The 144,179-nt window shown below is 39.7% G+C and overlaps 1 protein-coding gene across 3 annotated transcripts; it reads right to left on the bottom strand.

Annotated features, from left to right (window-relative positions):
• Positions 1–5,856: 5,856 nt before the first annotated feature.
• Positions 5,857–95,771, bottom strand: GRAMD2B (GRAM domain containing 2B). 3 transcript variants are annotated; one of them, XM_003404470.4, is made up of 14 exons: positions 95,176–95,769; positions 41,656–41,775; positions 37,849–37,963; positions 35,581–35,647; positions 34,112–34,215; positions 29,642–29,737; positions 24,963–25,034; positions 24,757–24,837; positions 21,528–21,639; positions 20,882–21,004; positions 20,155–20,242; positions 19,183–19,287; positions 15,920–16,013; positions 10,762–10,923 (listed from the first exon to the last, which is right to left on the bottom strand). In XM_003404470.4, the coding sequence occupies exons 1-14, from the start codon at positions 95,256–95,258 to the stop codon at positions 10,882–10,884; spliced, it is 1,302 nt and encodes a 433-aa protein (XP_003404518.1). In that variant the 5' UTR covers positions 95,259–95,769; the 3' UTR covers positions 10,762–10,881. The 3 variants fall into 3 exon arrangements, with proteins under 3 accessions (XP_023404454.1, XP_003404518.1, XP_023404459.1); XM_023548691.2 differs by having other exon boundaries at positions 10,820–10,923; positions 15,831–16,013; positions 95,176–95,770; XM_023548686.2 differs by lacking the exon at positions 15,920–16,013 and having other exon boundaries at positions 5,857–10,923; positions 95,176–95,771.
• Between the last annotated feature and the right edge of the window lie 48,408 nt (positions 95,772–144,179).

The raw sequence follows: 144,179 nt of genomic DNA on the forward strand, positions 1-144,179 counted from the left end.
AATTACAGAAATGAGGACTATAGCAGTCATGCATATTTTCTTCCTTTTTGTGTGTGTGTGTGCACACATGCACGCATGTATGGTATGTATACTATAAATGTGTGTATATTAACTATTTTCTTCTCTTTAAAATTTTATACAAATTTTGTTGGAGTTTAATTTTATCAGTTAATCATTATGGAGAAGAATATACATATAATAAAAAAAAAAAAACTGTGACCAAATTTGAGAAGTAATTAATATAGCCTAAAGATTGATGGTGTGACTCTCTCCCAGAAATAGTTATGATGAATGTTGGAACTTCGCGTCTTGGTATTTTCAGGAACGGGCCCTGGTGGCGCAGTGATTAAGCATTTGATTGCTAACCAAAAGGTTGGCAATTCAAATCCACCAGCTGCTCCTTGGGAACGCTATGGGACAGTTCTACTCTGTCCTACAGAGCTATTAAAAGGTGAGAATGTCTTCCATGGAATGAAGGCTAGTTAGAAACACAGAATTGTCTTTCTTTTTAATTTTCTTTTGCTGTAGGTGAAGCTTTACAGAGTAAATTAGCTTTTCTCATTTGTAACATTGGCTGCAATTCCTGTGATGTGTCAACACTCTCCCCTTCCACACCCTAATTCCCCGTTTCCGTCTGTAAGCTTTTCCTGTCCCTTCCTGCCTTCATTGCTTTTGGGCAGGTGTTGCCCTTTTGGTCTCACATAAGTGATTAAACTAAGAAGAACTCTCCTGTCCCTTCCTGCCCTCATTGCTTTTGGGCAGGTGTTGCCCTTGTGGTCTCACACACATGATTAAACTAAGAAGAACGCTCCTTATGTGCATTACTATTTGTTTTATAGACCTGTCTAATCTTTCCCGGCAGGGCGAACTTTGGGAGTGGCTTCAGTTCTGAGTTAAAGGGTATCTGGGGGCCATAGTCTCTGGGGTTCTTCCAGTCTCTGTCAGACCAGTAAGTCTGTTTTTTTTTTTGGTAAATTTGAATTTTGTTTTACATTTTTCTCCTGCTCTGTTGGAAACCCTCTATTGTGATTCCTATCAGAGTGATTGGTGGTGGTAGCCGGGCATCATCTAGTTCTTCTGGGCTCAAGCTAGTGGAGGCTGTGGTACTTGTGGTCCATTAGTCCTTTGGACTAATATTTCCCTTATGTCTTTGCTTTTCTTAATTCTGCTTTGCTCTGGACAGGATGGGGCTAGTAGATGTATCTTAGATGGCCACTTGCAAGCTTTTAAGACCCCAGATGCTACTCACCACAGTTGGATGCAGAATATTTTCTTTATGAATTTTGCTATGCCAATTGACCTAGATGACCCCTACAACCATGATCCCTAGTTCTCAGCCCCAGTAACTTAGTCCCTCAGGGTGTTTGGATGTGTCCATGAAGCTTCTATGGCTTTGCCTTCTTCTATTTGTGCTGACTTCCCCTATATTGTGTACTGTCTTTCCCTTCACCAAAGTTTACACTTATCTATTCTCTAGTTAATGATTTCCCCTCCCCAACCTTCCCCCTTCCCCTAGTAACCATCAAATATTGTTTCTTTCTGTGTGTAAACCTTTTCTTGTGTTTTTATAATAGTGGTCTCATACAGTTTGTCCTTTTGTGATTGACTTATTTCACTCAGTATAATGCCCTCCAGGTTCAACCATGTTGAGCTATTTTGCAGATTCATCATTGTTCTTTACTGTTGTATAGTATTCCACTGTGTGTATGTACCACAATTTGTTTATCCATTCTTCTGTTGGTGGGCACTTAGTTTGTTTCCACATTTTTGCTATTGTAAATAACGCTGCAATGAACATGGTTGTGCATATGTCTATTCATGTGATGGCTCTTATTTCTCTAGGATATGTTCCTTAGAGTGGGATTGCTGGACCCTAAGTATTTCTATTTCTAGCTTTTTAAGGAAGCACCGTATTGAACAAGGGATATCATTGCTGATGCCGGATGGATCCTGGCTGAAAGCAGAGAATACCAGAAAGATGTTTAGCTGTGTTTTACTGACTATGCAAAGGTATTCGACTGTGTGGATCATAACAGATTATGGATAACATTGCAAAAAATGGGAATTCCAGAACACTTAATTGTGCTCATGAGAAACCTGTACATAGATCAAGAGGTAGTCATTTGAACAGAACAAGAGGGTACTTCATGGTTTAAAGTCAGGAAAGGTGTGTGACAGGGTTGTATCCTTTCACTATACTTATTCAGTCTGTATGCTGAACAAATAATTTGAGAAACTGTACTATATGAAGAAGAACGAGGCATCAGGATTGGAGGAAAACTCCTTAACAACCTGCAATATGCAGATGACACAATCTTGCTTGTTGAAAGTGAAGAGGACTTGAAGTACTTACTGATGAAGATCAGAGACCACAGCCTTCAGTATGGATTACATCTCAACATAAAGAAAAAAAAATTCTCACAATTGGACCAATAAGAAACATCATGATAAAGGAAGAAGAGACTGAAGTTGTCAAGGATTTCATTTCACTTGGCTCCACAATCATCATCCATGGAAGCAACGGTCAAGAAATCAAAAAATGCATTGCACTGGCCAAACCTGATGCAAGAAACCTCTTTAAAGTTTTAAAAAGCAAAGATGTTATCTTGAAGTCTAAGGTTTGCACTTGGTCCAAGCCATGGTACTTTCAACAGCCTCATATGCATGCAAAAGCTGGGCAATGAATAAGGAAGACTAAAGTAGAATTGACTCCTTTGAATTATGGTATTGGTGAAGAATATTGAATAACACCACAGACTGCCAAAAGAATGAACAAGTCTGTCTTGGAAGAAGTACAGCCAGAATGCTCCTTAGAAGCAAGGATGGCGAGACTCCATCTCACATACTTTGGACATGTTATCAGAAGAGATCAGTCCCTGGAGAAGAACATCATGCTTGGTAAAGCAGAGGGTCAGCAAAGAGGAGGAAGACCCTGAAAAGATGGACTGACACAGTAGCTGCAACAATGAACTCAAGCATAACAATGATCATGATGATGGCACAGGACTGGGCAGTGTTTTGTTTCTGTTGTACGTAGGGTTACTATGGGTCGGAACCGACTCAAGGGCACCTAATGATAACGACATATTGTTTTCCATAGTGGCTATACCATTGTACATACCCACTGGCAGTGCATAAGAGTTCCAATCTCCCCACAACCTCTCCAACACTTGTTTTTTTTTTTTTTTTTGATTAGTGCCAGTAATGTCGGGGTAAGATAGTATCTCAACGTAGTTTTGATTTACATTTATCTAACAACTAATGATTATGAGCATTTCCTCATGGGTCTTTTAGCCACCTGAATGTCTTCTTTGGTGAAGTGTCTGTTCATATCCTTTGCACATTTTTTAACTGGATTATTTATCTTTTTGTTGTTGAGGTGTTGCAGTATCTTATAGATTTTAGAGATTATATGCTTGATGGATATGTTGTAACCAGAAGCTTTGTCCCAGTCTGTAGGTTGTCTTTTTACTCTTTTGGTGAAGTCTTCTGATGAGCATAATTGTTTAATTTTTAGGAGCTCCCAGTTATCTAGTTCATCTTCTGGTATTTGTGCATTGTTAGTTATAGTTTGTATTCTATTTATGCTGTATATTAGGGCTCCTAGCATTGTGCCTATTTTGTCTTCCGTCATCTTTATCTCTTTAGGTTTCATATTTAGGTCTTTGATCCATTTTGCATTAGTTTTTGTATATGGTGTGAGGTATGGATCTTCATTTTTTTATAGATGGCCATTCAGTTTTGCCAGCCCCATTTGTTAAAGAGGCTGTCTTTTCCCCACTTAATAGACTTTGGGCCTTGGTAAAAGATCAGCTGACCAAGAATGAATATATCCCTGGTTCTCAATTCTGTTCCATCGGTCTGTGTGTCTGTGGTTGTACCGGTAGCATACTGTTTTGACTACCGTGGCTGTATAGTAGGTTCTGAGATCAGGTAGTGTGAGGTCTCCTATTTTGTTCTTCTTTTTCAGTAATGCTTGACTTACCTTTGCCTCTTTCCTTTCCATATAAAGTTAGTGATTAGTTTTCCCATCTCATTAAAGAATGCCATTGGCATTTGGATCAGGATTGCATTATATCTGTAGATCGCTTTGGGTAGAATTGCATTTTCACAGTGTTAAGTCTTTCTATCCATGAGCATGGTAGGTTTTCAGAATTCTGTTTTAAGGGAGCTCAAATATGTATGGAAGGGTGTATATGAATCCTGAGTAGCCAAAGGGGTGAATAATAGGCAGTTATTAAGCTATTATCTCTCAACGCTAAGCCTACCATTCTATACATTGCTCTGTGATGCTAATGCTAAGACTACAAGCCACATTTCTGTTTTGCTAGGTTCTCCCTGTTAGATTCTGCCAAGAGGGGGCACTACAGGGAGCTTACGAGGCCGGAGGGGGAAGAAGTGATTGCTCTTTCCTGTTTGTTCCTGCGGACTTCTTAACTTCTTCCTGCTTCTGTGAGCCTTGCCCTATTTAAACTTCTTTACCCTGACAATGGCAATTTATTTCTGTAGCAGCAGTTGAATCCAGTTTTCAGGTTTTACATTTGCAGAACCAGCCACATCGTGCCCCCTCACAGACACTAGCACCAGCTGGCTGTGCCCTTTCACCAGAGGTCTGAGTGTCAGCTCCACAGAGCCCCTCCTTTGAGCTTCTAAGCTTTAATAATTCCACACTCTTCCTTCTTGTTCCCTCACATCTGGTGGTGGTAACTACTTCTTGTAATTGTTACCTTCATGCTATCTGAGTGATCTATTTCACTTTTTTGCTACCAAGTTAATGAATCTTTCTACCTGGTTCTCAGTTCTTGATGTTAAGTTTTCAATGATACGAGACTTCCATTTCTGTCCAAGACGGAGTAACAGGCTCTGAATTTATCCTCTAACTTGAAACAACCAAAAAGTCCAGACAAAATATATAACACAATGATTTTCAAGACACTGGAAATCAGGTAATGAAGGACGGTAATCCCCGAGAGAAGGGGAACAAAGGAGGTGAGCCCTACCACTGCCCCAGCTTCTTGCCTTGAGAGAGTTTTCAGGCTACAGTGCAGGGAGAATCCAGGCAGAGCCTAGGGGTCTCCTTGAGCCGCCAAAATGGAGCTGGAAGTAAGCCTGGGTGGCTAGAATTGCAGGGTACTGGAGTTTGCAGGGTAATGGAGAGGAGAGAACCTCTCTCTGAAAGACATGAGGACAACAAAAACGCAAGCCAAACACTCCAAGAAAATATTTTCAAATCATGTATCTGAATAAGGACTTTTATCTAGAATATATATATATATATATATATATATATATATATATATAAACTCTTAAAGCTCAATAATAAGAAAATAATCCAAAGAGACTGGACAAAAAGTATGAACAGAGGCTTCACCAAAGAAAATATACACATGATAAATAAGTGCATGAAAAGATATAAAATATATATAGTCATTAATCAAAACCAAAACAAGCCCATTGCCACTGAGTCAATTCTGACTTATAACAACCCTATATGACACAGTAGAATTGCCCCATAGGGTTTCCAAGGAGTGGCTGGTGGATTCCAACTGCCCACCTTTTGGTTAGCAGCCTGAGCTCTTAACCACTGCGCTGCCAGGGCTCCATACAGTCATTAGGGAAATGCAAATTAAAGAGATACTACAACACACCTATTTGAATGTCTAAAATTTTAAAAGACTGATCATATCAAATGTTGGTAAGGATGTGTATAAACTGGCACTCTCACGTACTAGTGGTAGGAATGTAAAATGATACAACCACTTTGGAAAAAGTTTGGCAGTTTCTTAAAAAATTAAACATGCACCTAACATACAACCCAGCCATTCCACTCCTAGGTATTTACACCAAGAGAAATGAAAGCGTGCATCTGTACAAAGACTTGCATGGCAAGGTTCATAGTAGCTTTATTTGTAATAGGCAAAAACTAGAAACAACCCAAACATCCATCTACAAGTAAATGGATAAACAAATTGTGGCATATATGCATATTAAGGAATACTGTTTCGAAAAAAAGTAGAATGAACTATTAAAACATGTGACAACATAAATGAATCTCAGAATAATTATACTGAGTGAAAGAATCCAGATGGAAAAAAGATTATATACTGTATGGTTTCATTTATATGAAATTTTAGAAAATGAAAACTAGTCTATAGTGATAGAAAACAGATCAGTGACTGCTTGCGGATGTGGGGGTGTCAGGAGGGGTTGTAAGGGGATTACTTAGTAAATATAAAGGTGTTAAAAGTTAAGTAAAGGTGTTAAAAGTTGTTAAGTAAAGGTGTTAAAAGTTAAAACAAATCAGGATGCTGTTAGGATGATGCTGGTAGACGAAAACTTCACAAATATTCCCTTTAGCAGCAAACAAAGCTACTTCCCTCCTACTTCTACTGCCTCGGATTGCACTCTCAGGAAAGTAGCTTTCATCTTGGGACAAGCAATTCCAACTAGGTCACAGGCAAGATTATATACTATATAATACTATATATAGCCCATATATGTGCAGACAGGAAGGAATAGAGTTTAACATAACCCTGGAATGGAAAAGGAGAGAAGGGGTGATGGGATTTCTGTCTGGTCAGGGCCAAGAATGAGGGGCAGGGGGTTGAAGAGCCTACACTGCTTGAGTCCAGAGATTATTGGCCAGTTTACCATCCTATTATCATATGAGGCAGAGCCCTGATGACACAGTGGTTAAGGGCTTGGCTGCTAACCAAAAGGTGGGAAGTTCGAATCCACAGCTGCTCCTTGGAAACCACATAGGGCAGTTCTACTCTGTCCTACAGGGTCACTGAGTTGGAATCCATGGCAACAGGACATCATATGACAGAAGGAATGAAAACAAAACAAAATGCACTTTTACATACAGTTGAAAAAACTATATGCACATTTAGTCTAGAGTCAATCAGCAACAGAACAAGCAACATTCTCAACACATAACTGTAGATTTCTGGATACTGGGGAAGGCATGCTACCATGGCTAAAAATAGGTGCTGTAGTGGCAGGACAGGAGGATGTGAGTTGCCTTGTATGACAGGCTCTCTCATTTCCGTGTTATCAGAAGGCTTTGTATAATCAAGGTCATTTCCAGCAAGAACACTGAAAGTGAGAATTTCTGGTGGAATTTTTAAAGATTTAAGGAGAATGGGTTGTGTAGTTCACCAAAACCCACTGAGCCAGTGACTTTGCGGGAAGCAAGGCTTACATTCTCCTCCCATTTTTCATTACTGTATATACTGGGATTATTCGTAGGGTGGACACTGGGTATGTAAGTTAGTTTAAACATAAAGTTGTTAGTTGCCGTTGAGTCAGTCAGGTCTCTACTTTTTCAAAGGAGAAAAGGCATCTGGACACAACAGAGAAGTACTGGAGACACAGCAGTCAAAGATGCTTCACCTAATGACTCAGATTTTTTTTTTGGCAAGAATTTAGTAAATCATCATCATTAGCAGGGGCAGGCTTAAACGAAGAGTGAGAGGAATATTATTTTACCAGACTGTTTTTTTAGAGGACCAGGTTATGACCCAAAATGATGGCATAACTATTATAGATCTGTAGAACTTTGACTTAGAAAAATGCTTTTGACAGGAAAATTGCCTGGGCTAATAATATGTGTCTACATTCTTGAGATTACCCGGCACAAACAGATAAACCTGAACAGCATCACCTGAGTTCTGCCATTATTATACATAAATCAAAATAACAACGTACAGGATGACCCACAATTTAAGTCAAATTTTTTTACCCTGAATCCATGAATTTATGAATAGAAATGAGTTATGTAACATAAGGAAAAGGCACTTTAAAAATGTGTCTGGAACGGTTTCAAAGAATTGAAAAATGAATACCTGGAAAACACCTTGGAGCGCTGTGAAGTAAAGGAAGGAACCAAACTAAAAAACCAAACCGATTGCCTTCAAGCAGATCGCAACTCATAGTGATCCTACAGGACAGAGTAGAACTGCCCCCTAGGGTTTGAAGATGCTGCTAGTAGATTTGAGCTGCTGACCTTTTGATTAACATGACCTCTTAACCACTGTGCCACCAGGGCTCCATAGGAAGGAAAGTAGCTTAAATATTTACAAAGCTTGGAAAGTTAATATCAATAATAGCATTTCCAGTTTACTTAAGATGGGTAATTTCTATTCACCAAAATAAATAAAAAGCCGTTGCCATCGAGTCAATTCTGACTCCTAGTGACCCTACAGGACAGAGTAGAACTGTGTCATAGGGTTTCCAAGGAGCAGCTGGTGGATTCGAACTGCTGACCTTCTCATTAGCAGCTGCTGTCTTAACTACTGTGCCACCAGGGTTCCAGAAAGGTAATACCCAAGTTTCTAAAGGCAAGGTGCATAGTGAACATTTGCCATTATTTTGGCCATGCAGCATCTGAAACCTCTTCTTATGTTAGAATTCCCTACTTTTCTGTCTAGGAGGCAGAGTCTGAAAAATCCGATACTTGCTTTCAGACATATGACCTGAACTTTACCATTCAGATCCACCTGTGTCAGATTTTGACCCAGGAGCTACTAATAAAAAACAAACAAACAAAAAACCCCAAACCAATAATAACAGCTAACCCTAGAAATGATGGAGCTTCGTCTCTCTGAAGAGTCAGCTTGGAGTGGTTGCTATGAAGTTCGTGGTGCACAACGAGGGCAGTGCTGTGAGGGGTGGCTGCTGTAAGATCTGAGTCTCTGCTGAGAGTCACCAAGAGTCTTTTTAATTAACTCCTTATCTGATTTAAAAAAGGTAATAAGTATTACAGAAAATACAGAAAGATTAATGCTTCCATCAGCATGTCTGTATGTGTATTTACATACATGTACACACATACATATATGTATTGTTCTCTTCATAAAAATGGATCATTCTATATATCCTACCCCTTTAAGGCTATTTTCTATGACAGTCTTCAAAAATACATTTTTAAGATAGCTGCATCATTTAACCATTCTGCTACTATCCAATATTTAGATTCTCTAATATTTTGTTTTCATACAAGTCTCAAAGACAACTGGTTTTGGTGTTTGGTATACATATGTCAAATATATTTAATACCAAAGAAAATGGTATATAAATCTTTGGCCATATGTCTGATTATTGCTTTAGGATAAATTCCCAGTGGCAGATTACTAATTCAGTGAAATTTGAACCTTTTTAAGGCTCTTCATACAGTTCTAAAATTTGCCCTCCACATGTGGCTGACCCACTCTTGAATCTCTAATGGGCTTTGAATATTGACATAAAACTTTTGTAAAATTTTAATGCCAGACACGACATTTTCAAAAATGAAAATGGCACCCGGTATGAGACTATACTACTTGCCTGACGTGGCTACGTGCTTTAGAGACATTATCACATTTAACCCTCACGTTGACACTTCTGTAGATACTTTCAGCCTCATCAATAACATGGGGGAAAATGGCCAAATATCTTGTCTAAGGTCATACAGCTCATAAAACATGGAGCCAGGAATAAAAGTTGGCTTCTGATTTCAAAGTTCATTTTCTTTTCATTATACCATTCTAACCCAAGAGCCTAAATTATTTTTAAGCCTTGAAATGAGTACACAGGAGGAAAGAAGTAGGAAGTAAGTTAGAAGTAACAGAGAGCAGGTGGACAGTTACAAAGCATATTAAGTCTTAGTTAAAGGAATTACAAACAGACAAAATGCAGTGTTAGCAGGGCATTTTAACCAATGAGCATTTATTAAAAGCTTAGTAGTGCACCAGGCACAGTTCTTGCCCAGTAGGCTAACAAATAAAAATGATGTAACCAATTCACTTATTAGCTTATCTGATTAAATAAAATACATTTCATAGAAATGATTATAAAATACATTGCAGATAGAAAACCGAATATCTTTTTATACATACAGATTTTTTTATGGTACCCTATATAATTAATAAAAACCAGTCAACCATTATGGTAAATAGAAGTTAGCAAACCACCAGTTATTTCTTTATTTTAGGCAGCAAAGGAGAAAAACATGCTTTCATTCTGCTGAAATGGATTTCGGCATTTAATACAGACATCCTAACATTGCTAACATAGTCCACTCACAATCATAAAAAATTCAGTGTTTTTCATCCTTTAGTAAGTCACTACTGTACTTTTTGGTTTAAAGATTAGTTTTGGTTTCAACGTTAAGTTTAATTTAGTACTTCAGTTCCATGCCTCAGGGATTGCTGACCTGGGGTGAGTGAGAATCACTCCAATCAGGTATTAGTCACAGGTACAAGACAAAACAAAACATAAACGGGATAGTTTAATTCACTGAATTTCTTGCCAATACTTAATTGAGAAGGTTTAAACCAGAAAATAACAGCAGAAGGGGGAAGCATGTGGATGTTATTTGTTTGACTCAAGCCTGCCCATTAGAGACACTTCCCGTTTTTTCTGGAGAGTCAGGGCTACTTCTTTAAAGGACCTTAACAGCTACATAGGTATGTGATATATCCCTTAGTTTCAAAGTTAGTTATGAGGGATGAAAAGGAGGGAAAAAGAGGGTGGCAAAGACTAAAAAGGAAGGGAGTGGAGTGTGTTTGCTGACACCTTCTTCCAAAACTGCAGAACCATTATCACCCAAGAATGTCCAGTGGGCCCTTCCTGGAGACTTCCAGAAAACTGCTTTCTTCAGGCAGCTGCAATGAAAATGTCCTCGAAGAGTCAAGGTCAACCTTTATTGCACAGGAACCAAGATTAACCTCTTCCTCCCCCCCTTTTCCTGAGCTGGAGACCTCCAAGCGCAAATGTGGCTTCGGATTCCCATCCATGAGCTCTTCCGACCAGCAGGGGGCTCTCCACCAGAACGCCTCAGGGAGCACCTTTTTCAAAGGGAAGTGTGAGGTATTACGTTGGCCCAAGCAACCAGGTCGGTCAGTCCCCATTCTCAAGCAGCTTTTGTAAGTTGTTTTGTATCTTGAAATAATAAAAGAGAAGCTCCTATTATTAATAAAATGGGGAAGATTAAGGACATATATACAATGCTTGTGATTCCAAACCTAAACCCACTGCTGTCAAGTCGATTCCGACTCATAGCAACCCCACAGGACAGAGTAGAACTGCACCATAGAGTTTCCAAGGAGCGCCTGCCGGATTCGAACTGCCGACCTCTTGGTTAGCAGCCTTAGCACTTAACCACTAAGCCACCAGGGTTTCCTGCTTGTCATTAAGTCGGCCTTAAATAAAAACTACATAAGGGTTAAATTTAGATTAGGCAAACAAGTGTTTTCAAAATGCAATAGAGCTGTTTGATAATCCACTTTAAACTGAAAAAAGATAGGATTGTGAAAAAAAAAAGGGATTGCACTGAGACAAAAACATCAGTAGAGACAAAAAAATGAGACAAGAAAAAGAACAAAGCATTAACACCAGGTGTGACGCAAACCCAGTCAGCACCAAAAACCAAAAACAAAACAGACAAAAAACAACGTTGCCATTTGTTCAATTCTGACTTATAGCCACCCAGGGTAGAATTGCCCCATAGGGTTTCCAAGGAGCGCCTGCTGGATTTGAACTGCTGACCTGTTGGTTAGCAGCTTAACTCGCTGTAGCTCTTAACCACTTGTGAAAATGGTCTTTACAGAGCCCATTCAACGGTTTTAATCAGACAAACACCACATAATAATGTCTACCATCTTATTAGACATTATACATTTCTCTGTAACACTGAATTTCATACGGATAGGGATTTCGTCATTATCTTTAGATTTCAAAAATACAACCCACTGTTGGGCATTTAAAATGTGTTCAGTAAATGATTGTTGAATAAATGAACTTTAAAGAATTCAGAGCAAGAAATTCTCAGCAACTAGTATTGTGATCCATCACCCGTCTGTCAGTGTGTTGTATTGTGATGGCTTGCACGCTGCTGTTATGCCGGAAGCTATGCCGCTGGTATTTCTAATACCAGCAGGGTCACCTATGGTGGTCAGGTTTCAGAGGAGCTTCCAGATAAAGACAAATTGGGAATAAAGGCCTGGCGATCTACTTCTGAAAATTAGCCAATGAGAGCCTTATGGATCACAACAGAACACTGCCTGACTAGTTTGCTTTGGACACGTCATCAGGAAGGAGCAATCGCTGGAGGAGGACATCATATTTGGTGAAGTGGAGGGCCAGTGAGGGTAAGGGAGATCCTCAGTGAGATGGATTGGCACAACTGCCACAATGATGGATTTGAACTTGCCAGAGATTGTGAGAATGACGCAGGACCAGGCAACGTTTCATTCTGTTGTACATAAGGTTGCCCTGAGTTGGAATTGACTATTTGTCCGTCTGCCAGTCTCTGTCCACCCATCTATCCGTCTATCTAATATTGTGATCGAACTAGGGAATCCCTTGAATGCTAAAGGATGGGAATATAGTCTTCCTCTGGAGGAACAGTCCGGAATGCCCTACAGGCATAAAACCAAAAAAAAAAAAAAAACAAAAAACCCATTGTCGTCGAGTCGATTCCAACTCACAGCGACCGTACAGGACAGAGTAGAACTGCCCCACAGAGTTTCCAAGGAGCACCTGGTAGATTTGAACTGCTGACCTTTTAGTTAGCAGTCGTAGCTCTTAACCACTATGCCACCAGGGTTTCCCCTACAGGCATACACAGGATACATGACAAGGAAGGGGACTTACTACACCTGCGCCAGGCCCTTCATGCATGTTCACCCTAACCACATGATGCCACTGAGGTTTTACACATGAAACTGAGGGCCAGAGAGGCTAAGTAACATGACCAATTACCCAGGTAGTAAGTGGCAGAGTGGGGATGTGAACAAGTGTCTGACTCCAAAGTGTGTGCTCTTTCTACTAAACTGCTCCATCACTAATGTCATGTGAAATACTAAGAAAGCAATTCTCTACTTCTTCATCCAGAAGGGGCACTGCCTTCTTCCCCCACATTCCCACTTCATGTCTTCCCCGCTCATTCCTCAGGATCAATGATAACTAGAAAAACAGGAGTGGGAAGTAGAAAAGAAATGAAACACAGGACTGCTACCCAAAATATGTAAAGCCCACCTACAAAGACAAAAATCCAAAAGTAAAACAAAGGTTGTAAATGCCACTTTATAGGAGAAAACTCAAATGATCAATAAATACATGAAAAGATACTCAACCTCAGTAATAATTAAGAAAATGCAAATAAAAAATATAATGAGATCTTTTCACACTATCAGATTGGTAGTGGGCGGCCTGAATGAAGTAGGATGGTGCCAGTCGAAGTAGAATACTGAGGAGACATTTAAAGACAGACTTCACAGTATTTACCTACTAATTAGTGAATCGGCGCCAAGTGAGAAAGGAGGGGGAGTTCAAAAGTATTCTTACACTCCCAGTGAGGATGACTGAAGGGGCAATGATGCCACGAATAGAAATAGGGAAGTTACACGCAGGGAAAGATCATGAGGTTTAGACATGACCACTCCCTGAAGGAGAGCAGAAAGGAGTTGTTGGTATTGAGTAGAAAAGGAGCTGAGGCGTGTCTCAAACTTTTCTGCAGCATGCAGCTACTATTTCACTACCAGGCTCTGCTGCATTATTGCCAGAGTGCCTCTGAGGAAGGGGCAGACCAATCAAAAGGAACATGGGTATGGCCTGGTGATGGTATTTATACTTAGATTCCTTTGAGCAATGTGTACAACTTACAACTTTTTAGAACTTTAGCATATGCATTTGGACCCCAAGTCTACTCTTCCACTGACTCCGCTCTGGGACAAAGGCGGTCTCCACTGGTACCATAGGCCTCTCTTGCCGAGAAACCATGCTATCTGAAACTATGCACCAGACTTGGCCAGCTATCCGCCTGCTGTGAACAAGCTCTTCTGTTTTCTGTTGCCTAGTTACCATATGTGATGATCTGGCTAGGCCTGGTGGGAGAGTGGGAAGAAACACAGAAGCAGGTGCCAGGATTTCACACACTTCCAACCCAGAGGGTACCATTTGTGTGTCAGACTGAACAGGTTTGAAAATTAATACCACTATTCCCTAGGCTAGCATGAAAGCCAAACATCTGTAAGCATTTCATTAAAAACAAAACAAAACAAAACAAAAAAACTTCAGATTTAACATTTTAGAAAAGAAAAAAAATTCTAGGTTGATTTTAGATTTAAAATAGAAAAAATTTCTAAGGTTGCCCATAAATGCAATGCTTCAATATGAATTCCTTCATGACTTGGTTTAGAACAGAAATTTGGAAACTCCTTGGCTCTCAGTATTTCAGTTGTTAAATGCCAGATAACATTTACTGTAGCAAAACACAAATAATTGCACTCATTTGTATGTCATCTCTCTTCCCAAGTAAGCATAAAACCAAAAAACCAAACCCAGTGCCGTCGAGTCGATTCTGATGCATAACGACCCTATAGGATAGAGTAGAACTGCCCCACCGAGTTTCCAAGGAGCGCCTGGTGGATTTGAACTGCAGACCCTTTGGTTAGCAGCCATAGCACTTAACCACTACACCAGCAGGGTTTCCCAAGTGAGCACAGCTGCATTGTAACGTTCCACTTCCAGCTCTTGTTGATTCTGACTCATGGCAGCCCCATGTGTATTAGGGTAAAACTGTGCTCCATAGGGTTTTCAATAGCTGATTTCTTGGAAGCAGGTCACCAGGTCTTTCTTCTGAGCGCCTCTGGGTGGACTTGGACCTCTAACTTTTTGATGAGCAGCTGAGTGCATTAACCACTTACCACTTGCAACACCCAGGGACTGCACTATACTGCAAAGCTGCCAAACACCAGGCATTTGTGATAGCAGTTTCAACTGAACACATGATTCACTACACCTTGCCTTAAGGATGAGGGTAAAAACAAAGTAGTTGTCAGATGGGAAAGGGCAGAAATGTTGAAAAGGAGAAGAAAAAAAAGAAATGGTAACAAGGTTTAACTTTCGGGACATTCCTAATCTGCCTATCTTCTTCTCCTTGTTCACTCTCCAGTTGACTTCTAAGAATGCCACAAGTCTACGGACAGGTTTCTTAAGTTGCCCTATGGGAAGATACTTTTAGAGGTAAAGGTGGGTCAGCAACCTTATCAACAAGGCCTACGCCTGGATTCTGAGAAGCAGTAAATCAGAGGGTTTCCAAGTATAATTTTGGAGTGAGACCTGGTTCAAATTCTATATCCAAGGTTCTAGGTGTGTTATCTGGAACAAGTAAACATTGATTCTTCCTCTACCAGACACGGACAATTACACCCACCTCCCAGGGTTACAATCAGGATTGAATGCAATATTTTATGTATGGTAAAAATCAGCTTGAATTGAGGCTGCCCTTTCTGGTCAGGGCCAGTGGTCTCCAGTCCACTCCCTTCTGTCTCCCAACACTGAGCCACAGTGTCCACAGCTATCTGCCATTGGGCACTATGGTACAGAGTAACACTTCTAATCAAGAAGGAAAACCAAGAGACCAACAGGACCGTGCATTTCAAGGCAAGTGAGATTAAAACCTATTTCTTTGTGGAAATAAAAAATATTCTTCTACATTACTATAAGGGGTAGAATTCTTGCCTTCCTTGTGGGAGATCTGGGTTTGATTCCCAGCCAATGCACCTCAAGCGTGCCACCACCCATCTGCCAGTGGAGGTTTATATGTTGCTATGATGCGGAACAGGTTTCAGCAGAGCTTCCATTCTAAAATAGACAGGGAAGAAAGGCCTGGCAATCTAGTTCCAAAAATTAGCCAACGAAAACCGTGTGCATCACAAGGGTCTGATCCCGTTGTGCGTGGGGTTGCCATGAGTCAGGCGCCAACCTGATGGCAGCTAATAACAACCACAGCGTATTTACTATGCAACCCCCCAGCCTGGGTATTTAGGTTGCTACCTGCATACCAAAGGAATTTGAGTGTGCAGCCCTTGACCTAGAATGACTGTCAGGCATTACTGCTATTGTCTCCATACACAGGAAAGACATCAGTCACCTTTTCCAATTTCATTATGTTAGTTGTAAGCTCTTGGCAGAGGACCTCCACATTTAATTGTACTTGTGACCCCAGGCCAGACGGTGCTGTCTGTCTATAAGAACAAAGAGAGAAATAATTATGGGCAGGAATGGCAAAGGAAGAGGTAGAATGAACACATTTTAAATTTATTTGAACAGAAAATAGGCTGTCACAGAAGGCAGTAAGCAGTTCACTTGTTAACACCTGCAAGGCACACTGCGGTGATCCCGCGCTCCAGATTAGATGTTTAGGGGCCTAGTTCTTAATAGCGCAGCTGGAAGCCCCTCAGGCTATTTTTATTTAAGCGGGCATGTTGGTGGCTGGTTTTCCAAACAAAAATCATGCGAGTATTTTCAAGCACACAGTTTCTTAGACTCCCTCTGACTAACCCCTAACGTTCTCTGTATTCCCACCACAGCATAAATTTGCAGGAATTATTGCTCCTCTCTGTCATACACAGACTTTTTTTTTATGGGAGAAGCAGCCATTTACACTAAAACCTTCAGAAGGCTTAGGAATGTCTTTATTTAATTAATCAATATTCTACTGAGTGTGCGATTTTTGTAGTTCCTTCTTGGAGACATGCCTCCAAATGTAATTGCCTTTGTCTTGTAACCTAACAGACATATTCACTATTCACCATTTGACTATGGCATGGGCTCTTCCTCTGGTGTCCCCTGGGACCCTGTGCCAGCTAAAACTTGTCAGAAAGGTGGAGGTGTGTGTATATTTCCCTGGAGACATAGTCTCAAGTTGTTTGTGAGGGTTTCATGGGAAGGTTAAGAACCATGGGTCTGTATCCTCTCTGTATTTCTTGGCTGTAACCTAATTTTAGCTGTTAAGTTTTGGGATGGCACTCACTGATCTAATTTATTTTACATAGGTCCATATTTGAGTTACAGGCACTTGGTAAATTATTGACGATTATCTAAATTTTAAGAAAGCAATCAGAATGTTTTTCTATTGACTAGCACTGAAAGAAATGGTGCTTTCTTTATCCTAACCCATAATATCAAAATTGTAGACCCCAAGAAGGAAACTGAATCTAAATCTTTTGTTTTCTAGGTGAGGGATTTGAGGCCCAGAGAACTGATTTGTCAACAGGAGATCCTGGGTGGCATTAGGTTCTCACCCTGGGCTAGGAATCTGCCAGAGTACAGCCCCACTGAGAATTCTGTAATCTGTGGGCTGCTAAAGTGTTATCAAGGTGGGTACAGTGTATGGGCTCAAAACGACAGCTCATCAGTAATGGAAGAATTAGATTACACATGTGGATTTGGCTACCTGGACAGCACAGATCAATTACCCTTGGAGAAATAAGATATCGGGGAAGCTCAGGTCCAGTAAAAGTGGTTTATTAGCAGACCTGCTCATCCTGGGTGTTCCCCGGCCTTATGCCATATGTGGTCTTTGCGATTTTTCCTTTATATGACTATTTCTCAGACTGTACTTCTTCCTGGGTTGATTGATTGACTGTTGTTTGATTGTAGAATAAATAGTCCATTAGCTTCTGTTAGTGGGATTTCCCTCTCATTGTCACCAAATTAATTAAATGTTAACAGGACACAGGTGTATTTTCCTTAATAAAATCAACTCCTTATCTGCAAGTGGGACTAATAGTTTGCTGTAATCTAGGGTCAACTCCTATCTCTAACTGTATTAGCATTTGGAAAAAGATGGGAAAGAATAAGGGTAAGGTATGAATCCATTCCAAACCATTCATTAGGCTCCTGTATTTTACTGGCTCAAATGTATATTTATGGTTCAAAAATAACCTGTACACTAGCATATAGGTAAGCCACAGAACAAGAAATTTAGGTAAATCTTACAGAACAAAGAATGGCCCTAGAATGGTAATAACACAGTGGTTCTCAAAGTGTGGTCCTCAGTCCAGCATCATTAATGTCACCTAGGAACTTGCCAGAAATGCACCCTAGACCTATTGAATCAGAAACTGAAACTCAGGGGCCCAGAAATCTGTGTTTTAACAAGCCCTTCAGGTGACTGTGATACACACTAAAGTTTGAGAAACACTGGTAGACTGGCAAGCCCAGGGTCTTTGTAGTCATATAGACCTGCCTTTGAATCTTGATTCTATTACTAACTCTAAGACATTAAGGTAATTACTTCTCTGATTTTCAGTTTCCTTATCTGTAAAATGGGAATAGCTATTATCTTAAAAGGTTATGGGAAAGATATAATGAGGGAAGATTTTATATATTCATGTATATATGTATCCATTCTAATACAGTGTCTAGCACATGTTAGATACTCTTAAAGAAATATCTTTACCACTAAAACTTGGGATGAAAGTATGCTTTCTATTACGGAATTTTATTTTACTTTTTAGGCAATGTGTCAAAATCCTCATGTAAATGGATTTAGAGGAAAGAGTTCATGTCCGGATAGATTCGATTACATCAGCCATGTTAAACAATGTTGGCATGTTGGGCTTTACTTATTACAATAGTAACACAACTGTTTTAAAAAAAGTACACACTCTAAAAAAAAAAAAGACTACGGTACATTTGTTACAACAGATGAATCAATATCCATATATGATTAATTAAAGTCCATAGTCTACATTAGGGGACATCATTTATAACAAATGTGCCACACTAACGCAAGATGTTAGCAGAAAGCGTGCCGGGGAAGGGGGTTTATGGAAACTCTGTAGTTTCTGTACAATTTTTCTATAAACCTAGAACTGCTCTAAAAAATAAAGGGTATCAAAAGCTTAAGAAAAACAACCGTGATGGAATATTTTCACAGGCACATTCAACTGATTACTAGTCACATGCATTTTTAAGTGGTCAAGTGCTATGCAAATAAATGAGTTAGTACGAAGAATTATACACGATGAGATGTGCTGAGTTACTTGAATTTCTTCTTTTCCATGAATGTCTTTACTCAGTGCCATTTTCGTAAGATAAATGTGTATATTTTATTTTAATAAATGGGCCAAGGTCATAACTGAGTCTTAGGATAACAAAGCAAGATAATATAAAATCAGGCTTGCTTCTTGGCGTATCACTGATACTATAGCTGCTCAAGAATAGTGCAGGGTCAGGACATTCATCTCTAGGAGCCTCCCACCTCTTTACTTCCTGCATATACACTTAACAAGGTGTCTCATGCAGAATCTATCCTCAATGTTTGCTAAGAATCATGCTAAATTCTGGTCAAATATTATACTAATCTGACTAGGAAAGAAAAGAGAGCCCTGGAGGGGACTGTCTTACTCAGTACGATGGGTGTCCACAATGGAGGTTAGCAATCCCAGCCGCTCCTCCAGTGTATTAATTCTGTATCTCATGTAGAAGGTCGAGATGATTAGCGCACAGACACTGCGAGGGTGTAAAAAAAATTCTCAGTAGGTTAATGACCAGGACCTGATGTTAATAAAACGATAAACTCAGAGCCATTAGAGGCAAGGCATTTTCCAAAATAACTTGGTTAATTGAGACTTTTAAAAGGTCTTATTTCATAAAACCTTAAAGCTAGAAGGGGACTTAAAATTCTCTAGCCCAAATCCCTCATTTTACAAATAATGGCCAATCTAATATGACGGTTCAAGGTCAGACCCAAATGGAGAACCAAGTCGGTGTTCCTCTTCCCATGCAGGATTTTGTACCCAGCCTTGTTCTCTGGTGACTCATAAATGCCCTTCTTTATCTGGAAACTGGGCATTATGTTGCTTGGTTGTGAGGGGCGGCTCAGAACTGGATGAGGCGATTTTCGGAAGAATAATTGGTTTCAGCCTGGAAGCTGATGGGGAAGTTTAACAAGTCAATGCCTAAGTTCTCAGGAAAGGGGACGACATTTTAAAGCTGTTTTGGCCTCTATCGAAGGGACATGTGATAGGTAAAGCAAGAAATAACAAGGGAAAAAATGCTCCAAAATTCACAGAACAATTTCCTAATTAATAGTATTGACTCAGAACTTATTCCTCTGCTGGATTTGGCACAATCATTTTCCTTTTCCATCCTCCCTTCTCACTATTTCCTTAAACAAGAGGAAAACAAATATGAAAATGTAACCTAAGCTTACCAGTCAAGTGTTGAAGTAGGAGGCAAAAATTGTCAAAGAAAATATTTGGATCACATTAGAGCCAAGTGAGATTTGCAGTATCTCTTGGCAACATGAAGAGAATAGATTATCCCTTTAGAGAGCTCAATCACTTTAAGTCACTAATAGTAAATTCATTTACTTACACAATTGCATAAACTACAAGAATGTGGTGGAGAGTCAGACATTTCTGAGACTTTACTTTGTGTAATACTCCAATGGTTTCTGACTGACCTGTTGGGTGTACAAAAAGAGATAGTTTTAAAACTGTAACACACTTACTTCACGCAGCAATACCCCTATGGGGAAGAGGCACTTGAGAGAGCGACTTATCCTCAGGTAAGGAGAATCAGAAAAAAAATTAACTAAAGGCTTCCAGTTAGCCAATAACTATAACTCCTTAGCCAATAATAATAAATTCCTTTACCATTCAATAAATATTTATTGAGTGCCTTCTTTGTGTCAAGCATCGTGCTGGAGTCAATAGTGAACAATATAGACACTATTCTTGCTCTCATACCAGTATGACTGGTAACCAGTTATCAGAATAATTAGTAAACAGGAAATAATTCAATACTTTGAGTTTTAAAGCAATTTTGAATTATAATCTCAAAGTATTCAGACTAGTGAAGTGACTCCCATGAAGGCTATTCACCTTTGTATTCCTAATAGTAAAGCACTGGGGCACTGTTTGTTGAATGAATAAATGAACGAATATGCAAAGACCTACAATGGGAAGTGGGGGGAAGGTATGTGACAGGCAGTCATAAACTGAAAACACTAAAAACAAAACAAAAAAAAACTGAAATACTAGGACCCATTAAAAGTTACATACTGATATTAAAAAAAAAAAAGAAAAAATCAGTTCCTTACCATGTATAGGAAGGCTCTTGGCTTTTCCTTCAGGCACTCTGTTCACATGGGCATCCGCCCAAGCTGGTTTTGTTTCTCCTTTGGAGACATTCAGAACTGTCTGAGACTCTGTCACATGGAAATCTATCAAGCCAAAATGGGGCTAGGTAAGTTTTCTCTCCAATGCATTTAAAACACATAGGATGAACCTTAACGCAAATCAATCCGTTAATATGCACAATGCCCACAAATATAAATGGATCTTCTTAAAAGTTAATTAAGGTGGTTGGGGGTTGAAAACCAACGCCCAGGCAAGTAAGTAATAAATGATACAAGGCCAGTCTGCGCCCCACTGATTCACAAGAACAATTTAGCTATAACAATTAATCATACAGCTTAAATAAAAGGTAAGAAAATGTATATTTATCTCTCTCAACCACCCCAATATTATGTCTATTTAAGAGACAGTTGTTAAATGCATACAAAGGGAAACAGATTTTCACCACATACATAATTCCTTTCCCTTGAACCTTCAAACTACCCTTTCTCCAGACTTCTTTGCCAAATGCTAATTATGAAGACAAGGTTTTGTTTTTTTTTTAAGGCGGTGGGGTGGGGATGTTTTGTGGAAGATTAAGTTTTAGTCAAAATACAATGACTTCCAGACCTCGAGAGTTCTCAGATTCAGGAGTCTGAGAGCCAGAACTGCTGTATCCTTCCATATCTTGCCTTCTTTGTCGAACCACTCCATCCAGATCTGAGAATTCATCATTGAAATCCTGAAGGGAAACAGTGAAATGAAGAGAGGCCAATTTTCCCTTATTAAACAAGCAGACTTCTGTAAGCCCTGGCCTTTTCACTTAGACCTGCCCCATAAAATGCAGAAAAGAAGGAAGGACTACCCCCTACTACCAGGTTCTTCCCAATAGGTCAATTAGTACAGGAAAACCTGTGAAAGCTGGAACCTGTGTAAGGCAGAAAACTGTCAGAAAAGGAAAATTAAAATATTTTCCACTAAAACAAGTGATAAAAAGTGGTAAGACTGTACCCTGTCAAAGGTGGAAAACTTGTGAGACCTGGAAAAACAGGGCAGTCCTGTTGTGTTCAGGCCCTCCCAGGTTTCGTGATACGTGGTTACTGAAAGTGAGATTTTTCTGGGCAGTTAGAATTCTGTCAACAAACAGTGGCCAACTTGTTTGAAACAACAAGTGTCTAGAAAAAAACTAGAATGCCAGTGATTGAAAAGCTTCGAGCGAAAAGCTAGAGATATCTCGTTAGCACTTCACAATGAGAAAAACTGGCATCTACAGACAGTACTAGCACAAACAGTGGACAGAAAGCTCTAAATGCATGTTTGGATATGTAGACTGAGAGAATGATAGTTTAAAGAAAGTTCTGGAAACAGAAGAGGGAAGATGGCTTTAGTAAATTAGACTTTGAAAGTTCTAGCCTTTTTCTTCCCTCAACAAAATCTATAGGGTCAGTGCTATCACATCTAAATAATGGAAGGATGACAGAGGAGTAAGGAAAAAGTGGAGATGCATCACTTTGTTTGCCGTTGGTTCCCCCGAAGTGCTTAAGAGCTAAAGTGACAAAGGAATGTCATTAAAACGTCCTGGTGAAGGTACAAATAGACAGAACTTTTAACAATTTAGTTAGCTGCCAAATGAAGAGGCTCATCTTGTAAGCAAACTACTCACCTTTTCCCTTGAACTAGATGACTTTTGGTCATCTCAACACTCATTTCAATTTCATTCGAGAATTTATAGGGGAAGGAAAATTGAAAAATTAAAGTTTTCAATATAATGATTTATTGGAGACTTATCACATATCAGGTAGTATATAAAGCTATTTACATACATTGCTGTTGTTGTTAGATGCTGTCAAGGCAGTACCGATTCAGAGCAACCCCACGTACAACAGAACGAAACACTGCCTGGTCCTGCACAATTGTTGCCGTTGCTGCAGCTATTGTGTCAACCCATCATCTTGTTGAGGGTCTTCCTCTTTTTTGCTGACCCTCTACTTTGCCAAGGGACTGGTCCCTTCTAAGGACATGTCCAAAGTATGTGAGATGAAGTCTCGCTATCCTCACTTTTAAGGAGCGTTACTGGCTGTACTTCTTCTGAGACAGATTTGTTTTTCTGGCAGTCCATGGTATATTCAATACTCTTTGCCAACACCACAACTCAAAGGCGTCAATTCTTCTTCGGTCTTCCTTATTCACTGTTCAACTTTCGCATGCATACAAGGCGACTGAAAATACCATGGCTTGGGTCAAGGCACACCTTAATCCTCAAAGTGACGTATCTGCTTTTTAATATTTACATATATTATTGCACATAATCTTTACAGCCACACCATGAGGTTGGCATTTTATTGAAGAAACTGAGTCAGAGCAGTAAAGAGCTTACACGATGACATAGCTCAGCTGGGTGGAGCCCAGATTTGAAACCAGGCTTGTGGGATTTCAAATCATCTGTGTTTTTTAGCTATTCTATATTGATTGATTAGATAGCTTCTCCACTTTTTTTTTTAAATGGTAGATTTTTTTTAATAGAAATAAAAATTCATCATTTTAAAGTATATATAATTCAGCCATTTTAGTATATTCACAGTGTTGTTCAGTCATCACTACTATCTAATTCCAGAACATTTCCATAAACTCCAAAAGCAACTCCGTACCCGTTAGCAGTTACTCTCCATCCCTCCCTTTCCCAAGCCCTGACAACCACTAATCTACTTTTGTCTTTACGAATTTACCTATTTGGGATACTCCATATAAATGGAACCAGACAATATATGAATGTGGCCTTTTGTGTCTGGCTTCTTTCACTTGTCAAAATGTTTTCAAGGTTCATCCATGTATCATTATTTCATTCCTTTTTATGGACAAAGAATATTCCACTGAATAGACATACCACATTTTATTTGTCCATCTGTCAGTTGACAGACATTAGGGTTGTTTCCACTTTGGGGCTATTATGCATAATGCTGCTATACACATTCTCATACAAGTTTTTTTGTAAACATATGTTTTCAATCCCATTACTTTTTTTTATAATTTATTTTTGTTGCTGTTGAATCCCACTACTTTTTAACAACTCAGAAAAAAGATTTGTAGATGTTGAAATTAAGGGCTTGTACTCCTTCACCAAAGATACTTCAATATTTGGTAATAATCATTTTGATTATGTAACCAGGGTTCTCTTGGGCAAACATTATAAGTATAAATCTTGTACCAACAGGCGGAGGTACTTCCCACTAGAGATTTACTCTACAGTTAACAAAGTGTAAGGGAGTCAAAGAATCTCTCTCCCTTTCACTTAGACATTACAGCTTTCTTCTTTTATAGCTATTTTTGGGTATTCTCATCTTCTCTAGTGAGCTCTAAGTCTTTGACGGCAAGAACTAGTTTTGATTTTTGCTGGTATTGTTACAGTGTGCGTTAGCACAGTGCCCTGAGCATGCCAGACATTCAGTAATTTGTGAGATGAATCGTGCCCTACGCTAAATGGCTTTATGAATCCGTCTAACACAACACTGACAAGCAAACAGAACAGGATGTTATGACCACCTTCAATGACCAGGCAAGTTTCTTCCATAGGACAAGCCTTTCATTTCTAGAAAAACACTTATGGCATCCTATCACACCCTCTTCTTCAGGACAGAAATGCTCTGTTCCTTCAACTATGTCTCAAGTATCACAGTCCTATTTTCTCCTCTGAAAAATAATTCCTAAGGGTCACTCTAAGTTGGAATTTGACTTGACAGCAATAGTTTGACTTGGTTTTTTGGTTATGTTCCTCTGCATCTTGGTCAAGGTAGAAGGAGAAGTGAAATCGTGGGACATATTCCCTTTCTTTCGCACTTAGATAGTTATGTAGGTGACTCACCAGAGGCAGAGATGACGGACGGTCTGGTCGGAAACTGTTCTCGGCAGGAGATGGATTAGGGCTGTTACCAATGCTTGTATTCTGAAATTATTGGGATAAAATGAAAAAAAAAAAAAATCAGATCGACTACTAAACCACAAAAAATACAAAAGAGATATAGTAATTGATATATGTCAATTGATATATGTCAGAGATGTCATACTCACATCTAAGTGTCCACACACAGATTTTAGTAGTTTGTAAGTTGAATCTCTGGAGAGTAAGGAGACAAATATGTACTGAAAAACAAAACAGAAGACTTATGTACAGATAATACCTGCTGAGAGGCTGATGAGAAGAGATAGTTCAGAGTTCAGAAAGGTATATGTCTGTATATTTTTTTATTTTCAAATGACATAGACCATTCTTTGATTTGTTATTTTCATTCCTTTAACTCCAACATCCAATTTTTATTCCATTCTCGGAATAAGGCACATATAATAGCAACAAAACCCCTGAACCCAATTTAAGTAATAAAGTAGTATGGGGCAAAATCATGGCTGGTTATACTTCTTATATTCTCTTTAAAGTCTCTCCTCCTTCTTTTTATTTTTTAAGGTATCTAACAATTCATAGGAGTCCCTGGGTGTTGCAAATGGTTAACATGACTGGCTGCTACCCAAAAGGCTGCAGGTTCTAGTCCATCCACAGGTACCTCAAAAGAAAGGCCCGGTGATCTGAAAAACCAGCCATTTGAAAACCCTATGGAGCACAGTTCTACTGACATACACGGGGTCCCTATGAGTTGGACGTGACTCAAGTGCACCTGGAAAACAAGCAAGCAAGCAAGCAAACAAAAAAACAATTCTTAAGAGTCTGCTTGGTCTGCTCTGACTGAAGATTTTCATTGAAAATTTCTCAGCAGGTCTAAGATGCAACATTTTCAAGCACTTGCAGATTTTTTTCTTGCACAAATATGGAGATTTGTCCAGTGGAGGTTTATGGGAAATCGTAAAATCAGAGCTAGACAAGGAACTTGGAGATAAATGACATAAGGAAAAACAATTTTACCATAAATAAGATTCGCCTGTCTTAGGGAAGTCTGAAAAATATACGTTCAGTATACATAGAAACTCACTCTTTCTTGATCTAATTGAGGTAGAGAAACTTTTCAGACACGCTTTCCACTACTTTGTCATTATCACTCTCATTCACCAAGAGAAAACCTGATGTAATTTCTAAGTAAGTATCATATTCGAAAGTTGTTAACACATTACGGGGTCTGGTGCTGGACAGAACTGGTTGCAAATTTTGGCTCTGACGCTGACTAACTTGGTGATATTGAGTGAACTGCTTAACCACTCTTAGCTTCAGTAGAATAAATATGCGGAATAAATGTGAAAATAAAAGTATTTAGCGTAGTGCCTGGCACGGACTAAGTACTCAGTGCTTGTCAGCAAGTATTATTTTGAAGAAATCAACCACAAAACATATGTTAATGGACTAAAAGCAAAGAGGTTTCCGGGATAAAATGAAAGCTTCAAAGGTCAGCAGAGCAGGGGCTGGGTTCTGGGGAACTTGGTTTGAGGGGACTTCTAAGTCAACGGGCAAAATAATTCTATTATGAAAACATTCTGCATCCCACTTTGAATTGTGGCACTTGGGGTCCTAAATGCCAACAAGCGGCCATCTAAGATACATCAATTGGTCTCAACCCACCTGGAGCAAAGGCAAAGGAAGAACACCAAGGGCACACGACAACTAAGAACCCAAGAGACAGAAAGGGCCACATGAACCAGAGACCTACATTATCCTGAGACCAGAAGAACTAGTTGGTGCCCGGCCACAATCGATGTCTGCCCTGTCAGGGAACACAAAAGACAACTCCTGAGGGAGCAGGAGACCAATGGGATACAGACCCCAAATTCTCATGAAAAGAACATACCTAATTTTTTTTTTTTTTTAATGGTATGATTGAGACTAGAGGAATCCCAGAGACAATGCTCCCCAGAACGTCTGATGACACAGGACAGGAACCATCCCCGAAGACAAATCATCAGGCATGAAAAGGACTGGTCAGCGGGTGGGAGAGAGATGCCGATGAAGAGAGAGCTAATTAAATCAGGTGGACACTGGAGAGTGTGTTGGCAACTCTTGACTGGAGGGGGGATGGGAAGATAGAGAGAGAGGGAAGATGGCAAAATTGGCACGAAACGAGAGACTGTAAGGGTTGACTCAATAGGGGGAGAGCAAGTGGGAGAAGGGAGTAAGATGTATGTAAACCTACATGTGACAGACTGATTGGAATGGTAAATGTTCACTTGAAGCTTAATAAAAATTAATTAAAAAAACAAAAAAAAACATATATTAATATACTTCCTAGTTGATCAGAATAGCTTTTTTTCTTTCCTTCTCCTTTTTCACAAGTTATCCATATCTAAGAAATATGCTTAGAAATGGAACATAGCTGTTTTCGTGGATATAGCAGATAAAACATTTTTAAGAAATTCAAGTGAAAAATGAGCAACCAAACTCCTCCGCTCTCTCCCTCTCTTCTGCCAAGCTGAAATAGATACCACTCTCAATGCAAATGTCTCTGGTTGGACATGTCTGGGGAAACCCAATAATCAATGACAGCTCTAAAATTTCTGTATAGAAGAGTACTTAAGGCAACCTGGCAGGAAAGAGGAAACCCTGGTGGCATAGTGATTAAGTGCTACAGCTGCTAACCAAAAGGTTGGCAGTTCAAATCTACCAGGTGCTCCTTGGAAACTCTATGGGGCAGTTCTACTCTGTCCTATAGGGTCACTATGAGTCGAATCGACTTGGTGGCAATGGGTTTGTTTTTTTTTTCGTAGGAAAGAGGGGCTAGGAACTAGTGCTGAAGCTGCCACTGCCTGGGAAGCACAAGTTATACATCCTTGGGGTGGCTTTGGGGAGCCACTGGATGAAGTCATGAGGAGGCTGACCATCCCATCCTCACTCCAAGGACTCCTCAGTGTCACCCTGCCTCACCCTGTCCACAAGGTTGTCACTTTTGTTTTTAATATTAAAGAACTGAATATGTCAGTTTAGCCTGACCTAACATGTTAGGAGAAGGGAAGTTAGAAAAGAATAATTGTTTTTGACCTTGGTGAAGCAATATGACTAAGTAAATTGGTATCATTAAGTCAGCAGGGACTTCAAAATTGGCAGCCATTATATTCAAATAAATCGCCTTGTGAGGGGAACAACACTTTACAAATGTCTAAAGGTATGATTTTTTTTTTTTTATAAATTTCATTATTTTGTTGTTGTGGTTGAGAATATACATGGCAAAACATAGAGCAATTCAACAGTGTCTACATATACAGTTTAGTGACAATGATTACATTCTTTGAGGTGTGCAACCATTCTCACCCTCATTTTCTGAGTTGTTCCTCTCTCATTAACGTAGACTCACTGTCCCCTAAGGTTCCCATCTTTCAATCTCATATAGATAGTTCTAAATGAGCATAATGCTCAAGGCAGACCTTTTATATTAGTTAAGCTAGACTATTGCTCAGTTTTTAAGATGACCTTTGGGGACATATTATATACATTTTAATTTTTACTGGGCTTTAAGTGAAAGTTTACAAATCAAGTCAGTCTCTCATACAAAACCTTATATACACCTTGCTGTATACTCCTAGTTGCTCTCCCCCTAATGAGACAGCACATTCCTTTTCTCCACTCTGTGTTTCCGTGTCCGTTCAGCCAGCTTCTGTCCCCCTCGGCCTTCACATCTCCTCTCCAGACAGGAGCTCCCCACATAGTCTCATGTGTCTACTTGATCCAAGAAGCCCACTCCTCACCAGTATCATTTTCTGTCTTGTAGTCCAGTCCAATCCCTGTCTGAAGAGTTGGCTTCAAGAATGGTTCCTGTCTTGGGCTAACAGAAGATCTGGAGATCATGACCTCCGGGGTCCCTCTGGTCTCAGTCAGACCATTAAGTTTGGTCTTTTTACTAGAATTTGGGGTCTGCATCCTACTGCTCTCCTGCTCCTTCAAAGATTCTCTCTTGTGTCCCTGTCGTGGAAGTCATCGGTTATAGCTGGGCACCATCTAGTTCTTCTGGTCTCAGGCTGATGTAGTCTTTGATTTACGTGGCCCATTCTGACTCTTGGGCTCATACTTACCTTGTGTTTTTGGTGTTCTTCATTCTCCTTTGCTCTAGCTGGGTTGAGACCAATCGTTGCATCTTAGGTGGCCACTCGCTAGTGTTTAAGACCCCAGATGCCACTCTCCAAAATGCGACGCAGAATGTTTTCTTAATGGTTTTATTATGCCAATTGACCTAAATGTCCTCAGGGGATATTTTTGGTTTAAGGTTTAAAGATTATTTCAGGGCCATAGTTTCAGGGGTTCGTCCCCCCTCCGTGGCTCCATAAAGTCTGGAGTCCGTGAAAATTTAAAACTCCGTTCTGCATTTTATCCCTTTTGATCAGAATTCTTCTATGGAATCTTTGATCAAAATGTTCAGTAATGGTAGCCAGGCACCACTCGTTTCTTCTGGTCTCATGGCAAAGGAAGCAGTTGTTCATGGAGGCAATTGGCCACATGTTCCATATCCTCCTCCTATTCCTGACTCTCCTTCCTTTGTTGCTCCAGGTGAATGAGACCAATTGTTGTGTCTCAGATGACTGCTTCCAAGCTTTTAAGATCCCAGGCACTACACAACAAACTATGACGTAGAACAGAACCCCTAAACACGTTACTAGGCCAATTAACTGGGATGTCCTATGAATAGACTATCTCCTGACTCAGTATTGGGGATGATGGTGGTATTTATGGGTTAGAGTCCTGCTCCTTGGCAAGAGGTCCCCGAAGCAATGGAGCACAGAGCAAGAGGACAAAGCCAAGGCACTCTCGCTCTGCATATACTCACCCTGTCTGTGACAGTCGTTATAATCAGGGCATTTGGCACCAGAAGGGCAGTTTTGGTTTTCTTTATTAGGGTTACCGAGAAAGCTGGAATGGAGATCTGAAAGAGAATCACTGAGTTAACCGTGGTTCAGGGTTCACAGAACAGCACTTTAAATCTTCATGTCACACTTTCAGTTAAAGAAAGATAAACCAGTCGATCAAAGCCAGCAGCAAGCTCTAAGACTCAGAAAACTAAGTCTTAGACAGTGACATGGAGAGTGTCAATGAGCTCCTCAAATTGGTGTTTGCAAAGTCAGAGGATAAATCTGGATCATCGATTCTACTGAAAGGTCTTGGTGGAAAACTTTTATCTCTAAATAGAATGCAAAATTTACATTTCTTTTTAAAGCTAAGCCCAAGGCTCTAAAGAAATTTCCCTCTTGTGGTCACTCACTCTGTGCTAACAACCCCCTCCTGTCCCCAGTCTCCTCTGTCCTTAGGCACATGTGGGCGAGGAAAACTTTGAAAAGACTGGTGTAGTGGAAAGATCACTGGACAGAAAGTCTGGGACCTGAATTCTCAGCTCAGTTCTGTTACTATCCCCATGACCCCATTACCCACTCAACCTTATAAAGTATCTTTCCTATGCCTCAGTTTCCTGATTTGTAAAATGGAGTTAATCTTACCTACTTCCCGTGATTTTGTGTGGATTAAATGAGATATTGTATGGAAAATGCCCAGCACGCAATAAAATTTTCATTCATTTCTTCATTTGTCTCATAAAGAGGATGGGTGAAATAAAAGAACTCTTGATTTTTTTTAGATTCAAACAATAAAGAATAACAATGACAATTGTAGCAACTACAATTATTAATATCTATTTACCAGATGAGAATATCGTTTAATTATGACAATTCTGTAAAGTAGGTATATAAGGAAATTTGTTTAGAGAGGTACATGATATGTTTAAGGTCACACATATAAGAAGTTACAGACAGAATTTGAACCAATTTGATCCAAATGTGGGTTGTTTTCAATATAATATGCTAAAAGAATATATCGGATGCCACAAAGAGTAATAGATGTTCTTGACACTTTTATATCACACCAAAAAGATTTAGTCACAAAGAAAAATGGGTCATATCACTTCCATCCCTGGGAAGAGTCCACAGACACATGGTAAAAGAAAATGATCTAGCTCCCTCCGTGTCTGTAAGTACACATAGTCACTTCAACATATTTTGTAAAAACGTTTCACACGTTCTGAAAGAGATCAATAACGTCATTGAGGAGAGAAGGGCTTTATATGTTAGTACTGCCAGTTCCATAGAGGAAAAATGAGCCTATAATGATGAATATTTACATTCATATTTGGGCTTATGAGATGGGGTTATTCTAGCGACTCAAAGTTCTGGACAAGAATACTGTGGAAGAAAAAGGCACTAATCCAACTTAGACATTTTTAAAAATTTACTTTGTTAAAGAACTATACCCGCAAAAATTTTAGAAGGTGAGAGACAATTCAGAAGGTATAAACTGGGATAACTTTGTTTAGTTTTGTTTTTATTGTGCTTCAGATGAAAGTTTACAGAGAAAACAAATTTCTCATTAAACAATTAAAACACATATTGCTTTGTGACATTGGGTTGCCAACCCCACAATACATCAACACTCTCCCGTGGGTTCCGTATTAGCAGCTTTCCTGCCTTGTCCTTCTTGCCTTCTTGTCCTAGCCCCTGGGCTGGTGTACCCACTTCAGTCTCGTTTTGTTTTATGGGCCTGTCTAATCTTTGGCTGAAGGCCGAACCTCAGAAGTGACTTCATTACTGAGCTATACGGGTGTCCGGGGGCCATACTCTCGGAGTTTCTCCAGTGTATGTCAGCCCAGTATGTCTGGTTTCTTTTTTTTGTGTGTGTGAGTTAGAATTTTGTTCTACATTTTTCTCCACCTCTGTCTGGGACTATTATGATCCCTGTCAGAGCAGTTGGTGGTGGTAGCCAGGTACCATCTAGTTGTGCTGGACTCAGACTGGTAGAGGCTGTGGTAGTTGTGGTCCATTAGTCCTTTGGACTAATCTTTCCATTGTGTCTTTGGTTTTCTTCATTCTCCCTTGCTCCAGATGAGGTGAAACCATGGAGTATCTTAAATGGCCATTCACAAGTTCTCAAGACCCCAATACTACTGACCAAGTAGAGTGTAGAATATTTTCTTTATATACTATGTTATGCCAATTGAGCTAGGTGTTCCCCATGACCATGGTTCCCAAAGCCCTCAGCCCAGCCATTTGGTCCCTCAGAAAGTTTGGATGTGTCTGTGGAGCTAAGTTGGGAAAAAAGAATTTCAGACACACGAAGATAGAAGATGATATAAAAATGAGTCTAATTTTGTTTCTGAGCAGAACACAAACATGCAGTGACAAGCAGCTACGAATCAGGGTTTTTCATAATCTAAAGCATGGGACACTCTTAAGGAGTTTTCAATTATTTCATGAACGTTAAGACTGTAAGTAGACAACATTTGTGAAATAAAGCATAAATCACTTTTCAGTCTGAGCCTAGATGGAATATGATACATGCATGTTAATTTTGCTAACATTTGAAAATACCCACAGGCTGACTAAAAGATCTTGATTAAATTAAAGCTATACTCATTAATATTTTTCCAGGGTGGGCTGCTTAGAACATTTCTTTTCCTAGAGCAAATTCTTTCTCTGCCTTCAGTTTTTACTGGATCATGTTGGATCCAGGTCAGCTGGTAGTGAGGAAATACTACAATAGATCTGAATTATAAATCTCCTTAACTCCATCCTTAGATTTTCAATCTCCTACTTCTGCAGATTACATATGAAAAACCAAACCTGTTGCCGTTGAGCTGATTCTGACTCACAGTGACCCTATAGGTCAGAGTAGAACTGCCCCAAAGGGTCTCCAAGGAGCAGCTGGTGGATTCCAACTGCTGACCTTTTGGTTAGCAGCCAAGCTCTTAACCACTGTGCCACAAAGAGCATTTGTAAAAGCGATTCCAGTGCATCCATGAGGTGTAGGCTCTCTTTGAATCCCTGAAAATTATCTTTATCACACTGAACTGGAAATCAATACTATCCAACCCTCCTCCCCACTCTTTGAACCAGTTCTTATAATTTAGAAATCTAGAAATGTGGTAGCATACTGTTCAATACTGCCTTGCATTACACTGATTCAGATAATACTGTGAATCAAAATAAGTTTATCTAAACATAACTCTATATGGAAAGAGATATAAAAATAGCATGCTTGACTTAAAGAATAGTGCATTAGTCTGATTACCCAACACCAACAAAATAAAGAATTTCCATTATATCTGTTAAGTGGTCTACTATAAGATTGCCAATAGCTTTAGGGAGAATATGGTGGCTCCAGGGTTAATGCGCTCGGCTGCTAACCGAAAGGTCAGTGGTTTGAACCCGCTAGCTGCTCCATGGGTGAAAAATACAGCAATCTGCTTCTACAAAGACTTACAGCCTTGGAAACCCTAGAGGGCTCTTCTACTCTGTCCTATATGGTAGCTATAAGTCAGAATCAACTCAACGGCAGTGGGTCTGGACCACTCAAAACAAAAAGTTGTTAGCTACTTCATAAGTATAAAAGTCATTGCTTCATAATCAATAATCAGAATGACTGGAAATTCACTGAAGTCATGGGAACCCCAAAAGGCATTTCACTGACTCCTTATTCTGTGACCTGAATGAACTGCGATGTGGCATCATAGTTCAAAGGAAAAGAATGTCAGTGAGATGGAATCATCTTTTCCCTTCTTATGCCACTATCCCAAGGTCCTCATTTTAGGAGGTGGTGCCTACGGAAGATGTCAATTCCTTCAGGCTCTTCTTCTCAATGGCTCAGCATTTCGTGGGCTTACCCCTCCCCCAAAGCTGCATTTAATGAAAAGCTGTCATATCAGAGTCTACTCAGGATTGTGGGTATGTGATTCCCTGAGACTAAGCCTTCAGTGCTCCCGTGCCTGCTTGCTTTGTTCTGGTGATGGTACAAAGCGAGCACGAATAAGTAGCTTATTTATACGCTTGTTTTCCTAGATGCCTCTGGTGGTAACTGGTATGGATAAGGTAAAAAAATTAATATTTCTTTAAAAATGGTTTTGGTTTTAATGTATGCCTTTTGAAACAAATTACAGTGTATTCTCCAGATGAACTGTACTGAATGTTCTTTGGTGATATTTGGTAAAAAAAAGTATAGAGTAGAGCTGTGAAGACCTATGTGGTCTATAAGGAAATGTGTAAGAAACTGAAATTCAGGGAAAAAGGGAAGTTAGTGTCGTCTGGAGGCATTTAGAATCTATAATATTTGGGACTGTAACTCAGGAAGCCTGACATAAAAGTATAACAATGATGAAAATATTTTTAAGTATCACTAAATTTCATTTATCAATAATGTATTTTTAAAACAATATTCACAATATACAGTAAGTTGCTTTGTTTTTTAAAATTATACCGACCTTAGTGTCTTTTCCAAAGACCTTCGAGTGAAAACAAATCCAGTTTTCTGATACAAAGAGCTTTCCTTGGTATAGTATTTCTTTCTGTAGAGCACAGGTAAAGCCTGGGAAAATACAGATCAACATCACTTAGAATTTCCATTAAAATAAAAATTTCACATACATATATTTCTCACCAGAAATGGGAAGAGATAATATACTATTGCCTCTTTTTCAGTCATCTTTAGTGAAATAAAGCAGTCCAGATTAGTTTGTTTTTTAATTCAGAATCTGACAAACTTTACTATGAAAATCAAAATGGAAAGGGATTTATCATTTCACAGGGGAGATCTAGAACTGTGTTTTTAAAAATCTCTCTTTAGGGAGCTGTGTCACCTGGGGGCTAACATTAGCACCCCTGTCCCTCTCTTCCTGGGATTCTCCCTAATGGTCTTTTTGAAATAAGTGGTCTCAGTGGGGGAGGAGCACACCTTCCTGTTTGGAGCTCATGGCAGGAATTCAGCATCTGTCTCCTCCTTGTAAACACTACGGGGGCAGCTCTACTCTGCCCTCTAGGGTCGCTATGAGTGGGAATCCACTTGACAGCAGTGGGTTTTTTATACCAAGAGAGGGACCCTGGTGGTGCAGTGGTTAAAAGCTGGGCTGCTGACCAAAAGGTCTGCAGTTTGAATCCATCAGCTGCTCCTTGGAAACCCTATGGGGTAGTTCTACTCTGTCCTATAGGGTTGCTATGAGTCAGAATCGACTCGATGGCAACGGGTTTTTGGTTTGTTTTATACCACAAGAGGCTAGAATGGAAACTTAGCCCCTTGAAGAACCTCTGCAGAGCAGGGTAGGTGCTTAGCTGGTGTGCTGGTGAGGACGTTAGGTGTGAGTGTCACAGCCTGCATATTGCGGGAACCCAACACATGTCTGTCCACTTAGATTTTTGTTCTCTTTTAGCCTTCTTCTAGGTGGTGCAGTGGTTATGTGCTTGGCTGCTATCCAAAAGGTTGGCAGTTCAAACCCACCAGCTGCTCCATGGGAGAAAGATGTGGCAGTGTGCTTCCATAAGGATTTACAGCATTGGAAACCCTGTGGGGCAGTTCTACTCTGTCCTATAGGGGTCATTTATAAGTTGGAATTGACTTGGCCAGAGTGGTCTCTCGTGCCCCAGGATTGTTATCTTAAATTTAAGGACAATTCAATCACATGGAATTTAGCAGTGAATACAGAAGGCAAGGATACCATTCTGGAACCACCTTAAATTATTCCATATCACGTGGAGCTTCTCATTCATAGTAGTTTCTCATTCTACTCTCTTAGCTGGGTGAGAGCTGAATGAAACAGGCAGTATTTTTATATCATGACTTTCAGGAACCTATTTCCCTTGATGACTCAATCCCCAGACCATGCCCTCTCTCTTCCCCAAAATTAATTAGCATCTTTTCAAATATTTAGCTTAAAATGTCAAACAGGTCAGAACTTACTTTGCCTCAGTGGTTCCTCCGTTGGGACATCAAGAAACAACTTGTGAAAGTGCATATTTGCCTTGTACTACAACGAGAACAAAATATAGGCATCATTGGTCTCACTTTTTTATGAAACATCACAAATTTTCATTTCAATTTAAATTAAATAACAAATTTTCCCTCCCTTAAATTTTTTTTTTTTTTTTAAGAGTATCTTCAGGAATTCCTTCTCTCTGATCTTAGAGTCTCTCACACAATCCTTCAGTTAGAAACAATAGGAGGCAGGGCACAAATTATCTCATACTCCAGTAAGGTTAGTGACTTGTTGGTTGGACTTAGATTTATAATAACAATATAGCTGGTGGTCAGCTTTCTGCAGGGAAACAGGGTTGAACAAGTATGTCCCTAATAAGAAACCAGATGAAATTCTAGGGAGTCTCACAAGGGAAGGTGGTAGATCCCAGGGCAATAAAGACACAAGGCAAGCAGAAGAGTACAGTGGTTAAAGCTGTGTAGTCAGACAAACCTGAGACTCCGTGTTGACTCTGCCTCTGACTCAGTGTGTTATCATGGCCTAGCCACTTCATCTCAGTCGCCCTTTTTTGTGACAGTGCCTGCCTCACAGGGATGCCATAAGGCTTACAGGAGAGAATACACCTAAAGGATCTACGGCGTGGAACGACATATGGTAACTATTACTACGATTATTGTGAAGGCATTTCCTTAACTAGCCGCAAGGGGGCAGGGGGAGATGACCGTTAAGACAAGTAGGATTTCTTAACAAAGACTTAATTCTCCAGGGCAGTAAAAGGCCCAAGAGTCTGAAATGCTACAAATCACTTCATTTTCACGGCATTTGCTTCCACACTGACAGCAATGTACAGACGGCAATTTACAGTTTGTAAAAATGCTTTCACAAACGTCATCCTCAAAATAACCTTGTGAACCTCATGTCCCCATTCCATGAATTAGGACACTGTGCCTCAGGGATACTGACTGACTTAATTAGCACCACACAGCTATTAATTGGTAGAGCTGGGTCCTCCTTCTAAAGGACTTCTCTTTCTCATAAGATGCTTTTGATGGAAAAGTCTTATAAGAAAAAGGCTTAAGATAAATAATCACAGAGAGATAAGCACAAAAAAAAAAAAAGGTAAAAACATGCCCTTAATATGTTATTATCCAAAGTACAAATAGTCTTAACAGAAAAACTGGGCTATTATTGCCATAAAAAAGAGCTACAGAGCAGATCATCAAGATGATAGATGGTCCTGCGAGTCAGCTATTTCACAGGTAAATACCTTATATAAAGAGAATTACCGCATGCTGTTTCCTCATGCACATTTTCATCCAGAAAGTTGCCTTCATTAAAGCTAAGTGTTCTCGGGGAGCTTTATTAAGATTTTGTTTTTAATGGCACAGTGAGCACTGATTGTACACTTGATTTAAAAGCCATAGACTCTTCAAAAATATCAATGTAATAAAAGGTTTAAAAAAAAATGTGGGAGGACTGATCTAAACTAAAACAGACCAAATAAAGGCAGTATGACTCTAAATTGGATCCTGGCAAGGAAGAGAAACTTTGATAAAGGACACTCATTACTGGGACAACTGTGGCTATTTGATATACATTTTGTGTTTATAATATTTTTATGTATTTAATATTTAGCTATATTTACCATGTGTGCCAATAGTTCCCCTGCCCCAGGAGATACATGTTCAAGTATTTAGGCGTAAAACGTCAAAAAAAAAAGAAAAAAATTTTCCAGCGCAGTAAATGTGTCAGACTCTGACACAGAACTGGGTTTTGTACCTCTTGGGGTATATGTTATAGCAGAATCAAAATGACATCTGGAGGAGAATGATGGCCTGTTCACAGGTTTTCTTCCTCTGTATGCAGATGGGAAGCCCCCTTCTCAGGAAGGAGCCTTGTCAGACTATTTCATTTTAATGCAAGGATGTCACCCCTTTCCTCATCCTAGCTACTTATTAGACAAGCACATTACTCTGGGTTGGTCCCTGCTTTCTGAGTTCTTGTCAGAGTTAGGGATCTGAGCCTGGAACTCATTGCCCCTCAGTATGTGTTGAAAGGTCAGTTGTAAAATATAATATTGATGAAAGACTGACTGAAGGAACCTCAGCCTGTCCATTCTTCTAGACTCTTTCAAGCCTACACCTAGATTCATTCCGACCAGCAGAAAACTGCACACTTGAGTTCTTTCCAGTGGCCTCAATACTTCTGTCTTACTCTGAGATGGTGCACATTCCATTCCCTTCCCAGATTACCTGGCTGGAAGACGAAGACTTTTTCCTTTCAGCCTTGGAGTCAGTTTTGCTTTCTGTCTTACAGTCGTTCTTATCACCTGCTAAGGAGGAGGTACCATCGGAACCGGATTTTGACCTGGGGAAAGAAAACCCAGGGACTCTATAAGATGGATATTTTATGCTACTTCATTAATATTTCTGTAATAAATCTTGATTATATCATACCACAAGAAAACTGGACATTCATTTTTCTCTTTCAGACATCAATGATTATTCATAATATTCTAAGGGTATTTCCATAGCATGTGTCCTAGGAAGCTGGAATGATTTCAGCAGGCTGTCTCCAACTGCACAAATGGTAAATTATTGAAGGGAGAAGTAATAATCGAGTTGTGAAAGTAATGATATCATTTCGAAAGTACTTTCATCAGTTTAAAGAGGAGCACTAGAGGCAAATTATTAAACAGAATTGCAGCTATAGCTCAATCAAAGAATATTTTTGTTTCAGAATTCTATTAATATTTAACAAGTATTAATTGAGTAGGGCATTGTGTTAAATGCCCTGGGGCACACAGGACAGTGTCTATCCTTAAAAAGCCTGGGTACAAATGAAACTTTTTTTTCCAAAGGGCAGTGGATGCTGTAGCAACAAAACAATGCATATCATAGAACTTAGGAGAAGATATATAGACAGTAAGTCTAGCAGGAGGTAAGAGAAGAAAAGGCCAATAGAACAATGTGGATTAATACGTCTGGCCTTACAGGATGAGCAGAAACTGGGTATGAGGAAAAGAGAGACAAAAACACCACAGATTGGGAAAATAGAAGTGAAATGGAAGTCAAGACTTCCTTTGTTTATTAAGGGTAGATGCCAGATCTCCAGCATTTCCTACTAAGGCAATTCTAGCCCTAGTTCCTTATTTTAGTAGCTGCATGATTTTACACATATCTTCAAGTCTACAACTAAAAACAGTAATTTTAAAGTAGAATTCATGTATGATTTTTAGAGGTATATAGATCCTCAGTAAGTCTTATTATATACTTATAGTGCTATCGAGTTATACGGCTATTTTATTGTTTATTGGGGGGGGAGAATGGCAATGAAATCCATGATTAGAACGAGGATCACTTAAAGAAATATTTGGTTCAAAGCAGATTTAAGAATCCTGAGTAATTCAGGTGGTGTGACAGATGAACAGGAATGACTGAAGCTTGGATGACAACAGGCTCTAGTTTTCTCAGCTGTGAAATGATGGCCCATGTGTCTCCTAGGCCCCTTCCAGCCCCCAACAGCGCCTGGCTCCATGATGCTAAAGCCACAGATAAAACTCTTCATCAATTCAAGGTAAATGGATTTGGATTCAGCTACAGCCCACTGCATCTACTCACAGGTATAAGTTTCCTTAGAACTAACTCCAAGGATTAATTTTTTTGGAAAATGTGAGTAAATATTTGTATTCTGCTTAAAAATAAGATTATTTTTACATATGTCAAATTACATATGATTTATATCATTTGCTGATTTGAATTTATCCCCTGTACTGATTCAGGTTAACGAATACAAATGGCATTGCTGAAGAAATGATCGCACCTTTTGAAAAACCATGGGCTGTCTGCAAATGTGACAAACAGGGTAGAACTACTCTTGGTAAGTTCAAAAGGCACAAGCAGTAAAGGGGCTTGTTTGCACAGCACTGTCCTCCGAGGGTGGGGCACTTATTTACATAGGATTGATTTCTGTGGGTCTTCTCAACATGCTCCTCTCATTTCCTACAGGTGACTACGCACAGGATCAAGAGCCCAGTGCAAAATGAAAAATTGGGGCCCCATGTTAAAAAATTACTAAGAATTTCAAGACAGGGACAACAGAGCATTATGTCAAGCGCAGGGCCCTCCCCAACTGCACAGATCACACCCCCAAGAAGTTTACCACGCACGCCCTGATGAGGACTGTATTATTCTCATCAGAAGCCTGGGTTTGGAGTAAAACCAACAGTGTTTTTGAAGTGCCTGCTGCAGCCAGTCAACAGTGCTGGAAGATACAAGAAACAACACGCTTGGTGCCTTTGTAGAGAGTCACCTAGTGAGTGAGGTAAATGCCCTGAGAGGAAACAACTGCAGGAAAAATGGTTAAAAGTGAGATGCCACAAAACAGGCATGCAGAAAAAATGGAGAGAGAACTGGGTGTCACAGTCAGTAAAGAAAAGTTTGGGGGAAGAAGTAAAACTTATGCTTGGTCTTGAAGGAAGTATAGATTTGGAGAGAAGATATGGGCTGGGTAGCTGGAACCCACCCCCCCCCCCCCCCCGCCAAAACAAAAACAGTGCTGTCGAGTTGATTCCGACTCATAGTGACCCTACAGGGCAGAGCAGAACTGCCCCACAGGGTTTCCAAGGAGTGCCTGGTGGATTAGAACCGCTGACCTTTAGGTTATCAGCCATAGCTCTTAACCACTATGGCACCAAGGTTTCCTGGGTAGCCAGAGAGGAAGTGAAGAGCAGGAACTATTTAATCATCCCTTTTTTCAGCAGAGGCCACAGGAAATAGAAGGCAGCAGTTCTAACAGTTTTAATAGTGGCGGGGGGGGGGGCGGTGGAGAGCAATCACTCCTCCACTTGGTATAGATAAACCAAAGAAACCAAACCCATTGCCCCTGAGCCAGTTCTGGCTCATAGCAACCCTATAGGGCACAGGAGAACTGCCCCATAGAGTTTCTAAGGAGACGCTGGTGGATCTGAACTGTCGACCTTTGGGTTAGCAGCCGAGATCTTAACCACTGTGCCACTTTAAGCTCTCTTTTAAGGTTTGAAAAACAACTTTAAGTCCCTACTTCTCTCTTCCATATGAAAGAGGACATGTAATTAGTGCTTCTGAGAGTAAGGGGACTACAGTTAGACCCCCTCCCAAAGCCCCACACCCTCTTACAACCACATCAACCATCCCTCACACCACCAGTCACAGGAAATAGGCAGGCAGCTACCAGAAGCTTACACGCCCTGCCCTGTGGATCCCCGGTAAGACTAGGGCCTGGCTTCTCCTGCACTCTTTCCAGAGGCTGCCAGGAAAGTGAGACAGCAGATGTGCACACCCAGGGGCTGTCCACACACTCCAACCTGGGCAGGCCTCATTAGCAACCTGGCCAGCCTTCTCAAGTTTTTTCTAAATCTTTTCCGAGAGTGAGTCACCTGGTTTTATCAAGTAGCAAAATCAGTGCTTCACAAAAGAAAGGGGCAGACGTTCCTGCTGCAGAAGGCTGGGACAGGAAGGAGAAAAAGATGCTGCTAAGAAAAGATGCCAGAGACTCTTTAAAACTTAAACCAAAATTATCCCTGAATTCCTATTAGAACTAAATAACAGTTTAGCTTAACTAGTAAAAAAAAAAAAAAAAGTCTGCCTTCAGCATTATGTTCATTTAAGAACTGTCTATATGGGACCAAAGTGACAACGGCAAACGGAAAGATTAGATAGGAACCTTAGGGAGCACTGAGTTTATGATAATGATGGAGGAACAACTCAGAAAAGGAGGGTGAGAATGGTTCCACAACTCAAAGAATGTAATCAATGTTACCGAATTGTACATGTAGAACTGGTCAAATTGGTGTGTTTTGCTGTGTATATTCTCAACAACAACAAAAAAGATGCCAGAGGAAGTTAAACTCCAACCCACGTATGAATCAATGAATAACTCTCCACTTCTTTCTCAAGGGAGTTGTTTACCTATAGTAGCTCCTCAATCTTTTAACAACCACAAAACTAGAAACAACTGCTCCCAGCAATTCCTCCTCCCCAAAAGGCAAAAAAGAACAAAGAGACAACATGAGCACTTACCACAGGCAAATGACTCTCTTCTGGTCCGGGGACTCAGCCTCGCTGGATGGGGTGGGGGACTGGGCTGTCGGCAACCTGTAGATCTTCTTCTTCTCCTCCACGCCATTCTCAGCCTCTGAGCTGGAGAAGAGCAAAAAACGCTTCACCATAGCCATCCAGAAGGGGGTGGAAGGAAAAATGACCTAACCTCGCTCTGAGGTGAGTGGAATGATCTTCACTTCCCAGTGATGGGCTACAGTCAACTTTGCCAGCTGAGCCCTTTCCAGGTCCCCATTCTAACCCTGCTCAGTGCTAGCCCTAAGGGCAATAGCTGCAGGGCAGGCTGCTTCACTCATAAATGTCCGACTGTGCCAGGACTTGCTCGGCTCCTCTGTGCTCCCGGTCACTGTTCTGCGCCAGTGGGCCCCACGCTGCCCAGCTCTGCCCAGCTCTGCCCTGCCTAGCCGTGTGCTGAGCGGCAGATCACTTGGAGGCTGGGAGGGCCCCTGCTCGCTCACGTGCAGCCTCCTGCCAGGTGTGAACCTTCCGGCTGGGAACCCCCTCAGCCCTTTGTTTGCACTACTCTTATGTCACCACCTTTTATTATAGTTACCTGGGTCCACTTTTGGTTGCTGTTATTTAACAAAGCACTACACTAATTTAGATACACAGTTTCTAATCTTCACAACCACTCAGGCTAGGTAGGAATCATTACCCCCATTTTACAGATCAGGAATCTGGAGCTCTCAGAGGTCGAATATCTTGCCCAAGTCCACAGAGCTAGGGTTCAGGACTTCAAACCGGTTCATTCTGTTTTGAACCCCTGCTGAGAATTTGCATTTCCAACAAGTTCTCAGGAAGTTATACACACACACAAGTTATAACTTAACCTATGTAATAACTTGCTGGGAACCTGTTAGAAGTGCAAATCCTCAGCAAGGTTCGAAGAAGAATGAAACAGCTTGAAGCCTTGCTAGTGTCTACCTGAGCTGGGATTCAAACTCAGGTCTGCCCATTTCTAAGGCCTTTGTGTGCTATGAACCACTTTCTCTCCCTCTCCCTCTCTCTCTCACACACACACTATCCAGCTATTCACCCCTCTTTTCCTTGCTCTTGCTAGCTCTTCAGTGTGACAACCCCAGAGTAGGGTGAGAGTTTTAATCATTTTTATACTGACCACAGGGTCTAAGAGAGTGCTCGAATAAAGTTGTGGTTAATAACTACAAATGTGACAGTTTATATTAATGGTTTGATGTTCACATCCTTCCAGATCATTTTCTAAGTACATACTAATACACAAATATGTTTAAATAGGACCACACTATATATTTGTATGCACCTTGTTTTTCTTCTATATGTGGTCACCATGAACTTGGGGGCTGTCTTGACAGGTCCTTAGAACAACAGTATGTGGTAGATAAAGTTTTGACAGCCTCATAGTATAGTATTTAATTTCATTATATGTGTTTCAATGTTTTATAGTTTAATTAACCTTTCCCTATCATTGGACATATAGTATGTTCCTATTTTTTCACTGCTATAAAATATGGTATAATAAATACCTATTTAAAGGTAATCTGCACACCTGTATATTTCTGTTTAATAGGAGTAGAACTTCTGGATTCAAAGAGTACAGTATATGCTTCTTTAACTTAGAAAGCTACCACCACACGGTCCTCCAGAAATGTTCTACCAATTTACACTTCCAACAACCTTGTATACATACCTCTCAACACTGAATACAACTATTATTATTTTTATCAGTCTGAGAAGACAAAACCAGTATTTTGATTGATGTCTTTGACTATTACTGAATTTGAAGATTTTTTCATGCACATCAGTATTGGAATTACCGGTATTTTGGGATAGTACTGGGTGATGATGGCCCTTTGCCGGAGGTGGAGAGGCTTTGGAAAAACTAGGCATACCATTGATAAGGAGCCCTGCTGACACAGTGGTTAAGAGCTCAGCTGCTAACCAAGAAGGTTGGCAGTTTGAATATACCAGTTGCTCCTTGGAAACCCTTTGGGGCAGTTCTACTCTGACCTTATAGGGTCACTGAGTTAGAATCGACTTGTCAGCATTGTTTTTGGTGACACTGACAAAAGAGGGAGTGAAGGGGAAGAAAGTCAAGATGGTGACTGTTTTGAACCACTATGGAAAGGAGGCAGACCAGTGTGGACATGGAAGTGGGCTCCCTCTATCAGTTTCAGGCCTCTCAGGAAAGGGACCTTTAGCCATTGCCAAAGAAGGAAAAGAGAGGAAGAAAGGAATGTGGAGAGGGAGGAAAAAAGCTGTTACGCAGGGCTCACACTTTCTCTGGTGTCAGCCTGCACAGGCAAGTACACACAAAACATACTTCTGAGGACACTAAGAACTCTATGGTGGTGAGGAACAAAGTAAGACATATTAAGATGGCATTGCTGTGACCGATTGGCTAATTTTAATCCTAATTTACTACCTGTTTCGTATCTTTACCTCATAATGATCACGGGCAGGAAATGTTACTGGTCAGTTAGAGCTTTCTGGTTGGTTTCTTACCACTTTTCACAGCACATGAAAATTCCAGCTCACACCTGGAGTCCTACTGTAGTGTAAAAATCAAGACCTAGTATATCTGGCAAGGGTATTCAATTAACACCCCAATAAATGGTTGGGAGTCCCTGGGTGGTGCAAACGGTTAACACACTCTGCTGCTACCATAACGCTGGAGGTTCAAGCCCACCCGAGGGGGCCTTGGAAGAAAGCCCTGGCAGTATAATTCCGGAAAATCAGCTGGTGAAAACCTTACAGAGCACAGTTCTACTCTGACACACGTGGGGTTGCTATGAGTCAGAACTGACTCGACAAGTGGTTTTTATGAATGATTGATTCTCTAATTTTGTGGTAGTATTTCTCTTTTCCTAAGTAGCTAATATTCGAAGACAGAAGCCTAACCTTCTTCTGCTTTAGTTCTTCTCAGAAGTACTTAAAGTATGTGAGTGCAATTAAAGGGCCCAGTCAATAACTGAATTGTATTGTGACAAAAGGAACATGGAAGGCCTTCAGATATTATTAGGAAAACATTGCTTTGGTTTAAATTAAAAATGACTTTATTTAAATTTAGCATCAAGTTCAATTTACGGATTCAAAGAATTTTAGCACTATTAAGGGGCCTTAGAGCATATCTCTGCCTTTTCCCTCCACCCCTCCAAGACACACGCATCACTCCTATGCTTAAAATGTATCAGGCAGATATCTACTTGAGAGTTCCTCTTTAAGTACGGAGACTAATTGTACATGGAACTTCGATAATCCATCTCAGTGTTCTCTCATATAGAGCCCTGGTGGCGAAGTGGTTAAGAGCTATGGCTGCTAATCAAAAGGCTGGCAGTTCAATCTACCAGCTGCTCCTTGGAAACCCTTGGGGTAGTTCTACTCTGTCCTATAGTGTCACTATGAGTTGGAATTGACTCGACAGTGACAGGTTTGTTCTCTTTAATTCAGTGTCAGATTAAGATTTAGAGGCAAAGCCGTAGCTGTCCTACACATACACATAAACAGTCATCCTTTGTGTACATAAAAACAGCCACCCCTACTGGGAACCAATCAGAAAAAGGTGTCCCTCTGCTTGGCTGTAGCCATACAGATATGCAGCCTGGCAGAGAAAAGGTGCTCCCTGCTTGGGCAGAAACAGTCCATTACCAACACGCAAAGGAAGCAAAACTCACCTGGATTTCAGCCTCTCCTCATTGGGTACCTGTGTGTGGAGTACTAAGTGCTTAACCACATGTGGTAGTCCCGTTCAGGGGCCCTAGCTTAGCAATGAAAAGGTTAGAGTGCACGCCTCTCATCAGCCCATGAAAAGGTATCTTTAATGACAGAACATACAGGTATGCTCTAGTTAAAATAACTTCCGTGTAGAGATTTGTTGTTATTGTTGGGTGCTGTTGAGTTGCTTCCGATTCATAGCGACCTCATGTGTTACAGAATAGAAATGCTCCATAGGATTTTCTTAACTGTACTCTTTAAGGGAGCAGATTGCCAGATCTTTCTCCCGCAGAGCTGCAGGTGCGTTTGAACTGTCAGTCTTTCAGTTAGCAACCAAGTGCCTAACTACTGTACCACCAGGGCTCCTTTTCTACACATTTACCACCCTACTTTTCTTAACCTTGTGCCTGGCCTTCAGCACTGGTTCTCTTCTGGAAGGCCCAACTCAGGGTTACATCCTCCACAAAGCGTTGCACCCCACGTGGTCTGTCTATGCTTGCTGAGGGCTTTACAAGCCACTAGGCACCTAACCAGTTACTGCCTTGTTCTGTAAACTCCGCCCCTTCCCCAAGTCTACTTATTCAACCACGGGACCACGTTCCCTAAACGCAGACAACTTCTGTTTTTTTCCCACAGCACTCAGCTCAGCGTTTTGCTCACAGTCGTCATTTATATGTGTTGATCAATTATTGGATTAATTATGTAGTGTCTCAAAAAGGAAATGAAATTCATGTATGGGCCAATTCAATTCTAGGCTTTGGTTTTCTTATCGATATTACGTAAACTCAAGCAGGCTAATTTCTAACACAGGCAGGATTATTCTTGCAAGCACCATTCACTTCTGCAGTCTGGTCGGCCAGAGACTGAAACTGTAAATTCAAACAGCAGAGACGTGTCTGCATTTTAGCAAGCAGGGCGTGGGAGGTGAACTGGAATGCTTCCTCAAGGCCTCTCAGTAACTTTAAAGTTACTGTCGATAAAAATAAACTCTCCCTGGTAAGGTAGATTAAATAATACAGGTTCCATTTAAATCACGAAAATAAAGAAACCAGATTTTTTTTTTTAAATAAGAAGACAGAGCCTTATCCTCCTATTTCAAGAAATGTTTCCTGTAACAGTGCTTCCCCACGGAATGCTCAGAGGTGAGTGAGACAGGTTAGGGAACTGCCGACAGTTATAAAATGCCAAAGAAGCAGCAGAAGAAGCTATGGGATCACGGAGGATCAACCTTCACTTGGCCTGGGCAGGTTCCTTTCCTACCTCCAGTCCAGCCTAGGCATCAATTAATGGGCTCTGCATGTTTCTCATTAGGAGTTTCAGAGCAGTGAGAAAGTCAGTCAGGCTTGTACCAACCAAGCCTGACTTCACCTGTTAGGGGACTGCATTTTTATTACCAGCTAGTGAGTGCTGGTTTTAATAAAACACTGCCACCTGCCACACACTGTTACACAATCGATTAAAACAAACAGGTTGGACAATCTAATATTTGGACAGTCTAATATTTGTCACTTCCCAGACCTCATTAGTCTGAGGGAGACTGGGTTTGCATTTCATAATTTTTCAGAACTAGTTCTTGGAGTTAACTATCTTCTCTCTCATGATGGCCTCTGGGAAGGCAGAATTGAAGGTAAACTGAACACTCCTTTCTCATCTCATCTATCTCCCAGGCCCTCTGCCCTTCCTGTGTATTGTACTCGGGCAGGGCCACATCTAAGTCAAGGTCAATAAGCAGCTACCTGGGCAGAAGCTATGATTAAGCTGCATCTCAGGTGAATAAAAACACATGTCTCATTTGTGGTTCAGCCCAGGAAGCTCTGTTTTTATCTAATTACAGTCCCTTGTGTTTAAGACTACCTTCAAGTTACACTAGTCTAAACTAAGGCATAATTAATGTCACTAATCCCCCTTACAGTAGTACTGTGGGGGCAGTTTTATCTATCATTTTAAAGGAGTCCCTGGGTGATACAAATGGTTGATGCAATCAGCTGCTAACCAAAAGGTTGGAAGTTCAAGTCCACACAGCAGTGACTCAGAAGAAAGGCCTGGCAACCTACTGTTGAAAAATTAACCACAGAAAACCTTTGGAGCACAGTTCTACTCTGACGCGCATGGGGTAGAGCTGACTTGATGGCAACAACTGAAAACTGTTATCATATATGAAAAAAAAAAAAAAAAAAAAAAAAAAAAACCTGATCATCATTTTCTAAACCCACATTTCATCAAAGGATCTCCATAGAATAAATGCTTGGAAATCAGACTGCTGTGGTCAAAGGCCAGTTCTATGAGAGTCAAGTGTTGCCTAAAGCTTTGTCCTGAAACCTGGGCTGTACCCGAACTAGCCAAGACTTTTTTCTGGTGTGGGGGGGGGGGGTGTCCCACCTGTTTAGTGGTTCCATGGCTGGCAGGCAAGAGCCACCATACTTGGGAAGCAAAGAGTTGGGCTATGGGGTCAGAAGATGATGTTGGGGACTCCTGGCAGCAGCCATAGTACAAAGACAGAGAGATGTCATAGTAACTGAAAGAAGGAAGTAGAAGGGGGGTGCAGAAGGTACAGGAGCTAGTAATAGGGACAAGGACTGCTGGGAGACCCCTTAGCTTCTCTGATTTCATAAACTCTGATTTTTCCAAACTAGACTTTTATGTCAAGAAGAAGTACCTTCCAGCTACAATTTTTTTTTAATTGTACTTTAGATGAAGGTTTACAGAACTAGCTTCTCATTAAACAGTTAGTACACACATTGTTTTATGACATTAGTTACCAGCCCCACGACATGACAACATTCTCCCTTCTCAACCTTGGGCTTCCATTACCAGCTTTCCTGTCCCTTCCTGCCTTCTAGTCCTTGCCCCTGGCCTGGTGTGCCCTTTTAGTCTTGTTTTGTTTTATGGGCCTGTCTAATCTTTGGCTGAAAGGGGAACCTTGGTAGTGACTTTGTTACTGAGCTAAAAGGGTGTCCGGGGCCATACTCTTAGGGTTTCTCCAGTCTCTGTCAGGCCAGTAAGTCTGGTCTCTTTTTATGAGTTAGAATTTTGTTCTACATTTTTCTCCAGCTCTGTTTGGGACCCTCTATTGTGATCTCTGTCAGGGAAGTCAGTGGTGGTAGCTGGGCACCATCTAGCTGTACTGTACTCAGTCTGGTGGAGGCCTTGGTAGTTGTGGTCCATTAGCCCTTTGACTAATTTTTCCCTTGTGTCTTTAGTTTTCTTCTTTTTCCCTTGCTCCCAAAGGGGTGAGACCAGTATCTCAGATGGCTGCTTACAGGCTTTTAAGACCCCAGATGCTACTCACCAAAGTAGAATGTAGAAAATTTTCTTTATTAACTATTGTTAATGCCAATTGAGCTATACGTTCCCCAAGACCATGGTCCCCAAAGCCCTCAGCCCAGTAATTTGGTTCCTCAGGGAGTTTGAATGTGTCTATGGAGCTTCCATAACTGTGCCTTGTACAAGTTGTGCTGGCTTCCTCAGTATTGTGTACCGTCTTACCCTTCATCAAAGTTACCACTTATCTACTGTCTATTTAGTGTTTTTCCATCCCCACATCTCCCTTCTCTCATAGCCATCAAAGATTGTTTCTTTTTGTGTGTACACCTTTTCATGAGTTTTTATAGTCATCTCATAAAATATTTGTCCTTTTGTGATTGACTTATTTCACTCAGTACAATGCCCTTCAGATTCACCCATGTTGTGAAATGCTTTGCAGATTCTTCATTGTTCTTTATCATTGCATAATACTCCATTGTGTGTATGTACCATAGTTTGTTTATCTAATCATCTGTTGATGGGCATCTAGATTGTTTCCATCTTTTTGCTACTGTGAACAATGCTGCAACGAATATGGGTGTGTATATGTCTATTCATGTGACAGCTCTTATTTCCATATGGTATATCCCCAGGAGTGGGATTGCTGGATCATATGGTATTTCTATTTTTAGCTTTCTAAGGAGGCACCATATCGTTTTCCAAAATGGTTGTACTATTTTGCATTCCCACCAGCAGTGCATAAGAGTTCTAATCTCCCCGCAGCCTCTCCAACATTTTTTTCCTTTTTTTTCATTCGTGCCAGTAATGCCGGGGTGAGATGGTATCTCATTGTGATTTTGATTTGCATTTCTGTAATGGCTAGTGATCACAAGCATTTCCTCATGTGTCTGTTAGCTGCCTGAATGTCTTCTTTGGTGAAGTGTCAGTTCATTTCCCTTGCCCATTTTTTAATCGAATTTTTTGTCTTTTTGTTGTAGAGGTGATGGATTTTCCTGTAGATTTTAGAGATTAGACCTTGATCGGATATGGAATAGCCAAAAATTTTCTCCCAGTCTGTAGGTTCTCTTTTTATTCGTTTGATAGTCTTTTGATGAGCACAGTGTTCAATGCTTAGAAGATTCCAGCTATCAAGCTTATCTTTTGGAGTTAGTGTGTTGTTAGTTACGGTTTATATTCTGTTAATGTCGTGTATTAGGGCCTCTAGTGTTGATCCTACTTTTTCTTGTATGATCTTTAGAGTTTTTGGCTTTGTATTTAGGTCTTTGATACATGTGGAATTAGTTTTTGTGTATGGTGTGATGTATGGGTCCTGTTTCATTTTTTTGCAGATGGACATACAGTTTTGCCAGTACCATTTGTTAAAAAGATTGTCTTTTCTCCATTTAATGGACTTTGGGCCCTTGTCAAAGACCAGGTGACCATGGGTAGATGGATTTACATCTGGGTTCTCAATTCTGTTCCATTGGTCAATGTATCTGTTATTGTACCAGTACCAGGCTGTTTTGACTACCATGGCTGTATAGTAGGTTCTCAGGTCAGGCAGTACAAGACCTCCTACTTCATGCTTCTTCAGTAGTGCTTTATTTATTTTTTTTTTAGGGCCTCTTCCCTTTCCATATAAAGCTAATGATTAGTTTTTCCATCTCTTTAAAGAATGTTAGTATTTGGATTGGGATTGCATTATATTTGTAGACTGTTTTGGGTAAAACTGTAATTTTCACAATGTTGACTCTACCTATCCATGAACATGATACGTTTTTCCATTTATGTGGATCTCTTTTCATTTCTTGCAGTAGTGTTTTGTAGTTCTCTTTGTAGAGGTCTTTTACATCCCTGGTTAGATTTATTCCTAAGTATTTAATTTTGGGAGGGGGGCTATTACAAATGGTATTGTCCTCCTGATTTTATTTTTATTGTTCTCTTTTTTGGTGTGTAGAAATCCAACTGATTTTTGAATGTTTTTCTTGTATCCTGCTACTCTACTGAATCTTTCTATTAGTTCCAGTAGTTTTCTTGTGGAGTCTTTTGGGTTTTCTACGTATAATAACATATCATCCACAAATAGGGACAATTTTACTTCTTCTTTACCAATTTGGATGCCCTTTATCTTTTTCTTGCCTTACTGCTCTAGCTAGGACTTGACTTCCAATACAATGTTAAACAGGACTGGTGATAAATGGCATCCTTGTCTTCTTCCTGTCCTCAAGAGGAATGTCTTCAGCCTCTCTCAATTAAGAATGATGTCGGTTGTTGGTTTTGTAGAGATGCCCTTTATTACGCTGAGAAATTTCCCTCCTATACCTATTTTATTGAGAGTTTTTTTTATCAGGAATGGGTGCTGGACTTTGTCAAATGCCTTTTCTGCGTCAACTGAGATGATCATGTGATTCTTTTCTTTCCTTTTATGTGGTGGATTACCTTGATTGATTTTCTAACGCTGAACCATCCTTGCATATCTGGTATGAATCCTACTTGGTTGTGGTGTATTATTTTTTTCGGTATGATGCTGAATTCTATTTGCAAGAATTCTGTTGAGAATTTTTGCATCATATTCATGAGAGTTATTGGTCTGTAATTTTCTTTTTTTGTGGTGTCTTTGCCTGGTTTTGGTATTAAGGTTATGCTGGCCTTATAGAATGGATTTGGAAGTATTGCTTCCATTTCTGTGTTCTGAAATACATTGAGTAGTACTGGTGTAAGCTCTTCTCTGAGTGTTTGGTAGAATTCTCCAGTGAAGCCATCTGAGCCAGGGCTTTTTTGGGGAGTTTTTTTTTTTTTTTTTTCCCCCACCTTTTCAATCTTTTCTCTCGTTATGGGTCTGTTCAGATTTTCAGTATCATTTTCTGTTAGTCTGGGCAGGTTGTGTGTTTCTAAAAATTTGTCCATTTCCTCTAGGTTTTCAAATTTGTTGGAGTATAGTTTTTCATAATACTGTTATGATGCTTTTTATTGCAGTTGGGTCTGTTGTAATGTTTTCCATTTCATCTCTTATTTGGGTTATTTACATCCTCTCCTGTTTTTCTTTTGTCAATTTGCCCAGTGGTTTGTTGATTTTGTTGATCCTTTCAAAGAACCAACTTTTGGTTTTGCTGATACTTTCTATTGTTTTTCTATTCTCCAATTCATTTATTTCTGCTCTGATCTTTATTACATCCTTTCTTCTGGTGGCTGTGGCTTCTATTGCTGTTCTTTTTCTATTTGTTCGAGTTGTGTAGCTAATGTTTTGATATTATCCCTTTCTTTTTTGATGTGTCCGTCTATTGCTATAAATTGATCTCTGAAGACTGCCTTTGCTGTGTTCCAAAGGTTTTGGTACGATGTGTTTTTATTCTCATTTGATTCTAGGAATTATTTTATTCCATCTTTGATTTATTCTATTACTTAGTTGTTTTTAAGCAGAGTGTTATTCAGTTTCCATGTAACTGATTTTTTTCCTTGCTCTTCCTGTTGTTAATATCTACTTTGATGGTGTTGTGATCAGAGAAGATACACTGAATTTTGTTGAGAGTTGCTTTGTGGCCTAAGTGTGATCTATTCTGGAGAATGTTCTATGTACACTCGGAAAGAACATGTACTTTGCAGCTGTTGGGTGGAATGTTCTACATACGCCTATGCGTTCAAGTTGGCTGACTGTGACCTTCAGATCTTCTGTATCTTTGCTGAGTTTCTTCCTAGGTGTTCTGTCCTTTACCGAGAGTGGTCTGTTGAGGTCTCCTACTATTATCGTGGAACTGTCAATTTCTCTTTTCAGTGCTGTTAGAATTTGTTTTATGGATTTTGGAGCCCTGTCATTGGGTGCATAGATATTTATTGTGGTTATGTCTTCATGATGGATAATCCCTTTAATCATTATATAATGTCCTTCTTTGTCTTTTATGGTGGATTTTGTTTTAAAGCCTATTTTATCTGAGATCAGCATTGCCACTCCTCTTTTTTGATAGCTGTTTGCTTATTTTTTCATCCTTCGATTTTTAACAAATTTAAGTCTTTGTTTCTGAAGTGTGTCTTTTGCAGACAGCATACTGATGGATTCTGTTTTTTTTTTAATCCGTTTTGTCACTCTCTTGTGTCTTCATGGGTGCATTTAGGCCATTTACATTCAGTGTAATTATTGATAAGTATTGAGTCTATTGCTGTCATTTTGTAGTGCTTTTTTTTTGTGGTGCTAACATTTTCTTTATTCCTCTTACTCTCCTGTTCAGCTACAATTCTAATATAGCATATATTTATCTGGAAAGTTTAAGTTTTGTTTACTATAATTTTGTACTATAAGCACAAGTCCAATACGAAAGTTACAAACAGAAGAATAAATGTCCCTTCCACCCGTTTCATGGTGGCCAAGTTTCTCTCCACAGAGGCAACTACAGTTCCTGGTGGCTTGTGTTTCCTTCCACGGACAGCCTGTACATATTTGTGAGTGTGTATTTTTTAAAGTACAAGCAACAGTATGCTATTCTACACCTTGCCCCCCCTTTTTTTTTTTTGGTGCTCTTGCCTATCAGTATACACAGAGCTTCCTCATTCTTTTTAATGACTGCATAGAGTTCCATTGCAATGGATGAACCACAGTTCAACCAGCTCCTTATTGATGGGCATTGAAGCGGACTTCAGTCTTTTGCAAATACAAACAACACTGCAATAAATGTCCTTGTGTATTTATTATGTGTATGATTATATTCATAGGAAAATTTCCTGGAGGTCTAACTGCTGTATCAAAAGGTACACAATTTAAAATTTTTCAGTTATTGTCAAATTGCTCTCAGTAGAGGTTTTGTGACTCATATCTACAACATGTAAGAGTTGTTTCGTATTCTCACTAATAAAGTGTTTTGCTTTTTAAAAAATATTTAAAAGGGCTTAACACAGTATCTGGCACATAAAATAATTTTAGTAATGATTAGTGTTAAATTTTCTGATCGTTGCAAATGTGCAAATCCCAGTATAGTTTTAATTTGCACTTCTCTGCTTATGAGTAAGGTTGAGTAGATTTTCATATATTGAAGAACTTTTTACATTTCCTGTTCTGTGAACTGGCTGTTCATATATTTTGTCAATTTTTCTAATGGGCTGTTGATTGAAACATTTAAGGAAAACAATTCTTATCATAGTTGTATCACAGATTCTTGGTAGTATTCTGAAATTGACTTTTTAAATAATCTTAAACATGTAGAAAAGTTAAGTGGATATCAGTGGTCAGCATGACATTAAAGCAAAACATGAATGATAAACATTTTTTTTCTTTGATAGGCTTAGTGGCAGATAGATAAAAGGAGTAACAAAAGCACAGTGTTCTTTGATTTCAGCAGTGTTTTAATGAAATCTGACAGGCTTCCAGTTCAAGAAGGAGAACTGAGCACAATGTTTGCCTCTCCTTTCTTTCTGAAGCCTATTAAAATGAGTATAAAAGAAGTAATAATCTTACTACAACAGTGAAGCTAAACCAACAAAAGAGTGATTTCCCAAAATTTCTGGAAAATGGAAAGCAGAAAGTACAGTGTTAACTCATAAAGCAAGAGTAGAGGAGGCTATAGTCCAGAATATGGGCAAAAATGGAAGACAGAAACTCGAGTTCTGTTTGTCAGAAGCCTATTCAGGTGCAGGACCCAGAATGGAAAGCCTATAGGGGGAAGTGAGAAGTTGGCTGAGAACAATAGGTCTAATTAAATATGTTGGTGTGAGTAATATTTGACGCCTTCTGCCTCTCTCCCCACTTCCTACCCCAATTCTCAGATCCAAATGGAAGGCAGTCAGGCACATAGCCCATGAGGGAAAAAACATCAGAAGGGTCATTACCAAAAATTTGAACAATTTAGGTGCAGAAAACCAGGGCACCTAATGCGGGGGATGAAGACCCAGGATAAGTCCCTTTTCAGGCTTCCATTTTGAGAAGCCAGTCCCCAGACTAAGTGGCAACTTGCTATGCATGTATGTCCAGTACAGTTACTCTAGTCCCTCATTCTTTTTTTTTTTATTATTAACTTTTATTGAGCTTCAAGTGAACGTTTACAAATCAAGTCAGTCTGTCACATATAAGTTAATATACATCTTACTCCCTACTCCCACTTGCTCTCCCCCTAATGAGTCAGCCCTTCCAGTCTCTAGTCCCTCATTCTTATATATGAATTGACAATCAAGGATTGTCAGGCCTTTGAAGAAAACCTGAAATCTGAAAGGAAAAGACCAAGACAAACCAACAAGGAAGTAAAATCCAGAGGAAACTGATTTCAGAGAGCTGAAGGAAACTTAAACACAGAAACAAAATCCCAAATCTTCTAATTAATATCTTCAGGGAGAAAAGATGGCATCCGTAAAACAGAATCCGAATATTATGGAAAAGGAAACCTTCCCCGTTGCCCCGGTTCTCTCAGAGTCCAAATCTTTGTAATCACCTACTTTTTGGTTTTTACAAGGCACTTCATGTCCTACCCCATCCACTTCTTATTCTCTGATCTCATCTCCTTCTCTCCTTCACTCGCTCCACTCTAGCCATACTCCAAGCATGCTCCCCTGAGAAAACCTTTGCACTGGCCATTCCTTCTGCCTAGAATGATCTTGCCCCAAATAGCCAAGTGGCCCTCTCCCCTACCTTCGTCAAGTCTTCCCTCAAATGTCACCTTCTCAATGAGACCTATATATTTAACTACAGGGTATTAAGTAGCTTCAAGATATAGAAATTCAAAAAGAGAAAAAGTGAGATGGAAAAACAAGGCACGTTTAAGCCAGAAATTCTATATAAAATGAATAGGAGTTTTAAACAGAAAAAAAAAAGAGAGAGAGAATAAATTATTAAAGGCAAAGCCCTGGTGGCACAGTGGTTAAGTGCTACACTGCCACTGGTCGCTTAACAGGAGAAAGATGTGGTAGTCTACTTCCATAAAGATTATAGTCTTGGAAATTCTATGGAGCAGTTCTACCCTGTCCTATAGGGTCGCTGTGAGTCGGCATTGACTGGACGGTAAAGGGTTTATATTATTAAAGAAGAAAAAATGGGGAGGTAAAAGGGCGAAAAAAGGACAGGGTGAAGGGCAGAGGTACCAATATTTTTATCCTAAAAAGTAGAGAGTCAAATTGATTTAACAGGAGATTAAGGTTGATGCGTTATTTAAAGATACTAAACTCGCTACTGTCGAGGCAATTCCAACTCACAGCAACCCTATAGGATAGAGTAGAACTGCCCCATAGGGTTTCCAAGGAGTGGGTGGTGGATTTGAACTGCCAACTTTTTGGTTAGCAGTCAAGTTCTTAACCGCTGTTTCATCAGGTATCCTTTAAAGATACAAATGCATGAAAATAAGAACTAGAAAGACTGATTTGCCTATTTAAAATCGGGAGTATGAAGAGAGAAGAGGCAAGGAGTTAGTGTAATGAGTTGATTCTTTTCCATAAAAAGAAGTTGAAAGATAAAGTTTCATTGATAAAGTAAGAAAAGATCAAAATAAATACACTTTTGCAGATTATGAAGTAAAGACTACAACTAAAACCAGGAGCCATTTTAAGTGGGGAGGCAGCTGAGGAATGGGGAGATGTAGGATTGAGTTCCTTGTTAAAGTTTAATGTGTTATATTATTTTGGTAAACACATAAAAATTAAAAAAAAAAAAACCTTTATCGATATCCTTGTAAAGAAGATATAAAATACAGAGTGGGTAATAAATATGGTGGATTTTTATATCTTCAAATGCTTGTGTTCATATTATGTGCAAACTAATACGTGCCCTCAAGGGACTTAGCATTTATTGAGAATTTTAGTTTAACACATAAATAAATCATAGTATAGGTCATTAGGGTTAAAAAAAAAAACATAAAAAAAATAAGTACCTTGGGAATTCAGGAATCTCTTCTAGTTGAAAAGAAGAGAATCAGGGAAGTTTTGTGGACGATACAAGCATGACATTGTGGGGTGGGGTGGGGTAATATGTGCTTTCTAATTTAGCAAAAAAAAATTGTGTCTGTCAGAAATATATTTCCACATAAGACACCAGAAATATAAATTTTATTTCTAGTTGTTCTATAAAACAATAAAAATAAAACAACTCCTTCTGAAGGATAAATCGAAACATTATTATCACATTGCAGTCATCTGTGTCACCTCTCTGCCCAAAGAAACATTGTAATTGTGCAATGCTTACTGTGGAAGGATTGACATGTGAGCTGGGTGAATATAATTTGGGCTGTGGAAAACACAAAAGGGCATGAGAAATACAAGGAAAGTCATAAGCAAAAACATGCACATAAGGAAGAGTCATACACGCACAAGGAACATGCACCAGTTTGTTTTTTCTGCAGTACAGGCAGCAGGGAGAGGAAGAACTTAGAATGTTGTGAAGTGTGCTTCCTAAGCAGAGAGGGCTGCTTTTAGACTTCATTTAGTTGGCAATAGGAATTAGTTGAAGATTTTCAAATAGAAGGGATGAAACAAAGACATATTAAATGTCCACTAAGTGCCCATCTGTCTTCATACATACATCAAGAGCAACCTGACAAGATACATGTTTCTGAAGGATTATCTGCATTGGTGACAAGAACTGGGGAGGGCAAGGCTGGAGACGAGAGAGAATGGAGAGGCAGAAAGGAAGCTGAGTTTGGAGGCCAGAGGAAGAAATTGCCTTGAAGAGAAGATCTAGAGATAACACTGGTCGGGCTAGCAAGTAATGGAGAGAAAGGAGTATGAGATAAACTCCAAGATTTCACGCCCGGGGGATGGAGAGGATGGCAGTGCCACTATCTGTTACAGGGAACACAAAAGAACACGAGAGGAAACAGTTTGGTGGAAACAATTTTGCGAATTTAGATAAAATACACATATATTGCTAGTAGGTAGACAGCTGTATTTAAAAAACAGAAGCATTCCAAAGACCAATAAGAACGACGATGAGAAATATCTCATTTTCAAGAGGAAGGGTTCTGCCAGTGTGAAAATAAACTCTGTTGAGTTCCAAGCACAGTGCCATAGCAAGGAGGAACATCGAAATCTCAGCTGCGACACTAGGGCTGGAAGAACGGCTTAGCAGAGGCCAACGTCTGTTCCCAGCACACCTCTTTACCCTGGTCTCACAGAGCTCTCTTCTCTCTCTTCTCGTGAAAATGGACAAGTCATTGTGCGATGAACAATCATGTGATTCTTTTTCACCTTGAGATTTACTCCTAATTCTGTTTTTGTAAATTATTACTTTTCTTTCAAAGCCTAAGAAAATTCACACAACTCCAAAAAACATTTGTCACGATTCTGATTCTGAAGGGACAGAAACCTAGCTCAAACTAGTTTATGTTAAAGAAAAAAAAAAAAAAATCCCCCCACAAGGGCTTCTGTCACTGCTTTAAGATGGAGTCAACAGCAGAGAATAGCTGCACCTGCAGAAGCTTCCCAGCAGCCATGGGAACACACAGCAGTGATCTCCAGGATCTCCCTCTCCAAGTCTTCTGGGACATCAATGCCTGATTCATCTTCTGGAGACACCGCCTCCATTATGTCATGCCGCTGCTCCAGAACCAACAATGATTCTCTATTGAGCATCACACTGAGGCATCTGAACACGAGCCAAGACCTCCACACTTTTGTGGCCTCCCTCTACTTGTCAAAAGGAATTCTCTCCATTGCAACCATGTTGGTCTTCTCACCATGGCCTCACTTACATCATGTTCCATCCTCTGTCATCAGCTCTCGGTTCTTACCTGGAATATCTCTCTGTTCCTTCCTAACTACCCACAACTATCCACCGTTCCAGGTCCAGGACAAACCCAATTATATCCTCTTTGCTACTGGCTCCCATCTTTTTATTGCCAATGTCTGGATATAAGAAACTATGAAATTAGTTCCTGTTGACTGGACAACATTGTATATATTTGCAGTACAGGACAACAAACAGCATTTTATTGACTTGTACACGTGAAAAATATCTAATTGACAAATACTTTTTACAACAATAAAAAAGAAACAAACTTCCCATTGCCATCGAGTTAATTCTGATTCATAGCAACCCTACAGGACAGAGTAGAACGGCCCCATAGGGTTTCTAAGGCCGTAATCCCTATGGAAGCTGACTGCCACATTTTTCTCCCATGGTGCAGCTGGTGGGTTCGAACCACCAACCTTTCGGTTAGCGGCCAAGTATTTAAACACTGCGCCACCCAGGCTCCTTAGTAAATACTTAAAGCACAAAATGAATAAGGAAAAAGAAAAGGGCCTGTGCTTAAATTTTTTTTATCTCAAAACCTACCTAGCAAATTCCTTCCCAAGTGTGGCTGACAAGTCCTATTGGAAGAGAGTGGGACAGTGGAGGAAAAAGACCAGTCTTTTCATTTCCTCATCACTGAGTCAGCATTCTGTACAAACTTATTTTTCAGACTAATCATTAGTTAGGTGAACAATAATTTGAAACCATAAGGAAACGTGAAAGGACTGTCTTCATTGATGGAAGAAGCAACAACAACAAACAAAACCATAATCAAACTAAATAATTTTTCAGTAGTGGCTTCTGAGGCCAAGCACAGTTGGAAAACAACAAAGTAAAATTCAAGGAAATGCATCAAGGAGACAATTGATTTTTCCAATTCCCAGGAAAGGCAGATTGATACTGTTGATAGCTCCTTTTTAACCGTACCCTCAGTAGGTAAACAGCATTCTGCCTGTGGCACTACTCAGTACTAATGAAATTTCTAAAAAATATATTGCATGTATCTCCTTCAAACTAGAATATAAACTCTTCAGGCACAGGGAACTTAAATATTTTTGCATTTACAGCTCCTCTCTCTTTTCGAAATTATTCTTCCACCAGAATTGTCAGAATAAATAAATAATAAAGTCACTTTTCATATAATGCCTATAAGGTACTGGAGATCATCTATTTGATTACAGCTTTGGCCTGAGGATGTATTTGGAGAAGAAGAAATGGATTTTAAAAGTAGAATGAAAAACTTGCCAAATCAAACAGGAAGATAGGAATGCAAAAGAATAGGGTACAGAGTCCAGGAAAAAATATTTAGAAAAAGTAAAATATTGACAAATCGTCAGCTATTAGGGCAAATACTCAAAGTATCATAAATATCAATAAAAGTGAAAAGTGCCTCAGGTACTTTAGAAATAACTAGCAGTTAAAACCTGGATTATGGAGATCAATCAGGCATTGGGACTAATTTTTTTGGGGGGGGCGGGGGAGTTAATATAGAAAAACAATACACTATGTGATAAATCAAAGTAGCCATCTGGGATTAAAGACTATTCTGAAGAATAAAATGAAGCCAAGCAGCTTCCATAAACCAGACCTGCAAGTGGTCAAATTCACAAGTATACCTATTGCCCAGAGCAGGAATTCTAGAATTTAAGAGTAATTAAGAAGTTCATCCTTCTAGCTTTGGGTAGAGCCACAATTAATAATTTCAAATAAAAATCTGGTCTATTTTTTCTTCCAACAAAAGAGACCCTATACCGTAATAAACAGTTACAGACACAGATTTTGAACCTGCCACATCCTGAACATGGCAGAGAAGAAGGGAAGAACAAACACAGGGTACTGTCCCTGTTCTCAACATATTTACAGTTGAAATAAAGAGATGAAACACCTACATAAAAAACAAAACCCACTCTCATAGCAACTTCATTAAAACCCAAAATAAAGAATGTTAACACCTCTAATTTGGACTTCTCAGAATTAAGTAGGGTCTATCATGGAAACCCTGGTGGTATGGTGGTTAAGTGCTATGGCTACTAACCAAAAGGTCAGCAGTTGGAATCCAGCAGGTGCTCCTTGGAAACTCTATGGGGGAGTTCTACTCTGTCCTATAGTGCCGCTAAGAGTCGGAACCAATTCGATGGTAATGGATTTGGTTTTTTATCATGTACTTTAAGAACCCTACTGACACAGTGGTTAAAGTGCTCATGGTTAAAGTGCTCAGCTGCTAACCGAAGGGTCTGTGGTTCAAACCTACCAGCTGCTCCATGGTAGAAAGATGTGGCAGTCTGCTTCCATAAAGATTTACAGCCTTGGAAACCCTATGGGGGGAATTCTACTCTGTTCTATAGGGTCACCGTGAGTTAGAATCCACCACGGCAATGACTTTGGTTTTTTTTTTATCATGTACTTTAAGCAGCCCTAGTGGTGCAGTGGTTAAGCACTTGGCTGCTAACTGGAAGGTCAGAGGTTCAAACCTACGAGTTGCTTTGCACAAGAAAGATGTAGCAGTCTGCTTCTGTAGAGACTATAGCTTTGGAAACCCTATGGGGCAGTTCTACCCTGTCCTATAGGGTCACTGTGAGTCGGAATCAATTCGACACCAATGGGTTTGTAATGGGATCATGCACTTTGGACATGTCATCAGGGTCAACGAACCCCTGGAAAAAGACATCATGGTTGGTAAAGTTAAGGGTCAGTGAAAAAGAGGTAGGCCCCCAATGAGATGGACTGGCACAGTGACTACAACAAGGGCTAAAAAAAATCAAAACATCACAGTGATTGTGAGGATGGCACAGAATAGGGCAATATTTTGGTACTCTTATACATAAGGAGTTCCAGAGTACTTAATTGTGCTCATGAGGAACCTGTACATAGATCAAGAGGCAGTCGTTTGAGCAGAACAAGGGGATTCTGAGTGGTTTCAAATCAGGAAAGGTGTGTATCAGGTTTGTATCCTTTCACCATACCTATTCAATCTGTATGCTGAGCAAATAATCCAAGAAGCTGGACTATATGAAGAAGAATGGGGCATCAGGATTGGAAGAAAACTCATTAACAACCTGTGTTATGCAGATGACACAACCTTGCTTGCTGAAAGTGAAGAGGACTTGAAGCACTTACTGATGAATATTAAAGACCACAGCTTTCAGTATGAATTACACCTCAATGTAAAGAAAACAAAAATCCTTACAACTGGACCAATAAGCAACATCATGATAAATGGAGAAAAGACTGAAGTTGTCAAGGATTTCATTTTACTTGGATCCACAATCAACACCCATGGAAGCCGCAGTCAAGAAACCAAGAGAGGCATTACGTTGGGCAAATCTGCTGCGAAAGCCCTCTTTAAATTTTGAAAAACAAGGATGTCACCTTGAAGACTAAGGTGTGCCTGACCCAACCCATGGTATTTTCAATCAAATCATGTACATGCAAAAGCTGGACAATGAATAAGGAAGACCTAAGAACAACTGACACCTTTGAATTGTGGTGTTGGCAAAGAATATCGGACTGCCAAAAGAACAAACAAATCTGTCTTGGAAGAAGTACAACCTGAATGACCTTAGAAGCAAGGATGGCGAGACTACGTATTACATACTTTGGACACGTTATCAGGAGGGATCAGTCCCTGGAGGACATTATGCTTGGTAAAGTACAGGGTAAGAGGAAAAGAGGAAGACCCTCAATGATGTGGATTGATTGACACTGTGGCTACAATAATGGGTTTAAGCATAACAACTGTGAGCAAGGCACAGGACCCAGCAGCGTTTCGTTCTGTAGTACACAGGGTCGCTATGAGTCGGAACTGACTCTAGGGCACTGAACAACAACATACATAAGGTTGCTAACAACAACAATCACAAAGACGACCAATTTGGAGCTCCATTTTAAAGGAACGGAAGAGCAAGGATAGTACAAAATTGGAAGGATAAACACTTCATGCAAAAGTCATAAAAAGTTATACTATGCAAAGAAGGGTCAAGGAAAGAACGAGTAACTTGTGTATTAGGAATGGCAAAGAGAAGAGCATGTTTGCAGCATCCGAACCTGATAGAAGAATTATAAGGAATCACGTGGCTGAGGTGCTGGGCTTACAGTCAGAGGGATGAGGGTGCAGCTGAGCAGAGGAGTTCTGAATTTATGGGAGAACAAAGGGACTTGCTATGGTTTCCTGAAATGAGACTCAGTTTTATGAAAATGATACTGTTGAGAAAATTATTGTGTATCTTGCAAGAAAAGGAATGAGGACCACGCTAAGGTAGTCAGTAAGATGGGGAAAAGGGAGGAGATGAGACCCCGCAGAGACAGGCGAATTTCATTTCTCTTGTCATGCTCTTGGTGAAATTATACTTATGATAACACACTTTATTTAGAGAGAATGAGGGAATGGATCATGCCAGAAATATACGTATTTGACCAGAAGAGGATTATTTTACAGATTAATAGCAAACAGCACAGTAACATTTAAGGTTAAAAAACCCAAAAGCAGACTTTGAAGAACAAAACGTATGCTGTTCTTTCGTGGAAACCCCCTGTCCCTGGGGAGAGAACTGTGCTACTTTGATCCTCAGCTGTTGCCAGTGGGCATCTGGGCTTGACACATCCCAGAAAGGAGCTGCTTCCTGCCACCCTGGCTGTCATCTGTGATGACTAAAATACTTTCTTTCCTCTTACTCTTTTCATTTCCTGTAACTCTGTTTTTCTGTTCCACATAGAACAGAAGAAAAAAATAGATCAAAAGTCAAAGAGCTAAAAGATCAAGGTACGTGGGCACGCAGCCGAGTTAAAAGTTGTCACGCCAAGTCCAAAATAGAACCAGAGGGTGCCCCGGAGACCAGGATCTCCTTTGTTTCTCTCCCAAACACAGCATTACTACCTCCACAATCTTCTGTATTCTGATCTCAATGTATAGAATTCCACGTGCATGAGGGCAGCTTTGGATGTCAAAGGACTGCGCCATATATGAATTTCCCAGAAGGCAGGTTCAGATCTCAGGCCACGTCACCGTAACCACCCTCACCCCAGTCAAACATGTATGTGACATTACGGATGTCATTAGCACACATGAAAACTCTCTTTGCTTAAAATGCCATCTATTATTAAAACTCAGGATTCCTTTTCTAATAAAAAATTAATGCCACATCAACTTCTAGAAAAGAAAGATATTGTCAATTAAAAAAAATGGCATATCTACAGTTCAGAGAAAATAATTTTCTACAAAAGGCTTTGGTTTAACCAAAGCACTCCTGAACTTAAGTAAAGAGCAGTTTATGCTATCCTGTACCCCATAAAAAAAACCAAAGAGTACATTTTTAGTTATTTCAAATAAGTTTTAAGTGATGGTTCAAAAGCATTAATGCAATTACTTATGAAAGTAAATGCGTTAATTGTCTTATCTGTTGCCAAGAATTGGAGTTGGCTTGATGGCAACTGTTTTTATTTGCTTGTTTGTTTTGTTTTTAAGTCTGTATTTGATTTTCCTCAGAATTTATCCCTATGTTTTTGGTTATTACATATAAGTACATATTAGTCTAAAGATGTAGAATTATTCCACATAATGGTTATTTATATCATGTTGTTGTTGTTGTTATGCACCACTGAGTTGGTTCCAACTTATAGCTACCCTAAAGAACAGAGTAGAACTGTCCCATAGGTTTTCTAAGGAGCAGCTGGTGTATTTGAACTGCCGGCCATTTGGTTAGCAGCCAAGTTCTTCACTATTGCGCCACCAGGGATCCATTTATATCATATATTGTTATTGTACTGTATAATATTATAATTTTTTGGATATATATACACACACACACACATATATACATATACACACACACACAATTTTCTGGAGATGGAAAACCAAAAGGGAAGAACACGCTCGGCATTTCTCAAGCTGAAAGAACTGAAGAAAAAATTAAAGCCTCGAGTTGCAACAGTGAAGGATTCCATGGGGAAAATATTAAACGACACAGGAAGCATCAAAAGAAGATGGAAGGAATACACAGAGTCACTATATCAAAAAGAATTAGTCGATATTCAACCATTTCAAGAGATGGCATATGATCAGGAACCGATGGTACTGAAGGAAGAAGTCCAAGCTGCTCTGAAGGCATTGGCGAAAAACAAGGCTCCAGGAATTGATGGCATATCAATTGAGATGTTTCAACAAACAGATGCAGCGCTGGAGGTGCTCACTCGTCTATGCCAAGAAATATGGAAGACAGCTCCCTGGCCAACAGACTGGACGAGATCCATATTTATGCCTATTCCCAAGAATGGTGATCCAATCAAATGTGGAAATTATAGAACAATATCATTAATATCACACACAAGCAAAATTTTGCTGGAGATCATTCAAAAACGGCTGCAGCAGTATATTGACAGGGAACTGTCAGAAATTCAGGCCGGTTTCAGAAGAGGACATGGAACCAGGGATATCATTGCTGATGTCAGATGGCTCCTGGCTGAAAGCAGAGAATACCAGGAGGATGTTCACCGGTATTTTATTGACTATGCAAAGGCATTCGACTGTGTGAATCGTAACAAACTATGGATAACACTGCGAAGAATGGGAATTCCAGAATTAATTGTGCTCATGAGGAACCTTTACATAGATCAAGAGGTAGTGGTTCAGACAGAGCAAGGGGATACTGATTGGTTTAAAGTCAGGAAAGGTGTGCATCAGGGTTGTATTCTTTCACCGTACCTATTTAATCTGTATGCTGAAGAGATAATATAAGAAGCTGGACTATATGAAGAAGAACGGGGCATCAGGATTGGAGGAAGACTCATTAACAACCTGCGTTATGCAGATGACACAACCTTGCTTGCTGAAAGTGAAGAGGACTTGAAGCACTTACCAATGAAGGTCGAAGACCACAGCCTTCAGTATGGATTACACCTCAACATAAAGAAAACAAAAATCCTCACAACTGGACCAATGAGCAACATCATGATAAATGGAGAAAAGATTGAAGTTGTCAAGGATTTCTTTTTACTTGGATCCACAATTAACAGCCATGGAAGTAGCAGTCAAGAAATCAAAGATGCATTGCATTGGGCAAATCTGCTGCAAAGGACCTCTTCAAAGTGTTGAAGAGCAAAGATGTCACCCTGAAGACTAAGGTGCCCCTGACCCAAGCCATGGTATTTTCAATCACATCCTATGCATGTGAAGGCTGGACAATGAATAAGGAAGACCGAAGAAGAGTTGACGCCTTTGAATTGTGGCGTTGGCGAAGAATATACCATGGACTGCCAAAAGAACGAACAAATCTGTCTTGGAAGAAGTACAACCAGAATGCTCCTTAGAAGCAAGGTTGGCGAGACTGCGTCTTACATACTTTGGACATGTTGTCAGGAGGGATGAGTCCCTGGAGAAGGACATCATGCTTGGGAGAGTACAGTTGGGAAAAGAGGAAGACCCTCAACGAGGTGGATTGACACAGTGGCTGCAACAATGAGCTCAAGCATAACAACGATTGTAAGGATGGTGCAGGATCGGGCAGTGTTTCGTTCTGTTGTGCATAGGGTCGCTATGAGTCGGAACCAACTCGACGGCACCGAACAACGACGACATATATACAATATCTCAATAATATAGAATAACTGTGGAATTAATAACTCCTCAGGGCTGTTGAAATGAGATGTCTATTCCAGTTAAGAGACAACTAACTTGTACAAGACAGAAGAACTAAAATTAATGCAATTTATACATGACTTGAATGGTGCAGATGGTTAATGCATTCCGCTGCTAACCAAAAGGTTGGCAGTTCAAGTCTACCCAGAGATACCTTGGAAGAAAGACCTAGTTGTCTACTTCTGAAAAATCAGCCATTGAAAGCCCTATGGAGAACACTTCCCTGGCAAACACGGGACCACCATGAGTCAAAACTTACTTGACAACAAATGGTTTATATATGATAACTGGTATCTCTTTCAAGGAAATAACCAGTAAGTTTAAACAGATTTTAATAAAATTTACATCTGACATCCTTATTTCCTGTCCTTAATTTCTCCCACCTCAAATATGTATTTTCCCTATCTGCACTGAAAATATGTTACTTTGGAAAACATCTCTGCCTTTTCCCTCTTCCTTGCCAATCCGTCCTACTGGATTTTCCAGATGGTTTTTATACTTGCCTTGTGCTTTGCTATTCTCAAAAAGCATTCAGACTCATAATACCATTTAGGCCTCATGTCAACCTTATGAGGCAGGTATTTAAGACAAACTCAAAAAACCCATTGCCGTAGAGTCAATTCCGACTCCTAGCGACCCTATAGGACAGAGCAGAATTACCCCATAGAGTTTCCAAGGAGCACCTGGTGGATTTGAACTGATGACCTTTTGGTTAGCAGTCATGGTACTTAACCACTACGCCACCAGGGTTTCCATCTATATTTCATAAATAAGGAGCTCTGTGGTTACTGGAACCTCCATTACTCTCATACTTAGATTATCTTTCTCCCACCAAACCCAATTAGACAAGACTTGCTAACTTTACCTTCTGAGTAAATGTCCTTTTCTTTCCCCAGTTCTATTCGTTTAGCGAAGGTCCTCAATGTCTCCTGCCTAGATCGCTGCGCCTCCCATTTCATGCCTCACTTCTCCTTCCATGTACATCCTGTACTCTTTGCTGAAGTGACTTTGAAAAACCCAAAACTGATCACACATCTCCAACCTCCTATTCCCCCTACCTTTGGCCATTTAAGAAGACCCTTTGGTTCTCCATTACCCACAGGATAAAGACGAACATGAGCACAGTAAAGGAGACCCTTTGCAATCTGGAGCCTCCTCCCTCCCTGACTTTTAACCTCTTACCATGCTTCTCCCAAGCAGCCTGTGCTTGGGCTGCCTATGCCCTCTCTCATGACCCCCAGCAAACACAGCTCATCTTTCAAGATTTAGCTCTGGCTGGACTCACCTCCTACATGAAACCTTCTCCAACGCCCTTGTAAGGACTGACCCCTCCCTTTTTTGTGCTCCTCCCTAGTACTTTACAGAGCTTGCTTTAGAATTATCAAAACATTGTTGCTTGTCTTTCCCCTACTTAGGCCATAAGCCACTGGGGTCTGCATCTATCGTATCTCTGTATCTTTAGGAGGGTACTTACCTACTCTAAGCACCTCATGTTCACTGAATCAGCATTAGAGGCCAGGGTTTCTGATTTCTAGCCCAGTGCCCTTTTGCCTACACCAGACAGAACAAATAACAACAGGAAAAGATATATTTCACTTGGAATTCCTGGATGTGGGAAGGCTGTCAGGGGAAAGGCCAGAGAAGTTTTCTGCTGGATGTTGGATCCCATCCGGTAATCTTAACTAAACTATTAAGAGATGGCTTTTGTGAAGAAATGGCCTGCTCTTCCAATTCTTCCAGACAAAGATCAGATGAGTCAATCCCATAAAGGTTGTGGGTAAAGAAGAAACATTCCCATTAAGGAAGCATTACCATTTCTTCCCACGAAACTGGGTGAAAGGTAGTGGAGTCTACCTTAGTTACTAAGGCCAAATGATCTCATCATACTGCTGGGAGGGGCCATAATGCCTAAGTTTGCTTTACTTTGTTAGAGTTTAAAGGCCAATACTTAGATATTAAAAGTTCAAAGAAAAGGAAGAAAACTAGATTGCTTTTCTTCATTTTACATTTTTTCTGAAATGGATAAGACTCAAGGAGAAGAATCTCTATTCCACGATCTTTGGCTTCTTAAGTACAGTTCAATGACAGTTTCTGGGAGGGGCATTGTCAAAAAGATGCTTATCATATTTCAGTTCTTAATAAGAGCTTGGCTTCCCCACCTCCACACCAGGTCCTCCCTCTTATGGTATGTGTTACAGAGTTGCATTGCTTTCTGTCATAGGCAACTCAAATTTAGAAAGCATGAGCTTTTTTCCCCCTCTTTCTATTTATTATTGTACTTTAGATGAAGGTTTACAGAACAAACTAGTTTCTTATCAAACAGTTAGTACACACGTTGTTTTATGGCATTGGTTAACAATCCCACGACATGTCAACACACTTCCTTCACAACCCAGGGTTCCCTATTACCTACCAGCTTTCCTGTTCCCTCCTGCCTTCCAGTTCCTGCCCCAGGGCTGGTATGCTCCTTTAGTCTTGTTTTGTTCCATGGGCCTGTTCAATCTTCGGCTGAAGGGTGAACCCCAGGAGTGGCCTCATTACTGAGCTGAAAAGGTGTCGGGGGCCATACTCTCAGGGCTTCTCCAGTATCTGTCAGGCCAGCAAGTCTGGTCTTTCTTTTTGAGTTAGAATTTTGTTCTATATTTTTCTCCAGCTCTGCCCCGGACCCTCTATTGTGATCCCTTTCAGAGCACTCAGTGGTGGTAGCTGGGCACCATTTCATTGTACTGGACTCAGTCTGGTGGAGGCCATGGTTGATGTGGTCCATTTCCCTCTTCATTTTTAAAAGTTTTGGGTAAAGGAGCATGGGGGAATATATTTTCTACTTACCCAGTGAAGCTAGGCATTGTTGATGACAGCAATAGTAACAATGTTTGAAAATCAGTCACGGTTACTGCTGGATTTTATTAGAAAAACTCACATTGGTCTATTTTTTTGGATTAATGTTGAATATATAGCACAGCTGAATGCGTAATTAAGGGTACCCACTTACTTTCACAAGTGATTAAAAAAATTTAAACTATTTACTATGAAAATTTTGTAAGTTATGCAAAAGTAGACAGATATTATAAAGCCCCATCTACGCATCACACATCTTGAATGATTTATCTACTCCTGGCTAATCTTGTTTTCTCTATACCCCAGCCTACTCCTCCCATCTTCTATTTATTTTGAAGCAAATCCAAAACAATATTATCTTTTCATCTATACCTACTGTAGTATGTCACTCTAAAAGAATTCTGTTTTTGTTTGTTTTTAATGAGCATAATACCAACATCAAGCCTAAAAAAATGAATAACTGTAATTGGTTTGTTTAAAAAAATCAGTGGAATCTGGCTGTTCTTTAGGGAAGGTATTAGTATTATATATTAGTATTTAGGAGTGGAATGGACTAAAACATCCCTATGCACATTGCTGGATATTTGAATACCCAGTAAAGTACTTAGGCAACTTCACAGTCCCTGCATAAGTCCACATGGCTGTTGCCAGTGGGTAATAGGAGTCATTTCAGGTGAGCTTGAGCCATACAGTTTCTGAAAGATCAGTATTTGAGCTCCGTATATGAGTGATTCTCTGAGTGTGGCCTAAGGAAGGATCTTCTATGTCAGAACCACTTGGGGGTGGCAAATGGGGGGTAGGAGAAAGAAGGGCTTATAAAAATGCACATTTTAGCCCTACATCAACAGACTGTTTGAAGTTTTAAATTTTATAGTCACTAAAATCTTGGAACTAGTAAACTAGCCAAGTGTCAACCAAGCCAAGATTATTGGGCCAAAGGAGAAACGAATTAATTACTTTTGTTTCTTCCAATCTTAAAAGAGAGGCTGGATGAGGGTGGTAAATTTATTAGCACAAACCAGTACTGCTAGACAAATAATTCAAAGGACAATCCCTATTAATGATGAATCTGTAGTGCTACCTTCAGAAATGAAGTTCTCTAGGTTAAATGTACTATCGCAAATCAAAACGCAGACCATGTTTGGGTTTCCTCTAGGATTATGATGTTACTGGTGATTTCTATTATTTTATCTTTTTGCTATGACTTGTGATTGTCAAGGTTTTTAGAAGGAGCCTCTCTTTCTCTTATAATCATAGATGTTAATTTGTTCAAAAGCTCTTTACAAAGAAAAAAAGGAATAGTGACCGCATTTAATTTTGGGCCACCAATTGCAAACAATATCTTAAACTAGAGCTTTTTAGAGCAGATTCCCAGATGTTGGGAATTTTGGGCAGAGGCATATCTTATTAAAAGCCTGTAACAAGTAGGTTCATATTCCTGTGAAAATCTTCAGGGAAGAGCTCTTCTCCTTGGAACTTGTAAAGTACAGTCCTTATAGAAAGGCTTTTTAGTAAAATAGGTATTTGGTTTTTCTAACTAAGAGCAAGGCCTTTAGGTTGCATTTGGAAGGAAGTTTCTCTTTCTTGTCTAAACAAGTTTTAAGGAATGCTAGGCTGCTAACTGAGACGTCAGCAGTTTAAGCCCATCAGCTGCTCCAAGGAGGGAAAGATGCAGCAGTCTGCTTCCATAAAGATCACAGTCTTGGAAACTCTACGGGGCAGTTTTACTCTGTCCTATAGGGTCACTATGAGTCGGAATCAATTTGATGGCAATTAAAAAAAATTTTTTTTTTATCTCTTTACAATGGTATTTCAGAAATGTTACTATACGTCGCCATTATTATTTATGATTCTGTGGGCCAGGTAAAGAGGAAGGGTACAGGAAGAAGGGAAAGGTTGGGAGATGCCCACAGATTGCTGTCTGGGCCCCTGCATACAATTGTAAGCAATACAAAAGACTAGGAAGATCATTAATGAAGCAGTGTGAGAACAACACAGTAAAGGGGAGTGGCCCTGAGCCATTCCTGAACATAGTCCCAAACCGCCTCCTTTCCTCCTTAGCACCCAGAGGCTGATTCTGCAGCTGTGAGCAATCCACAGCCCACAGCCCACACGCCATCTGTTGTGTTGTTGAGTGCCCTTGAGTCAATTCCTACGCATAGCGACCCTATGCAACAGAGGAAAACTGCCTCATAAGGTTTCCTAGGCTGTAATCCTTACAGAAGCAGATCGCCAGGTCTTTTCTCCTGCGGAGCCACTGGTGGGTTTGAACTGCCAACCTTTTGGTTAGCAGCCAAGTGCTTTAAACACTGAATCACTGGGGCTCCTTACACATGCCACCTAGGCACCTAATTTTATCAGATGACCTGAGACCTCATTTCAGGATGAATGACTAGAAAATTAGAGAGTTGCCTTCATGTTGTTAAAAAAAAAAAATTTTTTTTTTTCATGTTGTTACATTTCAAATAAGCCCAGCTCACGATATTCTAGAGTGTTAAAGGCATTCTTCTCCTCCATGAAGCAGGGGATCTAAGGTTATGATTTTATACACATTTCCCCATGGAGTTAAATAAAGCTATTTTTATTTTAACTGATAAGAAAATGCTGATATTTTTACTTTTCTTGAGTTGGCCCTCCTGGGGGAGGGGGGTAGAGTATTTTTTACTACTTGGATAAAGGATACCTGATGAGGAGAAGTCATTGTTGGTGCCTGATCTAGAAACAAAATATATGTTTAATATGGGAAACTAATATCTCTTTTAAAGGTTCAAATAAAAAATGTTGGATTATGACATTTACCTCATAAATCCTTTATTACTCCCTCTTTTTATCACCGGGAAAACTGAATATCAAAGTGTTTAAGAAATTGAATGAAGCACATATAGAATACAGGTAGTCCCTAGGTTACAAACATCTGACTTACAACCCGTAGTTACATACAACCCGTAGTTATGAACCAACCCCTGTAGGGCCTATTATATTAAAAATTCAAGGTACATACACTGGTTCATAATAACAAACAGGTGCTACTTTTTGACACACATAAAAACATTACTATTATTATTACTGTATTATTAAGTTAAAGATGTCTTAGTGTATCTGGAAGTGTTTCTTTAATGTCTTTTATACATAGAAAGGAATACTATATACTAAGACAAATATTTGACTAACTGATGTTAGATAGCAACTACACCTAATTGTTCTGACTTAGGTACAAATTCGGCTTCAAGACAGACTTAGGAATGGAACTCCTTTGTAATTCGGGGACTGCTTGTACTTGTGTCAAATGAAATTCGGGTCTACAGTGACTTTACATTGTTTTCATTGGGAATGTTTACAAGGTCTTTTATCACCTTCTAAAGCAATAGTCCTTTATGCTTATAATGCAAGATACAAATCAAATCCACCATGGATATCATTAAACTACATTTTTTAAAACTGTTTTTCCCTTTCTGCCATAATTTTTTTTTTCCATAATACACACTCATTTTAGAAAATCCAAACAATACCAACAGTTATAAAGACAGGGGAAAAAAATCAACAAAAATCAAAACACAATTTAGAGAAAATCACTGTTTTTAACGTTTTGGTGGACATCCTTCCAGGCCCATCTCAAAGAACAGAAATATAGATACACAATTTTATATAATAGAATCATGTTACACATCTTTTTATTTTTGTAAATTATTAAAATTTTTTTTTTTATATCAAAGATAGTCCAGAGCCTTTATGGTGCCTTTTTAAAAATCACAGATGTTATGGGTTGAATTGTGTTCCCCCAAATGCATGTCTACTTGGCTGGGCCATGAGTACCCATACTGTGTGACTGTCTACTATTCTGTCATCTGATATGATTTTCCTATGTGTTGTAAATCCTACCTTTCTGATGTTAATGAGGCAGGATTAGAGGCAGTTGTGTTAATGAGGCAGGACTCAATCCACACGATTAGGCTGTATCTTGAGTCAATCTCTTTTGAAATATCAAAGAGAGAACCAAATAGACATAGGGACCTCCTACCACCAAGAATGCAGAACCAGGGGGGGAGCACAACCTTTGGACCAGAGGTCCCTGCTCTAAGAAGCTCTTCTTAGGACAGGGAAATACTTGATGACAAGGACCTTTTCCCAGAGGGAGAAAGCCTTCCCCTGGAGCTGGCATGGTGAATTTAGACTTCCAGCCTCCTAAAGTGTGAGAGAACAAACTTCTGTTTGTTAAAGCCATCCACTTGTGCTATATTTCTGTTACAGCAGCACTAGATGAGTAAGAAAACAGACAATTTTTTGTTTTGGTTAAACTTATTAATCTTTCCCTTTATAATGTCTAAATTTAACTTTATGTACAGTAAGACCTTTCCTACTTCAAGATTATATAGTGGTTCTTGTTTTCTTCTAGTACTTTCAAGGCTTCTTTTTTTATATTTAAGTCCTTGATCAATCACGAACTCATTTTAATTATGGAGTGAAGTAGGTTTCCAAATTAATTTTTTTCCCAAATGGCTAATCAATTGTCCCCACGGATTTGAAAATGCCTCCAGATATATCTGGCTTCTTTCTCAACATTTATTAAGGTAGGTTAACAATACATGGAAACCCTGGTGGCGTAGTGGTTAAGTGCTACCGCTGCTAACCAAGAGGTCAGCAGTTCAAATCCACCAGGTGCTCCTCGGCAACTCTATCGGACAGTTCTACTCTGTCCTGTAGGGTTGCTATGAGTTGGAATCGACTCGACAGCAGTGGGTTTGGTTTTTTTGGTTTTTTCTGTCTTTCCATCATTCAGATTTAGCCTGCATACTCATTTTTTAAAAATTGGGGTGAAATTCACATAACATAAAATTAACCATTTTAAATGGCATTTAGGACATTCACAATGTTGTACAATCATCACCTCCATCTAGTTCTAAAACATTCATCTCCCCCAAAGGACACCCTCTACCCAGAAGTCACTCCCCACTCCCTTCTCCCCCCAGCCCCTGGCAATAATTACCTGCTTTCCACCTACCTATTCTGGATATTTCATATAAATGGAATCATACAATATGTGATCTTTTGTGTCTGGCTTCTTTCACTTACCGTAATGTTTTCAAGGTTCATCCACATTGTGATATTTCAGTACTTCATTCCTTTTTATAAATGAATAATATTTAACCATACGGGTATACCACACTCTGTTTATCCATTTGTCCATTGATAGGCATTTGGGCTGTTTCTCCCTTTTGGCTACTGAATAGTGCTGCTAAGAACATTCATGTATAAGCATCTGTTTGAATACACCTGTTTCAGTTCTTTGGGTATACACCCAGGAGTAGAATTGCTGGGTCATATGGTAATTCTATGTTTAACTTTTCAAGGTAACTCCAAATTTTCCACAGTGGCTGTGCCCTCTTACATTCCCACTAGCAATTTACAGAAGGGTTCCAATTTCTCCACAAGCTCACCAACATTTGTTATTTTTCGTGTTATACCCATCTTAGTGGGTATCAAGTGGTAGCTCACTGTAGGTTTTTTTTTTTAAATTTTTATTGTGCTTTAAGTGAAAGTTTACAAATCAAGTCAGTCTCTCACACAAAAACTTATATACACCTTGCTACATACTCCCAATTACTCTTCCCCTAATGAGACAGCCCGCTTCTTCCTTCCATTCTCTTTTCATGTCCATTCTGCCATCTTCTGACCCCCTCTGCCCTCTCATCTTCCCTCCAGATAGGAGATGCCAACATAGTCTCAAGTGTTTACTTGATTCAAGAAGCTCATTCTTCACCAGCATCTTTTTCTATCCCATTGTCCAGTCCAATCCCTGTCTGAAGAGTTGGCTTTGGGAACAGTTCCTGTCTTGGGCTAACAGAAGGTCTGGGAGCCATGACCACCGGGGTCCTTCTAGTCTCGGTCAGACCATTAAGTCTGGTCTTCTTACGAGAATTTGGGGTCTGCATCCCACTGCTCTCCTGCTCCCTCAGAGGTTCTCTGTTTTGTTCCCTGACAGGGCAGTCATTGGCTGTAGCTGGGCACCATCTAGTTCTTCTGGTCTCAGGCTGATGTAGTCTCTGGTTTATGTGGCCCTTTCTGTCTCCTGGGCTCATAATTACCTTGTGTCTTTGGTGTTCTTCATTCTCCTTTGATCCAGGTGGGTTGAGACCAATTGATGCATCTTAGATGGCCGCTTGATAGCATTTAAGACCCCAGACGCCACTTTCCAAAGTGGGATGCAGAATGTTTTCTTAATAGATTTTATTATGCCAATTGACCTAGATGTCCCCTGAAACCATGGTCCCCAAACCCCTACCCCTGCTACATTGGCCTTTGAAGAAGTCAGTTTATTCAGGAAACTGCTTTGCTTTTGGTTTAATCCAGTTGTGCTGACCTCCCCTGTATTGTGTTGTCTTTCCCTTCACCTAAAATAGTTCTTATCTACTATCTAATTGTCACTGTGGCTTTGATTTGCATTTTCCTAATGACTGATGATGTTGAACATCATTTCACGTGCTTGTTGCATGCATATCCTTAAGAAGAATTTTAGAATCATTCAGTTATGTTTCCTTGAGAGAGTCACTGAGATTTTGTTTCGTGGTATATTGAACACTGCTATCTTTGTAATGCTTAGCTTTCCTTTTGAAGAAGGTAAACTTCTCCATTTTTCAAGCTGTCTCCTTAGTAGGTGTGTTTTACTTTATTTAATTTCTATTAAATTTCTTTCTGGCTATTTTATGTATTTTTTGTTGCTGGTCTGTACTTTTGACTCTTATTTTTTAACTTCTTATTGTTAGCAAGAAAGGTGTTGATTTTTATGATTTTTTTCTGGTAATCAGGTAATTTACTGAGTGTTCTTATTTCTAATTGTTTTTTGTCAGTTCACTTCAGTTTAAAAAATAAAATTATTTTCCACCTATACTCAGCATACAGAAAGTCTAGCCTCCTGCAGGTTACTTTTGGCCCAAAGGCTTTTAATTTTCCTTATTGCTTTCACCCTCTGGCATACTGACCACTTCTCCTTTCTTGAGGACTCTGACACCTGGATCCTTCAAAGTCCACATGGATGGCATGCAACAACTTGGCTTTAACTACAGTGACTTTTACCTCCACTTCCCATAAATCACTCGAGGTTAATGCCTGGCTTTATCATTGCTCAAATTATTCCACACAGAAATCCTCATTGCAATATGACATCTCTAAACTCCCACTTTGCCTACTCTGCTAATCCCTTGCTCACTCTACTTATTTCCTGAGGCAGCCCAAACCGTAGGATTCATCTCCCTCAGTTTCCAATCACTCAGGTCCTTATACCACACCCACTCAGCATAAACACCCCAGGATCAATTCAAAATCATTTTTTTAAACTGCTAATCCCTGAAAGATGAGCACTGTTGAAGAGAGAAAAATCAGCCATTACTGTGGACTGGTTTCTCCACTGTCTGCTGGGACCTCAACGGTCCTCAGTCATCCTCCTCCTCTGGTACCCTCAACTAGTGTTCTAAACACTCACCACTCTCAAGCCCCTAATCAAACACAATCCATCCCTCTAGATGAAAAGACCCATGCCACCATGTCATCAAGAAAATGGAAAACTGAAGCCCTCAAATGAGAGCAGTCACATGTCTTTCCCTGACCTATAATCATCCATATCTGGATTCACCAAGACAAGGTCTGTCTCCTATCCATGTTCAAGCTCATTTTCTGTCACCTCTGGGCTTATGGCAGTCATTCCATCTTTGTGCTACATCTTCATCTTCTCCCACTCTGCTACTTCTTTCTCTTAGTTTATGAGCTGGCTCAAATACCTTCTTTCCATTTCGCTTTCTTATAGTTCTTTTCCTTTCTTTCCTTCTCAACCAAGCCTCTTAAATCATAGTCTACACATGCCGTGTCTGCTTCCTCATTTCCCTTTAACCCAGCCCACTATTGTCTAGCCTCCATTCCCATCACTCCACTAAAATTTCTTTCTCAAAAGTTCACTGAAATCTCTATACTGCTAAATGCCAAGGGCATTTTAACAGTTCTCTTCAGGCTGCTCTTGGTAGCAATGTTGTCTACTCTCTGAGATTCTCCTTCCCTTGCTCCCCTTCCCCCACCCCATGATATTACTCCCCTGTTGTTTATTTTGTGTGCTTCTTGTTGTATTTTGTTTCTTTTGTTTTTTGCTATCTACTGTTTCCCATTACCTTTGTGGCCTCTTCTTTTGACTTTTGGCCCAACATAGGATCATTCCCAGTTCTCTTTGGTCCCCTACTCTTCTCGCCATTGGAAAATTTTATCCACGCTCATGATTTTAACTGTTCCCTCTAGGCTGACAATTCCCAAATTTATCCCCCAGCGCTGGCAGCCCTCCCAATGTCAACTTCTATAAAAGTGAACTCATCATCTTAATACCCTAAATCTCCTGTTTCTTCTATGTTTTATGAATTAATGTCATCACAATCCATGTAGCCTTCCTAGAGAAAGAAATTAGCAGCCATTCTAGCTTCCTCCCTCTATCAATCTGATCCATCACCTTGTACTTTCAATTTTGTCTCCTCAACAATTCTCAAACCTGTTCTCCCATTTCTCTCCCACCCTTCCTGTCCCATTTTCCCTACCAAAACAATCTCACATGGATTGTTTTATAGCCAGGTAATCCCACTTCCTGTTTGTTCCCGAATAAATCTAGTTTAAACTCTGCCACTACAGTCGCCTCTGAAAAAACTCTAACCTAGCGTATCACATCTCTGAGTAAAACCCCTTCAATGGCTCCCTATGCCTTATGGGGAAATCCAAGCTCCGTCTCATGGCATAAGAGGTCTTCTGAGATCTTCCTTCAAGTTACTGCTTTTGCCCCATGTATTGTTACTCAATATTACACATTTTATGTTCCAGTAATATTAGTTCTCCACATTCGCCAGGCTGTTTCACTTCACTGTCATCATTTAGGCTATTTGTTCTGGTTTGAATGATCTTACCACCTCTTTTCTTTTCTTTTTTTTAGGCTAACATCTATGCTTCCTTCAAAACTTATCTCAAGAACAAATCTGTCTTGGAAGAAGTACAGCTGGAATGCTCCTTAGAAGCAAGGATGGTGAGACTACATCTCACATACTTTTGGACATGTTATCAGGAGGGATCAGTCCCTGGAGAAGGGTATCATGCTTGGTAAAGTAGAAAAACCAAAAAACCCAAACCCGTTGCCATCTAGTCAATTCCGACTCATAGCAACCCTACAGGACAGAGTAGAACTGCCCCATACAGTTTCCAAGGAGTGCCTGGTGGATTCAAGCTGCTGACCTTTTGGTTATCAGCCATAGCTCTTAACCACTATGCCACCAGGGTAAAATACAGGGTCAGTGAAAAGAGGAAGACCCTCAACGAGATGGACTGACACAATGGCTGTAACAATGGGCTCAAGCATAACATCAATTGTTAGGATGGTGCAGGACTGGGCAGTGTTTTGCTCCGTCATACACAGGGTCGCTTAAGAGTCAGAACTGACTCGACAGCATCTAACAACAACAACAAACCAATTACCCTCCATTAGACACTGTCTCGTTTTGTATTGTCCATCGAAAAACATAGCACCCTGATATATCCACAGCAATCTAGCTAATATAGAATAAAATATTTCTGACTGATATAGAATAAAATGACACTAGAAGAAAAAAAAATAATAAAACTTACCTCAGATATCATTTCCTCTAAGAAGCCTTCGCTTAATCCCTACACTGGGCTACTTTCTTCTATGTTGTTTTCTTGAAAATGCCTGTACACATTTTACTGATCACAGTAAGCTGAAATTCTTATTTAAATGTCATATTAAGATCTTGTTGAAATTACAGTGAAATCCGTTCTTGAGGGCAGAGTCCACATTTAATACACTGTAATATCCTTATAACATACTATAAAAAGCCCATTGCCATCAAGTAGATTCTGACCCCATATGTGTCAGAGTAGAACTGCTCAATAGGGTTTTCAACAGCTGTAGTTTTGTGGCACAAACACTTCAGTGTTCAACTACTAGCCAAAAGGTTGGTGGTTCAAATCTACCCAGAGGCACTTTGGAAGACAGGCTTGGTGGTCTAGTTTTCAGAGGTCACAGCTTTGAAAACTCTATGGAACAGCTCTACTCCACACACATGGGGTCACTATGAGTTGGAATTGACTCCATGGCAACCAACAACAACAACAATAATATGGAAGTAGATCACCAGGTCATTCTTCCTTGGTGCCACTGGGTGGTGGAGTCGAACTGCCTTTTGCACCATGCAGGGACACATAACATAGTATTTAAAAAAAAAAAAAAAACCGCTGTCAAGTTGATTGTGACTCATAGCCACCCATAGAGTTTCCAAGGCTGTAAACCTCTCTGGAAGCAGACTGCCATATCTTTCTCCTGCAGAGCTGCTGGTGGTTTTGAACTGCTGACCTTTCAGTTAACAGTTGATTGCTTTAACCACTGTTAGTATACCAAAAACTAAACCCATTGCCGTCAAGTCAATTCTGACTCATAGTGACCCTACAGAACAGAGTAGAAATGCCCCACAGGGTTTCTAAGGAATACCTGGGGGATTCAAACTGCTGACCTTTTAGTTAGCAGCCAAACTCTTAACGACTACACCACTGGGTTATAATAGTAGATCCTCAAAAATGTTTGTTAAATTCAACTACTGATGTAAATAAAAGTGCTTTAAAGAATATAAAGCACATTTAAAATGCTAGTATAATTTTTAAGTCAAGGTGGGAAACCAGGTATCTCGTAGGCATTCCCTGATTACATCTGAGGAAAAAGTCTTTTCAACCTTAAATTATACAGGCAGTCCCTGGGTTATGAACAGGATCCGTTCCTGTGTCTTTAAGTTGAATTTGTACGTTAAGTTGGAACAGGTGCATACACTTCTTATTTAGCCTCATTTTAGTGCAAGAAAAGGCTCAAAGCCTTTTCAAGGGCTTAAAAGCTGCATGTGCAGCAAGTGAAGGTGAGGAAGAATTTGTTTCAAGTAGGGGCTACTTCAGTCCTTTCAAAGTGACAGCAAATATATATAACGTTAAAGGGCAAGTATGAGTTGTTCTTACGTTTGATGTTTGTAACCCAGGGACCTACTGTATTCTGTATTCAGGTGCAAAATATAATTATTTGCAGACCTTAGGTATACCCAGGGGCAGATTATCCAATGGGCAAGGTAAGCATAGTGGTTACCTTACTTACCAGATCATCTGTAGTGAACAATCTCACATTTTTTCACCATCAAAGTTTCTACTTCTAGGTATGGCTGGCATCTGTCTCTCTCCTAAGCCCACAGCACCTTCTTACAGAATCAAAGCCTCTTTTCAAATTTACAATCCCTGACAGGACAGATGACCCAGTAAGAAGTTAAGCACAGGGTTACTTGTGTTTACTTCCTAATTTGTAGTGAACAATTCCCCTACAGATGAAAACGTGTGAAATTGTTCACTACAGATTAGGAAGTAAGCACATGTACGCCCATGCTTACCTTGTTTACTGGGTCATCTACCCCTGAGTATACCAGAGAAGCTTGCAACTCTGATAATGAATTTGGTATCATCTGTGTAATACATTTAAACGAAGTTACTGATTTGCACAATTCTACAATGGCCAAGCTAGAAGGCACTGTGGCCCTTTCCACCGCAGCCAAATGGCAAAGCAGGGTTGTTTGAATACAATGAGAATGCTGATATCTATCTATAAATGACTATGAGGATAGTTTAGGTATGCTCCCAGTGGCAGTCCTACCTTAACCAAGTATAAGTTTACCTAGGGGGGAAAAAAAGGCCAAACCAAGTAAGAAAGCAAAGATGCAATTCATATTCAAAAAGCTTTCCTCAGTTTGTTCAGTTCAATGTCTGACAGAATTCTTTATAAAAAGGCTGTAGAAAAGCACAGAGAAGTAGGCCAGTTTCTTCAAAGACTTGTACTCTTCAGGTTGGAAGGGATCTAATAAATCAGGTCATTCAATCCTCTCTCTTTACAGAGGAGGAAACTGAAGACCAGAAAGGAGAATGCTTTCCCTAATATTTCAAAGATTCAGTAAGTAGATCCAAAATCGAAAGTGAAGCCAAGTGAGCAAATCAAGGAGCGGAATTCTAAAAGTAAAAACAAACAAACAAAAAAACTTAAAGCCCTCCCCACTTCTGCTCTCCCTGTTATTCCTCCCAGCCCCAAACAATCCAGCCACATGAGACCCTTAAGTGCTCATCAAAAACAATTAGAACTTTCCAAATTTTTACTGTTTTTCTTCTTTCTGCATGGAATAATTTTCTCCCTCCTATTGAGACCAAATTCTTTCTAATCCATCAACCTCACATCAGATATCACATCTCATTTACGCTCACCTCAAGAAAAACAAATTGCCTACATCTCTGTTCCCATTCTACTGGTCTAATCATGGAATTCTTATTGCGTAGTATTAGTTATGAGTGTTTGCATTCTCCTGCTTTCCCCCCAGACTGGGAGATCCTAAAGGACACAAGGAAACTCTTTTAGCTTTGTATTTCCAGCACGGAGTAAACTCTAGGTAAATACTTGTTGAATTAAACTGAATTACATAAGAGTGAGGCATATCACATAAAATTTACTGAACAAGAAAGTATTAAAATCAGATTTCAGATAAGCTGGCTGTGTAATACTCCTATGCTAAAGGACCCTTCCTGTCCAAAAGATGAGGGAACAGGAAAATATCTTAGTCCTCAATAGGCTCAGGGACTTACCAGGTAGTAGCTCACAAAAGTTAAATATTAGGTGATACTTAAACATAAAAATGGAAAGCTTACTGCTAATAATTACTGCATAGGAAAGTCAGCAGTCATACTTTCATACAGTAAAAAAAAAGGGGGGAAACTGGAAAACCAAACCTATCGCCACTAAGTCAATTCCAACTTATAGCAACAAGTGGGTTGGGAAGCAACACTACAGGACACACAGAGCAGAACTGCCCCATAGGTTTCTTTTTTTTTTTTAATCCAACGCTGTAATCTTTACAAAAGCAGACTGCCACATCTTTCTCCTGTGGACTGGCTGGTAGATTCGAACTGCCGACATTTTGGTTAGCAGCTGAGGACTTAACCACTATGCTACCAGGTGACAGGAACTGGAAAAATTAATTCATATATAAATTTCCATAACGTGTAATGAAGTAGATGATAGTACATAAAGATTGTGATTGCTGCACCTTCATTTTCTTTACTACCTAAATTCATAGAAATTATTTAAAAAATTATGTTTTTCATAATACATAGGATATACTCTTTAAGAACAAGGCTTACCATATATTACATATGCATCCTCAAAGTATTTTTAATGCTTTATGATACACCCAACACCTAGCTACGTATGTTCCAGACAGTGAAAAATAATTTTAGGATAACATGATAACTAGTAAAATTTTACTTTTTTCATAATGAGGTAAGAAGCCTAAATTGAAAAGTACAGAAACTGGTTTGTAAGTATGACCAAAATCTCAATCTTATTAGAGTTACATCTTGTTTTTGACCAAAAACAGTCTTATTCATAGAATAGTTTAAATTATTCTTATGCACCTCATTCACAAAATTCAGCTTCAAGTAACTTCAGGCTACTTAAAAAATTGAATTCACTCTTGAAGGAAGCGGATTTGCCAACCTTATGACTATTCAAAGAATGGAGTCCTGGCTTTGAAAGTAAATCCCTGAGAGGAATTTCAAAAAGATTTTGTGCAATTGCAGCATTGTTGGAAAATTTCTTGGGTTCCTTCGGTGACTACTTTGAAAAAGACACCATTTACATATTTTTAAAAACATATCAGTCACATTACTTTACCGTAATACCCTGTGATTGAGCAAAGAACCCAACTGTGGTTTTTAAAAATTGGAATCTATGAATGACTGCTGAACAAATCACAGTGTAAAGTGACAACTGAAAAAATTAATTTCTCTACTGTCAGGTTTCTGCCAGAGTAAACAGAGAAGTACCTAGCAGATGGGTACCTGTACTTAATACAGGAGAATGTAACAATGCCCAATTGACAGCTAATGGTTCTCTCTCTACCCCTTCCTCTACAGAACATCATAAATCCTTTCAGTGTTAGAATTATAGAATGGAAATGGTTACACAATCGAGAAAACATACCATAAAGGTGAAGAGATCTACTCAGGTATGCACAGACACTTAATGGGAGACACTTTGCCTTCTGTTCTGTGATCCTTCTTCCTAACACTGAGGGAGGTTGCATAATTTAGTGATTTCAGGAGACAGGTTTGGGTTAGGCTGCCTGCATTTGAATTTTGGCTCTAATATTCCATCAGCTGTTACGACCTTAGGCAACTCACTGTGTCTCTGTTTCCTTATGCATAAAATGTGATCATAATAGTATCTACCTCATTATATATGTATAGATGCAAAAGCACTTTGAACAGTGCATAGTTTATAGCAATTATATCACCTAATTCCATTTAGGAGCCCTGGTGGCACAGTGAGAGCTCTGCTGCTAACCAAAAGGTCAGCAGTTCAAATCCACCAGCCACTCCTTGGAAACCCTGTGGGTTAGTTCTACTATAGGGTCTGTTGTATAGGGTCTGTCCTACAGTGTCACTATGAGTCGGAACAGGCTCAATGGCAATGGGTGAGTTTTAATCTCATTAAAGCTTTGATACATTTTCTGGAGACACCTAGTCTCTTCTTTGAAGGGAAACCAAATCTCAGAACAAAATAAAATTTTATCAACTTCATTTTCCTTATGGGCAAAGGCTTATCTTCTTTATCCTAGCGATATCCATAGCATTCAGCATGGTACCCAACACACAGAACTACTTAGTAACTGTGGGTTGGGTATATGAGCAAATTTCTCTGGTCACTGTGAATTATCAAATACTGCCTTTCTCCCAGCTCACAGGCCATTGGTATTCTTATTTCCTATGTTCTGATGAAAGGTCTGATATTTTGTGATTTCAGAAAAGGTGCTATGATTCTTTGTAAAATTTTTAGAAAATATTCTGATCAAATTATGCACAAGCTTAAGGAAACTTCACATCAAAACTGGTTCAACTTTATATACTACAGAAATTTATTATTGAAGAAGTAAGAGAGGGACCACCAGACTAAGTCCAGCACAACTAGATGGTGCCCGGCTACCATCACCGACTGCTCTGACAGGGATCACAATAGAGGGTCCTGGACAGAGCTAGAGAAAAATGTAGAACAAAACTCTAACACACACACACACACACACACACACAGACCAGACTTACTGCTCTGACAGAGACTGGCAAATCCTCAAGAGTATGGCCCCTGGACACTCTTTTAGCTCAGTAATGAAGTCACTCCTGAGGTTCGCCCTTCAGCCAAAGATTAGGCAGGCCCATAAAACATAACGAGACTAAATGGGCACACCAGCCCAGGTACAAGGACTAGAAAGCAGGAGGGGACAATAAAGCTGGTAATGGGGAACCCAAAGTCAAGAAGGAGAGAATATTGACATGCTGTGGGGTTGGTAACCAATGTCACAAAACAATATGTATACTAATTGTTTAATAAGAAACTAGTTTGCTCTGTAAACCTTCATTTAAAGTAGGAAAAAAAAAAAAGGAAGGAAGAGAGGGAGGGAAAGAAATACATTGTTGACAGTTCAAACTATACTCTTGGAGGGACACATATGTTGAATAAAGCATCCAGCACACTTTTTAAGTTGTTAAAATAAGGGGATGTTTTCCAATGAATTATAAAAAAACAGTACAGTCATAATAAAAGTTGTTAGGATGAATTGGTAGTTTGTCAATACTATCAACGTAGAGGAACTCAAACAATACACCCTTTACAGTGGGATCTCTCAGAACTGTAAGCCAAATAAGATGTCGATATTAATAATAACTTTTCACTTGTTCTCAGATTAGTAAGGCATGGCCTAAAAAAATTAAATGAACAAATATCTTTTTGATTAAAGCAATATAAGATAGCAAACTGTTTTTCAAGCAATGGAGAAATTAAACCAGCTGCCGTTGAGTCAATTTTGACTCATGGCGACCCCCTGTGTGTTAGAGTAGAATTGTGCTCCACAGGGTTTTGGATGACCACATTTTTGGAAGCAGATCATCAGGACTTTCTTCTGAGGATCCTCTGCACAGACATGAACCTTCAGTCTTTTGTTTGGCATTGGAGTGTGTTAAGTGTTTGTACCACCCAGGGACTTTATGGAGAAATTATATTCCTATAAAACACAATGCTACTAGTAAATTCGGGTAAAATATTGACTCACATCAGAAACACTAGAGGTTTCAAAATGATTTGTAGGTTCACAAGATAATGGTTTTCAGAATAGTCGTTAATGGTAATGGACACAGAAATTAGCATACTTCTGAAATTCTTCCCAGTTATTTAAACATGATTTGAAAAATCTAGAAGATTACATATGGCTATAAGCATATACCTGGTACCTCGCGACTATAAGGAAACATGAACATTTATACACTGAGCAGTATCTCCATTAGGGAAGAAGAGGCACGTCAACTACCATCTCACTGCCTGAGACTTCACTGGCAGGACTGGGAGAGATGAAAAGGAGCATCTTTCAGGACAGAGGAGGAAGATCATCTAGGTTAATAGTAAATTAGTATTTCTTTCTCTTTTCAACATAACTCACTATTATTTCCATCCCCCAACCCCTCTCTTAGTCCAACTCTCTTCCATCCTCTCCCTAGATCCTTATATCTTCTCCAACTTCACATTTCCCTTTCCCCACCTTGGTATCTCCTCTTTTTAAACAGGTCTCATCACCATCTATCCAGCTACTCAGAGGGTGACCCAGATATCGCTCCCTCATCTGATTAGGGGGTCTGTCTACGATCATTCAGACTAGAAGAGGGGGACTGAAGAGATAAGTAGAAAGTTAAAAATAATTTGAAAACAGTTCAGTCAGAAATCAATCCCTCTCTTTTACACTACAGTCCACTTAATCATTATAAAGTATAAGGCACTGACCTCATATTTTAGATGCTTATAATCTTGTTTCTCTTTCTATATGAAAGCCCTTTCATTTCAATCTACATGATGGGCCCTTATACATTGCTGATGGGAATATAAAATGGTACAACCACTTTGGAAGACACTTTGGTAGTCTTGTAAAAAGCTAAACCTAAAACTACCACATGATTCAGCATTTCCACTCCTAGGTAATCTACTTAAGGTGGGAAAAAAAGCAAATATCCACCCAAAGATTTGCATGTGAATATTCATGGCAGCATTATTTTTAATAGGCAAAAAGTGGAAACAACCTAAATGTTCATCAACTGGTGAACAGATAGACAAAATGTAGTAAATCCATACAATGGAATAATACTCAGTGGTAAGAAGGAATGAAATACTAACATATGCTACTTCTAGGAAGAACCTCAAAAATATTGTGTTAAAGGAAAGAAACCAGACATGAGACCACATAGTGTATAACCCAAACCAAACCCATTGCTATCGAGTCAATTCTGACTCATAGCTGGCCCTATAGGACAGAGCAGAACTGTCCCATATGGTTTCCAAGGAATGCCTGGTAGATTCAAACTGCCGACCTTTTGGTGAGCAGCCGAACTCTTAACCACTACGTCACGAAGGTTTCCACATGGTGTATACTTTCATTTAAATGAAATGTCCAGAAAAGCCAAATTTAGAGATAGAAAGTTGATTAGTAGTTGGGGGGGGGGGGCAGACGGTGGGAATGGAGATTAAGTGTAAATATACAGGAAGGATCTTACTGGGGGATGAAAATGTTCTAAAACTGATTTATGGCGATGGTGAACCACTTGGTAAAATACTAAAAATCACTGAATTGTTATACTTGAAATGGGTAAATTCTATGCTATGTAAAATATACCTCAATAAAGCTGTTCAAAAAAAAGTGCATCATGGGGCATAACGCTGCGTTATGAAATGTGGGAATGTAACACACCTGAGTGACCAATGAGAGTATATCAATTAGTCCACCTGAGAGAATGCAATTTAAGTTGGTTCTGCTTCCCTTCTAAGGGTAAATAACCAAAATTTATGTTTGGATAAAAATACTCATTCTCTTTAAAGAGAAAGAAGGGATCATTATAAGGTGGCTGAGCAGGAGTCTCCAAGAACTTTGCTTTCTTCTGTTTGAAAATGTCTGAAGTGCCTGAAACAGGGCATTTAAAGAATTAGAAAGATGTCAATGGACATTTGCTATTGGAATTTAGCAAATGGAAAAATCTCTTGGGTTTAAAGATAAGGACAGAAAAGCTTAGTGCCTGGAGGCGAAATATGGATCAAAAACAAAAGTACTGGACAACAGATGTGATAACACCAAATCGGTAAATAATATTTAAATAAGCTGCTAGTTACAAAATACTAGTGATGGCAGGAGCTACTTTTAGCATAAAGTAAAACCAAAGATGACATATTGGAATGAAAGAAATGCTTTAGGGGCTGTTACAAGTGTCCTCAAGGTCTAGCTGATGGAACGAAGGCTCACTGAATAGAACTCTGGTGCATGCTACTGTAGAAGTATATACAGGTTTATTTTAACTACATTTTCTGTCATCCCCACCCACCAGCACCCCATAGCACGTCCCAGGCCTTCAACAGTGAGGACAAGCATAACTACAGCTTATGAAGAGCTGACAGTATGTCAGGCATTAGGCTAAGCGCAAAGGCAGGGGTAGTTCAGTGGAAGAATTCCTACCTTCCATGTGGGAGACTCAGGTTTGATTCCTGGCCAGTGTACCTCAAGTGGCAGCCACCACCCGGAGTGTTGCTATGATACTGAATAGGTTTTGGCAGAGTTTCCAAACTAAGATCCCTAGGAAAAAATGCATGGTGATCTCCTTCTGAAAAATCAGCCAACAAAAACCCTATGGATCACACTGGTCCCCATGAGTTGGCCCTCTGACTCAATGGCAGCTAACAATAACAGTTGGCTAAGTGTATTTTTTTACATTTCTCGTTTAAATTCCAAAACAAGTCTATATGAAACAGCTGACTTAATTATTCTCCTTTACAGATCATGAAACCAAGGCTTAGAGGTGCTAAGTACCTTGTCAGGGTCACACCTCTAAGACAGGGCAAAGTCAGAATTCAGCTCCTAGTTTACTAGGGCCTGTGTTCTTAACAACTCATGAACTGCCTTGACAAATCAGCAATTTTCTGCGATATTGGCCTCCAGCCATAGAGTTGTTTTCAAAACATTTCAAACCAGAACACACTGTTTATTTTTCTCCTTCTCTTCAAACCCCTCCACTGATTGTTTTATTTTAATATAATTTTTATATTTTTCATGTTTTCTAATATGTTACCCATAAGTTTTTTCCTACCCAAAGTTTATATTAAAAAGTGAGCTAGGTAGGTTTGTCAGATTTGATGACCTGGAAATTAAAAAAAATGTACACTTACATACACACATGCACATATATACACATGTATGGACAGACATGTATATGTGATATAGCAATTCTCTTCCTTAATGGGAATTTTCAAAGTTTGAAGTAAGCATTAAGAAACTGAACTTCGTTCAGTAATTTAATTTGCCTTTGCTCTTCTTCCAATTCAAAATCAGTTCCCAAACCCAGTCTTACTCTGCTTGTAGCCCCAATGTGACATGTACAAGGAGAGTAAAGCTTGGGTGATAAGTACTTTCACTATAGGTAATTTATTTCTACTTGAATTCACAAGTTAAAGCAAAAATCCCCCCACCCCCAGTGCCAACGAGTCAATTCTGACTCATAGCGACCCTATGTCCCTAAAATCAAAATCATGTTTTAATAATATCGAGTAGCTTCATTTAAAGGTAAATGTTTATGTTGCTGACATTCACCCTCTCTTCATTACATGGAGTTGAACCATTTTCTATAATTCTTATGCTCTAAGTTATTAAATTTTAATTGTTAAAAATTCAAGAAACCACTTCACACTCACTAGGATGAGTAGAATCAAAAACATAACACAAGTGTTAGTGAGGATGTGGAAACTGGAGCCCTCATACACTGACGGTGGGAATGTAAAATGGTGCAGCCATTTTGAAAAACAGTCTGGTAGTTTCTTAAATGATTAAACATAGAGTTACTACGTTGTTTTTGTTGTTGTTACTGTTGTTAGTTGCCAGCAAGTCAATTCTGACTCATGGCGACCCCATGTATGCAGAGTAGAGCCTTTCCATAGGGCTTTCAATACTGTGACCTTTCAAAAAAAGATCACCAGGCTTGTCTTCCAAGGTGCCTCTCAGTAGGTTCAAACCATCAACCTTCTGGCTAGGAGTCAAGTGCTTAACTGTTTGTGCCACCCAGGGACTCCTAGAGTTACCACATGACTCAGCAATTCCACTTCTAGGTATATACCCAAAAGAAATGAAAACTTGTTCATGGATGTTTGTAGTGGCATTATTCACGGTAGCCAAAAAATAGAAACAACCCAAGTGGTCATCGATGAACAAATGGATAACCAAAATGTGGTATACCCATACAATGGAATGTTATCCAGCCATAAAAAGGAATAAAATCCTGATACATGCTACAAATATGAAAGAACCTTGAAAACATTATGCTAAGTGAAAGAAGCTAGTACAAAAGACCACATACTATATGATTCCATTCATATGAAAGTCAGTAATAGGGAAGCCTATAGAGGCATAAAGTAAATTAATGGTTGCTCTGGGCTTTTTTTTTTCTGGACTAGAGGTAGGTGGGGTGGGGAGAATGGAGAATGGGGGAAAAGGAAGGGGCATGACAGCTAAAGTGTACTGGGTTTCTTCCTGAGGTGATAAAAACATTCTAAAATTGACCATGGTCACGGCTGCGCATATCTGTGAATATACTAAAATCCATTGAATTGTACACTTTAAGTGGGTGAATTGTATGGTATATGAACTGTGTCATTAAAAAAGCTATTAAAAATCAAAGGATTGCACAAAACTTTTTGCTATAATGTAATTCATAAGAACAGGGCACCAGGATTGGAGAAAACTCATTAACAACCTGTGTTATGCAGATGACAAAAGCTTGCTTGCTGAAAGTGAAGAGGACTTGAAACACTGATGAAGATCAAAGAGCACAGCCTTCAGTATGGATTACACCTCAACATAAAGGAAACAAAAATCCTCACAACTGGACCAATAAGCAACATCATGATAAACAGAGAAAAAACTTAAGTTATCTAAGATTTCATTTTACTTGGATCCACAATCAACACTCACGGAAGCAGCAGTCAAGAAATCAAATGATGCATTGCTTTGAGCAAATCTGCTGTAAAAGACCTCTTTAAAGTGTTAAAAAAGAAAGATATCACCTTGAAGACTAAAGTGCACCTGACCCAAGCCATGGTGTTTTCAGTTGTCTCATATGCACGCAAAAGGAAGACGGAAGAGGAATTGACGCCTTTGAGCTATGGTGTTGGCGAAGAATATTCAATACACCGTGGTCTGCCAAAACAATGAACAAATATGTCTTGGAAGAAGTACAACCAGAACGCTCCTTGGAAGCAAGGATGGCAAGAATATGCACATACTTTGGACATGCTATCAGGAGGGATCAGTCCCTGGAGGGTCAGCAAAAAAGAGGAAGATCCTCAATGAGATGAGCTGACACAGTGGCTTCAACAATGGGCTGAAGCATAACAACAATTGTGAGGATGGTGCAGGACTGGGCAGTGCTTCATTCTGTTGTACATAGGGTCACTATGAGCTGGAACCGACTCAACGGCACCTAACAACAACAATTTAAAATATGAAGCAAGAGAGCATTGGCCAGAAATATAGCAGCATTAGTTTTAAATATTTGTTGAAATTCATCAAAAGTAATCCTGGTCGTTACCAAATCAGATTCATGAGAGCCTTCTGGAAATAAAAGTACATCTCATAAAATGTGTGTCAAAAAAGTTAGGCTATGTTAGCACTGTCTTTGTACTGGGAACATAAAATTCAGAGTGAGAATGGTAATGAAAGCAGGGGGAAACTAGAAACTCAAGGAGGAAATACAAAGAGAAGTTATCATTTTTTTGGTCAGAAAAGGGGTACGATGTATTTTTTTTTTAAATCAAATGTGCATGTTGGTGATGAGTAAATCCACAGCCTCACCGTCTAGCATGAAGGTGAGTAAATAAACCACGGCTCTCGGGCAAGCAAATGGACCTAAAAATTCTAACTGCTAATGACGGAATATTTAAGAAATTTAAAAAGTAGAATTTCCCTTGAGACAGTCAAGCTGAACGTTAACTACGAGCATATCATCCACCTTAATTAGAGGGACCTATGATCTCACCCTCCCCAGCCCACTAACAGATGGTTTTTGAAAATGATTACTTGCTAGGCCTTCTGGGAAATTCAATACAGTTAAAATGTGATTGAAGTTTAGAATCTATTTGGGGAAAGATAACTAATAACCACTCGACTAGCATTTGAGTTAAGATATTTTAACAACTTACAACAGTACTTTGTACATGCCAAACATTCAATAAATGCTAATTGTTACTTAACAGTGATAATAGTAGCAGTTAAGTTCTATGGGTGTGACCACATCTGTACAAGGTGAATGATGATAAAGAAGAGATGAGTATGGCCTGGAATGAAAATTGAAGGCTTGAAGTGAAGAAAAAATGGAGTTGATTTTAGAAGTATATTAAGAGAAAAGAGAGGGGGCTAAAGGAACAGAGGTAAAGAGAACGGAAAAGGGAAGGGAAAGAAGAGGGAAGAGGTAGGGAAAGGAATAAGGGAAGGGAACCGCCATTCATTACTACCTCTGGCATGTTGTTGTTGTATGCCTTCAAGTTGACGCCAACTCACTGTGACCCTATAGGACACCTTGCGTAACTAGAACAGAACTGCCCCACTCGGTTTCCTAGGCTGTAATCTTTAGCAGAGCAGATCGCCATTGTACCACCAGGGCTCCTCACCTTTGGCATACCTGTTCTTTAGGTATACTACCTTTTAAGTACAGGGCTGCTAGTATGATCATGTGGCTATAAAAGATATGCATGTTGACTAGTATTGGGAAATGAGGTTGGAATGGTTTATGTATGGCCAGATCACTAGGATCTTGAAAACCTGACATAAGACCCTGTTTTTTAGAGCAGGCCATGGAGTGCCGTCGTAGATTCTCAAGCAGGGGAGCAGGGCTAAAATGTAGTACAGTGGTTACAAGTTCAGGCTCTGGAGTTAGGAGACCTGGGCTTGATTTGAACTGTTCTCTTATTAACTGTGTGACCCTGCCTAGTTGTATAACTTCTCAGGACTTCCATGTTCTTATCTGTAAAAATGAAGCCCACAATGGTAACTGCCTAACTGAGAAAATGCATGTTAAGTGTTGAGAACATTGCCTGTCACAGAGCAAGTTTTCTCAATAAATGCCAGCTACTATTACCTAGGGAGAGCCCTGGTGATGCAGTGGTTAAGAGCTATGGCTGCTAACCAAAAGGGTGGCAGTTTGAATTCATCAGCCATTCCTTGGAAACCCTATGGGGCAGTTCTACTCTGTCCTATAGGGCTGCTATGGGTCGGAATCGACTAGATCACAACAGATTTGGGTTTTTTGGTTTAGGATTACGTGGGAGGATGGGTCCTAGGTGATGAGGCCTATGTGAATGTGGCTACAGATCCAAGGGAAATGGAGTAGAGAACCATTCTAATACTCTTAGATGAAACTGTCCAACGGGAAACCTGGACTTCAACAAGACTTTGTGCTTAGTGATAATTAATCTTAGATACAAAGTTCAAAACAGAGAGGTTAGGCTGGATTTCTAATCATAAAAATTTGTCAACCTAAAATTGATTTCAAATACAGAATTGTCACACTAGTATTATCACTGTGATAATCTACCTCCCTTCCTCCTAAAATTACTCTTATTTTGATACCAAGAAAGACATTAAGAGCTCAGAAGTAGAGAATGTTTAAAATCTTAGACTGAATCAAAAGTGATCTGAGTTGGCTTGGAAGACACTTTGTAGCGAAAAACATACAAACAAAATCCAAAAAAAAAAAACAAGAGAAGTTTACCAAATACCACCAAACAGATAAACGTCCTAACTGTAGAGAAGATTCAGATAAAATTTTTATGGTACCTTGTCTGTGTATTTAATGTGGTAGTGGTCACACTGTCCCTCAAGGTATAAGAATATACATATATGCCTCCCACCTTCCACGTCCACCCCCAAAACTGCTCTGGGAGTTCCAATAGTACAGATTCCAAGTCGCATTGTTCCTTGTATTCCCCCACCATTATTTAACAAAAAGTAGGGTTGCTATGAGTCGGAATTGACTCTATGGCGATGAGTTTGGTTTTTTTTTTTTTTGGTTTTGAGGCATTCCAATGTTTGCTGAACTGAAATGAATTTGTGAAACTGGTCAGTCCAGAAGAAGGGCTGTGTTGGGGCCTTTAGTTTCAACGTGGTTAGGCTTACTTTGCCAATAGCTTAAGAGTTTGGGGTTAAGAAACTTAATTTAAATGCTATAGTAGGCTTTTTCAATCAAAAGGATCTTAATCGAGTATCTAAACGACTGGGAATGGGGAGATTTCAAAATCTGATAGCTGTTGGGTAGGCTTGAAACACTTTGTGTAACTAGAACTAAACACTGCCTTTGGATGTGTCCTGGATTAGGAATTTAAAGTCCTAGGTTCTAGCCTTACCCCGCCACTCAACACTCCTGTCACCTCCAATATCTACAGAATAGTGATAAGACCATCTACCTTGCCTACTCATGATTCTCCACAGAAATAAAGTATATGAAAAAATTACTAAGTGAAAAGGAAATACCAGATGTTTTCGGATAGTTCGTCATTCTGTGGAGTTGAATTATTACTATAGGGTCAGGATTTTATCCTTTGGTGAGAAAACAAAAACATTTTGTGGGGGTTATACCTAGAGCAATTTTGTCTCAATTATGTCATATCTATCACAAAGAATAAAAAGTGTCAGCAAAAGTGGACAATGCCGGCAGGGCAAGGGAAAGAGTAGCCAAGCAAAGAGATACTGGGAGAGAATATCACTGAAGCATAGGAAACAAATCAATGTAGCTACGAAAATTCTCTTCGTTCTAAAACTTCAGCCCAAACTTCAACAGATTCGTAAATGGAACATACTTTTGTACTCACAACCCTTTGTGTGGAGCCAGGCTGAGATTTTTTTTTTTTTTTTTAATGAGCAAATAGTTAAATAATGAATATGGGAGATTAATTCTTTACTATTAAAATAATTTGTCATCTTTTCACACTACTATCAATAGTATATTTTAATACAACCCCAACAACTTGGGGTTGTTTAAAAAGATAAAATTGGGCTTGTTCAGATATTTATCCGGAACTTAATAATGATGTGATATTATAACGATACAGCAAATACTGATTCTTTACATTTTTAAAACGGGAATGTTTGGGAATAACACTAGTGTAAATTTTTTTTTTTTTTTAAATAATCACATTACTGGGTTTTTCAGAAGCCCTCGGTGTAGTATGTTGTTGTGTGCTGTTGAGTCAATTCCGACTCATAATGACCACGTAGGACAGAGTAGAACTGCCCCATAAGGTTTCCAAGGAGTGGCTGATGGATTCAAACTGCAGACTTTTTGATTAGCACACTGAGCGCTTAACCACTTCTCCACCTGGGCTCCTTCAGTGAAGTGTGGGGAAGATAAATAAGGGTCATTACAGGAAGCTAGATAATCCTTGTGATCAAAATATTTGATTTTTTCACTTTCTTTGACCAGAAGGGTTTCCAGGTTAAATAATGTGCTAATCTTCCAATTATGCATATGAATCGTTTAAGAGAACAGCAGCAGCTCAGTATTTGAAGCTTTTTATTTTATCTGTATATTAGTGGTGCTCCCCTCACCCTCACCCTACTCCGACCCAACACCAACCCCTCTCAAAAAAATTGGGGCAACGAGTTTGTGTTAACTACCCAACCAAAGGCAGGCAGTCTTTGAGGGGAAAGACGAAGCACATTTCATGTTTTCTACTACTTTTCCTCTCTCTTGAGAGGAAGAGTGAAGGAGATGGGGGGAAAGACACCCCCAAGCTCTGAATCAAATGACAAAATAAACATCACTGTGAAGCTAATAACCAGATGGCATCAACGGGACAACTGAATCGCCACACACGTCATTAAGAAGGACAACTGACATAGATGGTAGCGCTCTGTTTCTGGACATGGCCCAGGGATTTGAATAGTTTTCCCAGATCCCCCTTGGGAATTATAAAATACCAGTTACACTTTGGGCTCAAATAATTTACATCCCCGCCGGTCTGCAAGCTACAATGCATTCCCGCTGCTGTGCCTTTACTGATGGATTTGAGCAAAAGAAAGATCCGGCGCCACAGAGTTAAAGTCACAAGGTTGTCGATGTAAAACTTTCAGAAACCATTTCGACACAAAAACTCTTCCCCTGGCAGAGGAACTTTGGGAAGCGCGCTTTCTACCGCCCTGGACGGTTTCCAGCAGAGAATACTTACTGGGTTGAGCCAACTTTGCTCTCTCTTTTCCCGAGAACTTTTGCAGGCTTTGTGTCTTCCACATCTTGCTGTATTTCAGTCATCAGGGTCGTGTCTGGAGGGCACCTTCAGACCTTCTCGCTCTTCCAGTCTCCTCCTCCGGGCTCCCTGCTCCCGGGCGCAAGCCAAGCGAGCCGCGCCGTGCCCTCCCCACGCCCTCCGCCCCTCGGCGCATCCAGGCCCCGCCGGCTCTTTGGGCCGCCAACCTGGACACGTTCGAACCGGCGCTATTGGTCGGACCGAGTGTGGAAGAACCCAGAGGGAGGGAAGGGGAGGGTCGAAGTGAAGTGACAGCCTTTTTCCCCAACCCAGGAGGCTGAGAACGAGAAAAAGGAAACCTGTTTAACTAGTCTTTCTGGGAGAGGAAGCTAATTGGTCAAGCAGGTGAAAACATTTGCCTAACAAGTTACAATGTATTTAGCCTCCTGCTAAATTGGGAGGTTTTTCCCCCCCTACCCTGATTTTAAGAAGGGGATTTTAAAAATGGGCAGCCGGCCCTTGATACAGGAAATGGATACGACCGAGTGGGGCTGATCTCCCAGTCAAATGCACCGTGTGGGCCGGCCTATGCCCCAGCCTAAATTATTCAAACAGGATATTGCCTCATTGGGGACTGCCCCTGGTTGCTTAAATAGGTTTATTCAATTTTTTCTGTGGGAATAACAAGGTAATAAGAGGTAGTTGTCTTTAGTGGTTGCCTGGTTAACCCTTACTAGTTCTGTGGGGGAGAGGCAATCATCAAAACCTCGTTAACAGCTTACTCACTAGGCAGCGAGGCAATAACATGAATGCCTCATCTTCCTGCCTTTGGTTGATTTGCCATGCTGGTTCCATCTGAGGGTAGAGATGGAGGTTCTGTTGGATTTTGATTTAAACTTTGCATTTGAAGCATTCATTCATTCATTAACAAATTTTTGAGAGTTACCATCTTCCAGGCATTGCTCTATACATTCACTTGTTATGTCCAATAACAAATATGTTGGTGGTTTTCTGATTTGCTATACAATCGTTGAAAACAGTAACTAATATAAAACCGTATTGCTGAAAGCCTAATTTTAAAACATTTCAAAGTGGGAATAATAGACTATGCTTGGGAAAAGTTTAGGAGCCCTGTTGATGCAGTGTTTTACCGCTAGGCTGCTAAATGAAAGGTGGGATGTTTGAACCAGTGGATGCTTCTGGAGAATTGATGATGTGGCTGTTTGCTTCCCTAAAGATTTACAGCCTTGGAAACCCTGTAGGGCAGTTCTACTGTGTCCTATAGGGCTGCCATGAGTTGGAATCGACTCGATGGCAGAGGGTTTATATAAAAAACAGAATGCAATATTTAAAAGGCAGCCACAGCAGAATGATAGAAGGAATTTTGTTACAGTGTGACAAAATAGAGACAGAAGAATATGTCTAAAATATATTTTAGGGAGCTCTTTGATTATGCGGGGCTAAGAGACATATTTTTTTTTTTTCCTCCAAGCCTCTGGGAACATAGTTTATTTCTAGTGTCAAAGAAAAATAGCTGATGCGTCTTCCACGTATTGAAATGGCTCTGATAGAACATATCTAAACCATCCCCAAGACATTATCATTACTGTACTAGATGGTAAACAATCCCTGCCTGATAGCTTCTATTCAAACTGTTTAGAGTATTGGTCAAATGTGGGTCTCTTTTTAACATTGGTCAGATACACTGTACATCTGTTCCTAGGTTCAGGCGCAGAGTTAAAATAATGAGTATGCATATTTGGATGGAAGTTTGGTTGCAATGTATGGCCAAGTAGTTACCCAGTTTATAACATGTGGCAGGGTATGTATTTATCAGGCGACATAAGTTTATGTACAGTGCCTTCCTGTGCCTGTAATTTTACACACATTGTCTGATGGCATATGTATTAGATGATGTTGATACCCTTATCAAGATGAAACCTGGCAGCTCTGTAATAATTTAGCTACACATGATATTTAATATATAAATGCCATAAGTCAAAGAATTTCAGGACCCTTCCTGTTGTCTATTTAAGGTCAATATCAAAAGGACAAAATGGGGAAAAAAAATTGAAAGAGTTCAGAAAAGAGCCATATACTGAGGAACTTAATTATAAGACTGTGAAATAAAGTTGTGAGAATGAAAGTTGAGTAGCAGTATGTGAAGAGGATCTTTATTAAATGATTTATATCAAATGCGAAGGAAAGTTTCCTAGTGAATATAGCTAGTAAACATTAAAATAGAAATCTATAGTAGGCTATGGAATCTCCTACTCTGGAATTCTTTGAAAACAAGGTTTAAGAAAAAAAAATTAAATAGATTGGTTTTAAACCAATGCTTCCCAATGTTTTAAACCAATGCTTCCCAATGTTTTGAACCAGTGTTTCCCAGTTTCAAGATTGGGAAACTGGAAATACTCTATTGTTCTCCTTAGGGATTAGGCAAGAACTAAGCTTACCACCTGTGTTGATAGGAGTAGGTAAAATGGTCCAGGGGCCAGATGATTGTTCAGAAACTCTAGTATAAATCAGGTTCTGTGAGAAAGCAGAAGCAATAAAGAACTCTTCCAATGCAATATTCTTTTTTTTTTAATTAAATGATGCTACATAAACCATAAATTAAAATCTACCCCAAAGTTTTAAAATATGTTTATTTTCTATACTGCAAATGTTACATGGTGACCCTTGGCAACTAACAACAACAATAACAGATGTTACATAATGGGGCCATAGGTAGTTCAGTGGTAGAACTCTCGTCTTTCATGCAGGAGGCATGGGTTTGATTCCCGGCCGATGCATCACATTCACAGCTACAACCCACCTATCAGTGGAGGTTTGCGTGTTGCTATGATGCTGAACAGGTTTCAGCAGAACTTCCAGACTAAGATGAACTAGGAAGAAAGGTCTGGTAATCTGTTTCCAAAAATCAGACAATGAAACCCTATGGATCACAAAAGTAGGACTGGGCAGCATTTGTGCATGGTGTCACTATGAGGGGGGCCAACTCGATAGGAGCTAACAACAACAACAACAAATGTTATCTATCACAACATGTCAAGTGGGAAGGCCTAAGAGATCATCCAGTGCAATGGTTTTCATACTTGGTGTTGAGGGAGTACAGAATTTTTTGGGCTATCACGGACAGGAACTGGCATTTGAACTCAGGGCTTCTGACCCTAGTACCTACCTCCTAACACTCCTTCAATATACAACCTCTCCTGCTTCAGTTAGAGCTTTTCCATTTGCATCTGTTTCATATATTTGTGTTCTGTTTAAATTTCTATTTGGGGGAAGAAGGCATTGCCTGCCACACACAAGTGAAATTTAAAAATCAGATACCCTTCACCATTTTTCAAAGAAGAGCTTCAGCTTCAGAAAATTTAGCGACTTGGCCAAAATTATAGCAGTCTCATGAGGGTGAAGACCCAGCTTTCCTGACTTCCAGTAGGGTGCTCATAGGATTGTAGGAGAGTAAAAAAACTGAAGTATGTTAATGACAGAGACACTCACCTTGTGGGGGGGGGGGTATGTGGGGGGAGGCCCAAGACTCTCAGGCATATATAATGTTTATGAGAAAAGAAATGCTTGAATTTAGAGGAGTTCTTTAGTGGCTGCATTTTGCATTGTTACCTGTTACTGTGTAGTAACTGCATAGTAAATTGCCTCAAAATTTAGTGGCTTAAAACAATAATTTGTTATTATCTCTCATGATTCTGTGTGTTGACTGGGCTAAACTGGATGGTTCTCACTTGGAGGCTTTCATGCAGTTGCAGTTAGATGGTGGCTTGGACTAGAATCTTCTGAAGGCTCAGTTGAGCTGGATTTTTAAGATGGCTTTTTCACGCCCATGTCTGGTACATCATTTGGGATGGCTGGAACAGATGGGGACTATCTGAGCATTTCAGTCTCTCTGCATGGCCCTCCAAATGGTTAGATTGGGCTTCCTTACAACATGGCAGTCTCGGGATAGTTGGACTTTTTACTTCGTTGTTGGCTTCCTCCCAAGCATATGTTCCATGATGCCAAGGCAGAATCTGCAAGGCTTTCTCTGACGTAGTTTTGGAAGTCATGTACCTTCACCACTGCTGCATTCTATTGGTCAAAGGCTTACCTATGGAGTCTACTGGCCTTCTAGTCTGGTATCATCCAGTTCAATCAATTCTAGCACCAAGGGCCAGTCAAGATTCAGGGTGAGAGAATTATGCAAAGTGTGAATACCAGGAGGTGTAGTTCACAGGGACATCTTTGAAGACCACCTGCCAAACTGCAGGTAATAGATACTTTGCCTTTGGACGTGTGAGTAAATGAGCATTTCTAATAGCACTGTTCTAAATGCATGAGATAAAGAAGTGAACAAATCAGGGAAAACTCATGTTGTTGTGGATTTTATATTCTAATGAGGGAGACCAAAAATTTAAGAAGTACATAAATAGTGCAATCTCAACAGATTAGAGATATAAATGAAATAACATAGAAAAGGATAGAAGTTAAGGAGGCCTATTTTACACCGGATGATTGTGGAAGCCTTTTTGTGGAATCTCAGCTGAGACTTGAATGAGAAGGAGGAAGCTATGTGAAGGTCTGGTTGCAAAGCTTGCCAGCATTTTGCAGGGAAAAAAAAAAGAATAAAAAAGAAATGTTACTTATTCCCCCTGCCCCCCCCCGCCCCCCTCCCCCCAAATTACTAAAAAGAAAAAAACAAATCTTTGGCTCATGCTACTTATCACTTATCTGCTAGTTGAATGCAAGGGTCCAAAGCAAATCAAAGAGATGGCATGAATTCCAGATGGTCCAGCTCCTGAGCAAGTCTGAGAACCACTGTTTATAATCCAGAGGCAACAATTTAGAGTTATGGACTCTCTTGTCTTTTCTTAGAGAAACATTCACATAGCCACTTCCTTTCCCTGTTTTGGGAACTGCTGATCACACATTCAGTATGAGGACTTCCCTCCCTTTCTCTTTCCTCCCACCCTGCTTTGGCATGCTCTATTTTCCTTCCTGTGAACAGTGTTGACAGCGCAGCCCATTGCAACTGACATACTGTTTTGAAGCAGTTAATATTTAATTATTGCTAAGGCATTTTCTGCCTATTACATATTTTCTTTATATCACCTATCCCACCAACCCAGTGCCATCAAGTTGATTCCGACTCATAGCACCTATGCTGCCCACTTTATTGCTTTCTCTGACTTTTCATTCTTTTTTTACAAACTTTCTTTATAATTTTCCTTTTTGACAATTCCTATTGAACATTTTGTTATCTTTTCTTTGAATCTTTTCTCTATGCACACTATTCATTTTTTAACATGTTATCTAACAAATAAGTTAACAAAGAAGGAACAAGGGAGAAGAGAAAGAAGAAGACTCCTCAGGCAAATACAAAAATTTTTCTATTTCTTTCAAGTAGATACAGATTAACTTTATGTTTATTTTTGGTTGAATCTTATAAACAGAGACTTCATTTGAAGCAAATTGTACAGTCTGTCCTTTCCTTCCATTCTCCCTTCCTTCCTTTCTTCTAACAAATGTTTCTTTCTTTCTTTCTTTCTTTTTTGATGACTTTCATGTGCCAGGAAATCCTGGTGGCGTAGTGGTTAAGAGCTACGGCTGCTAACCAAAAGAGGTCGGCAGTTCGAATCCACTAGGTGCTCCTTGGAAACTCTGTGGGGCAATTCTACTGTGTCCTATAGGTTCGCTATGAGTCAGAATAGACTCCATGGCAACGGGGTTTTATGTGCCAGATCATATTCTGGGTGATAGAGATATAAAAATAAAAAAGCATCATGCTTGCTATAAGAGAGTATATGGTCCAGTGGGAGAGACAGGTCAGCGAATAGATGGTTACATCTATATATAGAACATCAGCCAAGAAAAAATCATGTTCATATATATCACAACAATACACTTGGTACCAAGTGACATCCTGTGTCAAATGATGGAAGGGGGAAGGGAACGGCCATGTGATGTTTTGTGTTCTTCTGTTTTGGGTCACACACAGGTCACTCCCCAACTCCCCAACATTCACACGTATCCATACACCTTGTGGAAGGGGCCCTAGGCTGGAAGTCAGGAGAACTGGGCAGTAGTCCAAGTTCTGTGCTTTGTGCTGGAATGTGGATCTATTAATGGAATACAGCATTGCAAGTCACAGAAGTGCTGGTCCCAAGGAAAGGATTCAAGACCTCATGGTTATAGCAACCTCACTTCTTTCTGCCCTTAAATAGGCTAATTATAGAAATGAGGGAGGGAAAAAAAAAAAAAACGAAACTCTTTACACAAAATATTGCTTATACCAATTGCAAAATGGCAATTTTAAATAACTTTCATGAGGAGAGAGTAAATATTGAAATCTATTCACCTGGGAAGAAAAGTACATTTACTTCCTTCCTTTAGGGCTTTGAAATTTGTTGCACTACTTTCTACCTTAAAAATCATACCAGATAAAAACAAAATGTTTCCCCATGTGTTAAGGTGACAGATGAATTAAAATCAGAGTTTAATTTTTATTTTAGTAGTAGTCAAAGAAATCAAATTAAAAATTCACCTTTCCTTCATATCAAAAATATATAAATTCTCTAATTTTCTTTTTTGACAATGCCTATGAGGATATGGAAACCCTGTGGCATAGTGGTTAAGTGTTACGTCTGCTAACCCAAGGGTTTGCAGTTTGAATCTCCCAGATGCTCCTTGGAAACTCTATGGGACAGTTCTACCCTGTCCTATAGGGTCGCTATGAGGTGGAATCGACTCAGACAGCAACAGGTTTGGGTTTTTTTTGGTATGAGGATTTTGATGTCTTTTTTTCCAATCTTTTCTTTATGCAACATTATTTGTTTTTTAAAATGTTGTCAGAGGAAGATTCAGACAATGGAAATGTTCAGTCTTGTAGAATCCCAAGCCCTTAAATTGTGAGAAAACATGGTATAAATTTGTAGTAGACACTACAAAGAAGCAGGAGATGACAACTTGGTTACTGGCTTCTTAGTTGTACTCCCCAGTTGGCAGTGCCGTATTTATTTTTCTACTCTTGAGTGTCCAAGTGATTGCAGGTGGTATCCTTCCAGTAAACAGCTCTCCTTGTTTGAGCTAATTGGGTGAGTTGTCCTGGCAATAAAAGAGCCCTGACTGGAAGGCAGAATAAGGGAATAGTTAAGAGACTGATCTGAGAATCCCAATATGCATTTTACTACCAAGCCCTGCTGGTGCAGTGGTTAAGCATTTGGCTGCTAACCAAAAGGCCGGCAGTTTGAATCCACCATCCACTCCTTGAAAACCCTGTGGGGCAGTTCTACTCTGTCCTATAGGGTCGCTATGAGTTGGAATTGACTCCATGGTAACAGGTGATTACCTTGGGTAAGTGACTTACCTTCTCTAAGCCTTAATTTCATCACCTATGGAAAAAAATGGGATAAGAGTAGTATCTATTTTATAAAATCATTGGGGGAATTTAAGGAGATAATGTTTATAAAGGACTTAACACAGTATGCTAGACACTTAATTCATATAAACTATTTATAGTCATTGTCATGTTATCTCAGCACAGAAGTATTTTAACAAATTGAGGATATTGCCCCCCCCCCAGTCTATCAACCCTCAGTATCACACACTCAGCTACAGTATGTGTAGTGTATGTCACATGCTAGGGGGAGTTACTGAAGATACAGGATGTGACCTCTGTCTTCTCTCTGAGTCCTCAATCCTATTCAGGCTGATTTCCTTATTGTCAGAGGTTACGGCTGCATGCTAGATTTTAACCTTAATCTCTCTTGTCTCCTTGGCTTTTTCCCTTTTTTTGTCTTTGTCATCACAAAAGCTTAGTTTACCTAGTAAAGGAGCAATTGGAATCCAGAATTAATTAATACGAACTCTTATGGGGTGGAAGCTCATGATAGCCAGAGTGACTGTATGTTTCCTTGGGACAGTTCTGATTTAGTCTTGCTGTTTTGATATAATCGTTTGGACAATTTATTAATAGCCAGTCTATATAGTCTTGACCAAAATAAACTATCATATTGGTTCAGTTATTTAGACTAGGCATCTAATGAACCAAAATCATGAATTTAATTGCTTGCTCATCAACAGGCTTTTCTCTGTCATTCACTATATCCCTAACTTCTATTAAATGATCTGACAGTTATTAGAAGGGTGGGATAAAAACAAACGTATTTAAGAAAGTCAGATTTTCACAATTACCTGAAAAACCACTCAAAACTCATGTTTCATTGGTGTCAAATCAGAGACATCTCTTTATGTACAAAGCTAATAGCTTCATGATCAAATCAAGATTTTAAGCCAAAACCCACTGCCGTGGAGTCTATTGCAACTCATAAGAACCCTACTGGACAGAATAGAACTGCCTCTAGGGTTTTCAAGGCTGTAAATCTTTATGAAAGCAGACTGCCACATCTTTCTGCCTAGGAATGGCTGGTGGGTTTGAACCACTCACCTTTTGGTTAACAGCTGAGCGCTTTAACCACTGTGCCATCAGGGGCCGTCAATCAAGAGTTTGGGCCTGACCAATTCTTTGTTATCAAAGGGCAAAGATTTTGTTCCAACCTCATTGAATCACACTTACGTAGATACTGAGGTTGTAAACAATCTAGCTTACTTCTTGAGATGCTTTCTTTAATCCCCCCTTTTTTTTCTAGAAGGAACAGGTCCTCTGACTCCTCTGCAGAAAGAACTTGAAGACCACTTCTCTTAAGCCCCAGGCTATGGTTTTAAGTTCATTACCCAGCAAGCGAATTCCTCAGAGCCTTGGATATCTAAGTTACTAAACTTCCAATGAGTAAGCTCTGTAATGAAAAACTCTAGCTCACGCCCATAAAACTCTAAAAAATCAGGCTTAGGATTCCCTTACTTTTTCATTTTCCATTTTTGACACCTACTTTATTTAAAAGTGTAGCAAGTTGTTACCTCGGGTGTATTGACTGAGAAGGGGGGCAGGAACTTTTCAGCGATGCTGGAAATGTTCTTTATTGATTTGAGCAGTGGTTACATGGGTTTATGCATATGTAAAAATTCATTGAACGTACCCTTAAGATTTGTGCATTTTAATATTTGCAAGTTAAACCTCAATAATAACAAATAAATGAAGCCAAATGAAGAGAAAACCTGAAATCTCTTGGTCCAGAGCTGACAAAAAACAGATTTGGAGTTAGTAAAGTAATAGAAAGAAGAAACAAATTGTTAACATACATAAAAGTTTTTATTTGTTTTTTTTCTGTCTTGGATACCCCTATCTTTGTCCCTTTATTTACTCTTTCGTATGGATAAGTGCTTTATTTTCTCTACCTTTACTTAATCTTTGATAGTAAAACTTCAGATTATAGCAAAAGCGATTTTGGATAGGACTCTTTTAGCCCGTTTTTATTTACATATTTATTTCAGTGTAGCATTACATTGCTTTTAACTCTTTTAACTATGTGTTTGGTACGACCTACAAAATACCTATCAAAAGCTTTCTAGACATGCTAGTTACAGTTTATGAATAGCATGTATCTTCACCTCTTGGTCCCTAGTTTATTATGTGGCTGTTTAACAAGTTAATCAAGTTACATGATCAAAAGGATCAAGAGAAGCAAACTGCATGGCAAATTAGAACCTTCTAGATTTCAAACAAACAAACAAAGCAAACAACTTTTTTTTGTTACCGTTTTACTTTCTATCTAGCCCTAAAGGGTACTCTAATAATATGTAATCAGCCATACAATGATCTGGTTCACAAGACTTAGGTGAATTCAAGAATTGCGGTCATCTGCAATTAAAGAGAAAGGGAGGGGTAAGATGAGGGGACTAAAATTAATTGTGTGCCAAGCACTGTGCCTAGCACAGATCATTTAATCTTCACAGCAACCCTGTCATAGCTGGTCTATCACACCAACAAGGAAACTAAGGTTCAGAAAGGGTAAACAACTCGCTCAATACCATGTAGCTAATAATATCATTTGTGTTGTTTCCACAGCAACCTCTTTCTCCACAGTGTGCTATCTCTGGTCTTGTCATAAGAAGTGCATTCTGAAACAACTGAAGATTCAAAGGGATTTTAGAGATAAGGAAACTGAAGTCCAGGGAGGTTATATTGTATCCATCTGGACAATGCATAGCTCAACTAGCAGTTCCTCCTAAGAGCTGCCTCTAATCCTCTTCTGATTCCATCCTGGCCCCCTAGACAGATTTAATATCCATTGTATTCTATGCTGTGTGGTGGTCAAGGGTCTCTGGAGACTGGGTTCAAATCCCTGATCTACCATATATGAGCTGTGTGACCTTGGGTAAGTTACTAACCATTCTGAGCTTCAGCTTCCTCCAGGGCTTTGAACCTATTCTATGAAGCCAGCATATCCCTAATACCAAAACCAGTTAAATACACCACAAAAAAAGAAAATTACAGACCTATATCCATCATGAACTTAGATGCAAAAATCCTCAACAAAATTCTAGCCAATAGAATTCAACAAAAAATAACTCGAGTGGGAGCCAAGATGGCAGAATAGACAGATGCTTCCGGGGAGCCCTCTTTACAACAAAGACCCGAAAAAACAAGTGAAACGAGTATATTTGTGACAAGCTGGAAGCCCTGAGCATCAAAGGCAAGCTTAGACAATGAACTGAGGGGTAGGGGGAGGAAGAGACCGTTCAGAAGTGGAGAGGAGTTACCAGACCTGAATCTCAGGAAGCCTCAGGCACCATTCCCAGAGCAGCTGGTGGTGGCGGCGGGCTGGTCCTAGCGTTCGGCTGCGGTTTCCTCAGGGAGAAGCAGCCAGCCACACAGCCTACTCACACCTCCGGAACCTGAGGAGAACGGCGCTCTTGGCAAAAGCTAAGTACTTGTGTATATTTTACTGTGTCCCCCCACCTGCAAACTGGCTTCAGTGGCTGAATCCCTGAGCCCGAGATAAGACCTGTTGAACACTTAGAGCCATCCTCCTGGCCTTGGGGAAGGAAAAAATTTGCAACTGGGGGGAAAAGATAATTTGCTAGCTCCATTAACTGGGGAGCTCAGGATAGAAGTAGCTCCTGTCCAGGCCTAAACCATCTGTGGACCTTGAGCACCTTTCCCTTCTGCATGGATCTGTGTGGGCCTATTTCAGGAGACTAGGTCCTTGTTGGCAAACTCCAACCTTTTCAGCTGTGCGGTGGATAGGTGGGTGTTTGATGTCTGACACTGCTTTGCCTACTAAACAAGGTCCTCACCTACCCACATCAGGGACCTAAGGACTGGTAGCTCCACGCAGGTCACCCAGCCACCCGCGACAGGGGTCAAAGATAACTGGTACCTCCCAGTCTTTACAACCAAAAACTTTGGGTGCCCATGGTCCATCTGCAGAACTCCCCCCCCCCCCCGCCACCTGCATGTTCTAGGGAATGGGGATGCGTTTTTCTCAGAGACACTCAGGGGTCGGTTCTCAGCCCCTGCCTTGTTCAGAGCATGACCCCCTGCTGCAATCAGATACTGGTATATATGCCAATCACCCCTGCCCCTCTAAGACCGTAGGACAGAGCCTGTACCACATACTTGATGATCAGCTACCTGGACACCTGAGCTGAATTCATACAAGAGAACTGAATGGACTCCTAGACTTATATACCTGATAACAGCTCTAGCCAACTGGGGACAGGACACCAGAGCTCCAAAGGTGAAAGTAATCAAGCTAGCTCACTCAAGCAACCCATAGGAGTATACCAAAACAAAACAGAGCAAGCAGCAATGGCACAGTAAGAAAGCGTAAAATAATACGATAACTTATAGATGGCTCGAAGACAACAGTCAATGTGAAGTCACAGAAAGAAACAGGTCATGATCACCTCAACAGGCTCTCAAAACAAAGAATCCAGGGATCTTCTAGATGAAAGTGCATTTCTGGAATTACCAGATACAGAATACAAAAGTTTAATATACAGAACCCATCAAGACATCAGGGAGGAAATGAGACAATACACAGAACAAGCCAAGGAACACACAGATAAAGCAATTGAAGAAATTAGAAAGATTATTCAGGAACACAATGAAAGGCATAATAAGCTAGAAAAATCCATAGACAGAAAGCAATCAGAAATTCAGAAGATTAACAATAAAATTACAGAATTAGACAACTCAATAGAAAGTCAGAGGAGCTGAATTGAGCAAGTAGAAGCCAAAATGTCTGAACTCGAAGATAAATCACTTGGCACTAATATATTTGAAGAAAAATCAGATAAAAGAATTAAAAAAAGATGAAGAAACCTTAAGAATCATGTGGGACTCATTCAAGAGAAATAACCTACGAGTGATTGGAGTGCCAGAACAGGGAGGGACAACAGAAAATACAGAGAGAATGGCTGAAGATTTGTTGGCAGAAAACTTCCCTGATACTGTGAAAGATGAGAAGATATCTATCCAAGATGCTCATCGAACTCCACATAAGGTAAAAGTTAAAAGAAAGTCACCAAGACATAATCAAACTTGCCAAAGCCAAAGATAAAGAGAGAATTATAAGAGCCAGTGAGGGATAAAAGAAAAGTCACCTACAAAGGAGAGCCAGTAAGAATAAGCTCAGACTACTCAGGAGAAACCATGCAGGCAAGAAGACAATGGGATGACATATTAAAAAAATTGAAGGAAAAAAATTGCCAGCCAAGAGTCATATATATCCATCAAAACAGTCTCTAAATATGAAGGTGAAATTAAGACATTTCCAGATAAACACAAGTTTAGGGAATTCGTAAAAACCAAACCACAACTACAAGAAATACTAAAGGGAGTTCTTTGGTTAGAAAATCAATAATATCAGGTATCAACTCAAGACCAGAACATTTCCGATCAGTGCTTGATCTCTAAAATCTACGTGATACTGCAAAAACTCAACTGCAAAAAGACAAATAACCCAATTAAAAAATGGGCAAAAGATATGAACAGACACTTCACTAAAGAAGACATTCAGGTAGGTAACAGATACATGAGGAGATGGTCACGATCATTAGCCATTAGAGAAATGCAAATCAAAACTACAATGAGATTCCATCTCACTCCAACAAGGCTGGCATTAATCAAAAAAACACAAAATAATAAATGTTGGAGAGACTGTGGAGAGATTGGAACACTTATATACTGCTGGTGGGAATGTAAAATGGTACACCCACTTTGGAAATTGATTTTGCGCTTCCTTAAAAAGCTAGAAATAGAACTACCATAGGATCCAGCAACCCCACTCCTCGGAATATATCCTAGAGAAATAAGAGCCTTTACATGAACAGATACATGCACACCCAGGTTTATTGCAGCACTGTTTACAATAGCAAAAAGATGGAAGCAACCAAGGTGCCCATCAATGGATGAATGGATAAATAAATTATGGTATATTCACACAGTGGAATACTAAGCATCGATAAAGAACAGTGAGGAATCTGTGAAACATTTTGTAACATAGAGGAACCTGGAAGGCATTATGCTGAGTGAAATTAGTCAGTAGCAAAAGGACAAATATTGTATAAGACCACTACTATATGTGAAATAGTTTAAATGGAGAAGAAAACATTCTTTTGTGGTTTCAAGAGGGGGGACGGGGGAGTGGGAGAGGGGCATTCACTAATTAGATAGTAGATGAGAACTACTTTAGGTCAAGGGAAAGACAACACACAATACAGGGGAGGTCAGCACAACTGGACTAAAGCAAAAGGAAAGAAGTTTCCTTGATAAACTGAATGCTTCGAAGGCCAGCGTAGCAGGGGCAGGGGTTTGGGGACCATGGTTTCAGGCGACACCTAAGTCAATTGGCATAATAAAATCTATTAAGAAAACATTCTGCGTCCCACTTTGAAGAGTGGCGTCTGGGGTCTTAAATGCTAGCAAGCAGCCATCTAAGAGGCATCAATTGGTCTCAACCCACCTGGATCAAAGCAGAATGAAGAAAACCAAGGACACAAGGTAATTACGAGACCAAGAGACAGCAAGGGCCATGTGAACCAGAGACTACATCATCCTGAGACCAGAAGAACTAAATGGTGCCCAGCTAGAACTGATGACTGCCCTGACAGTGAACACAACAGAGATCCCCTGAGGGAGCAGAGCAGTAGTGGGGTGCAGAGCTGCAATTCTCATAAAAAGACCAGACTTAATGGTCTGACTGAGACTAGAAGGACCCCAGTGGTCATGGCCCCAAGACCTTCTGTTGTCCCAGGACAGGAACCATTCCCGAAGCCAACTCTTCAGACATGGATTGGACTGGACAATGGGTTGGAGAGGGATGCTGGTGAGGAGTGAGCTTCTTGGATCAGGTGGACACTGCCTGGAGGGGAGATGTGAGGGTGGAGGGGGTTCGGAGCTGGTGAAATGGACATGAGAAGAGAGAGTGGAGGGAGGGAGCCGGCTGTCTCATTAGCGGGAGAGTAATTGGGAGTATGTAGCAAGGTATGTATAAGTTTTTTTGTGAGAGACTGACTTGATTTGTAAACTTTCACTTAAAGCACAATAAAAATATGAAAAAAAAAAAAAAACCCAAATCTATCCTCCCACGGTCCAGGAGGTTAAAAGTCCGTACCACAGCGCCAGTGCCAGGGGGAAGGCTCTCTCTCTCTGTTGGCTCTGGGGGAAGGTCCTTGTCTAGTAGCTTCTCCGGGTAGGGATCCTGGGTACAAAGGATACACTCTGCTCCTAGTACTACTTTCTTGGTGGTATAAGCAGTGGCCACTAAGGGGTGCATATTTTCTTCTCCAGGGCTTTGGGGAGAATCTACCTTAAGTCCTGGCTCTATAAAAGTATTCTTCTCTTATTTAATTTCCCACTCAAACAAGAGGACTTCTAATTTCTGTGTGTAACCTTCTCCTTTTAGTACATATCCTGCATAATTACCTCAGTCCCCTGAGGAAAACAGGGAAGGGAAACTCTGGAATTAACTTTGAAGCTACTACAGATCTATAGGACTTTATCCAAAAGCCCTGGGGCCAGATGTGTTTTGGAATTCAGAGATTTTTTTCTTTTTTTAGAAAGGTAATATGATACATATGCTGCCTATTACATAATACCTCTGGCCTGTAATTCAACACAATATTTCTTTGGCTAAATGTACAAACATTCCCACTAAATGAGATATAAAAAAAAAATACATAAAAGCAAAAAGCAAACCCAGTGCCGTCGAGTTGATTCCGACTCATAGCGACCCTATAGGGCAGGGTGGAACTGCCCCATAGAGTTTCCAATGAGCGCCTGGTAGATTTGAACTGCCAACCCTTTGGTTAGCAGCCATAGTACTCAACCACTACGCCAGCAGGGTTTCTAGTCAGATACATAGATACTGCTTATAGCCTCACGTCACTTCAGATTTTGCTGTCAAAGTTATGAAATTTTTTTTTTTTTAATAGCTTTTGCTATTACAGAGCTGCAGATAAGGAACTGGTGCCTTTAACACCAAAGAGATATATCTCAGAGAAGAAAATGGTGAAGATTGTCCCAGTCCCTGGACAGGTTCTCTAGCAGCAGAGATCCTTCCCGGAGACAGAGGAGAATTACTGCTTTTGAGGGCACCTGTGCTGCATCAGGGAAACCCTGGTGGTGCAGCAGTTAAGTGCTGTGGCTCCTAACCAAAAGGTTGGCAGTTCAAATCCACCAGGTGCTGCTCGGAAGCTCTATGGGGCAGTTCTACTCTGTCCTATAGGGTCGCTATAAGTCAGAGTCAACTCGACGGTAACAAGTTTGGTTTTCTGGTTTTGGTTCTGCATCAGAGATGAAGGCTGAGAGTATGGTTCAAGGTGGTAATTTACCAATGTTTCCTAGCTTAGTCAACCCTTAGGTGCACCAGTTTTAAGTTTGTTATTATTGAGTCTGTTGCTTATGAAGGTGTCCCTGGGTGGTGCAAATTCATAATTAATTAACGCACTCAACTTCTAACTGAAAGTTCAAGTCTCCCAGAGGTGCCCCAGAAGAAAGACCTGGCAATCTACTTCTGGAAAATCAGGCATTGAAAATCCTATGGAGCACAGTTCTACTCTGACACACCTGGGGTTGCCAGGAGCAACTGGTTAAGTATTGCTTATGAGGCCAGGCTTTCTGGGTTGGCAGAAAGAACTGTCACATTTGGAGAGAAAACCTCTTTCCATCTTGGAGTGGGGTAGGAGGAAGGCACAGCAATGATCCCCTACTCTGGGCCCCCAGTGGGGTTGTCAGCAGGAGCACCAGGGATGCGTGGGAAAGGGGGAGTGCTGTTGAAGACACTGGTGGGAAGGGCTGATACCAAAACAGGGTGGGGCCTGGAATCGAATTCAGCTTGGACTACCACTTAGGCTTTTGATTTTCCCTGCATCTGATTCAGAAGTCACCAAATAGTGACCCACAGCTGTGATCAACAACGGTGTTTTGTTAAAACTTGAAAGCCTAAAGGGGAATAAGCACTTTCCAATATGCTGCAGGCCCCTGGTCCCTATTATCCTACTTCTTTTATTTACACATTTATGTCACCTGCTGTGTGTAGAGCCTGCATGTGACCTGAGGTCTGTGTTTAAATTGTCTGAGCATAACCAGCAGTAGTGACATCTAGCCTATGCTAATTAGATATTGTGATGGTTAATGTTATGCGCCAACTTGGCTGGGCTATGATTCTCAGTGGTTTGGCAGTTATGTAATGATGTAATTTGGCAGTTACATCATGATGTAATTAAGCTCCATTTTGTGATATAATGTAATAATCTCCATGATGTGATCAGTTGGTCAGTTGTAAGTGGCATTTCCTCAGGGGTGTGGCCTGCATCCAATATATATGTACATTCTGGCAAACCGCACAGGCTTTTACTTGCTCTGAATCCTACTTCCAGCTCATTGTCATCTGACCTCTGGTTCTCGGGACTTGAGCCAGCAGCCTGCCGTCTGACCTGCCAATCTTTGGGTTCTCCAGTCCCTGAAGCTATGTGAGTCAGAAGAAGCCCCCAGCTTGATGCCTGATCCATGGACTTGGGACTTGTCAGCTTCCACAACCATGTGAGCCATTTCATTGAGATAAATCTCTCTTTGTCTCTGTATATATATGCTCCACTGGTTTTGCTTCTCTAGAGAGCCCAGCCTAAGACAGATATGATCTACTGAAGACACCTACCACTCATCTGTCGTTTGTCATGTTGTGGCAGCTTGCATGTTGCTATGATGCTGGAAGCCATGCCAATGGTATTCCAAATGCCAGCAGGGGCACCCATGGTGGACAAATTTCAGCTGAACTTCTAGGCTAAGACAGACTAGGAAGAATGACCTAGTGATCTACTTCTGAAAATCAGCTAATAAAAACCCTATAGATAACAAAAGAGTATTGTCTGATATAGTGCTGGCAGATGAGACCCTTAGGTTGGAAGGCACTCAAAATACACAGTGGTTGCAACAATAGACTCGAGTGTACCAAGGATCATGAATATTGTGCAGGACCAGGCAACGTTTTGTTGTTGTACATGGGGTCACCATGAGTTGGAGCTAGCTTGATGTCTTAACAAACAACTCAAGACACAGTGGTTAGGAAACTGCATAAAAAGGTAAAGTATCATTGTTTTAGTTGATATTAAACTGTTGTGTTTAATTACTGAATAAAGCAGATATGTATCCAGAAGTTTCCATAAAGTACTTCCTCTTGTCCTGGAAACTGAGTTCCAGGCTGTCTCTTACTGCTTTTGACTTTTCAGTCACGACATAATTTTTCTTGTTTCTTTTTCAAACTTCTAGCATTCTAGCATGGATTAATACCTAGTTCGTCAATAGATTTTTGTGCTTAGCGATTAAAAAAAAGCTTAAAAAAAAAAATGAAATGAGCTTTTGTGAGTGCCAGTTTATTTTCCATGAAGACATGTTTGTGAATTCTCCGTTGCCTAGAGCTCTGCTGGAAGGTTCAGTGAGGCTAACCTACTGGAATTTCCCCAGAGCTTCTTTCTTCTGCCTTGTGTCAAGCCAGGCAATCACTGAGGGGCCTTTCAGCTACAACAGTCTGTGACTCTAAACCTTCCTGCGATCTCAGCCTGAGATCACAGTTGTTACATTTAGATTAAGACAAAGTGGTCATTTCTTTAAATGCTGATTAGGAAGGTGATTAGAAAATGAACTTCACTGACTACAATTAATGAGCAAGAATAAATTGTACCTAACTAGCTTCGCACATTAAAAAAATCAATTCTGAGACTGAGTGTTAATCGTTTTTGAACATTCTTTTTAGTATTTTTCTTAAATATATACTAGCCTTATTTTTCTTTCCTAGTATAAAACACTGTTATTTCAGTTTTCTGAAGGAAAAGTATCTTCTTACCATAAAACATACATAACTCTAAGTTATAGGAATTGCCACCAAAAGCAAAGGAATGATTCTAACCAACTCACTTTAAGAAAAATGGGTTTGGGGCTTTTTCATTAACATATTTTGAAGACCCACAGTTATAAACTTAAGTGTCTTTATCCTAACAGTATCCCAAATATTATCTAAGATAGCTTTAGACTGTTTCATAGTTAAAGGTCATTAATTTGGCTGGTTCATTCTTGGTAAGAAAAATCACATACAAGGCTCTCCGAATATAGAAAAACCTTTGACTTTTATTTCAATGAATCATAGTCTCTTGGAATTAGGAAAAACTTCACAGTTCCTATCTGATAATTGAGTCCCATCTGACCAAATCACCCCAACAGGCTTAGCAAGAACCATGACGATTTCATTCCAATGTTGAGCCTTCAGAATAAGCATTCAGTAAATGAATACAGGATGTCGAATGAATCTATCAAAGACTTGAACACCTTTGGTTACAGGGAACTCATTACTACTCAGAGAAGCCCAATCCTTCTTAGGTAATTCTAGTTGTTCAACGTTTCCTTTTTAATGATTAGATTGTCATCTCTTTCTACTTGTTCGTTCCAGTTTTAGTCCTTCAGGCTGTATAGACTTGCTCTATCACATGACAAACCTTTAAATATTTGAGTTGACCTTTATGGACTACATTCTCCACCTGGCTTCTAAATTTTACTTCTGCAGATTAATATCCCTAGTTCTTTAACAGCTAACATTGGTCCGAGTATGCTCTGATCTGTATGTGCCCCAGTTTGTTACTTTACGCGATACTTACGATGGTTCAGAGAAGGCTTGACGTGCATAGGGTTATTACCTTCCTTATTCTATAGTCTTCTTATACATTTTGATACCAAATTAACTTTTTCATTTTTTAGAAGACATAATTTTTTTCAGCTTTTCAGGGAGAACTTTTATCATGGTCTTAACAAAACCCTGTCTCAATGAAGGGTCAGTTAAGCAGGAGATAATCATTATCTTAGACACAGGCTTAGCCTACCTATTGTGTCTTGTTTCCAAGCTGACTTAGTTGGAGATTCAAGAAAATTTGAATCTTTGTGAAGATTAAACCTGGAGTGTTAGATGGACTGTCCCTCCCTGGATGATTTCTTCCAGGAATGTTTCCTACATGGTAGCTGGCAGCCATACTGATCATCGGACCACCAACTGTGATTCCAGGGAACTAGGGTTTCCCCGTGGGGCTACCTAACAGTTAAGTCAAACTTTTTAAGATTTTGAAAGGCTTGATATCTCCATAGTGCTGCTAAATAAGAATTTATTATATACTTTTTCATAGGGCTGAACATACAATCTAGCAAAAAAAAAAAAAAAAAAATGTTGATTTTCATGAACTTTGATTTTTACTAGAGGTAATTTAAAAATAACACTATTAGCTTCGGAGCTGTATAGACATGTATATATAAACATGCAAAGGTTTTTATTAGCAATCTTCTATTAATGAATAATAACCTTCATTTGGGAAGCCAGATAAAGTTTTTTTTTTTTTAATTGAAATTGCTTTGAATCTATTGTTCAGTTTGAGGAAGTCTGACATCTTTACAGTGTTGAGTCTTCCTATTTATTAAAAAAAACCACTATATTCCTCCATTTATTTAGGTCTTCTTTAATGCCCTTCAATGAAGTTTTAGAATTTTCTATATAAAGATCCTACATATCACTTGTTAGATTTATCCCTAGGTTTTAATATAATAATAATATTATAAATATTTTTAATTGTAATTTCTCTTGTTGATTTGTACAGAAATATAATTTTCTAAATTAATCTTCTATTCAACATTCTTGTTTTAATATAGATTCTAAGTTTTTTTTTTAAGACAACGTCATTTGAAATAATAAAAGCAAGTATAGCCAAATGCTCTGAACTAGGTAAGCAGTCTTGTCCTATCAGATGACAAATTTTCTATTATACAGTGACAGTAATTAAGATAAAAAAAAAGTAATTAAGATAGTGTGATATTAAACCAGTTGCCATCAAGTTGATTCTGACTCAAGGCCATTCCATGTGTGCAGAATGGAATTGTTCCATAGGGTTTTAATGGCTGCGACCTCTTGAAAGTAGATTGCCAGGCCTTTCTTCTGAGGTGCCTCAAGGTAGATTTAAACCATCAACCATTCAGCTGGTAGCCCAGTGCTTAACCATTTGCACCACCCAGGAACTAGTGTGATATTACAGCCCCAAACCAAACCAAACAAGATGCTGTGGAATCAATTCCAACTCATAGTGACCCCAATATATTAGAGCAGCGTATATAAAATCCTGATGTATGATTGAGCTGGCATTGAAGATCAGTGAGAAAAGAAAGGAATATGCAATAAAAAGTGTGGGATGATTCATTACGTCTATGAAAAACATTAAAGAATGCCCTAATCCAAACCAGAAGCAAAAATAAATGCCACCTATATAAAGGACCTTAGTTTGAAAGAAAAAAAATATATTTTCAGAAGAGAATGCATAAGAACATTCTTATGACCCCAAGGTAGGGAAGAAATTCTTAAATAAGTCACAGAAAGTGCAAATCATAAAAAATATAATTAATCAAAGGATAAATTGAAAGTAAGAACTCTTCCCCAAATGATATAATATCACAAACAGACAAGTCATATGCTGGAATAAAATATTTGCAACTTGTATAACTGACAAAAAATTAGTCTCTGGAATATTTTAATAACCATAGGAAAATAATAAAAAATAATCATGCCCATAATTTATGACCTAGCAATTCCTCTCCCAGGTATGTACCTTCGAGACACTCTTGCACAAGTGTAGGAGGAGACATAGGCAACATTCTACCTGCAGCATTGCTAATTAACAACGTGCAATATGCAGATGATACAACCTTGCTTGCTGAAAGTGAGGAAGACTTGAAGCACTTACTAATGAGGATCAAAGACTACAGCCTTCAGTATGGATATGGATAAACATAAAGAAAACAAAAATCCTAATAACTGGACCAATAAGTAACGTCATGATAAATGGAGAAAATACTGACATTGTCAAGGATTGAATCTACAATCAACACCCATGGAAGCAGTAGCCACGAAATCAAACAACATATTGCACTGGACAAATCTGTTGCAGAAGTGTTAAAAAGCAAAGATGTTATTTTGAGGACTGAGGTACAAACCATGGTATTTTCAATCACCTCATATGCATAAGAAGGCTAAACAACCAATAAGGAATACCAAAGAATTGATGCCTTTGAATTATGGTGTTGGTGAAGAATACTGAATATACCATGGTCTGCCAGAGGAACGAACAAATCTGTTTTGGAGGACGTGAGGATGGCAAGACTTTGTTTCATGTACTTTGGACATGTTATCAGGTGGGACCAGTCCCTGGAAAAGGACATCATGCTTGGTAAAGCAGAGGGTCAGCAAAAAAGAAGAACCTAAATGAGATGGATTGACACAGTGGCTGCAGCAATGAGCTCAAACAGAGCAAGGATTGTGAGGATGGCATAGGACTGGGCCATGTTTTATTCTGTTGTACATAGGGTCGCTATGTATAGGGACCAGCTTGATGGCACCTAACAACAACAACAGCATGTATTCATTCATTTATTCAAATTGTGTTGCCTGTCTTTGACATTAAACTAATAATCTCTATGAGTGCAGCGACTTGGTTTATTTCTTTAGTGGTTGTATCCTTTATGCCTTTAACAAACCCAAACTATTTGAAGATATTCACAGCTGTTCCTTATGTCTTTAGGCAGGCTCCAATACACGGTTTTTAAAACACTTATAGATGCTAATATACAGGTATAATATGCTGAATATTCAAATATGTGGGAGAAATAGGCCTGGGCTCTTTGCTTGAAAAGAAGTTGACTTTAGGGTGGTGCAAATCTTAATTTTATTCTATCTATGCACCCGTAGTTACTTAAATCATGTTTATTTAAATTATACTTATTTATTTTCGTGTTTTATATTTATTTACGTGCTTATGCATGCTCATTTAATTTTATCTTTATTGGTTAGAACAATAGCTCCAAAGAAGACACTGATGGCAGATGGATTAAGCCCACAATGCAATTCAAGAGACACTTGAAGTTCAGCAAAATGTGCAAACAATGCAAGAGTTTTGCATTTTCAATACAGGAATCTTGCTCTTAGGCACGTAAGCTCTAATGTACGGAAGATAGATTCGTATTAATGAGGGACAGAAGAATTAAGCTAACTATAAACTAGATGTATTAAGGAACCTTTTGCATAAATTCAGACTCCTGTTCTTTAAAGTTTCTTTTTAAAATTACATAATTTGTTTTCATAACCTGATATTCTGATATGTGAACACCTTATAATAAAATGGGATTTCTTTGTTTTCTATTTAATTTTTAAAAGCTATAATTTTAAGCACTTTTTTGTGTAAATGCTTTAAAATAGTTAAAAATAAAATAAAATGATCATGTTTAACCCTTAACTTTCTGGATAGGGTACCATGTAAAAGTCAAGTTCAGGTGTGGAGCTCATTCCTTTACCTTTACTTGAGAAGTTTACATGAAACTTGGATGAGAAGCTATTTCTTGTATTTCATTTTCACTTGTACTTGATTTCCACATTTTATAAGTTGCCAGAAAATCCTTATAAGTCAAAATGAATAAAAAGTTGATAAATGTATTTCCATTAAAATATGTAATTAAGAGTGGTGGTGGTGTGGATATTAATATTTATAGCTAAAAAGGATATGTTCTGAATCAGGTCAAAGCTGCTGTAAATCACCGGATGGTACACAGTAGAGCCAAAAAACACCTAATATATATATTTTTAATATCTAACATAGAAAGGCAGAAAAAATACAATTTAAAAAGCCATTTTAATAACTATCATTTTAACAATGATCCCAGTAATTTTTACACCAATGTGGGTTTTTGGTTCAAGTATTTGGCTTTTTTTCCTATGGACTTGAGAGTCAAAAATTGAGGAGCTATGTAGCTGGCAAGTTATCCAATACTAAAAAAGTATTCAAGAGGGCACTGACAATTATTTTCCTTCAACAATGGTAACAGTTCTATTTTCTCAGATCATATCTCACTTATGTATCCACTTCAAATTCACTAGCTTAGATATCTGGGCTGTGCTTTCTTTCCCTGGGCAGACTGTTATTGCAGGGGGTGAGGAAGGAGCTCCCCAGAGGCCACCTGCTGGGCTGCCGAGGCCACCAGGGGGGCAGAGGGGATGAGCAGAGCCCGAGGGCACCCACCTGAGAAACACGGAGCTGGGGCTGTCCGTGGAGCTGCGCGGGGCCTCGGAGCGGACCTTCCTCCGGATATCCAGACTCTCAAACTGGAACACCGTGTCCCTGGATGACAGCCTTTTCTTCACCATCCTGAGCTCCTCCACCGCAAAGTCAAGAAATAAGCTCAATGTTCATTTCTGAATCTCCCAAATGATGTGAAAATCTCCGTGTGTTAGCATTGCAGTTTCCGCACTGCAGGGAGCTCTTCACGTGACTCCTAATCTAGCTGAGGCTTTTTTTTTTTTTTTTTCCTGACATCAGTTAATGAGTAACATGTAAGTATGACACAGGGTGATGTTCGTCCTGCCCTCATTTGCTCTAAAGGAAGAAAAAACCTGTTTGGCAAATTCAGCTTTCAGTCTACTAATGTTAGAACGACTTAGGTCTGTGGATTTAGGCAGAACAGTCTGTGGAAAAGCAGACACTTAAAACCATGCGGTGCAGAGACTAAACCTTAAGAGTGGGGATGCTTTCCCTAACTACCTGAGCCTGATCAACAAGACCAGTAATGTGAATGTGCTTTATGCCTTTACACGCACAGGAAATAGCCAGGCCACTTTGCTTCACAGCTACAGTTTGCACACAGGAGGTACAAGGCTGCATGCCTTGCCCCCCACCAAAGAATGTGGTGGTGTCATTAGTTGCCCCAGAGTCCACCCCATGTGTGCAGCCTTTCAGAAGCAGATTGCCAAGACAGTCTTCCAAAGTGCCTGCTCCTGGGTAGTTGGAACCATGAACCTCTCTGCTAGTAGTTGAGCTCTTAACTGTTTGCGGTACTCAGGGATTCTACTAGGAGGCAAAGGTTTGAGCTCCATTTCTTTTGCTTGCTGGCTGGTTAACAGGTGATCCCTGCCTTGCTGAACTTTTTACCTGCCATGCCTAACTCACAGGATTAGGATGAGATAATATAGGAGAATATGCCATAAAAACCTGAAATTATGCTATGCATTATTATTATTACATAGATATTCATATTATTCAAAAACAGGAAGGTCAGGAGATGAATTCCTTTATGTGGCAGTCTTCAATTGCTTAATATTTATGCACACAGAAAACACTAGTGGTCCTTCACCAATGTTTCAGCAGCAGTGAAAGATTTGTTTCAAAGTAGCTATGCCTGGTCTCCTAATTTCCCTGGGGGCTAGTTAGTAACAATGTAGAATGGCGGGCTTTAGGAGAAGTTCATAGGTTCTGATTATGGAAGAGAGAAGTGTCCCAGGAAATCAAACCTTTAGCCTTGGCCTCATTAGCACTTTGCTGAAACCTACTGATAACCACCCACAGACAAGTTTGTGATGTTCAGTTCTGACTCTAGGCACACTTTTGAAGTAAGACAAAGTGTGTCTTTCAGGTAGGTTTTTCTGATGCCTGATAGAGTTCGCTCCTGTTGTACCTGGGATGACCGTGAGTCGGGGCTGACTTGATGGCAGCTAACAACAACAACAATAGGGTGACCAACTTATCCTGATTTCCTAGGGTTTTCCTGGTTTTAGCACTGACTGCTCTGCTTCCCAGGAACCCTCAGTCCTGGACAAAACAGAACAGGTGGTCAGTGTAGTGCCCAGTGCCCTCATGCTGCAATGCTGATGGGGCACCGCACCCAGCTTCCCTCCTTGTCCTTCCTTGACTGTGCATGATCCGTATTCCTCTTTTTCCCCATCTCTCATGTTGCAATTATGTTAGAAATCATGTTGGAAAGACATTAAATATATATAATATTTAATAATTTCAGTATGTAATATTTAATAAAAACATTGGAGTTCCTGGGTGGTGCAAATGTTTAATGCACTCAGCTGCTTACTGAAAAGTTGGAGTCCACCCACAGGTACCTCAGAAGAAAGGCCTGGTGATCTATCTACTGCTGGAAAACCAGCCACTGAAAACCCTATGAAGCACAGTTCTATGCTCATGGGTTGCCATGAGTCGGAGCCGACTCATGGCACGTATGTATTTATTATAAAAACATTAAATAAAAAGACATTAAATAGGCTAAGGGTTGAAGTAAACAAACCAATCACCATACCTCACATAATAGCAAAAACCTGCACGATAGTTTCTGCTCCTCATAAACAAGAGTTGATCAGCACAGATGTTAATAACCAATGAAACATAATATGGTACTCTCTCCCTGGTAGGTTTGGATTTTGACTGGAGGCAAAACTTAACTCAGAACAAAATGTTTTTAAGGAGGAAATTCCAGTGTCAGCAGCTAGCCTTTGGGCATATTTTTCAATAAGGCAGCTTTCCTAGTATTCACTCAAGAACAGATAATTATTTATTAGCAAGGTTTCCTGGTAGCTGCAGCAAGTGATACAAAAATTTTTAAGAAAAGGCTCTTTGCTCTGACAGTGTAGCTAGCTAGAGACAATGTACATAACTGAGAAGTTAACAATGAAAGAGGGAGGCAGTCATTAAGTCAGGCTAATATTTCTCAAGTCTATGCACTACCTTTATGAGCTACCTAATATTTTGAGTCTACTTAGCTTCTGTTGAGATAATTTCATATGTAATGTCTCATTTAATCCTTGCCCAAACCATATTTTTACAGATGAAGAAGTTGTATGTTAAAAAAGTTAAGCAACTCAGTCATAGTTAAATAGCAAGAATGTGGTAGTGCTGGAAATCACTTGTTCATTGAAAAATATTTATTGAGTATTTTTACGTTTATAAGGAGGCAAGAATCATTTGAGGCTGAGATGACTTAGGAAAGCCTAATGGAAAAGGTGGAATTTGAGTTGAGCTCTGAAGAATAAGGGAGGAACCATTGAAAAGGCAGAAAAGGGAAGGGAGTACAGCTCATGAGCAAATCAGTGGGCATAAGCCAGGTATAGGTACAAGAGTGGAAAGTGTGTGTTGGCCAAGTAAGGGGAATAGGTTTGAACATTTAGATGGAGCCTGAATTATGAAGGATGACAGTATGGATAGTTCAAGCTTTATGCTGTAGGTAATGGGAATAAGCAGATGAAAGATTAGTTTGATGGCCACAGGCACAATGCTTGGGAAGCAGAAGGAGATGCTGGGGCAGGAAGGAGACAAGTCTGGGCCGTTACTGCAATCACCTGGTGGTAGTGGTTATTTCATTTATACAACTACCAGGCTACGAAACAGCTAAACAATATTGACTGAACTCTTATGTAAGATGATGTTGTTATTTCTTATGATAAGAAATTGTGTCAAAGATGAGATTTGCTGAAAGCCTAGAGCACAGGTCACAAATTCAAATGCCTTCAGGAGCCAGAATGGTAAGTAAAACCATGACGTGGGATAGAAGACAGTACAGCATGGTAGAAAACTGGAGCCTTCACGTCCTTCCAATGGGCATTCCAGTAACAGCAACAGTTGGTGGTCGGAGGGGCCAACCTAACACGTCTCAGGTCCAGAGTCAGCTGTGGCTTGCCTGTTTGTGAACCTGGCCTGAAATTCATTTCTTGGTATGAGCTGCCTATGATAAAAATGACAAAAATTACAAGTAGTATGTGTGGACTTTATGTTCAAATGAGAATAAGGCTCTGGCAGCACATAACCAATAAAAGAAAGTGTGATTTCTGATTGCTTTATTCTTAAGTGGCAACCCACATCTGCAGGCACAGAGCTGCCACTGTTGGACCCTTTTGACCACTTAATGGCAACCCATGCCAAGGCATTCCTAACCAGGGACACAATTTTCACTTTTTTGTTTGAAAATTAAAGCAAAAACCAGGTGGTCAAAGATAAAATAACTGAAGTAGAAGGTTTATGTAAATATAGCTATAAAATGAGAAACTGATGGGTTTTTCAAGTTGCTGCTGATTCAGAAGAGCATGGAACCAAAATTGGCTACATGAGACTGAATGAACTAAAAGAAGTATTGTAAGATTTATATGAGAATATTACTAATACACAATGTTCTATTTTCTAAATACAAGAAACTATTAGTTTTTTAAACCAGTGGTTAAAGCACTCGGCTGCTAACCAAGAAGTTGGCAGTTTGAACCCACCAGCCACTCATGGGAAGAAGATGTGGCAGTCTGCTTCCATAAAGATTACAGCCTTGGAAACCTTTTGGGGCAATTCTACTCTGTCTGATAGGGTTCTTATGAGTTGGAATCGACTTGAGAGCAGTGGGTTTGGTTTTTTTGTTTGTTTGTTTACTTTCTGATTTATATCCACTCCTTTCTTTCTCATGCATATTCAGCCTGTCAACATCCTTGGACTTCTGTTCTTAGTGGCATGGATGATCCTTATTGGATTGCATTTAGGAAATTTCCCTCCATGTTGTCAATTCTTTATGTCCCCGCTGGATGTCATTTCCCTTTGCCTAATACTTGTAGCCTTTGAAGTTGCCTTATTCTCTAAGTTAGGATTTATAGATTGGTAATTTTTAACCAATTGTTTTCATACTAGAATTGTTAGATAATATTGTATTAATCATCATTATTTTATTAATCATAGCAGTACTATTTTCCTATTAAAAACAAAAAAACCCATTGCTGTCGAGTGGATTCCGAAAATAGTATATATGCCTTTGAATGAGGGAGGAATTTATTTTAGAGTTGTTAGGATTTTTATGACCCTTACCTTACTATATTATTTTTGGTTAATATTTTTAAAGTATGGAGCTTTTTTAAGTATTCTCTTACTCTTCCCCATAACTACCATTAATGCATGGCATGGAAATGCCTTTGTTATAATAGCCCAGTCAGTAGCTAGTACTAGTAACCTGTCTGTTGGATTTGCCATCAAATTCTAAAATCTGACCTTATAAATTCATATCCATTAGCTTCTCCCATACTAAATTATAGTTTTGTCCCAACTCCTGCTACTGTCAACTTAAAACCAACTTCAGGTAAGCCATATGTGTGAAACTATGGTATCCCCCTGGGTTACCAGCTCAAACCCAGGCCCCATGTTTCCATCTAAGATTAGAGTTAAGGATCATTCCGAAGCAGCCTGGGAATCTTCAGACTGTAAAAATGAGTGCCTAGTTTCGTATAATGCCCCTCCCAGATGTTAGAAAATGGCTTTTACAGAAAATTTGACGGCGTGTCTAAGGGGGAAAGAAACCTTTTTATATTCAAATGTGGAATTGGCTAAGATTAGGACAATTGCCTATTTGTAATAACTTCTTGACAGAAAATTGGCTTGAACAAATAAATCAAACCATCCCTATCACAAATAAACACACTGGAACTGGCATAGTATATAGCTCACATAAAACCCAATGCTTTTGAGTCAATCCCAACTCATAGCAAACCTATAGGACAGCGTAGAATTGCCCCATATTGTTTCCAAGGAGCACCTGGTGGATTTGAACTTCTGACCTTTTGTTAGCATCTGTAGCACTTAACAGCTATGCCACCAGGGTTTCCATGACTCATATAGATAGGTATTTTTATGTGGAGGATTAAGATTCCCAACCATTGTCAATCCTAATCCACATTACCAGTCCCACACCTAGGCTTTATGCTGTTTAGATGGGATATGTTAAGTCATTATGCTTAATGAAAGCATACATTGTACCAGTGATGTGAACATCCTCACTCATCACAAAAGAGAAGGACCAAACATGACCAAGACACACAGGGTTGATTGAATAATAATGCTCTGGTTGAAAACCCGGGTTTGGGGTACTTCTTATGGGTCTTCTTACCTTGATGGATGTCTTAGGCTGGGTTCTCTAGGGAAACAAAACCAGTGCAGTGAATAAACATATATATAGATTGATATCAAGGAAATGGCTCATTTTCTTGTAGAGGCTGGGAAGTTCCAAGTCCGTGGGTCATGCTGGAGGTTTCACCTGACTCATGTAGATGCAGGGGCTGGCAAACACAAGTACTGAAGGTCAGACAGCAGGCCTCTGGCTCACAGGCTGTGGAGACTGATGAATCCCAAGATCAGCAGGTAAGATGGCAGGTAAGATACTAGATCAAGTACAAGGAACCAGAGGCCAGATGAACAGGAGCCAGCTTCAGGGTTCAGAGCAAGCAAAAGCCAGGGAGCCACACCAGAAAGTACACCTATATTGGATGCAGGCCACATCCCAAGGAAACTCCCTCTCAACTGATTGTCTGCTCACAACAGATCTCATCATGGAGGTGATCACACTGTACCCAATCTCATCATGAAGGCGATCACATCACTACATAGCTGCCAAACTACATCATAACTGCCAAACCACTGAGAATCATGTCTCAGCCAAGCTGACAATCAACCTTAACCATCACAGTCCAATGCTGGTCAGCTTGGGACCTGTACACATCTCTAAATAAAGACAATTATAATGTCATACTTGTGCCTAACACAATACAACCAACATGTGTACAATCAAAAATGCACTAGCCCTATTTACATCTTACATTTTATAAGTAAAGAAAAAGATATTTGATGCACACATGCAAGGAAGAAATATAACAATTACAGTCCTCGTTTCTGCAACTGGTCATGTGGTCACAGCTGGTATTTAGAGTTACCTTCTTCAACCACCCTTTCTGTATTCCCTTTACCATAGCAAGCACCCTAACTAGTAATGGTTCTTTGCCTGGTGGGGTGATCCTGAGGGGTCCGGGCCATTAGTAATCATGTCGTTGGGTTGCTATACTTCTCCACTGACTTTAATGGCAGGGCACGGTACTACTAAGAGACGTCCTAAGGGATCTCCTATACTCCAGACATTCTCTATTTTACCTCTATTATGTAATATCAATCTGCTCTCCTCTTGGTAATCAGGATCAATCACACCAGTCAATACAGTAACTCCCTTCTTTGTCTGTTGATCCAGAGGTATAAGGAACCCAAATGGCTGGGTGGCATTCTTAACTTCCAGTTCAATGGAGTCTGTATTGTGTCTCCTGGTGGGAACATTCCTTCCTTTGGGGAAATTAAGATTTCTAGATCTGCAGAGCAGAGGGTCATGGGGACCCATAAAACCCATTGCCTTCTAGTTGATTCCAACTTGTAGCTACCTTATTAAAAAAAAAAAAAATTTTTTTTTTTTACCTTATAGGACAGAGTAAAACTGCCCCATAGCATTTCCAAGGAGCTCCTGGTCGATTTGAACTGCCATCCTTTTGGTTAGCAGCCATAACTCTTAACCACTACACCAGTCATGGGGACAGGAACCAAAAACTTTGCAAGTGGGTTGCTAGGGGTAATGATGAGTGGTGCCATTCCCATTTTCACCTCTCGATTCCTGGACCTGTGAATTCTGGCTATTGGAGAAACAGCGTCATATATCGGACACTGGTTTAGAACATACACAGCCTGTAGAGAACATCGCCCCAACCCTGCGAGGTATTGCCAATTAGCTGGATCCAAAATTGTGTCTTTAGAAGGCCATTCCATTGTTCTATCAAGCCAGCTGCTTCAGGATGATGGGGAACATGGTAAGACCAGTGAATTCCATAAACATCGGCCCATTGTCACACTTCATTTTCTGTGAAGTGTCTCCTTTAATTTGAAGTGATGCTGTGTACGATACCATGATGGTGGATAAAGTATTTGGTAAGTCTATGGATGGTAGTTTTTGAAGAAGCATTGCATGCATGGAAGGCAAATCTGTAGCCAAAGCAAGGGTCTATTCCAGTAAGAACAAAATGTTGCCCTTTCCATAATGGAAGAGGTCCAGTGTAATCAGCCTACCACCAGTTTGTGGCTGATCACCTTGAGGAATGGTGGCATATTGGGGACTCAGTGTTGGTCTCTGGTGCTGGCAGATTGGGCACTCAGCAGTGGCTGTAGCCAAGCCAGTGAGTGGAAATCCATGTTGCTGAGCCCATGTATAACCCCCATCCCTGCCACCATGTCCACTTTTTTCATAAGCCCATAGGGCATTGATGGGAGTGGCTAGGAAAGAGGATGACAGAACACGTCACCTTATCCACTTGATTGCTAACATCCTCCTCTGCTGTGGTCACTCTTCAGTAAGTATTCACTTGAGATGGAAATATCTTTACTTCTTTGGCTTGTTCAGAGAGTTCTATCCACATACCTGTTTCATATACCTCCTTGTCACCAATTTTCCACCCAAACCATTGGCCCCAGCCCCAGCCCATGAAGCAGTATACAATTGCACAATTGGCCATTTCTGCTTCCAAGCAAAGTGAACAACCAGGTGCACTGCTTGAAGCTGTGCCCATTGGGATGCTTTTCCTTTACCATCGTTCTTCAGGGAGGTCCCAGAAAGGGGTTGTAGTGCTGCTGGTCTCCATTTTTCAGTGGTGCTTGCACATCACGCAGAAAACCAGACACATGTTTTCTCTTCCTCAGTCAACTGATTGTAAGGAACTCCCCATGAGGCCATAAGTGTTGACTGGGAGACGGCAGATAATGTGACAGCAGTGGAGATCATGGGCATTTGGGCCACTTCCTCATGCAGCTTACTTGTGGCTTCTGGACATGCTCAGGCCCGATCTCACATATACCACTTCCATTTAATGATGGAGTGCTTACGTGCACATCCAACTTTATGACTGTGGGTTAGACAATACCCAGTTCATGGGCGGCTCAGGCCGCATGGTGACTTGGTGGCCCATGGTTAAGCATTCAATTTCTACTAAGTCCCAGTAACAAGCCAAAAGCTGTTTCTCAAAAGGAGAGTAGTTAATCTGCAGAGGATGGCAGGGGTTTGCTTCAAAATCGTAAGGATCTGTATTGTGATTCACAAACAGAGGCCTTCCAAAGACTCCAAACAACATCTCTCTCTGCCATTGACACTTCAAAAACCATTGGATCAGCCAAATCATATGATCCAAATGGCAGAACGACTTGCATGGCAGCCTGAACCTGTTTCAGAGCCTTTTCTTGTTCTGGGCCCCAGCTGAACTAGCAGCTTTTTGAGTCACTTGGTAAATAGGCTAGAGCAGCACACTGAAATAAGCGATATGTTGACTCTAAAATCCAAAGAAACCCACTAGGTGTTGTGCCTCCTTTTTAGTCCTTGGAGGGGCCAGATGTGATAACTTATCCTTCATTTTAGAGGGAATATTTTGACATGTCCCCATACAACTGGACCCCTAGAAATTTCACTGAGGTGGAAGATGCCTGAATTTTTGTTGGATTAATTTCTCACTCTATCACAGAAATATTTTACCAGTAAGTCTTGAGTCATTGATACTTCTTCCTTACTATATCCAATCAGCATAATGTCATCAATGTAACTGACCAGTGTAACATCTTGTAGAAGGTAAAGTCAATCAAGGTCCCTGTGGACTAAATTATGACATAGGGCTGGAGAGCTGATGTAGTCCTGAGGTAGGACAGTGAAGGTGTATTGGTGCCCATGTCAACTGAAGGAAAACTCCTTTGAAACAAGTATAGAGAAACAGGCATTAGCCAGATCAATAGCTGCATTTTAGGTACCGGGAGATGTATTAATTTGCTCAAGCAATGAAACCACATCTAGAACAGCAGCTGCAATTGGGGTCACCACCTGGTTAACTTTTCTATAATCCACTGTCAGTCTCCAAGATCCATCTGTTTTATGCATAGGCCAAATAGGCAAGCTGAATGGGAATGTGGTGGGAATCACCACCCCTGCATCCTTCAAGTCTTGATGGTGGCAATAACCTCTGAAATTCCTGCAGGAATGCAGGTTGCTTTTGGTTTACTATTTTCCTAGGTAGGGCAGCTCTTATGGCTTCTGTTTGGCTTTTCCTACCATAATAGCCCTTACTCCACTTGTAAGGAATCCACTGTGGGGGTTCTGCCAGTGGCTGAGTATATTTATTCCAATTATGCATTCTTGAACTGGGGAAATCACTACAGGATGAGATTGGGAACCCACAGGATTCACTGTGAGCTGAACCTGAGCTAAGGCTCCATTAATAACCCAGCCTACATATGTTCTCACTCTGAGTGGTGGGCTGCAGTGACATTTTGGGTCTTCTGGAATTGGTGTTAGTTCAGAACCAGTATCCAGTAATCCCCGAAAAGTCTGATTATTTCCTTTTCCACAAAGAACAGTCACTCTAGTAAAAGGCTGTAGATCCCTATGAGGAAGGCAGGGAGAAAGATTAACAATATAATTTTTGGCAGGGTAGTGGGTTCCTTCCTCAAGTGTACCGGTCTGTCCTTTCATTCACGGGGTTATAGGTCTGTAAACTGGAATTTGATTGAGTTACCGTGACACTCTATTCTGGCTATTTGAGTTAGATTGCCATTCACTTGACCTAGAATTCTTCCACTTGTACAGATCAAGTAAATATTTAGTATATTTCAGATCTATTTCACTCCTAGGGACACCATGACTAAGTAGCCAATGCCGTAAGTCCATACGACACAGACTATTCTGATTACTGCTTTGACTTCACTGCCCATTAGTGTAACCACACCCACCTTGTATTTTGTCAATTGAGTGCTGCCACTTGGCCCCTACCACCATGGGGTCTAATCAGCTCCATGTAGTTTGGTGTTTTAAGTCAGGGAAGTTCCCACTGTCAAATCTGACTTACATAAAATAGCAATCACAGCAGTCTTCAAGGATACTGGGGCTCCCTTCACAAATTTGCTCCTCACCGTTGTGGTAAAAGGTGCCTCTGCTAGGCCCTCCACGTGTGGGTCTGTGGGTCTAACCTGATAAATTCACTAAACATGCCAATTTCCGTAAGCCTTTGGATACCTTCTTCCACAGTATACCAAGTCAGGTCTGGTACTTCAACTTGATTTAGTGTAGGCCACTGCATTACCCATGCTTCAGTGGACCAACCAAATAAACTATTAGATCCTTTCCTAACCTCTCAGGCTGAAATATTGAATGAAGAATATGTGCTTAGTGGGTGCCTATCAATAAACTCAGACTGATCCAACTTTATGTTCCTTGCACCATTTTCCTATACCCTTTAGTAGTTGTTCCCACACATATTCCCCAGATTTCTGTTTGTACATGTTAGAAAAGTCAAGCAGTTCTTTTCGTGTGTAGCTTAACTCCTCCTGGGTTACACTTTGTACCTCATCTTTTGGGGGTTTCTAAGATTTAAGTCCAGTTGTAGGTCTAGAAGCAAAAATTTGTGGTGGGCATATGTTCTCAGAACATTAAGTAATGTTTGGTAAGGCATCTGCTTCACATGATATCCCAGGAATGACTTGAACATTTTTCCAGAGGATGACGCAGACAAAGCCTCTTCAGACACAGCTGGGTTAATCTCATCAGATGGAGGTGGAGGGGCTAATGGTTTTACTGGGGAGGGTGGCTTAGCAGACAGAGATGGAGTAATCTCTTCAGATGGAAGTGAGACAGCTGGTTCTGTTGACAAGAGTAGTTCAATGTAATTTAGGGGCTCAATGTCCGCAGCTTCCCACTTATCTGTCCATATGCCATCATCCCAAGTTTCAGGATTCCATTTCTGCCCAATCAATGCCCTCACTTTAACTTTAGACACCATTTGAGGTTGGCAATTGAGCTGGTGTCGTAAATTCAGCCACTCTTAAGGTAAGACTCTGGGTTTGGTTTTTGGGAATATCAGCTCTGTTCCTGCAAGAAATAAGGCTTTTTTTCAAGGCACAAGTAGAAAATTTTAGGTCATTTATGTGATGCTTGAGCCTTGACTCTGAAGCCCTTTCACTTTTCTAGTGAAAGTAGGACCAACCAACAAGCTTCCTTATACTTCTCATTCTGATAAAATCATAGAAAGGTATTGTCTTCGTCATCTAGTGCTGCTGTAACAGAAATACCACAAGTGGATACCTTTAACAAACACGAGTTTGTTCTCTCACAGTTTAATAGGACAGAAGTCCAAATTCAGGGCATCAGCTCCACGGGAAGGTTTTCTTTTTCGGCTCTGGAGGAAGATTCTTGTCATCAATCTACTGCTGGAGAAGGAGCTGCTTAGCACAGAAACCTCTGGTCCAAAGGATGCACTCCGCTCCCAGCACTGCTTTCCTGGTGGTATGAGGTCCTCTTGTCTCTCTTTTATATCTCAAAAGAGATTGGCTGAAGACACAATCCAATCTTGTAGATTGCGTCCTGCCTCATTAACATAACTGCCACTTATTCCACCTCATTAACATCATAGAGGTCGGATTTATGACCCACAGGAAAATCATGTCAGATGACAAAATAGTGGACAATCACACAATACTGGGAATCATGGCCTAGCCAAATTGATACACATATTTTTGGGAGGACACAATTCAATCCATGACAGGTATTGAACATGGGATTACCCGGAGCCTAACCTTTCACCAGTACCTAATCTATTGGTGGTAATATTTTGCGTATTTCTAATGCTACCTTGAGCCGTGGATTAGCAGTACACTTACTACCACTGGAAGCAGAGTCATCAACACCTTTAAGACTAACCAGACTTGACTTGAGAACCAATTCTGAAAACACATTCTTACAGTTTTGTTACTCTAGAACCACTCTTGGCACTAAGTGTCTTAGGCTGGGTTTTCTAGAGAAAAAAAACCAGTGCAGTGTGTATCTCTCTCTCTCTCTACCTACCTACCTACCTACCTACCTATCTATCTATCTATCTATCTATCTATCTATCTATCTATCTATCTATCTATCTATCATCTATCTATCTACCTACCTACCTACCTATCTATCTACCTACCTATCTATCTACCTGTCTGTCTGTCTGTCTGTATCTGTCTATCTATCTACCTGTCTACCTACCTACCTGTCTACCTACCTACCTGTCTACCTACCTACCTGTCTATCTACCTGTCTATCTGTCTATCTGTCTGTCTATCTGTCTGTTTGTCTGTCTATCTGTCTACCTGTCTATCTACCTACCTGTCTACCTACCTACCTGTCTACCTACCTGTCTACTTACTTACCTACCTACCTACCTACCTACCTACCTACCTACCTATCTATCTATCTATCTATCTGTCTGTCTATCTATCTATCTATCTATCTATCTACCTACCTATCTATCTACCTGTCTGTCATCTATCTACCTATCTACCTATCAATCTATCTATCTACCTACCTACCTACCTACCTATCTATCTATCTGTCTGTCTGTCCGTCTATCTGTCTATCATGTATCTACCTATCTACCTATCAATCTATCTATCATCTATCTACCTACCTATCTATCTAATCTATCTATCTACCTACCTATCTATCTATCATCTATCACCTATCACCTATCTATCTATCTGTCTGTCTATCTGTCTGTCTATCTATCTATCTATCTATCTATCTATCTATCTATCTATCTATCTATCTATCTATCTATCTATCTATCTATCTATCTATCTATCTATCTATCTACCTACCTACCTACCTATCTATCTATCTAATCCCTGTCAGGGCAGTCAGTGGTGGTAGCCAGGCACCATCTAGTTGTGCTGAGCTCAGTCAGATGAAGGCTGTGGTAGTTGTGGTCCAGTTAGTCCTTTGGACTAATCTTTCCCTTGTGTTTTTGGCTTTCTTCATTCTCTGTTGCTCCAGATGGGGTGATACCAGCACAGTATCTTAGATAGCCACCTATAAGCTTTTAGGACCCCAGACACTAGTCCACAAAGTAGAATGCAGAACATTTTCTTTATAAACTATGTTATGCCAAATAGGCACTTGACTAAAGTAAAATGGCTGATTTAAAGTCAGGGCCCAAACCCCATCTTTGACTCTAGCTTTAACGACGGAAACAGTTGACCACTATAACAGAAGCTAGACCTGCTTACAAAGTTGTTTTTCTCTGTTGTCATTCCACTGGGATGGCACACATTGTCGTCAGAGACATTGAAGCAAATGGTTATCAAACCCTTACACAAGACATCTTCAGGAAATGTTCTGCCTTAATAAGCAAGTTATTCTAACAATCAGTTATCAGGATACCTGCCTTGTAGTTATCATGTGACTACACACAGGCCACCCTCAGGAAGATATGTTCATATATGCAATATATTCCTGTGAGTAATCATATGTGAGAGTCTTACAACCAGGGCTCATCATCATTAGAACATTAATCTTATCTTGCAATTGTTCTTGTAATGTCAACCAATCCCATCTTGGCAAATGTGACTTTACAACCAGTGATATCCAAAGCACCACTTCTCAATGTCCCACCTTTAATTTTCTTACTTCCTTGTCCATCGATTAGATTGTTGTGGGTTGTACCTCCTGATTTTGCTCTATAACTGGGCTTCTGTAACAGCCCCACTTCGGATTCATTGGTTTCACTTCAGTGGAGCCTATGCTTCCCTACTGGAATGATTCTTATAATTTTAATACACCTCCTTATTTTACTTTAAGTAAACTTGGAGCTTTCCTCCATGGCATTGTACATGTCTATTCCAAAGAAAAGTGGTTCAATGGAATTCAGAAATTATTCAACAATATCACTAATGTCACATGCAAGTAAAATTATGCTGAAGGTAATTCAAAAATGGCTGTAGCTGTATATCTACAGGGAACTGCCAGAAATTCAAGCTGGATTCAGAAGAGGATATGGAATTAGGGATGTCATTGCTGATGTCAGATGGATCTTGGCTGAAAGCAGAGAACACCAGAAAGATGTTTACCTGTGTTTTATTGACTATGCAAAGGCATTCTATCATGTGGATCATAACAAATTATGGATAACATTTTGAAGAATGAGAATTTTAGAACACTTAATTGTGCTCATAAGGAACCTGTACACGGACCAAAGGACAACTGTTCAAACAGAACAAGTGGATATTGCTTGGTTTAAAACCAGGGAAGGTGTGCATAAGGGTTTTATCCTTTCACCATACTTATTCAACTGGTATGCTGAGCAAATAATCTGAGAAGCTGGACTCTATGAAGAAGAACATGGAATCAAGGTTGGAGGAAGACTCATTAATAGCCTGCGATATGCAGATGATACAACCTTACTTGCTGAAAGTGAAGAGGACTTGAAGCACTTACTGATGAAGATCAAAGACTACAGCCTTCGATATGGATTACTCTTGCATAAAGAAAACAAAAAATCCTTATAACTTGACCAATAAGAACATCATGAAAAATGGAGAAAATATTGAATTTGTAGAGGATGTTATTTTACTTGGATCCACAATTAATGCCCATGGAAGCAGCAGTCAAGAAGTCAAGTGACATATTGCATTGGGAAAATTTGCTACAAGAGACCTTTTTAAAGTGTTCAAAACCAAAGATGTCACCTTGAGGACTAAGGTACACTTGACCTAAGCCATGGTATTTTCAATTTCCTCATATGCATGCAAAAGTTGGACAGTGTATAAGGAAGACCAAAGAAGAATTGATGCATTTGAATTATAGTATTGATGAAGAATATTGAATATACCATGGCTTGCCAGATGAATGAAAAACCTCTCTTGGAAGAAGTACAGCCAGAATGCTACTTAAAAGCAAGGATAGCGAGATTTTGTCTTACATAATTTGGACGTATTATCAGGAGGGGCCTGTCCCTGCAGAAGGATAATATCATACTTGGTAAAGAAGATGGTTTCACACAGTGGCAGCAACAATGGGTTCTAACATAGCAATGATTGTGTGGATGTTGAGGGCCTGGGGAGTGTTTCCTGCTGTTGTATATAAGGTCACTATGAGTTGGAACTGACTTGAGGGCCCCTAACAAAACTACAACAATGATTTGGCTTTCTGAATGCAACATCAGCTGTGTGTGTGCTTCAGAGATATTGAAGCAAATGCTTGTAGAAGACCTAATCCCAGAGGGTGAGTGGTGGAGCACTGACATTGGTGATAACAGCCTGTCAAGCTGCCAGGCAGTTTGGAACATTTCACTCTAACTCTTGGACTAGATCATACACGAACTCCCTTCTTCACTCCTCAGATACTTTATTTTGTGGTTTCTATGATTTTTTTTTTTTAATGACAAACCTTTTATGACAAACACTGGAGAAGAGGCTACTTCCTCCCTCAAAGTCGTGAGCACTTCTTTGAGCAGGTGCTGAGAGAAGGTACATGTGCCCTTGAGAGAAAATGATTGCTATCTGCAGCAGGTCTTGGATTCAGAGGTTTTGCCCCCAGAAAGATTAGAAAATCGATCTTGCAGTTCCAGTAAACATGGCAGTACTAAAGGCAGTTTTTCTTTTTGTGTGTTTGGTCTTCAGGATATAAAGAAATTTGAAAAATCCGAGTTACTATTCCAGCCCTGTACCTGTGTGACTTTTTTCACTGCTTTTAATAGCATTTCTTAAATTTATAGAGTTGAGAAAGTTGATTTTAAATACTCTGTCACGTAAATTTCTGTTGGTTCATATATTTATTGTTTAAACAGTGGTGTGCTGGTGAATTGGTTCTCCTGGGTTAGGAGCTGGGCTGCTAACCAAAAGGTCAGCAGTTTGAATCCACCAGGTGCTCCTTGGGAACCCTATGGGGAAGTTCTACTCCATTCTACAGGGTTGCTATGAGTTGGCATTGACTCGATGGTAAAAGGTTTGGTTTTTGATTTGGGGAGGGAAAAAGGCTCTGATTGTAGCATTTGTGGATTTACATGATATAAATATTCCCACCAGAGCTGATTTCAAGCCACCAATGTGATAACATTGAACATAGCTTTGGGAAGAGATGCTAGCAGTGCTCCTGAGCCAGTACAATCTGGCTCCATCACACCAGTATAAAAATTTGAACATCCAAATTTTGGTTGCTTGGTAAAACATACAGTTTGGCTCCAGAGCTGCTTAATTTCAAAAACTGTGTTCTTTGATTTAAATAGCATTACCGCCTGAAAAACTGCATGGTAGTTATTGTAGATTTTGGCGTCCACCGATTTTTACATAAATTAGTAATTGTTTCCAGAGGAACATTTCTGAGGTTGGTGTGATTAGCATCCTTATAAAGGTTTTAAAAATAGCTTTTTTTTTCTGTTTATAAAACAAATATATATTCATTGTAAAATGTATGAAAATATACAAAGTAAAAAAAGAAAAAAAAAATCCATAATACCTCATCCCCAGAGATAATCACAGTTAATATCTTGGTATCATCAAAATTATATTTTACTCTAAAGAATTATAAAAATAATTTGATAATCCCCAAAGTATATGTATCATTTACTAAACATATTCGTATTATTTTCAAGAGGCCCTTTTTTTTTTTACCATACAAAGTGAGGAAGAAACAAACCCATCTGCTGAGTTGCTGAAGAACTAGAGGCCAGTGTAGTTGAAAGAGAACCAGAAAAAACATACTTGAAGAATTCTATGAAACAGATTCAAGGAAGATTTTTTTTTTAAATAATTTTATTGTGCTTTAAGTGAAAGTTTACAAATCAAGTCAGTCTCTCACACAAAAACCCATATACACCTTGCTACACACTCCCAATTACTCTCCCCCTAATGAGACAGCCCACTTTCTCCCTCCACTCTCTCTTTTTGTGTCCATTTCAGCAGCTTCTAACCCCCTCCACCCTCTCATCTCCCCTCCAGGCAGGAGATGCCAACATAGTCTTAAGTGTCCACCTGATCCAAAAAGCTCACTCCTCACCAGCATCCCTCTCCAACCCATTGTCCAGTCCAACCCATGTCTGAAGAGTTGGCTTCAGGAATGGTTCCTGTCCTGGGACAACAGAAGGTCTTGGGGCCATGACCACTGGGGTCCTTCCAGCCTCAGTCAGACCATTAAGTCTGGTCTTTTTGTGAGAATTTAGGGTCTGCATCCCACTGCTCTCCAGCTCCCTCAGGGGATCTCTGTTGTGTTCCCTGTCAGAGCAGTCATCGGTTATAGCCAAGCACCATTTAGTTCTTCTGGTCTCAGGATGATGTAGTCTCTGGTTCACGTGGCCCTTTCTGTCTCTTGGGCTTGTAATTGCCTTGTGTCCTCGGTGTTCTTCATTCTCCTTTGATCCGTGTGGGTCGAGACCAATTGATGCATCTTAGATGGCTGCTTGCTTGCGTTTAATACCCTAGACACCACTCTTTAAAGTGGGACGCAGAATGTTTTCTTAGTAGATTTTATTATGCCAATTGACTTAGATGTCCCCTGAAACCATGGTTCCCAGACCCCTGCCCCTGCTGTGCTGGCCTTCGAAGCATTCAGTTTATTCAGGAAATTTCTTTGCTTTTGGTTCAGTTGTGCTGAACTCCCCTGTACTGTGTTCTGTCTTTCCCTTCACCTAAAGTAGTTCTTAAAAAAAAAATCTCATCTACTATCTAATTAGTGAATGCCCCTCTCCCACCCTCTCTCCCTCCTCGCCTTGTAACCACAAAAGAATGCTTTCTTCTCAGTTTAAACTATTTCTCGAGTTCTTATAATAGTGGTCTTATACAATATTTGTCCTTTTGCAACTGACTAATTTCACTCAGCATAATGCCTTCCAGGTTCCTCCATGTTATGAAATGTTTCACAGATTCCTCACTGTTCTTTACCTATGCTTAGTATTCCATTGTGTGAATCTACCATAATTTATTTATCCATTCATCCATTGATGGGCACCTTGGTTGCCTCCATCTTTTTGCTATTGTAAACAGTGCTGCAATAAACATGAATGTGCATATATCTGTTGGTGTAAAGGCTCTTATTTCTCTAGGATATACTCCAAGGAGTGGTATTGCTGCATAGTATGGTAGTTCTATTTCTAGCTTTTTAAGGAAGTGCCAAATTGATTTCCAAAGTGGGTGTACCATTTTACATTCCCACCAGCACTGTAGAAGTGTTCCAATCTCTTCACAGCCTCTCCAACATTTATTATTTTGTGTTTTTTGGGATTAATGCCAGCCTTGTTGGCAGTTCTACTCTGTCCTATAGGGTCGCTATGAGTCAGAATCGACTCGATGGCACTGGGTTGGGTTTTGTTGGAGTAGATGAAATCTCATTGTAGTTTTGATCTGCATTTCTCTAATGGCTATTGATCGTGAACATTTCCTCATATATCTGTTAGCTACCTGAATATCTTCTTTAGTGAAGTGTCTATTCATATCTTTTGCCCATTTTTTAATTGGGTTATTTGTCTTTTTGCAGTGAGTTTTTGCAGTATCATGTAGATTTTAGACATCTGGCGCTGATCAGAAATGTCATAGCTAAAAACTTTTTCCCAGTGTCTAGGTAGTCTTTTCACTCTTTTGGTGAAGTCTTTAGATAAGCATAGGTGTTTGATTTTTAGGAGCTCCCAGTTATCTAGTTTTTCTTCTGCATTCTTTATAATGTTTTGTATACTGTTTATGCCATATATTAGGGCTCCCAACATTGTCCCTATTTTTTCTTCCATGATCTTTATCGTTTTAGAAGATTTTTTCTGGGGAAACAACACTGGCCAAGTTGCTTTTGAGACTAGTTTAGAAACTAAGTGGTAGGTGATGGGGTTTTAAAACAAATAGGTACCTTAGAAAGCATCTACTTAAGATATTTCATGTAATAGACATATCATCTTAAGATGACGAAAGTGAGTTCAGAGGGGTTAGATGACCTAGTCTAGGTCACATGAATGATTCATGGCAAAGCTAGGACTTCCCTCTCAACTCTCCATTAACTCCTGACCTTGTTATCTGGATTCTGTCTACACCATGCCACTATGGAGAATTCCTCTGTTTTATACCTCATAAAAAAACCTTTGCCACCAAGTCAATTCTGACTCGTGGCTACTGAATGGGTTTCAAAGCAGAACTGTGTTCTATAGGGTTTTCAATGGCTGATTTTTTTTTTTTTTGGAAAGAGATGCCCAAGCCTTTCTTCCAAGGTGCTTCTGGGTTGACTTGAACCCCTGACCTTTTGGTTTACTGCTGAACATGTTAACCATTTGCACTACCCAGGAATTCCTTGTACCTCATAGGAGAATGAGAACATACCAGGAGCTCTCTCCCAACAACAACCCGTCTGTATTTAATATTGTCTTTATATAAGAAAAGAGAGGGATGCTACGACACAATCCATAGCCTTTCATTTTCCATGGCTATTGTGTGACGTAACAACAATTTCGTGTTTTACCCTTAGGCGTTAACTTAGTTTTGTCATTAACTATACTATTTTAAATTGTCCATAATTCTGTGAATTTCAGGGATTCCACATCCCCTCTCATATTTTGGAATTGGATCTCATGGTCAGTACATATTTTGCTTAAAAATGCAGACTTGCCATGTGTGAATTATTCTTACTGTACCACTTACTAGCTGAGTGATTTGGACATTACTATGGTTGTCTTAGTCATCTAGTGCTGCTATAACAGAAATACCATAAGTGGATGGCTTTAACAAACAGAAATTTATTCTCCATAATCTTCCCCTGGACTAGGACCCTCTCTGCACCCTCTTTTATATCTCAAAAGAAACTGGCTCAAGACACAATACAATCCTGCAGATTGAGTGCTGCCTCCTCACACAACTACCATCCATCCCTCGTCATTAACATCGCAGAGGCAGGATTTACAACACACAGAAAAATCGCATCAGATGACAAAGCGGTAGACAGTCACACAATACGGGGAATCAACCCCTAACCAAATTGATATACACATTTTTGGCGGATATAATTCAATCCATGACAATGGTTTAGTTTCCTAGTCTGCAAAATGAGAGTAATAATAATAGTATCTGCCTAACTGGTTTGTTGTGAGACTAGTTAATATATGGAAAGACTTTGAATATTGTTTGGCAGAAAATAAGACCTCAGTAAGTTGTTGTAACTATTATTAACATTTATATTTATTATTATCAACATATATAATTATATCATAGAGCCTTATTTAAACTTCTTTTGCAGTTGTTATTTATTTTAAGATAATATTTTACTGTGTTTTAGATGAAAGTTTACATAGCAAATTAAGTTCCCATTTAAAACATTTTATATGAATTGTTCCGTGATATTGGTTACAATTTTCACAATGTGCCAGCATTCTCATTATTTCCATTCTGTTCCTTCTGTTTCCATTGATCTAGCTTCGTTTCTCCTCCTTACCTTCTCATTTTTGGTTTTGGGTAAACATTGACCGTTTGGTCTCACACAGCTGATTATTTAAGGGAGCATATTACTCACGGGTGATATTGTTTATTTTATAAGCCAATCTATTATTTGGCTGAAAGATGACCTGTAGATACAGCTTCAGTTCCAAGTTTAAAGGGTATCTTAGGGCGATAGTCTCAGGGGTTCCTCTAATCTCTAACAGTCCAATAGGTCTGACTTTTTTTAGGAATTTGAATTTTGTTGTACATTTTTTTCACATTTTATCTAGGACCTTCTGTTGTATCCCTGGTCAGAACAGTGGGTAGTGGTAGTTGGCACCATCTAGTTCTTCTGGTCTCAGGTTAGATGAGGCTGTGGTTCATGTGAGCTGTTAGTCCTGTGGACTTTTTCTTCTTTGAGCCTTTGGTTTCCTTCATTCTCTTTTATTCCAGATGAGTAGAGATCGTTCTCTTTTGTTTCAGATGAGTAGGGATCAATGCTTGTATCTTAGATGGTTGCTCACAAGCTTTTAAGACCCCAGATGCTACTCACCAAACTAGGATGTAGAACGTTATCTTTACGAACTATGGTACGCCAATTGACTAAGTTGTCCCCCTAGACTATGGTTCTAAGCCTTTCAACCCAATAAATCAATCCCATGAGTTGTTTGGATATGCCTAGGAAGCCTCTGTAACAGTGCCCTTTATATATTTTGCTATATATATATATGAAAAAAAAAAGAAACATATGGATATATATGCAGCATATGCAAACATATGCCTACAGATACATCAATGCGTGCATGTACGTTTACTCACATATGCCTTCCTATACACATGTATGCATACATATCTACCTCTGTAACCACAAACATATCTTTTGGTTGTTATTACAAAACTGTATATGTTATAGCATTTAATGAAATTGTTCCTTACTCTTGGATACTCTTAGTGTCTTCATTTACCTTGGTCCAGTTGTGCAGGCTTCACCCATATTTGATATTGCCTTTCCATCACCAAAAATAACAAGTGTTTACTATCTGGAAAGTGATTCCTCCTCCTTCCCACCCCTGGTAACCATCAAAGAATGTTGCTTTCTCTGTATATACCTATTCTTGACTTTTTATAATAGTGAGACCATACAATATTTGTCCTTTTGTGATTGACTTGTTTAACTCAGCATAATGTCTTCCAGATTCATCCATGTTTTAAGATGATTCACAAAGTCCTCATTATTCTTCACAGATGCATAGTATTCCATTGTGTATATGCACCACAATTTGTTTATCCATTCATCCATTGATGAGCACTTATGTTGTTTCCGTCTTTTTGTTATTGTGAATAATGTTGCATTGAACGTATATGTGCACAAGTCTATTTGTGTCACTGCTGTCACATAGAGATATATACCTAGGAGTGAGATTGCTGGATCATAAAATATTTCTATTTCTAGCTTTTTGAGGAAGTGCCATACCACTTTCAATAGTGGCTGTACCCTTTGACAGTCTCACCAGCAATGTATAAGAGTTCCAATCCCCCCACCACCTGATCAGCATTTGTTGCTTTCTCTTTTGCTTTGTTTTTTATCATTGCCAATTTTTCAGGGGTGAGATTGTGTCTCATTGTAGTTTTGGTTTGTATCTCTCTAAAGGCTAATGATTGCTAGGGTCTTTTCATTGCTGGCCACTTGAATGTCCTCCTTGGTGAAATGTCTGTTCATATCTTTTGTCCATCCTTTGATTAGATTATCTTTTTGTTGTTGAGTTGTTGAAGTTTTCTACATATTTTAGAGATTAGACACTTATCAGATATGTTGCGAAATACTTTTTCCCAATCTGTAGGTTCTCTTTTTTACTCTGCAAAGTCCTTCGATGAGAATAAGTTTTTAATTTTTAATTGTGTTTGGTAGGCTATTTATACCAAAAATTAGATCCCCTAGGTTTGTCCCTGTGGTATCTTCCAGGAACTTTATAGTTTTAGTTTTAACATTTAGGTCTTTGATTCATTTTGAGTTAGATTTTGTGCATGGTGTGAGGTATGGATCCTGTTTCATTTTTCTGCAAATGGATATTCAGTTTTGCCAGCACCATTTTGTTAAAGAAAATGTTTCTTCCCCATTGAATGGAATTCAATCCTTTGTCAAAGATCAGCTGTGCATAGGTGGATGAATTTATTTCTGGGTTCTCTTTTCTACTGCTTTGATCTATGTGTCTGTCTTTGAACCAGTACCAGGCTGTTTTAATTATCAAGGTGGTATTGTAAGTTTTGAGATAGGGCAGTGTGTTCTTCTTCAATATTGCTTTAGATATTCAGGGACTCCTTCCTTTCCACATAAAGCTGGGCATTAGTTTTTCCATTTCATTAAGGAATGTTTTTGGGATTTGGAATGAGATTGCGTTATATCTATAGATCATTTTTGGTACCTTTATTGAAATATAATTTACATAAAATAAAGTCTACCTATGTGGAGTGTTCAATTCAATGATTTTTACTATGTTTACAGAGTTGTGAAACCATTATTGTCAGCTAATTTTAGAACATTCTCACCACTCTGAAATGAAACTTTGTACCCAGTAGTCACTCCCCATTCCCTCCTATCCTGCCTCTCCTTCTCCCTCAGCAAATGCAACCTCTAATCTACTTTCTGCCTGTATAGATACAATTATTTTGGAATTTACTATAAAGGGAATTATAAGATATGTGTTCTTTTGTGACTGGCTTCTTTCATTTCACGTATTTTCAAGGCTCATTCATATTGTAGCATGTATCAGTACTTCATTCATTTTCACTGTTGAATAATATTCCACGTGGTATGAATATACCACATTTTATCTGTTGATGGATATTTGGATTATTTCCATTTTTTGGCTGTTAAAAACATATACTTTTTTTTGTGGGGACATATGTTTTCAGTTCTCTTGGGTATATACCTCAGAGTGGGATTGCCAGGTCAAATGGTAACTAGCATTTTGAGGAACCATCAAACTGTTTTCAAAGCAGCTGTCCTATTTTAAAATCCCACCGGCAAAGTATGAGGGTTCCAATTTCTCCTTATCATAACCAAAACGGATTGTTTTGTCTTTTTGATTATAGGCATTCTAGTTGGTGTGAAGTGGTATCTCATTGCGATTCAGATTCACATTTTCCTAGTGACTAATGTCACCACCCATCTGTCAGTTTGTTGTAATGTGTTGGTTTCCATGTTGCTATGATGCCGGAAGCTATGCCCGTGGTGTTTCAGTGGTGGGCAGGTTTTGGGAGAGCTTCGATACTATGACAGACTAGGGAGAAAGTCCTGGCTATTGATTCACTTATGAAAATTAGCCAATGAAAACCTTATGGATCACAATAGAACATTGTCCAGAACGTTTTTCTGAATACATCATCAGGAGGAATTAATTGCTAGAGGAAGACATCGTCTTTGGTGAAGTAGAGGGCCACTGAGGGTGTGGGAGACCCTTGGTGAGATGGATTGGCATAACAGCCTGCATGATGGACTACAGCATGCTGGTGTTTGTGAGGATGATGTAAGACTGGGCAATATTTCCTTCTTTTGTACATAAAGTTGCCATGAGTCGGAGTCAAACTGATGGCAGCTAATAAAAACAATGACTAATGATGTGGAGTACCTTTTCATGTGCTTATTATTGTATCTTTTTTGGACAAATATCTATTCACATTCTTTGCCTTTTTTTCTCTTAAATTTTTATTGTGTTTCAAGTGAAAGTTTACAAATTAAATCAGTCCCTCATACAAAAATTTATATACACCTTGCTGTATACTTCTAGTTGTTCTCCCCCAAATGAGACAGCACACCGCTTCTCTCCAGCCTGTATTCCTGTGTCCATTCAGCCAACTTCTGTCCCCCTCTGCCTTCTCATCTCCCCTCCAGATAGGAGCTGCCCAGATAGTCTCTTGTGTCTATTTGATCCAAGAAGCTCACTCCTCACCAGTATCATTTTCTATCTTATAGTCCAGTCTAATCCCTGTTGGAAGACTTTGCCTATTTTTAGATTGGCCTATTTTTAAAGCATGTCTTTTTGTTAATGATTCTAAGTGCTCTTTATATATTGTGAATACAAGTCCCTTATCAGATATGTGAAGTCCTTGAGTGGTACAGACGGTTAACAAACTTGGTTGCTAGCCAAAAGTTTAGAGGTTGTAGTCCCCCAGAGGCACCTTGAAAGAAAGGCCTGGCAATCTACTAAAAAACCAGCCATTGAAAATTCTATATAGCGCAGTTCTACTCTGACATACATGGTGTTGCCATGAGTAAGAATAGACTTATCAGCACTGTTTTTTAAATCAGATATATGATTTAAAAATAATCTTTCACTTTTTTGATAGTGTCCTGTGAAGCATAAAAGCATTTAATTTTGATAAAGTCCAACTTACCAACTTTCTGTTTTATTACTTGTGTTTTTAGAGTTGTACCTAAGAAACCCCAGTACTTACTCCAAGGTTATGAGATTTACTCCTATGCTTCTTCTAAGAGTTTGACAGTTTTAGCTCTTATGTAAGTGTGATGCCTATATTCCGTCCCCTTCTTCTGCATGTGAATATCCAGTTGTCTTGGCACTATTTTGTTGCATAGACTACTCTTTCTCTATTAAATTATCTTGACCTTTGGTTATGTGCTCGGTTGCTAACCCAAAGGTTGGCTGCTCAAACCCACCAGCCACTCTGTG

Source organism: Loxodonta africana, chromosome 2 (assembly GCF_030014295.1).
Source record: "Loxodonta africana isolate mLoxAfr1 chromosome 2, mLoxAfr1.hap2, whole genome shotgun sequence".
Taxonomy (NCBI): domain Eukaryota; kingdom Metazoa; phylum Chordata; class Mammalia; order Proboscidea; family Elephantidae; genus Loxodonta; species Loxodonta africana.

Coding starts and splice junctions, on each gene's coding strand:
- GRAMD2B (XM_023548686.2), bottom strand. CDS start 95,258: ATGACTGAAATACAGCAAGATGTGGAAGACACAAAGCCTGCAAAAGTT. Junction 34,216..35,580: donor GGAGGAACCACTGAGGCAAA/GTAAGTTCTGAC, acceptor GTATTTTCCCAG/GCTTTACCTGTGCTCTACAG. Junction 10,924..19,182: donor GTGGACACCCATCGTACTGA/GTAAGACAGTCC, acceptor TATTATTTCAAG/ATACAAAACAACTTACAAAA.